General features: G+C 41.5%; 8 protein-coding genes across 20 annotated transcripts; 1 reads left to right on the top strand and 7 right to left on the bottom strand.

Moving 5' to 3' along the window:
• Positions 1 to 1585: 1585 nt before the first annotated feature.
• Positions 1586 to 3225, bottom strand: her6 (hairy-related 6). Its single transcript, XM_061296571.1, has 4 exons — positions 2937 to 3225; positions 2747 to 2842; positions 2549 to 2636; positions 1586 to 2417 (listed from the first exon to the last, which is right to left on the bottom strand). Exons 1-4 carry the CDS (start codon positions 3042 to 3044, stop codon positions 1885 to 1887), a joined length of 825 nt encoding a protein of 274 aa, XP_061152555.1. The 5' UTR covers positions 3045 to 3225; the 3' UTR covers positions 1586 to 1884.
• Positions 3226 to 51598: 48373 nt separating this feature from the next.
• On the bottom strand, positions 51599 to 65271 carry LOC133167509 (dynamin-like 120 kDa protein, mitochondrial). Its single transcript, XM_061298363.1, has 4 exons — positions 65172 to 65271; positions 64947 to 65099; positions 64683 to 64839; positions 51599 to 52157 (listed from the first exon to the last, which is right to left on the bottom strand). Exons 1-4 carry the CDS (start codon positions 65175 to 65177, stop codon positions 52138 to 52140), a joined length of 336 nt encoding a protein of 111 aa, XP_061154347.1. The 5' UTR covers positions 65178 to 65271; the 3' UTR covers positions 51599 to 52137.
• A 1399-nt stretch (positions 65272 to 66670) lies between these two features.
• Positions 66671 to 82657, bottom strand: opa1 (OPA1 mitochondrial dynamin like GTPase). Of its 7 annotated transcripts, none has more exons than XM_061297515.1 (31): positions 82486 to 82657; positions 81609 to 81933; positions 80431 to 80527; positions 80182 to 80289; positions 79213 to 79266; positions 78381 to 78457; positions 76970 to 77128; positions 75562 to 75615; positions 75220 to 75324; positions 74999 to 75085; positions 74653 to 74766; positions 74465 to 74545; positions 74319 to 74393; positions 74144 to 74215; positions 73735 to 73834; positions 73520 to 73650; positions 73275 to 73347; positions 73041 to 73113; positions 72806 to 72921; positions 71881 to 71945; positions 71658 to 71734; positions 71099 to 71264; positions 70795 to 70947; positions 70583 to 70691; positions 69954 to 70033; positions 69431 to 69571; positions 69233 to 69349; positions 69062 to 69155; positions 68813 to 68923; positions 68104 to 68173; positions 66671 to 68015 (listed from the first exon to the last, which is right to left on the bottom strand). In XM_061297515.1, the coding sequence occupies exons 1-30, from the start codon at positions 82542 to 82544 to the stop codon at positions 68109 to 68111; spliced, it is 3138 nt and encodes a 1045-aa protein (XP_061153499.1). In that variant the 5' UTR covers positions 82545 to 82657; the 3' UTR covers positions 66671 to 68015; positions 68104 to 68108. The 7 variants fall into 7 exon arrangements, with proteins under 7 accessions (XP_061153499.1, XP_061153500.1, XP_061153501.1 ...); XM_061297516.1 differs by having other exon boundaries at positions 76970 to 77125; XM_061297517.1 differs by having other exon boundaries at positions 81609 to 81930.
• Positions 82658 to 83144: 487 nt separating this feature from the next.
• On the bottom strand, positions 83145 to 102032 carry atp13a3 (ATPase 13A3). 4 transcript variants are annotated; one of them, XR_009717854.1, is made up of 35 exons: positions 101810 to 102032; positions 98357 to 98444; positions 97306 to 97392; positions 97020 to 97193; positions 96519 to 96746; positions 96347 to 96417; positions 96168 to 96251; positions 95827 to 95896; positions 95559 to 95693; positions 95088 to 95160; positions 94685 to 94816; positions 94416 to 94598; positions 94111 to 94268; positions 93646 to 93834; positions 93307 to 93368; positions 92974 to 93124; positions 92480 to 92596; positions 92286 to 92303; positions 91963 to 92116; positions 91713 to 91833; positions 91387 to 91511; positions 91062 to 91222; positions 90826 to 90936; positions 90667 to 90746; positions 90549 to 90591; positions 90339 to 90448; positions 90154 to 90250; positions 89860 to 89932; positions 89609 to 89786; positions 89207 to 89385; positions 89039 to 89127; positions 88881 to 88961; positions 88220 to 88303; positions 86439 to 87050; positions 83145 to 84664 (listed from the first exon to the last, which is right to left on the bottom strand). XR_009717854.1 is itself a non-coding variant. In XM_061297051.1 (34 exons), exons 3-34 carry the CDS (start codon positions 97354 to 97356, stop codon positions 86859 to 86861), a joined length of 3774 nt encoding a protein of 1257 aa, XP_061153035.1. In that variant the 5' UTR covers positions 97357 to 97392; positions 98357 to 98444; positions 101810 to 102032; the 3' UTR covers positions 83145 to 86858. The 4 variants fall into 4 exon arrangements, 3 of the variants coding, with proteins under 3 accessions (XP_061153035.1, XP_061153036.1, XP_061153037.1); XM_061297051.1 differs by having other exon boundaries at positions 83145 to 87050; XM_061297052.1 differs by having other exon boundaries at positions 83145 to 87050; positions 98371 to 98444.
• Positions 102033 to 104840: 2808 nt separating this feature from the next.
• On the bottom strand, positions 104841 to 107117 carry LOC133166629 (sulfotransferase 1 family member D1-like). Its single transcript, XM_061296693.1, has 7 exons — positions 106820 to 107117; positions 106495 to 106623; positions 106269 to 106366; positions 106002 to 106128; positions 105840 to 105934; positions 105170 to 105350; positions 104841 to 105032 (listed from the first exon to the last, which is right to left on the bottom strand). Exons 1-7 carry the CDS (start codon positions 106968 to 106970, stop codon positions 104920 to 104922), a joined length of 894 nt encoding a protein of 297 aa, XP_061152677.1. The 5' UTR covers positions 106971 to 107117; the 3' UTR covers positions 104841 to 104919.
• Positions 107118 to 107658: 541 nt separating this feature from the next.
• tmem44 (transmembrane protein 44) lies at positions 107659 to 112485 on the bottom strand. 4 transcript variants are annotated; one of them, XM_061296687.1, is made up of 10 exons: positions 111827 to 112485; positions 111197 to 111323; positions 111036 to 111126; positions 110781 to 110941; positions 110367 to 110453; positions 110112 to 110282; positions 109884 to 110009; positions 109699 to 109764; positions 109480 to 109599; positions 107659 to 107949 (listed from the first exon to the last, which is right to left on the bottom strand). In XM_061296687.1, the coding sequence occupies exons 1-10, from the start codon at positions 112009 to 112011 to the stop codon at positions 107794 to 107796; spliced, it is 1290 nt and encodes a 429-aa protein (XP_061152671.1). In that variant the 5' UTR covers positions 112012 to 112485; the 3' UTR covers positions 107659 to 107793. The 4 variants fall into 4 exon arrangements, with proteins under 4 accessions (XP_061152671.1, XP_061152672.1, XP_061152674.1 ...); XM_061296688.1 differs by having other exon boundaries at positions 109540 to 109599; XM_061296690.1 differs by having other exon boundaries at positions 107808 to 107949; positions 109540 to 109606.
• A 146-nt stretch (positions 112486 to 112631) lies between these two features.
• lsg1 (large 60S subunit nuclear export GTPase 1) lies at positions 112632 to 117063 on the bottom strand. Its single transcript, XM_061296685.1, has 14 exons — positions 116678 to 117063; positions 116041 to 116167; positions 115801 to 115921; positions 115627 to 115713; positions 115457 to 115543; positions 115310 to 115370; positions 115050 to 115226; positions 114455 to 114793; positions 114216 to 114317; positions 113996 to 114139; positions 113777 to 113900; positions 113568 to 113647; positions 113288 to 113458; positions 112632 to 113197 (listed from the first exon to the last, which is right to left on the bottom strand). Exons 1-14 carry the CDS (start codon positions 116768 to 116770, stop codon positions 113018 to 113020), a joined length of 1893 nt encoding a protein of 630 aa, XP_061152669.1. The 5' UTR covers positions 116771 to 117063; the 3' UTR covers positions 112632 to 113017.
• Positions 117064 to 117477: 414 nt separating this feature from the next.
• Positions 117478 to 119599, top strand: fam43a (family with sequence similarity 43 member A). Its single transcript, XM_061296692.1, has 2 exons — positions 117478 to 117621; positions 117736 to 119599. The coding sequence occupies exon 2, from the start codon at positions 117765 to 117767 to the stop codon at positions 118791 to 118793; it is 1029 nt and encodes a 342-aa protein (XP_061152676.1). The 5' UTR covers positions 117478 to 117621; positions 117736 to 117764; the 3' UTR covers positions 118794 to 119599.
• The last annotated feature ends 23370 nt before the right edge of the window (positions 119600 to 142969 follow it).

Here is a 142969-nt window from a genome sequence, read left to right as displayed (position 1 = left end):
AAGAAGAAGGGCCGCACTGGGATAGCTGGAGGGGGCACACACACCTGGGCAAAGCAGAGCGCTACCACATGGCTGGATGTTAAACACAAAACCTCCTGGCATCACACTGCAGTCACGGCTCTGATTAAATACACGGCACACTATGTCAGGATGCTGTCAGCCACATGAAGGCTGAAGAATGCCTCTCTAATAGGATATCCATAGTAATATAACGCTTCTGTCTGCCTTTACATTTGTGTGGATTAGTGAAACGTTCCAAAAGTGCTACAATTTGGCATTCAGCACCAAGGTCAGCTTCTCTACAACTATTCACTGTTTTACTCTTTTAAAGTAATACCTCACACAGACAAAAGTGTAGTGTGGCGTTTTCAACATATATTCACATAAGGTGCTTCAATAATATTACTCGCCAATTTATCTCCATCAACATGCAACGAATATAATGTCATATGACCACGACAGCAAAATGTTTTCACGTCACAGGGTAATGGCCATGCTTATCAACGCCTTTAGTAAGATTTCAGATGGAGCCGGAGCGCACTCAGGACTGGTCACCAGCCAAACAAGCACTTTTAGACAAACAATAATTCACACTCACATTCAAACCTATGGACAGAGAGTTTAGTTCATTTAGTGTGTAATATTTGACCCTGAACCTACTGTGAGGAAGATGTGCTAACAACTAGTCCACTAAGCAACCTATTTTTGCCTTTATTGTGGAAACAGTCACACACACAAAAAGACTCAAGTGACTAAGAATTCAACATGAAGTGGAAAACAATGACATCATGTTAGCATGACAGCCAAATATCGTCATATCAAAACACTTACCCAGAGTGGAACATTTACATTAAGTGTAGTTCAGTCACTTTAAATCCATTCATCACTCACATTCCACTATGAACAATTTAGAGTCTCCATTGAAACTAAGACGCAGGTTTTTGGAAAGTGTGAGGGAGCCAGAGAACCACGAGGAGAGGATGCAAACTCCCAACTATCTGCTGGAGTCCAGATTCAAACCCCCAAATCTCAGAGATGCAGATGGGCTCGCTGCTAAATAACCCTGCTGCTCCAAAAAAAAAAAAAAAAGAGACTCCATGCTACAAATGACATTAAATGAAGCCTAATTACCTAATTGAGGCCGCCTTAATCAGAGACACATCTTTGTAGGCACTAGGGCAGACAATTGAAGCTGACGAGGCCATTGATTTATCGTAGGAGCGAGAATGCAATGCGCCTTTTCGCTGCTAGATGGCGTACGTGACCACTGAAAGACACCTTAGGTGTGAACCTGGCCCACAGTCAAGAGCGCTGATCGTTTAACTTCAAACACTTTTGCTCTTTGGATGAGTTGCTAAATTGGTCTGCCGCAGTATAAAAATACTGTATGTCTGTCAACATCTGTTTGGTTCTTAATTAAAACTTCACATCTTAAAGATTTTGTGCTAAACAAGTTTTGTTTTGTTCCACGCTTTGTTTTTCGCAAGTATTTGACCAAAACTAACATTTCTGCAAGCTCCAAGCGAACTATCATACTGTTGTTCAACTTGAAATAAAAAAACAACAACTTGAAAAACCAACAAGGTTGTGAAGTAACAAATTTATTTGTCTTCCAAAACGAAGAACTGTATAAGCGCGTTAAGCATCTTTGGCTTCAAAAAGTAGGAAAGACAACTGTATATACTTATATATTTTTTAAAAAAATGCAGTGAACGGACTTCCACGATACAAATCTTATTTCAATATGAACTTAACTCGCTTTGTTAGCTGTACAAATATAGTGCATACTCTTTTTCCATTTGATAAAAAAAAAAATTCTAACATTGAGCAACAGAGAAGAACTAACAAGTGTAATTTGAGAGTCTTTACACTCCTTGGCTGTGTTCACCATGGTCGCCACACCGAGTCCGTGTTTCCCGATGGGGCTGCGGGGGAGACGGCAGCCGGCACCGGAACCGGCGTCCCGGGGCTGTTGGCGTAGACGGGAATGACGGGACCGTTCGGGCCAAACGCCGCGTTGGGTATGAGGAAGGCAAACTGTCCGTCCGTTGCAGGCACAATCTGGAAGCCGCCGTACACTTTGGTGGCGTCCGAGTTGGGTAAATTGGCCGGAGAGGGAGCTCCTTTACAAGGCACTCCGCTCATGGGTAGAACCTGCGGGGCAGACCCGGGGATCTGCACCATGGGCTGGCCAAACGAGGGGTGCGTTGGCCCGGCCGCCGGGGGGATCTGGTGCTGGCTGGGGTAGTTCATGGCATTAATCTGCGTCATGCAGCTGGCAAGGTGGCCGAGGAGCCGCGTTCGGACCTCCGTGTTGACGCCCTCGCAGGTGGACAGAAAGCGGGTGACTTCGTTCATGCACTCGCTGAAACCGGCGCGATACTTTCCTAACACGGTGGGATCGGTATTGAGCACTGCTGCATAAAAAAAAGAAAGAAAAAAAACCACGGCAGCAATTAACGTAAGATCCCGATTTTAGTATTATTTTATTTTTGCGAAATGTGTGCTTGATTATTAGTCATGCGTCCGCCGTGGAAACGAAACTTACCGGTCATTTGAGCTCTCTGGAGGTTCCGGAGATGTTTCACAGTCATCTCCAGGATGTCTGCTTTCTCCAATTTGGAGTGTCTGGAGCTCTGTACAGGAGAAACGCACATTTAAGACCTTGGCGACCACCTCCACATTTGTATCAGCTATTCTGGATTTCTACCCCAACTGGACCCCAAGTGCGTGAAAGTATACGTACATCTTTCTTGAGCGCGTCCAAGATGAGAGTTTTAAGCTGGCCCAAACTCTCATTGATCCTGGCTCTCCTCCGCTTCTCCATAATTGGCTTGGAAGACTTTAGGAAATAACGAGTGGAGTGTTAATAAATATCAACGTAAAAGGCGCAGTAAGTTTCTCACTATGGAAGTGGTCCATGTTGCTAAACTCACCTTTCTATGCTCGGAGGCTGTTTTGGGTTTATCGGGGGTCGAGTTCATGCTTGCTGGGGTGGCAGCGACCGGAGACGAGGACGATTTTTCCATCATGTCGGCAGGCATCTTAACGGCAAAATCAATTATCCCTCAAAATGCAGCAAAATATGGTCCACCGATGCAAAGATGATGAAAAAAAGTCCCGCGCGCGTCAGTGCACCAAGTTAGAATCCGAGAGGGCGACGTGCCGCTGCGTGTGCGTCTGTGTGTGTCAGCGCGTCTGCGTGTGGCGTGTATTTATATCTTGCCCCGCACGCGAACGGCTCGTGTGAAACTTCCCAAACTTTCTTTCCCACACTAACTTCCCACCAATGAGGACGAGGCGCACGCGGCCCGGGGGAGGACGGCTCGTGGTCGGCGCCCTTCCATTGGCTGCGTGTCGGACCGCAGCTGGCGGCCAATGGCGCGCCGCCCGGGCTGAGGGCGCAGCCGGGAAACTGCCTTCCAGTCTTCAATCATCACACGGCGGGCACCCGCACCGGGAGCAGGCGCGAGCGGCGAGGCACCCTTTCGCTCCCGGGGCGCCAAGATAAATAATTACGGCACACGTACGCGATATGAACGCACCCACGCTGTCTTAACTGGCCTTGACATTAGAAAACACGCTGGCACGTTCTACTAAACTTTATTTTGCGTATCAGGGATCAAAAATACATTGTCTATATATTTTACAGTACTTTATTCTAAACATTCATCTATTTATCTATCCATATTATCTCCTTGAGAGTTTCACAAACTTTCATCTCAAGACAAAGAAAACAAAACAAAGACATCAAGTGTTGACATACATTATAAATACAATCAAATGTCAATATGCCCCCCCCCCACACACACACAAACATGACAAAACAGGAAGATGTGTAGAATCTCCCTAAATGAAAAATAATGCTTCCTTAGGTGCAGAATTCAACTTGCAATAGTGAAATTAGCAGGGCTGCACAACAAGTGCGTCTTTATTCCTATCATTAGACTGGAATCAAATCAAGCGTTCACTCGTGCTAGCGTGTACAGATGTTTGTCATTTAATCACGCGTGGAGTCGTGCATGTAGAGCACGTGCCAGGCTGTTTTTACGAGCACGGTGCGTGGAGAATTGGCCGCCGGGCCGTAGACGCGGGAAGGGAGGGGGGGTGCAAGAGGAGGGGTGAGGTGAGGAGGGTGTGGGGTGCGTGGCTGAGGCAGCAGCGGTGGCGGCGTCGGCTGCGGTGGTTTACATTAGAGGGGAAGGTAAATAGCAGCTGCTGTTTTAAAAGCCTGGGAAAACCACGCCTCCCGAGCGAGCTGGACCCGGGCTTCCTTATCGGAATGCGAGCCAGAGCAAGCAGAGAGATTTGTTGCTCGCAGATGCCGCCTTCCTCCCCGCCCGTGGCCACCACGCAGCCACCCGTAGTCAGGCTTCCTCATAATTCCATTTGCTTATCTTTATAGCGGCTGCAAACAGTCGGGCTTTCTCATCGCGTCTCTTTTGTCTCTAAATGCTAGATTCTAATCTCGATTGAAATTAGAAATGACGCTCTTCAGACTTCTCTGCACTCTTTTCCTCAGCACACGTCCAGTCGCCGCAGAGACCGCGACGCGTGGCGCGCAGGCGACCGAGGGGAAGGCGCGCCTCTCGCCGGCTTGCCGCCTCCGTCCGCGGGGCGTCGCCGACGGCCAACCCGCTGCCGTGCCGATTTGATCGGCAGGCGCACGCGGCTGAGGCTCAGTCGGGGAGGGGGAGAGACAAATGACAGCTTCGCCTCTCCACTAACATTCGCACAGCCAATAGGGTGGATTTTCGCTCCATTTTCTGCCACAGCAAACATTGAAGGGGAATAATCATTCAAAACAATTAAAGCTAGAGGAATACTTGGAAAGTGAAATTTGAAAATGGCAATATACTAAGATATTAAAACAACTTCTGTTCGCATGTATTCAACTACTCTTGTCCTAAAAAATATTCAAATGACGTTAATAGCTATTAACGTCATTTGAATATGAATAGTCTAACATATTGCTATCATGTCCAACCCATGCACAATTGTCTCAATTGAGTAAATCCAATGAAGCGAAGCCCGCCCACCTCAGTGTAAATGTAATGAGTATTGGTTTCGGTATCGGCTTGCTTTCCCTCAGATTCCTATCCATACCAAAATATGCAATGTCACGCACAATGTACACACCAACATATACCACAAAACTGATTGGATGCAATTTTAAAATTAGCTTTACAGCTCTCACACACTTATTAACCTATTAAATAAACACAATATATTCCATAGCACCACGTTCTCTCTCCTCTCACTGTGAAGAAATGGGACACTACTGTATAACACCACTTTGAGGGAACAAAAACACTTTCACTTGCACATTTCTCCCAAAAAGAGGCTGAGGGTGCTTGCTTCAAACTGTTTGTCATTCCTAGTTGAAGTTTACTGTAAAACTGACACATAAAACAAAATTGAACAATGTATATTTAAACAGCCAAATAAACAATTTAATCTAACAAACATATAATGCAAAACACCCAGAAATTAGCATAGAGGATATGGTTGAAAACTCAAGTACTGCTATGTCAACACACTTGAAGCAGAGAAATACTGTATGCAAACAGCGGCTACAACAAGAATGTATTTGCTGGTGTCTACGATCTGCTCCATGGGAATGATTTGAGAATTGTCTCTGCCTCTTCATGCTCTTAGTTACAGCCAATGTCTTTCAGTCGCTCTCTGCTGCCCCCATGAATGTTTTGGCATAACGGTACACTTAAGACAATATTTAGGATTTGCAGAATTGAAAAAAAAAACGACACAAATAAATTAGTGTTCATAAGCGTAATGTACAGGTGTCCAAAGCGGCTGTAAACCAAACACATCTTTCATGCACAACAATGCCGCCTCTGTCAAACACATCATCAGCAGGTCTCATTGTCGGAGGCTGCACACCTGCACAAAGGTTGAGCAAGGCCCTCAAAACAAAAGAAGCCATGTGGATCAGACGGAGCGCACGTTCCGAGACACTCTCTGCATGAACGACTTTCTCACGCTCAGGTTGCAAAAAAGGTCTCCGGCGGTGAACTACGTCAGCCCGCCCCCTTCTGAAGTTTTTCAGGCTGCACCTGGTTGCTGCCTGTGCCCTCAAGTGTTACCTGTTACAACTAGATGGCAGCCATCTAGTACTAACAGGTAACAGCCTTCACCATCATGTGGAAACAGCGGGAATCGCACATGCCAGTAGAAGAGGTCAGGATTTTGTGAAGTGATCACAAAGTTAAGAAAAAAAAAAATAGGAAAAATAGATTTAACGAATGTATCAATTCTATGCTCAAACCTATTGTCATTAAAAACCCTACAGGCAATGTTTTAAATCGCCTTACCAATTCTTACTAGCATACAAACGTAAAGCCCTTCATGATAAAACAAAATTTATGTAAAGTGACGTAAAACGTCCTCCACACACGCAAACCTTTCTTCACTGTTCACAATCCCTTTTCTGTGCTAGCACCCTATTTAGATGAAGTGAAGCCTCATGTTTCTCAAGTATTAAATTCCAAGTTTAAATATGGCTTTTGTATCCCCCGTTTGTACAACACTGAGGGTCTACTGCATTCCATCTTCAATTCTGAAAGCCGAGAACGTCGATACTGAATTTGGGCTAGAGAAAATAGCATATGCGTTGGTGTACACCAAGTGTGAACTGCATGTGTGTGTTCGTACACAACATCCCAGCACGGCTTGATTGTGTGTTATTAGTGGGAGTGGAGTAGGACCTGTGCTCTGCCGCTGTTAGCAAGGCCAGCCAAGGCTCGGAGAGCAGGATGAAAGCAGCGACAAAGAGATAGACACGAGGAGAACTGACAGATCCTCGGAGCAGCGAGAACAGAAGGGGCGGGGGGCGGGTTGTATTGGAAGCTCTCCAGATACAACTGCACACATCGCTTACCTCTCCTCGTGCACGCACAAACAGAGGTTGCCCGGAGCAGCCTCCAAGCAAGGAAAACAACAAGCAAAGTGAACGCACTCATGATAGCTTTCTCCACAAAGTGAGATCAGCGAGGGTCACTGCAAGCCTTGCAGTCAGCAGAGCCAGGGTCTATTTGGCTGGCTAAAACAGAGAAAAATGTTTTCAGGCCTGTACGCTGGGCTGGAGGCCCGAGGCTCCCCAAGCGGCCGCCACTGATGCTTTGACTTCCTTTAGGGCTCTCTCTCCCCTCTCCTTTGTTTTTCCTCTTGCTCAGCCCCCCACAACACCTCACTCTGCTTTCCTCCATCCACGTCACTCCTACACCTCTCTTCCTTCCCGCCAGCTCCATCAGAGGCTGGCCTTTTCTCCGATGCCTCACGGAGGAGATGAGCGGCATTTGCATGTGTGGGGGAGGCAGCGTAACACTGGAGTTTAAGGGTCACTGTGAGTCAAACCCAGCAGCGATGGAGAGGAAGCGGTCGGGGAGTGGACCAACGAGCTGGCCTGGGTCTGTGGGTAGGATGCCTAAGGCTGGAGTATACTGGGAATATGGCTGGAGCTGGTGCTGCAGGTAGTGAGGGAGGAGGGGGGGTAAGGGCCACTCATGCAAATGCAAGCTAACCACCCGGAAAGGTTAACAGTGATGCATTCGGGATGCCATATCAATGATTCAGCCTAAAATATAGTTCTTATTACTGTAGATTCATTCTATCTCAATGACGAATATGGCCAAAATCTACCGCCAATCGAGTTTGAATCACGTCTTGTATGACATCACCCAGGAACTCCTCAGGAACTCAGTTCATGAGCATCAATTGATTAACACCACATTTGCTTGTGTGTTGTGTGTTTTGTCTACGACCTAGTCCAAAAAAACGAGCCAAAAAACGAGCCAAAATCTTTTCAAGTTCAACTTGCATTCAGAGGACAAACTGCATTGCACATGTGGTAGTTTTATTACATATTATTATTATATTATATATGATTATAAAACTGTTAACAGTAGTGGTTAGGACTCAAAAGTTGACTTGAGTAAAATTATGTGACAAGACTGTTGAAAAGTGAAATGCTCGATCCATTACATATATGCCGAATTTCATTATTGTTCCACGCTATTGTTCCTCGCTATTGTTCCACGCTTATCTATTCTGTAACCAACAGGTTAGAGTGTGTAACAGTTAAATCATCTCAATGTGGTTTGGGCACAGGAATATTTGAATTACAGGTGCATGAAACCTTATTGCCTTCTGAGTCTTTGAAGACAGGCCAGTGCATGCACAAAAGCACGTACGCACACACACACACGCACACACGCACGCACCCACGCACACACAAACACACACAGCTTGATGCTGTGAATCATCTCTCATAGCGGTCGTTTATTGTCAACAAATATTCAAAGCATCAATGTCGATGCCTTTCCTATGCACTCACTCCCCCCCCTCTATTCCAAAACCATTCAAAATACACAAATTAACCATGTCACAATGAGGGTCGCATTTGCATAGAAGTGATGATTTTGAATACAGGCCTGAAAAAGAAAGACTTTTTTTCTCACCTCTTATCAAATATCGCAGCAGTGTCAAAACAATGTATGCTGAATGAGCACCTGGATGTATTCAACAAAAGAATGCAGAGAAAATGTGCAATGTTTCCTTGAAGGACAAAGACATTCATTGTGCCTGAAACGTTAAAACAATTTAAAAAGTGTCGAGTCACTTTTGGGACGTAGACAATTGTGGTGTAGGGATAAATGATTCCAATGACCCTAAACCAGTGCCACAGAACAGTTTGTGGTTTTACTTCCTGGTACGACTCTAGACAAGAAAGGAAAGCCTACACTTTGACACCCTTCATGAATAAATCAACACGATAACATACAATTAGGCTTGAAAAGTGTCTTTAAGCAAGATGTGGAAGTCGAAGTACATCAGCAGCTGTTGTATACAGCAACCGGCCCTGACCTCTGACCTCCCCTGAGCAAAGAATGCTAAGACACAAGTCAACATGTGAGGTGTTGCAGATATCAGTGAAGTGTGAGCCAACTAATTGCTTGAACGATAATTCACAGAGTCGTCCATCTGTGCTAAACTGGCACCGGGCGGCGCAGTCTGCGAGGAAGCCCTGGGAGGCCCCGGAGTCTTTTTTCTTCCTCCTACCTGGGCCAAGGCCAACCTTATCAGACGAGAGGGCCTGAGGATTACCCTCCCTCTGAGCATTAGCCTCTTTCCTGAAGATCTCTCCCTCCTCTCTTTCACCTCCAGCCCTCATCAAGCGCGCCCCCACTCCACCCCCCGATTGTGGCCCTCAGCACTCTACCTTTCCCGTGGGAGTTTGCAAAGCCAGGATAACCTTGAGACCTCAGCTGGTCGGCTGCCAGAAACATTAAAGAAATTCCCTCCTTCCCTCCTTTTGTCTTTCTATCCTCACCTCTCTGGTACACCCCCATTCCACCACCCCTCAAGGCCTCCTCCTGATCACTGGGACATTACTATTTTTCTTCCTTGTTGTACTAGTCCGCCTGCACAGACCCCCAGACCCCCCCCCCCCCCCCACACACACACCCCTCCTTAAATTTTGGTCCTTTTTTGCCTTCTCAGCCTCCTCCAATTGTCACAAAGATTAGCCCTTTTTCTCTCTGCTTCGCTCGCTCATTTCCTTCTTTCTCATCTTCGACAGGAGCAATAGGGTGGGGGCTCAAGCAAAGTGAAAGAAGGGGCTGTTCACTTGATCTCCAGCAAAGATGACTATTATTTGTAGAATGTCGAGCTGCCAATTTCAATTTAGCCTGCCCTGTTATCAGGCCAAAAATAGACGCCTTATTTGAAAAGTGGAAATCAAACTGTCCTGACATGGGGGGGTGGGGGGTGACTGACTGACTGACTGATTGCAAACTAACTGTTTTGGTGGCAGCCTGCACTTTGCCTGGCTTTTGTCTTTAGTCTCTCACACCCCTTCGTTCGCCCTCTCGCTATTCTCTCCGTCGCTTTCACGGCTGTCATATTCCTTTAGCGCCGCAAAGGTCAAGTGCTGCTCACTGCCTGTGAGATCTGAGCGAGCTCAGGAATACTCAGCCACCCGCTTTGCAGCAACAAAGCTCCTCGCTGCGAGCTCCCCTGCACTGCCACCAGCCAGCAGGGGTGGCAGCAGCAGTAGGAGGAATGCATTTATCCCCCAGCAGTTAGCGCCCTCCTTTCATGCTCCCGGCTTCCCCGAGTCGATCTGCTTTCAACGCGCCGCGACGAGGGGCCCCGTTTTGGTGCGGGACAGCAGCGGGGTTCAGCTCCCAATGTTTACGGTTACGAGTGACGATAAGTAATGAAGACGAGCGGGAGGCCGAGAGGAATGGATGGGAAGAACATCAAAGGATAGTCATGATTTACATCTTGTACAAGTGGGAGAATATTTTTTGACTGTGGTAATATCACACCATTCAGACATGCTTTATTTTGAGACCACATTTCAAAACGCAGGCTTTAATGCGCACCTTAGGTTTTGACAAGGAAATCGAGAACGTCTGCACACAACCGGGACTGCTTTTGTACTCCTTTCCCATGACATAACTACACTGATGGAACCACGAGGGACTGGTAATTGAATCCCTTCTCAAATTCGCACATACACTCACATACGTATGACCTCATCACCTGGGCATGGCAGGTTTCACTTTGCTACACCCCCAACAAACCATACTCAAGTTAAGTCCCTGTCACAGCCACACCCATCCCAGACTCCATTGTTCGCCATCAGAGAGAGTCACCTTTCATCCAGGAGAAGCGTGAACATTCACTGCCAGAAGACTGGGCGGTCCATTTGCGTAATGTCTCAGCCTCGTGCGATTTCAGCAGTTTCGCTTTCTGCCATCAAGCCTGTGCATGTTTCGGCGTACAACCCCTTCAATTTAATTCATATTGGATAAGAGCAAATTTAAATACATGCAAAGTGACGTAAAGAAAAGTTAAATAATTGTGTCAAGATTTATTTTTTTGAAGACAATATTATTTTCTGATCCATAAATTTACAAAACATTAGTTAACAACTGTACCATTAGCTGCCTGTTTCATTTTACCATTGTTTTTCTCTTAAATATTTACAGCACAAAACGTTGCACAAGAATGACCACTGTTTGTTCACAAGCAGTTTCTTAGACTTACATTAGGACAAACAAAAGCAGTTTTGTAAGCAGTTTGCCAGGGACATGTTTAGAAATCTAAGTGATTCCGATAGACGGAGGCGCTACACATCCTTGCTCTACTTAGCCCTCTCTTTATTTGTATTCTGTTATTCAGCCTGTGGCACGTGTAACATGGATTGTGGGTGGAAAATGTTTTTTAACTCTCTTGCTGCTCCATTGAAAAATTAAAGATATTAAAAACGCAGTTTCAAAATCTCACGTATTGATATAGCTGCACACAGGTATCCGACACTTCCTATAACACAACAGCAGTGCAAAGGTTTATGGTAGCGCCATTATGACAGATAAGATGTGTACGCAGGAACATATGGAACTCCTCAAACTGCACCGAGGGGTTGAGGGTTCAACGAAAGGGCGTCACCGAGGAAGTTGCTCCCGTGTCCTGAACCAAGGTGACTTAACAGGATTAAACAATAGCCTATCAGATGATGTTGGGATAACAACATCTGTCAAATGAGCCACTTCACTGCTCTATTTATCCAGGAGTAAAGCCCCTTGTTGCAAGCGCATCGGTAGCAACTTGAAAGGATTTGCCTTGGGCTCAATGGGATGCTGAAGTGGAGAAACGTAGGAGGCAAAGGGCAAGGCCGGGCCCAGCCATGTTGTAAGCATGGATATTTCCCACACAGGCCTCTTCCACTTGCTCTCTCCCTTTCACTTCATTCGTGCACACTCAAATTCAGTGGTGATCAAACCAGAGATGACTGATCCACCCCCTTCTTTTCCATTAAATATTTTTCTGAGTAATGTTAATTGTCCTGTGGAAGCCACAACTGGCACACAAAGCGCCAGTTTATAATTCACGCTAGAGAGGAGATTAAGAGGAATCTCTCGGCAGGCTGGCCTGAGTGACTGAGACAGACATTATGTGATCTTGGGCCAGATGTTCAAGGCTTGGTGAGAAAGCGTATGTGTGCAATTGGGTTTCTCGCTTCCTTGCAGAGACTAATTCATGCCTACACCAGTTGCAACAGACACACAGGTGAGACACGGCGAGTACTGTTCATGCTCAAAGCCCGAAAAGGGTCTCGCACCAGCCTTCCTGTTAATGAGTGTAAGGAGGCGGACAAGGAGGCGGGGGTGTTGTATGGAGGAACCAGTCGAGAAAGGGTGGGACCAGAACTCCTGCCAAGCCAGGTGTGAGGCTGGGGGCTATGCAGGTAAAAACACGAAGTACCGCAGCACACGCAGCAATGCCGAACAACTTCCTACTTGTCTCCGTGCAAAGTGCTAAAATTATCAGGACTGATTGGTGACCTCACCTGAATAATTGAAAGGGGGAACTGTCATGCAGGAACCCAAAAAATAGTGATGACATTCAAATTGTGATGAAGATGGAGGAGAGGGATTATGAATGAACGGGCTTCTCGAAGGTGTTACCCTCTGGCACGGGAGCCCTGGCTGCCTGTCTTTCATCATCAGCATGCAGGATCAGAGCGTATCTTGCACATCAGCTCCTGTGTGGAAATATGTGTGTGCGTGTGTGTAAAGCGAGGGCACGTAAGGGCCCAGACTGCCTGCGGGGCCCCCCACGCAGATGAGCAGGGCCACAAGAGGCTTTGGCAGAAAGCGGAGAGGAGTGTGCTCATGGGTGTGTTTTGTGTGCAGTTAGGGGAAGGAGAGAGAGCATCTATCTGTCTCTGAGGAAGGGAGGAAAGGTGCAGAGAGAGTGATTCAGCTAGCCTGGGTTTATTCTGTCTCCCATCAGCCCCTCTAACTCATCGCTCCCTTTCCAACATGCTCATTCCTTCCATTCTTCTATGCACGCTCCTGACTGCACTCGCATCCTCCCGCCTCTCATTCTCAGACAGTAGCAGCTGGGGCTGGGAGCCTGCTCGTAGAGGACGCATCGATTTGTTTCCTGTTGTGGGGGCGGCTTCAAAATACATATGAACACACACCAGATTGCAAGATTTTACTCTGTAAGACTCCGTAAAACCTGACGTTTGATTTTTTTTTTAAATCAGCAACAGCGGGTATAAAACGTAAACTCACGCCTGTCCACCAGGACTCTGTGATAAAATTATTTTTCCCCCTAAAATGAGTTGTCCAGGTAATACATCACATAAACGCTAGAAAAAAAAGTTGGAAAAGCTAGACTTTTTTTCATCACAAAACCTAGCACTTAACTTTGAGTTTGACTTTTTATCCACACTGTAAGTCCTGTAGCTTACCCAAAAACCTTATTAGGCAACCAGACCATCAACTGCACGCATGCACACTGCATATTAAGTTTGTGCACAGTGGATAGAGATGGTGAAGATGTCCCTGTTAAAATAAGGTTCATTCCCAATTGTTGGACTCATTTGACTTTGGCTCTCCCACTGACAAATGTACTGAATATGCCATATTGAAGTCAAGGCTGGGGGGGGGGGGGTGTACAGGCAGTATGATTGTGATAGACACTCAGACAAGGGCAATGCCATCATTTAATCTATGTGCTTCAAGGTTCCAACACTTCTAATTCATGAGAAGAAAAGCAGACTAAGATGGTAGTAGCAGGGGATTTAGGGAATTGGGTGGGGATGAGGAGGAGGGGGGGCACAATCAAAGTGAAAAACAGTCGAAAAGGGAGAGTTCGGTTAGCTTTTAAGCAAAAGAAAAAAAAGGGGGGGGGACTGATGAAAAGCCAAATATGCCACATTCACAGAAAAGGGGGCCCTTGTTGCTGTGCGGAACCTTTGAAGAAAGGGGGGGGGGAAGCTGAAAGCAAGAGTGTCTGTGAGCGTGGAGGTAGGGGGTCACTGTATTGAAGCACATTATGTCATGGCAGTCAAAACAGCGTAAATTTGACAGGACAGGACCCATAATCATAAGTCTCCCTCCCTCGGCCCCCCGCCTGGCAGTGAAGCATGCAGAGTGTGGGAAAGAGCGGCACAGGCACGCGCCAGATAAGATCTTGCCTCTCTGGGCCTCTCCACAGATGCAAACAGGACCCCACTGGCACGCAGTAGCCCCCCCCCCCCCTCCTCACTTATAACCCCATACACATAAACATTCAGACACAAACACACCCTCTGTGACCAGCGTCACCCCGCTGACCGTGGACAGCCGTGTATTAGGGTGCATGTCATCACTTCCTGTCTTGTCTTTGTTTATGACATCATCCATCCTACAGAATACTCCTGTCAGCCATCTGGACCACCCACTCAAACTGACAATGAACTGTAATAGGCTACATTATTAATACTTGTAAGCTTTTTTTGTAGACGGGAGGAAAAAAAACTGATATTGCTAATAAAGTGTGGCAACTTGTGGAGGCTTGTTGGAATTGTATACTGATGAAATGATTGTGTACGAAAGTTCTGTTTTAGCATGACTGCAGATTCCAGAGTGACCCACAATAATGTTGGTGTCATTTAAAGCTTGCAAGATCATAACAGGGTCGAATTTTAAGGTTACATGGTAAAAAGCAAATCTTTCAAGGTGGTACAAGTAAAAAAATTAAGGTTACTCAGAGGTCACGACATCCTGACATTGCTTTTATAAGCCTACGGTACACAGAAAACATATGCTGACATGTTATACATGTTCCCTCACTGCAAGCAGCAAATCCTTAAGGATTTACTCTACTAAGACATCCAACCTCTTCCCTGCCCACAAGCTAAATATTTACTTCCATTGAGATACAGGCCCCTTTATCTCTTTTATTCCCATGCGATCAAAATATGACTTTCGGACTGTGCTCAAAGGTATATTTTGATTGACATTAACAGCATAAAAAATGTATGCACCTGAGTCATTTCAATGGAAGCACCCCAGGCTCAAATGCAATGTTACCTAGAAAAAGAGAGCAAAGTCTGATAAAACATTGCTCAACTCAGACCAGTAAATGAAGAACATGCCTAGAATCATGGAACATATTTATTACTGTATTCCAATATTTACATACCTGTTTTGAACAACATAACCACTATCTTGTGAGTTGCACTTTTAACAATTTTTAAAAAACCTTCCAGGTCATCACAGACATTGAAGGAAGGCAAGGGTCTACTCAATTAGGAATAAAGTAATGTAGAGTCAAGGCCATCTCAGCTGTTGCACTAGATGGACTCTGAATATCCCAAACGGGAAACCCCTCTCCTTATTGTGCCCCCTCTTTCTCGAGGGCACCGTACGGTAATTGGGGCCCTCACATCAAAAAAGCCTTCGTTAGAAAGCCTCTAATCCGCCGCCTTCACACACAGGCTCACCCAACGCTTTCGTGCAACTCGGTGTCTGCCATGCTGAACAAAACGTGTTGAGGAAACATCAAAGTACCCGTTCATGCACGTCCCCAAACTGGGACTTGTGTGTGTGTGCACGTGTGTGTGTGTGCACGTGTGCCTGTGTGGTATTATACATGTATGTGCTAATGAAAAAACTGGGAATATTTTTTTTTTTTTTACTGCCAAGTCATCTCAAAACTAAACAATTTTCTTACAGTACCTTAATGTCAAATAACCATGCACATATTTTCAACTGTTTCCAAAAATACAATTTCATTCAACAACTTGCCTCTATGCCACTAAACTCTTGAGCAGCTGTCTTCCTCAAGTCTCCATTGAAAGAAAAACAACTGGCAGAAGATAAGAGGCACGAGGCCTATGAACCCCACCTATGACCACCACGGCATCACGCACAAACATGTACATTCCCACCCATCCCTTCCTATTTCTACTGACCTGGCTCATCAGTCCAGCTGACCCCTTGGGCCATCCTACACACACACACACACACACATACGGATACACACATGAGGATGTGCTGACAAGGAAGTGACTGCTGACTCTTAATTAGCAGGAAGATGCGGTGTCAAGGTGTCACAGGCATGCAGAGAAGAATAACAGCACAGTTCTCGCCAACTATCGATTGCCTCCTGCAAAGCTTTGTTGTTATTGTTTTTTAACACTGACCACTTTTACCTCTCCGGATACCTTGTAAATGAACACACGCGTGAAACGTTTAATATTCCATACTTATAAATGGGAAGAAATGTTGGGAAGAGGGCGAAGGGATATTTTAATTGGCAATTTAGTAACTTCCAGCCCTCAAGTAATAAGAAAAAGAAAGACTGGGTCTGATGACTTTTAACTCGATTCGTTAAGCCGTTCCCCCGTCTTGTCAGGTCTTTAGTGTGGTTGCTCGCACATGAACCAACATACACACGCTTAGTCATAAGTGCGTACGGGTGGTCTGAGGTCACGCTGCGTGCTAACTGTCAAGGAGGGCTTGACCTTGGCTTCCTTTTAAAATGCTCCCAAGCAGAACATTTATTTAAGGAAACACTGAGGGTGAACAGCGACAAGACAGACCTACAGGTCACACAACAAAGAGCCAGACAGTGACATTCAGAACCACAAGACCACATTCCTGATTTCTCTCTGTTCTGGATTATTATACATTTCACAGAGATTATAGTGGCCTGACCTCTTCTTTAATAATAAAATCATGGTTCTTCGTTTACATAATGAGCTTGATTACGTCAAATGACACACACAGGAGAAACAGATTGAGTCGTGTGACTGTTTTAGCTCTGCTTTTCATCGCCATGCTCGGCTGGGAAAACGCCTTGTTTTCAAGTAGAGAGCACAGTGTTGAATGTTAGGAGAAAACCTTCACTCATTTGGCCGATTTATTAGCTTGCGTTTGTGTAAAAAGGTTATCTAATGGGATGGACAATGCACCAACTGCAATGGGGTCATAGAAAAGATCGATATAATGTTACATAGATGGCTCACATAAATAGCAGTATGGTCGCTGATGTCAGGCCAAAACCTCATAAGTTACAATATGGTTAATTTCCTATTTAAAGAAAATTATACTATCGGTTAGTCCACACGTTTGGGTGTTATTAAATTACGGAGGGCTTTGATGATGCAATATCAATGACCTTTATGGGGTTTCCTAAAAAAGTGTTGGAGGTACCAGGTTTGGCTCGAGACCGGTAATACGATTTGTTCAATTACATTTTTTGTACACTTTAGTCAACTGTGTGCCTGTGCCTGTGTGTGTGTGTGTGTGTGTGTGTGTGTGTGAGACAGGCAGTGAACATGAATTTCATTTTAATACTTTAATACAATTAGGTGTATAAAAATTAAAATAATAAAGTCATAATTAGCAAATAAATGTTACTGGACCACAAAACACCTGCTGAAAAAAAAAAAAACACCACCCAACACAGTGCTGTGGTCATACCATTTCAGTCTGACAGCGTAATGAATAAGCTTTCTTTATTTACGTTTTTTTCCAGCATATTAAATGAATAAATATAATTAAATCACTCCTGCTATTAAAAGTAATATTTTCCGCAAAGCTTGTTGAGTCTTTTATACTGCTCATCCTCAACTGTCCGCTCACAATTTTCTCTGATTCTCTGACTGTATAAAGAACAGAAGTTGAATATACGTGTAGATGTACAAAAACAGTCGCACAATATCTCCATGTTGTTTTCAAGTGCCAAGGGTGGAACCTTCCTCCGCCTCCTCCTGTCTCTCTTCCTCCCTACTTTCCCTGAGAGCCTCCGCTTGGTCGGCCGCAGGGCTGAGGAATGTGTGAGAGCCATGTGTCAAATCCCTCGACTGTGGGAAAGTGCTGCTCTCTGCTGAACTCCCTCCTCCCTGGCTCTCTCATTCCGTTTGACCGCTCTCCAGGCGAGCGTCCAGCCCCGCTCCAACCTTGTGCAAGTGTGTGTATGTGTTTGTGCGTGTGCCTGCCTGCCTGCCTCACAGCACTCAGGAAGTGAGCGGAGAGCGTCTGCCAGCGGAGCGCCGCCTGAACTGCTGTTTCCTGCAGACGGTTTCTATGCCAACACTAGACACTCCACAACACACAAAGACACCCACAAGCAAATACACATAGCCAAACTACACAAAGCGCTTGTCAGAAACAGCCTTAAGAGACATGGAGGCACCAAAAACGTTGACATGGTCTCTTTGTGGAAAGGCTGCTTGCCTCAATAAGATGATTTGCCTGTTTCCAGGTGAAAAGAAAATCACTTTATTCAAACCTCTGACCACATCATAAAGCTGTCATTATATGAACCCTAATTGCACACTCATTTTTGCAAATCAAATACCTGAACAAAATAGTTTGTGGTCCGTCCGTCCGGCTGTCATCCATCCATCCATCCGTCCATCCGTCCATCCGTCCATCCGTCCATCCGTCCATCCGTCCATCCGTCCATCCGTCCATCCGTCCATCCGTCCATCCGTCCATCCATCCATCCATCCATCCATCCATCCATCCATCCATCCATCCATCCATCCATCCATCCATCGTGGGCCATATAAAACATAGAGAAATTACAGATTGCTTGGCAACTCGACACAGATGTCTTCACAATGAACATGTAGTTTTGGTTGGCAGCAGTTGACCAACAACAAAAACAATTTTTAATTGGGTTGCTTTGTTTTTGTATCCAACAAATTGTGTTTCATTTTTATCTTTCTTTTTGCAGCTTTTGCAGAAGACACTTTCAGTTGCCTTTCCAACGAAACGCTCCACAAGGTCTAAAATTACACGTCCACCTGCCACACGTCTGCTGGCCTACCAACGTCATAAAACATGTCTGTCGAGGCACGTTCACTTTTACTCCCTCTCTTGCTCACACTGAACTGATGACATAAGCAGCTCTCTCCATCTGTCTTCCAGCTGGAGGACGGACTACCTGTATGTCTGCTGTGTCTCGTCATAGATGTCCAAAACAAAACTGACACCTGTTCAGATTCCAAATCCGCTGGAGACGTATGTGAGATCGGTCCCATGAATGCCTCGCTGATCCAACTGACCACCTCAGGTTTCTGCTTCTCAAAATTCAATGTAATGCAAGTACGTCAACAAATCTGAGAATAATTATTTTAGAAAACAAAAAAAAATCAGAACAACTTTAAGGCTGGTTCAAAGTGGCTCTTTCCTCACCTCCGCACAAGCCCACTCAATCATGCACCAACACACATGCACACACATCTATCCCCAGCTAGAGCCAGGCGCCAAGAGCAGATCAACAGTTTGTGTGGATTGGCCATCTCCACATCCACTTACAGGCTTACAAACACCCCCACAGATATGCAGTCATGATGTTTTTAAAAAAAAAAAAAAAAAACACATGTCCACACAGGAAGCAGATAAGGCAATCATGAATAGTTTCTCATATACAATGCAGACTTGGGAGTAGTTGAAGGTTTACTTGTTGTTCAAGGAGACTCCGGCAGCAAACTGTCAGAGCCGGCATTCGAACTTTCGCTCACTGGACTGGATTCTATCAAGTGAGCAACAATCGCTGGAGAGTAGTACATCATTATCAGAATTACTAATCATGCTGGTTGTGCGTTCAGAAACCAAAGCATATATTTGACTTTTCTTTGCAAGGACTATTATTTCTTTTTACGTGACATATTGTCCATACATCTTCAAACAATCAACAACTTAAAGGGTAGCCCCAAGGAGCGCCATTAAAGCCCACTTAATGGTCCTGTCGAGGTGGCTTTGCTTTATGGCACCGTGTGGTTCAAAAGAGGTCAGATGATTTACATTTGGAAAAAGGCTGGACATGCCCGAACACCCGTAAATATTCGGAAGAGTACAGTTTAAACTATCTCAGTTTCCTCTGTTTCCATTTAATTGGACATTAAATCATGACATCATAGAGATAGCTAAGATATTTCATCTTATCTTTGTGGGGGGAGGCAGTTGAAAAGTTGATATGACAGAAAGGTCAAGGAGACTATGGCTATTGAAGCCTAATTTTATATTAGTACAACTTGCAGTCAGCTAGTTGAATTCCTAAAGTGTTGTCTTTATTTTACACTAATGTTGGAAATAGAAAATAATTACCGAGGAGGCCCAAAAGGAGGTGCTTGTAAGGGTTAAGAAAGGCACCGTGGTCATCTTATCAGACGTGCAAGCTGTGAGCGATCTAAGTGGGCTGAGAGACAAGAGGAGTGCCTCTGTTGTGCCCTGTGATCCAAGACGACATTTTATGGCATACTCCAGATTGCTATCAGTGTGGGAAAAGACTGCAAGGCCACAGGAACTGTGCTTAAGCATGAGTGTGTCTGTGCACATGTTTGTTTGCTTTGTGTGCAGTTTCTCCCAGTAAAGCAATCAAGAGGGCAGAGGATTGTATGTTTAGACAAGAGTGTGTATGTGTACGTGCGTGTGTGTGCGTGTGTGTGTGTCTGTCTGTGCACGTATGCATGGCTGCTGTGGAGCCTGATAAGAACTATAAACATCATCCAACAGCAGGCGGGCAGGTTCACCCACATGGGATGATAAAACAGAGCTTTGACCCTAACCGACCACTTTATTCTCATGTGTTGATATGACGCCATAAAAGACACTTCTGTGTGCCGCAATCAAATCTAGAATCACCGCCATTCCATCACTTTAAACAAAACTAATCACTCAGAGCTTGCGATGTCAGTTCTTTATCCCGGATCGTTTGGTTTTTAGGCAATCCGGGATTCTTTAAAGCTGCTGTCAAAGGTCAACAACTTTATAGAACTGGATTGTGTCTCAAAATGACCCCCGCACTAGCACTAGCCAACCAAATGTGTCAAGATCTGGAGGAGCTGTCTTTTAAAATACAAATAATATTTGTTCCTTTCGGAACTAAACGATTAATACAGGGAATGTTTTTATAAAGGCGTCCATCATTTATTAATGTTTGCCATCCAGAGTTTGCCCTCTAATCCTTGTGAGTATTGCAGATTCACTGCACCACACTGTCTCGCCAATAGATAAATCATTCAACTGATTTGATCATCTTATGATTTGTCTTTTGTGCTGCAGCAAAAAATATTTTCCAAAAGCAACAATATTCACCAGTGGGACTGGAGTGGACCTTGCCTGGACCTGAACCGACAGATGAGGTGAGAAAAGATGGCGTTATGTACACATCCACTTATCCCCAGCGGAGTGATGCAGACAGTGACATCCATAAAGTTGCAGTGCGACTGTGAGGTGATGAGGTCACGGCTAAATCGGCGGCAGGTTTGGCTATTAGTTGAGTCACAGATGAGTTCATAAGAGAGACGCACTCCACGGGGTCAGTGGCTAAATCATGGTCTGTTTCAGCAACTCTCTCTTGCGCTCATAAACGCACACACTGACGCCACTCACAGGCAGACTCTTGAGATGACACACTCCAGTGGGGCCACGGTGAGTCACCTGTGCAGCCTGAGGCGAGGCGCCAAGATTTGTGCAGGTCTTTGTGGATTCAACTCGTCTGGCTCCAGTGATATCATCATCGGGAGACAGTCAGGGCAAAGCTGGCTGATAGATGGCACACTTACTTCCATCCTTGCAATAAGACCAGCACACACCCAAACCACTGTCATAGCACATCCTCATTGTAGAAAGTGCATAATGGAAATACTATAAAAGATGGTGGTTGTATGCTAAACATGTCCGCAAACTCAAAATGTGGCCCGTAATCAGAGCAAATATAGACATTAAGCAGTTATTACACATCAGCTGTACGGATTGGATGCACCATCGAGGCGTACTTATCCACTTTATGAGGAACCATAACATAGCAGCGCTAGATCAATTTTACTTCCCCACTATGGGCGAAAAACAGAAATAGAACATAGTTAAGAGCATAGCGACAGTGCTTAACACATTTATTAGACTGCATGCCATAAAAACAGCCGGTAGCTATTTTTATGTATCAATTAATAAATGTATTTATTTATGTGTGGTATTATTTTAGAATATTTTCATCTTATTCTGTTACTAATTTATTTTCTGTTTGTTCTATCAATTTATCCGTCCGTCTTTCAAGGTTCAAGGAGTTTTTACTGCCACACGTTTACACGATATGGCACGAAATCAGAGCTGTCCGAGTTTAGCCGAGGAGGTCAGATTTGTACTTGTCCAAAAAGAATGAAGTTCAAAAATCGAGTGATGAATGTGCAGGGATGAATGGGCATGGGGGCTATGACAGTAGTTTTGAGTAGCTGTGTTTTGGTAATTTGAGCAAATACAAAATTTTGAAATCTGTGAATACTTGAATTATTGTGATTTCAATATTAATCCACATAATCATGATGTGAGGATGAAGACGTTCAGATAATAGATGGGTCAAAATTACTTTTGAAGTAACACAGTTCACATCTTACCACTGACAAAAGAAATGCTACAAGTTCTGGTAGCTGGTATCATCTTTCTCATTAGTTAATGTTATGGAATGCCAAGACTCCCATGACTCGACCATCAGTGTAAAAGCACATTGATGGTGATACTAACCCTCAAAGCCCTGCCCCAAAACCACATGACCCAAATATATCGCTCTGGCACCGTACTGAACTGAACTATCAAGGGGAACATCACCCATGGAGAGTCACAGGACTGGAGTTTAACATTTATTGCGGACAAGCCTTTGCTTGTCACGTCATCTTGTAATGTAGGTCAGCTGATGCATCGTCACCCCGTGAACAGAAAATGCCCCGCGTCTGTCTACTTTGTGTTGCGACCATATGCATAATCAAGTGTGACTGCACTAAAGAGGTGTGAATGTGTTTTACACTTACAGGTCTAAAGGACAAGCATGAGTCACAAATTCATTTTCCAAACAGTAGCATCCATCTACTCTACTAAGTCCCAGTCATTCCAATAAGGACCTTGTGATTGAAAAACAATTCTGCTAATCATTTTTAGCTCACATACAATAGGTACTATTGCATGTCATCATCTTAATCTCATTTATATTGCCTAAAATGGAGCTCATTTCATGACTGGTAGTTGAGCCTCACAAAGTCTTTAATATAGAACTTGCAACAGTCGATGGAGATCAAACAACCCCCTTTGAAATGGCTCAATCCATTTTAGATAGAGTTTGTCCTGACCATTTAACTCATCTTAAACAAAAGAGCTCTGCTTCTTCTTCTATTGAGAGAGGCATAGTGGCGGTAAAAGCGATGTGTTGACAGAGAGGATAGAGCAGATCAGGCTCACATCCCACATCTGCCCATCGGACTGGGGCTGCCAGTGTAGCAGATTGAATGAGGGATTGGGGTGGTGCTCAAGTGGGTTGAGGGCAACCTGCAGTCTATGTGACCCCAATCACACTGGAATTAAGGGGCACTGAAAAACACAAGAACGCAAAAAAAAAAAACTAGCCATCTGTAGATAGCAGGGAGAATAAACGGCAAAACACTGTTACCTAGGCTGAAAAATCACCAAAGTGTGGAATAATTATTTTTTTTGTTTCCAGTAAAATACCTACTAAATACTTCAGTAAATCCCAAGACCTTCCTCTATAGACCTTCCTTTATATCGTTACACACAGAGATTAAATCGCAAATGATTGTTTGCCCATTAAAAGATATAAAGTGCGTTGTGAAATGTGGCACAGTTGACCATATTCAGTTCTTTTTACCTTTGATGATTCCTTCCAATTTTCTAGCTCGGCCTGTTTCTCAGCCTTTGAAAATAGGAGCATTGTTTCACGTAAGGATCGCACTGAGGCTATGTGGAATGGAGAAAACTATTTTACATTTCAATCGACGGTTTAATCTCCAAGTTCCCGTTTTACCAGCACAAAACAAAGATACTCCCTTAATTCAACCATTGAGATGAGATAATTAAGAGATCAGTCAACAGTCCCAATCGTTTTGCCCTTTTGTGTTTTAGACTGTATAAATACCTTGGTGAAAATCCGTTTTTTTCCACCACGAAACCTAAAACATTGCTTTTGATATAGAATAATGAATTTAAAACACAGAAGTATTTTCTGTGTTTTATTTGTTTTTGTATTGTGCTTCTTTTGGGTTACTACAGATTAGCATTGAAAATAAAGCTTGGAAAAGTCTTCAAGTAAATGATCTTATATTATTTGGACTCAAGAGTTCCGACATCAATTCCTCTTTGTGGATGACCATTCTTATAAGTTTCAGTAGGAACTCTGTGACAAGGCCCTTGACATTGAAGGACCCTGAGCTCAACTGGCTTGTCCTCTAAAGCTGATCTTTTATTATTTGTAAGTAGGAAATTGGCTTTCTTGGTAGACTCAACAAAGGGCTTGCACTTCTGTGGTTTATTATTTTATTTCCTGAATTCTGTTTAAGAGCAACGACATGGGGCCGAGTGAATTAACATGGACACAATGGTTAGTCGGCAAAGTGGCCTAAACGTCTGTAGCCTCCTTGCAGTTTATCAGGCTTGACTAGTGGGGCCATTGCTCCTCCTAAAATTTCAGCTCTTTACATTTCTATGCAGCAGCTCATTAGCTAAGTAGCATTCCCTCTTTTTTACCACAACTTGGCTCTTTGTCAGGAGGTCTGTCTTTGTCTCCCCTAAATGATCCCACGCAAGGCCTATTTTCTGGTTAATACATATTTACAGCCATGTAAGGTTTTTGTGGGAATCCTGTCGTTTTATTTTGCAGGCCATTATTCTAGACACTGTAAATCCATTACCAAGCTGTTTAGGGTAATTGTTTGCCCGTATACGAGTACCATTTGGGGTACTCATTGAGTCCGCGTCTTTAGAGTTGGCAGATGGCGAGACAACACATGCAGGAGATTCCCAGGAACACTGAGTACATTTCGAAACCTCAAAAGATTTTTTTTTTTTCCAAAGTCGGGTTTATTAATGTGATACAGTATGAGAAAAGTTTTACTTCAATAAAGATAAAGGATAGGGAATGTCTGTTGTGGAGATTTCACAGGATTTACTGCAGACTTGGGGAAAAAAATGCTACAACATTTTTTTATTGTCTTGACAAATCAGACAAATCGAAAGCACCTTGTTAATGATACACGTGTCAGTGTTGTAACATGGTTTGTGGTATTTTTTATTTGCGGGTGGGTGTGTTTACAGTAGCCTCCTGGGGGGTAGGGTCACCCAGTGTCTTTCGTGAATTAAAGGGGCCAGCTGTGATACTGCCTGAAAGGAACATGAGCACAGACAAAGGCGGGGATCCCTGCGCTCCCCCCAAAACAAAAGAACCAGAAACAAGAGGCTGAAACCACACAATCATCTCACCGTCTACAATGGCCAAGCTCCTGTAACAAGCAGGATCAGGAGGATCGGCAAGGGCTAAGCCAGCATTGGCAACAGGTTTTAGTAGAAGCGATTAATTCCACTCTGCTTAACACACAATTAATTTCACTCTCATCCAAGAGCTCAAAGCTCCCCAATAAGAAAACCAATTCCAAAACCAAGATTAAAAGGTGAGGCGGCAAAGGTTCTTGAACAGATGGCCATTGACCAAAGAACTTGGTGCATAATGATGAGTTAACGTATATCCAAGTAGCGCTGGAGTCAAACAGTCGCCCTTTTCACATCGTTATAGTATCGACTGTTCTCGCGTTCCTCTAAGGACTCACAACTGGCTGAATGACCATGCAGTGAAGCTATTTGTCACTATATACATGCATGTGCCAGTCTTTTTGTTGACATTGCATGAAAAGATCTTTGGTACTAAGTCGGGATTTGGATGTTATTAACATCCCAAAACCTAAATTGAAACAATAAAGTTAACCGACCCGAAAAAGAGAATCCCTGCTGGCTTTTCCATTTGAGTTCATGTGAACAGAGGTAATGCACCTATAGGCTTAGTTGACTAATTGTGGGTTTACTCAACCACCTGCTAGAACCCAAAGGAGCCAAAGAACTGCAGAATTGTACTGCATTAGATCCCTGGAGTGCGGACATCCTCCTGGGCTGCCGCATTTCATGCCCTCATATATGTTTGGTTGCAGAATTCTTAGGCTGGATGCTGGCGAGATGATTTCCCCCGCACCCTTTCTTCTCTACAAGAATAAAAGTGATCTGGCAGGTTAAGTCAGATTTGGTCTCTTTCATATCTAATTGTAAGTTGTGTATCTACACTGACATTCACTGACCATGACTGCTGACACTACTTTCGACTGAAGAAAATAAAAGAAACCCTGAGCATATTTGATGACTAGCGGCCTAGAACCAATCAATTGGCTAGTATAGGGCAGAGATAAGAAACGACTGCTGGCAAGTCGAAGCCTGTGACCTTCCAACCATCCATCTCTGTCCACATCTGGTCCTGTTAAGCATTTGGTGCTTCGTTCCTCCATTAAGTTCTTCTCGTTTGACAATGCAGGCTGATGCTGCAATCGGATTGCCGGACCAGCTTCGCCTATTAAGAGGACGATATCACGCCCACCTCCCCTCTATGTTCATCTCGGTGGGCAGCTTAGAAGACTTTAGGAGGGAGAGTGTCCACAATCCCTTTCATAGTGTCAAGACCCCAAACTAGACTTCTCTAGAGATGAGTAATGGGATCTACTGCCCTATATTGAAAACGCTTTGAAGACAACTCGGGCGCTTTTCAAGAATAGCACAAAAGATCATTTCAAAGTGTGGTCAAGCTGTGGGAGTGATTAGATTTCACACTTCTTGGGTCAGAGGCACATGTGCATTCATTATCACTGAAAAAATTAAAAGTATTTTCATCAAGTTTTGAAAAGAGGAGTTATTACCAATTGCTGTATTTAATAGCCAAAAGGTAAAGCCTGCCGGGTCCAATCTCCAAAATGTTTGGATTCAGGTGGTTCTTTCTCACATGGTTCTGTAATGCAATTTCCCCCAAGCTGAAATTCACTCAGCCTTTCTGAAAATCTAGAGACACAACCCTCTGCTCAAACAAACTATCTGCCTGTCACTTAAGTGAATTTGTTTGCACGGAGAGTTTAACTCGGCAGGGCATGGAGGATGCCAATTGTGTAACTATGGAGGGGGGTCACTCAGGTGTGTGTTTTGGATGAAGGTGTGCGGAGGGGGGCACCTATGTCAATACTCAAGCATGCCCTTTGTTTACACAGAGCCAAGCCAATCCCTGGCAAACCTTCCTTCTTGATAGGCAAACAGCAGGTCAGGACTTCATGGGATGAGCATCCTGCAGAGTCTTTATTAGTTTGGTCTAATGTTAGGAATTATACTACCAGTGTGAACTTTGTGTCATTAACAAAAGAGAAGTGGAGGCAGACGGAATAAATGTCAGCAGGAGTTAACCACCCAAGACAATGTGATTGGTTTCTGCCTGAGGCTTTTCAACCATTCTACATAAATTGAGTGATGAATGGCAAAGGTAAGTAAATGTTCATGTGCTCTTGTCTTAAATCTGTTTATCTATTGCATAAGCTAAAAATAAACTTTGAGATAATACAAAGAGACCAGCAAAATGTTCATTTTCCAAACCTGAGAAAGACCTTCACCTATTGCAAGTACTAGGTCACTTTAGGCCAAACCAGAGGAAAGCCTAAAATAGCCCAAAAGCTCAATTTTCCACAAGGCTTTTGGATTATGCCATGGCTGAAGTCATATTAGTTGGAGCGGTCAGCAGCTATTGGAGTGGTCAGCGTGGAAAATTCCCCGTGCTCCATCATTCTGATGGCTGTGTCCAATTGCATTGTGCCGGAACAGCAGGTAGCCCTAGCTTCTGGGGTCGCAGTTATGATGGCCTCGCCCCATTGGCCCAAGAGCTCCGGCCAAGGTTCATGGGTCAGGGCCTTGTTCGGACACGGGCTTGGCTCCCGTCCAATGGATCAAGCTGCGCGGCGATGGGCAGACGTGTGATTTATGGAGGTGCCGGACGAAGAGAATGCAAAGAGGCTGCCCTTAAATCTGGCACAGTTGTTGTTAAAGTTTCTTTCATCTGGGAACGCGTTTTAAGACCAGCCGTCTGTTGGTAAAAGTAAAATAATTACACAGGATATCCTTTTGGAAAAGTGAACATCAGAGATTCCAGTCCACCGACATTTGTATGTCAAAACTGAGGTAATTCAAGGCCAAGCCCAAATCAATGATTTCTACTGGTTGATATCAGGCATAGAATCTTAGTCCATCAAAGGATCTACAATATGATATCAAGGAAAGGCAACAGTTGCTTAATATAATCACAAATGTCAATCATACAACAAAGGAACTATGTAACTCTATATGACCACAACCAATAGGCTGACATTTCCTCTTAAAAAAATAGTCTCATGACCAGAGGAATGGCTTAGCATGTGATACATCTTGGCAGGACACACTTTGAGGTCATGTGGTAATCTATGACATTCTGTGATCGTATTCACTTGGCACAATCACCAGCTGCCATTGGCGTGTGGGTGGACAGTTTGTCTCCCTTCCTCTGCAAAGCCGATGCCTACGGCCATGAAACTAGGTTGCCCTTTGAGCTAATTGTTTGTGGGTTGACTTTAAATTTATTGACAGTCTTTGTGATATAGTGCTTCTATTATGTGCCTAGCCTATTGTGAACAGCATTAACTATGGCTCCTGCTTGCCTGGTCTTGGCTGACCAGGGGCCAAAAAGCAGTGTGATGCCCAGCGGGAGTGCCTTGTCCATAGGCAGAAGAGGAGACCTTTACAGGTGCCTCCGCTCTTCTTAGCAATGGCCTGCTGCTGAAAATTTGTAGCTCCTGTGGATGTCTTTCTCAGACTGTCAGCTGTGGAGCCCCTGATGGGAGATTTGTTGATATGATAACTCGATTAGGGTGCAGAATGGATGACATGGTGGCAAAGAGCAAGTCTGCAGGGCCCAGGGAGCCGCTGACTCCTCTCCTTAACCTCTCCTTGGGAGACCGGCACTCCGCACAAGCTGCGCATGCGGCTGCGAAAGCCCTCGCTGAGCCTATGGTAATCGGTCTCCCCGGCCACAATGGAGCAGTTCACCGAGCAAGCAAAGAATCGCTACCCTTGAAATAATGGAACTTAGACACCGGAGGGCTGAAGTTACCAATTAAGAGCACTGAATGGGAAAGTCTTAATCATGTGGATTTTATTTGAGGATTTATCACCCAAGCTGGCTTGTCTGTCTCTTATTTTCCCTAATTGGTCCTGCACTATTTTCTACTTAGCCAGAAAACTAATTGATAGAGCACTAAACTGACAGTGGATCGCCGCATACAGCTTACACTGGAGTTGAATAAAAAGTTGTGGACTCTGTAAATTGCTAATTAATTGCAAGTCATCAAAGCCTAACTATTCTGGTTGCTGTTGTGGGGATATGGATGAATCCAAGATAGTCCGGCTGGTATTATCAACAAAGTCTCAAAGGAAACTCCTAATGTGCTCTCCACACTTGCTCCACTTCTATGGAAAGCTCACGGTTGTCGCTGTAAACTCTCATGGTGGGTTTAATTCAAAGGCACTGTTCATTTCTGGCACATCTGCTCACGGGCAATAGAGTTGATCAATTACTACTAGAGAGTCCATTAGAGTTCAAATGAACTTTAATAAAGGCAGTCGGAGGTGTGAAGTCACGGCCAGCAAGGTAATCTCTGTTGGCCTAATCCATTTTTGAGGGGTACATCGTAGTTATGGTTTCCCCCAGACGGCTGTTCTGAATATGAACCTATTGAAATGTATGACCGGCTTACAAAAGTCACATATACAAATAATAAATTGATAGATACGTTTTGAAATCAGAAGCTAGTAATTTGTTTGTTCAACTTTTTATTTTAAAGTGGGGATGGTAGCAAAAATAGAATATTGTAACATCTCATATCACAGTGTTATTAAAAGAGACCCATTGCAAGAAATATAAAACCCACATTCTTCAAGAGATACTGAAAATTTCCCTCTGAGGAGATAAAATAAGTATTTTTTAGAATATCGAAGAAAATGCTGGAAGAGCTTAACTGGAGTGGAATATTGTACTAAAACTTGATTTGAAGAACATCTTGAATTGAATCAAAATCGCAAAATCTGTCGGAAAAATAACAATTATATTTTGTCCTGAAATCATCCAGTCATCTTTAAGAACAAAAACTTAACGTATGAAATGCAAGAGATGCACAAATTCCAAAGTGATATTTCACAGGCATGCTTGAAATACTAGACTTCCATGCTGGACATTTGTCAGCCAACAAACAAGATCAACTCAGAATACAAACATTTACAGACACCCAACTAGTCATTCAGTCTATCTTGAAAAAGGCCAGGCTGCAAATTAACATCACCGGATGATGACACAATCCTCCTGGATCATTAGGCAATTCTGGGTGTGGAGATAGTGACTAAGCAACACAGATTATTGATTTTTGTTTTTATGTGACCCTGGACGCTAAATGCAGGAAACTGTCAGACAATGATTGCTTCATGTTTTCTGCTTATCTGTGGTCACTGATGGAGAACTTTGTGGATAATAGCCCTGATGTCCCAGAGGTCAAGAGAAATCACGGCGTCAGAAATTAGCAAAGCAAATCTTCCCTACACATTTTTTTGAAGCACAACACACAAGCTGCCTTCCATACGTGGTAAGACTTTGAAATTCATAAAAAAATTAGTTGTACACACAGTAATCATTTTTATATTGGTGTTAGTTGTGTGCCAACATGCGCACTTGTGTTCTCAACAGACTGAAATGTGACATATTCCTCAGTATTAAGGGCACTATTACCACCTCCTACTATGTGCTCAAACACTTGCTGTTATTTTCACACACACTCACAACCACCTCAACGCGTAGCGTCGTGAGTGACGCAAGAAAAGAACGTCATCGAATAACAATGAATTATGCTAATCTGAAGGCAATTTTCACCAGATTTGCTGTTGGCAAAACAAACGCGTTCTCCAATAAGACCAAATGCTTTTCCCCGCAAAAAAACAATATAGCGTTTCACAGAGTATTCTGATTTATTTGTTTTGTGCGGGAGACTGGGAATTATGTTTACACACTGAATGAAGCGGACACATTCTCTCCGTGAATTAATCTTCTGTCGACATGCACCCTGTCAGTCTAAGCTTTGAAAAGGAGATCTTGAACCAGTGACTGTCCTTACTAGTACTTCTCCTGCGTGTGGAATATAATTGCTTCATGACACTATCAAAAATGCCTCTTCACATAGTACGCTTCCAATGGAAATAAAGAAGCATGAGGAGTGGAATATAATTGCTTCATGATAAAACACAATATCAAAAATGCCTCTTCAAATAGTACGCAACAGATGCACCAAGGATGAAGGGGGGGGGGGGGGGGGGTTGTGGTGGGCGGTTGTTATGGACGGACAAGTTGAGGCTTGCCCTCCAACAGACACATGTTCTCTATTGTTAAGCCAACTCCTTTCCTGCCCAGAGCTCAATGTGACCTGTCGAAAGTCACCCACTTGCTGTCAGACTTCAGAATGACGAGTCAAGGAAGACTGGGCTTGGGGAGGCGGGGGGATGCAAATAACAGTGAGGAATCTCATAGAGAAAGCGGTGTGCAAATGTTTGCATTTTCATTTCAGTCGAGATGGAGGGAGGCGGTGTAATGGTAAAGAATCAGGAATCCCCTGCAGGTATTCAATGGCTTGAAGCATCCAGCAGCTAGCTGGGAGACCTAAACCAAAATTGCAGAGATTTCCAAAGTGATGCATATGATAAAAGTCGTGCAATATAGATTACGTTCAGTTTCACAAAACACAGGAGTTCCAGAATTCTGAAACTCTACACCACTACTGAGGCTATCAATCAGCCAGAAGCTGACATGTGCTGGTAGTGGTGGTGGTCAATGTTTGGGTGGAGCAGGTCTGATGGACAGCTGCCCCTCCTTTAACCCCAGCAACGGCATCAGCTTTGTCTGTGGGATCCACTGACACATGTCCTCTCTTGTGGGCCACATAGTCAGACCCGCCAGGCGCCAAACACTTGGAGGGCTTTTACCTCAGGTGCTGACTGACTGACGGAAGGACGGACAGGTGAAGACTGACTCTTGCAGTGGCCTCATGTAGTAGGTCAAAAGGAGACGGCATGGTGAGGGCTTGAGCATGAGCGAAGGATGAAACAATAGGGAGGAAAAGGACGCTTCTGACTTCCACAGCGGGATGGGAGTGGGTGGTATTGCTGTGGCAAATAAGAGAAGCGGGACAACTGGTCAGCTGTCAACTTTACAGCCAGCAACAGACGCCCGGCCAAAGCGGCTTGATTGGCGGCTGCAGGGACTGTGGGCGGGCAGTTGTCAATCACGCAACTGAGCAAGGCCTGGGGCGCACCTGTTCACCTTTGAGTCCGCTGACCTTTAAATCGAGGGGGGGCAGTAATGTTATGACGAAAGCAGGATGGGGATATTGTTATTCTGCATGTAAAAAGGATCCTCAATATAGATCACCTGAGTGATAGCAGGCCAGGTGGGTAACTCAAAGACTTTCTGTGACTATGCATTTTATGGGCTTTCCAAATGTGCCTTAAGGCTCAACAGGCTTAAACAACTCATGGAGAGGCTACACCTCTCATTAGCATCATGGGACAAAGGTCTGTAGAAAAGGAAGGATATCAAATGAAGTGGAACCTTTGCAAGTCAAATTCCCTCGAGGTTGTTCGAATCAAAATCCAATAAACAAAAACAGCTGTCATGCATTGTCAGCAAATGTTGTAGCACTTCGGCTCAGCAAGAATCAAAGTCATTGATGATGAAACTCATGAGTCATTCTGGCCTTAAATGACTTATTCTTTTAAAGAAAAATATTGCCTTTTAATTTTTTTTTATTTATTTATTCAGATGGACGGTGCACATTAATGGACATGTTCAGAGAACTCTACATATAAAAACTTTTAAATATGCTGAAGTGAGCTTTGCTAGTAACTGTCTCAGGAAAAAAAAAAAAAAAAACATTCTAGAAATTGACCATACAGGTTTACGATGAACAATGTCTCCCTTTTGCATTAAAAAAGGGAAATGTTTTTGGATCTCCTCCCGAAGGCGTTTCCATTTGGCAAGCTAACACTCTCACATTCAACAATGAAACTCATTCAGCGACTGCTGAGCACGGGTGAAGAACTGTCCAACGGGAGTAGGTGTGGGAACATGAACCGACCATCCTGTCCAAATCTGCGATTCCCTACCTCCTCCACACATGAGGCAGCTGTCACACTTTGGGAGCTTTGCAGTGCCGCATCCACAATCTGAGCATTTTTGCCTTCATTGGGATGAAAAGTGCTGCAGTGGGCCGAGTCCTCAGGAGCAACGCTTGGCTGGAGCTTATTTTGGTTTGGCTTGCCCAAATAAACAAGATGGGACCTCGCGGCCGCAGCTGTGGGCCTCTCCCTGGCTAGCCTCCTTTGCTGTGATTCCTCCACTCACACATGGAGAATGAAGGAAAACAAGTATGGGGGGGTAGACAACTAAGCCAAGCCAAAGCCTGCAGAGGTTAAAACTGGACCAAATACTGTTTATAATCATTCGGGTCTTTCCCACGCCTGCAGGCCTCGTGCGTGTGCAGCCGGCGGCATGCTTGCTTGCCAGAAAGTGTTCACGTCCAGTCATCCTCCCACTTAAGGAGGGGATGGAGTTCAGCGTCTCTCCTTCTTTGTAAGAGAGAGAGAGAGAGGGGGGGGGGGGCTACTTTGGAAGTTTCTGTGCAAAACGAAGGTTTAAAAGCAGAAGGGTGAGAGGAATCCAGAACGCCATCTTTTGACCTACTGCTCACAAAAAAAAATTCAATAGTGCATTTGGAGTTTGACAGCTGATTAAATTAAACTAATGGGCCGAGCATGCTGAGACGAAGGTCACAGTGTGGCTCTTCCTACAGAGCCACTTTTGGGAATAACCTGCGACCTTTCTTAAAGAAATGAGACCGTATTGCAAGAATAATAAAAAAAAGTGAGCATTAAATTTTCATGGATGGACCAGCTCAGTGGCCTAGTGGTAGAGTGACCGCCCTGAGACTGGAAGGTTGTGGGTTCATAACCCCGGCCGGGTCATACCAAAGACTATAAAAATGGGACCCATTGCCTCCCTGCTTGGCACTCAGCACTAAGGGTTGGAATTGGGGGGTTAGATCGCCAAATGATTCCCGAGCGCGGCACCGCTGCTGCTCACTGCTCCCCTCTCCCCCAGGGGATGGATCAAAATCACACGGGGATGGGTTAAATGCAGAGGACAAATTTCACCACACCCAGATGTGTGTGTGACGATCATTGGGGGGGAGAAAAAAAAAAAAACTTGGGTGAAAATATCGATTGCATTCAACTTTAGATGCAATTATGTCAAATATTCCATCTTAAACGTATGTTACCAAGATCTAAATGTGAAGTTTCATGGATTATAACAATCTATAGTCAATTTCCTTATTAGTTCATCAGCACACAGTCACCACCACCAACGCCCCCTGCAAACAACTGAATTCCTCCTACGCACGCCGACTCACATCCACAACCGCCTACACATTTCATTTGTCCCCTCACACACACACATCCATCACCTCTAATGAATGCTCTACCAACCACCGACTAACTCCGACATACACCAATGGATTGAACAAATACGACAGACAGCAGTCTTCTGACCTACTACACCCGCCTACACACACACACTCACAGTCCCACGTACACCCTGCCTTGCTCCGTTTGCACTGTCAGCCTAACGCAGAGCTGAGTCAGCAATTACCCAGTGGCGTGTGTGTGTCTGTTCAGGCCTGCAGCTTTTCAAGGAGCACCGTGGAGAAAGGAGGGAGGAGATGGGCATCTCCTTCGGACAGATGGGCTGAGAGAGAGCTCCTGGGCAGGTAGTCATCCCCAGAATGCGGGGGCGTCTTTGGGGGGTCTCACCAGGGTGTGAATGGCTTTTAAATGCCTCCCACTCACACCCACAGAGAAGGTCCAGAGGGGGGCTATTGTCACTAAAGAGCGGGCCTCCCTCCTTCTTTGACTTTTAATGCTGAGTGGGTGCATCTCGGGCAGATCGCTGCCTCCAAACACACCTGCGGGAATGCACTCCAATGAATATGTAACGTGTCAGCAAATGGAGCGGCATCTGCCATGTGAACACAAGCAGCCTTCCTCGGTGAATATGAATCTCAGGCTTCAAATTTGCAGATGAATTCACGGAATCTCAGCTAAGTCTGAGCAGCAGGAACAGTGGCGTGTTCTGTCTGTGACTTGACAACAGTTGGTTTGCTTTCATGCCAAGGTGCACCTGCATTCAACAGATGCCCGGAAAGTAAAGAATGAAGATGACAGTTTTATGAGAGATGGGTTGGAACTCGCCAGTCATTTCTACACGAAACATGAATTCAGACTTTTATGGAAGTGGGGGATAAAATTGACACCGAGCCAACTATTTTCTCTGTTGATGTCGATGTAGACAGGAGTGTACTAAACTACTATTAAAATCTGTGAAGCTGATTTTCTGGACAGTTAAAAAAATACATTTAAGCACCATCTGTTATCAAAGCCTACATTTAACAATATGAATACACACACACACACACCAACACATACACACACACATTCTAATGACCCAAATCCTTTGGTCCCTTGAAATTCCGGTTATTGATTGCGCTCATGCTGTTGACGCACTTGTCATGGAGTCAGAGAGGAAGAGCAGGCACCACCACGACTGCGAGGTGGTGAAAAAGTGCCGTGAAGCAGAGATGCGATGTGCCGTGCTCGCCAGGGACTCCGTCTGGGCTCTGTGACGAGCCTGATGGCTCCGTGTCAGCGTCATTATGTGGGTGCGTGTTCGGGAGCTCTTTCAGCCCAGACGGACGTGACACACACTTTGTAGCGTGTGTCAGGAGGCCACCCACGCCCGACGGCAGCAGAGTGCCAGGCCGTGACACACGGAGCGTGGTGAGGTGACAAATTCGACAAGAGATGGATCGGTGCCTTCTCGCCACATGTCAGTCACGTCTCACTCTTCTCTCTCAACTTGGCCGCTTACTCTTCCTCTAGCTCAGAATAGGAAAAACATTGGCGTTTTGAATAAACGCAACGTAACTTGACCTCCTTGGAGTATCATTTTCCGTCCCTAAACGTAGATGTCATTTTTCACATTTAGTGCCTTTGGATGTAAAACGAGCGCCACGAGGCCAAGAATGCTTGATTTGTTCTTCCCTAGCTCCGTCCAACTGTGAACCGACAAGCTTCACTTCAAGTCTTCACGACGAGATCTTTGGTGTGTTCCAAGATCTCGTCCAAACGCTTAATCACCACAATTAAGTGTTGAGCCCAAGTGGCTAAGTAAACATCACGCACACTTGGGCAGGCCTCCAGAAATAAACCACAGCAGGCAGTAAAAACTGAGAGTGGAGGAGGGTCAAGTGTGCCAAATTTCAAAGGCAACCAATAAAAAGAGCAAATCTGTTTTTTACATTTCAGCTGACAAAAAGAAATGTCGGAGATATCATGCTACGGTGATTTCCGGCAAACAGTGCCATCGCCAGAGCTCACCAGAACCTGATCTCTCTTCGAGCGTGGGGATTTGGGGCTACTAAATCTACAGTAACTATAAAATCAGTCGCCGTCTTTTTATTCAAAGTATATTTTGTGATTCATTGAGGTACCTGTGTAAGGTATCCTTTCACCTCCATGACCTCAAAGAGCTTTTTTTTTTTTTTTAACAGCATGTTTCTACTATGAACTGCTCAACACAAATTTAACTGGGCAATGATTTTGAGTGTATTTGGGGTGCCTTGAGATAGGAGTCTCATTTGTCCCGTCACCATACTTCTAACTCAAAAATCTTATCAGCTGAAATGGAATTGGTATTGTCCGTCCAACCCCGCAGAAAATAATCGCAAAAAATAGCACTCTAAATAGTATACTTTATAAAAATATTTAAGAAAAAAACAAACAAGCAGAATGTAAAGAAAGTAGAGTTTCTGCCATGTTTCAATTCAATGGACACAGTATAATACAAACATATGGATATGCATGGCGTTGTAAACTCCTCAGTAAGTCGCAGGTTTTTTTTTTGTTTTTCACAAAGAATGTGTGTCACATTGTGAATGTGTGTTGCTGCACCATTTGTGTTCAAATATCCAATTCTGGAGGGTTACAACAATAACAACAATCGTGCTACTCCTTAGCCCGACACGACCTTCGAGTACGAGTTATGTTTTAAATATTTCACATGTACCCCTCTTTGGTCTATGTTGATTTATCTTATTCATCCTGGCAAACTCTTTTCTAAGACTTACTCACACCCTGGAATTTTTGTGAGACATCTTACATGTTACAATGCCAACAAAGCCAGAGTCGAACATATTTTAAATATAAATAACTTTACTTGGTGGACATGAAAGATTTCCAGCATATACATAGACTTGCCCAATACCTCCCCAAATATCAATCAGACCTCAGCGACTCCAGCAACCTGATAATCCCTCGTCAACATGTCCTGATCTGATTGGGTTGCCCCCAGACTCTGATCTGCCACCCTGAATCAGTCCATCCGTCCATCGTAGAGTCCCTTTGGCCAACATGGGCCCCGACAAAGCCCTAATCCATAACCTCCTGTCGCAGAATGCTGCCCTGCAACACCCCCTCACGGTCCAGCATTAGCCTAATCCACTGGGCCGTAGCTCCATAAGAATGGAGCGCCCACGCGGTTTCACCCGGGTTCTGTTTGCTTGTTGCATCTGAGTCAACACACTCCCCCGGAAGAATGGACAACGAAGGAAAGACCAGCACACCAAGACATCTTCAGACAACTAGCACACTGTTGACTGCACCCGCCATCAGAGGATCCTTTTTGTTGTCTTACCTTGGGTGGTGATGCGGGTTGTCTGTCGGCCTGTCTGGTAGATCTCTGGTGTGGTAATGTGATCCGTGGAGCAAACATTAGAGTTCTGGATGTACAAAGTGTGCAAGGCACTAGATGCTGCCTTCAAGAGGTTCACATCTGCAAATTTACACAAAAGAGGATAGACGTTTGTCAAACTACAAAATAGGGGACAAAACAGTGCAAACATCAGTTGCATTTCCTGAGGCAGGTTTTCACAGCACAACACACACACAAAAAGCAAAATGTACACTGTATTCCAGGAATGGGCAACTAGTGAGGGCTCATCGAGGCAAGGTTGAGAATGAAAGATAGGAGTCGTGTTTTGGGAGGGGGGGTCTACATACAACTATCTATTTTATGTCAACATTGAACAACTTGATTTGTTTGTGGCTTTATTGTTGGTTTGAATCAAAAAGACATTTTGTTTTGAATATTTCAAATTCAAGTGGCCTGGCTGACCTCAATAAATGAACCTGTGACTCATTGAAGAAATTTAATGTAGCCCAATTGTATTTTAATTTTCCCGTCATTGATAACACACAAGTGCAGACAAGTCATTTAGTTTTTCTAGCTGATATATCGTTGGTATAACAATACGAACAAAGACACTATTTGTACTAAACAATTTTAAACCCAATTTAAAAAAAAATAAAAATAAATCAAAGCACATCTGAAGAGCTTCTGTGTTTGAGAGAGTAGTAAAATTAAATAAATAGGCAACAAACCTCATGTTTATAATAAATAAGAACTACTTGTTGCAGACTTGTTGGAGAAATAAAACACAATAAAAAAAAACCCAATTAAGAAAGGCAGACTGACATGGATACTGCCGATTCCAAAGTTAAGATAAAAGTTTTCCACCTGAGACTCAACATCAGGTAACATAAGAAGCAGTATTAACGCCGGGTTAAAAAGTAAGCGTTGATCATAAACAATTCACCTGACCAGTTAACCAGGTGAGAGAACAAGCAGTAATAGGGTACCTCTGAAGTTAATGTTTGTCACCCAAATCGTTTGTTCCTGCACATAGATTTTATATGGGCATGCACTAATCAGATGCACAACCTGCATGGTTAAAATCGTCACCTTTGGAAAAATCTGCACTTTTCTAATGGGCTTGACTTCCTAATTGTATTCCTTTCATTGCAGATGGGTCTGGTTGGAGGTTTCTCTAGGCTCACATGCAGCTTTCAGAACCAATACTGTCCTCTAGCGGTAAACGTAACAACTGCACCCAGTGATCAACTCAAATAACAGCGTCAGTTAGCATTTAAATATTCATTTTGAAGTCTATAAAATTACTGCTCATTTAAAAATATACGTTTTGGTATATATTTAAGTTAGATAGAAAGATATAGATGGAGGAGTAGTGATGCTCTCACTGGTCTAGTTTAATTTTCTGAGCTGTCTGAGTCAAATGGGAGCGAGTTTTTCTTGAACATCAATTCCTTGGGTCCCTCCCCTCCTATTCCCACGCCTCAGTTACAGTGCCGTTCAGCAACTTTCACTTAATCCCGAACCTAAATGTGATGAGCACATCTCCCCAAGGGCCCATCTGTGCAGAAGTTCACATTGTCTGCAACACATATTGTTTTGCTCAAGAGATTATGGCAGCACGGGGAGTCGTTCTGCCTGAGGGGAAGGGAGCTGGCAATGGGACATTTGAGGATGTCCCGGGGATTTGTTGGCATCTCGTATGGCTCCTGTGGGGAATATTCAGGAGGACTCATTCCTACAGCTGAGGTGTGATGGGAGACTCAGCAATAAAATTGATTTGTACTTATCATACACAGAACTAGAACTGCAGGAACAGTCCATTTCTATCCCTCGAGGTACAATCAATGTTCAATAATGTACCAATTATTGGACTCATTTAACTATTTGTACCTTTTCTTTGACTCAAAAAGTATAAACAGGTATGTGTTATTGGGCTTTTTATACTGCCACATCCTGTCTGCATCCAACACTTAGGCGCTCGGTCCCTCAATTGGCGTTTGCTCCTCATCGGACGGTCTAACACACAGCAGCTACGTTAAACTCCTGTGCCCCAAAGCATTTTTACCTACAGAGAAAAGGCAGTCGAGATATAATATGGGATCACCTTGCAATCCCTGCAGCGCCACTGAGCACACATGTACCACTCGGTGTGTGTGTGTGTCCTCTCATCTGAAGTCCTTTTTGCACAAGAATTTTCCCTTTAAGAAACCCCTTCAATTGCTTCACAGATTACACCGCCCTTGTCCTCGCTTTAATCTGGCCTCGAATCATCATTATTGCACTCGCAAGCTCAATGAAGGCAATAGAAACATAAAGCCTCTCTCAGCAAGCAAGCACAACACTCTCCTCTTCTCGCCTTTGTCCGCTTTCGGATTATACATTCATTTTTGCCAGGCGTGTGGTCAAACTTGGCCCTGGGAAAAGCCGCGTGTATTCCACCCTTTCATGTGCCCCTCATGGTCGGGGTATCTAATGGTCATAACCGAGGCGGCCATGCTGGGAGTGCATTTGAAGGAGCGGTCAAGGAGCCCCTAATCCTCTCATACACAGTTTGTAGTGGCGGCCCCCAATACAAGAGCAGATTTTGTTGCAGGAAAAGAGTGAGAAGCTGGAGTAGGTGGTTTCTAGCTTCTGAGGAATTTTGATTAAAAGCAGAAAAACAGTTGATTAAAAATATACAGTGAATCCATGTTCATTGGTCGTGGCCCCTCTTTGTCATACAGTTTTAAGTGATCGATGTTTATTAGTTTTAACAGTACACAAGCAAGAATTAAGAATCTGGCAACTTCAATTTAGTACCATACTCAATTAAAAACAAAATCTTTACTGTACGTGATAAATACACAAGTAATTTGTTTCCTGTAGTGGTAGTAGGAGTAGCCACTGGCGGAGGTAAGGGGGGGTGGCGAGGGCACTGGCCCCATTTGAAATATGTTTGGACCCCCCAGGTGCCAGGTCAGATGATTGACTTGTGGGTATTTTGTATTTTTTCCAGGATTCTTTTTTCCGCATTTCAACCCGTCCCCGTATAGAAAACGCGTTATGTTGATTAGCGTTTCCTGAAGAATTTTTAGGGTTTGTAATTGTTCTGGTTTGTTTTACTGACCCCCTGACATATTCTTTGAGTTTTGGAGATTACCAAAGTCAAGTGTGGTGCGCTTCTCTGAACCATTAGTCTCTCCTCTCGCAGCGAGAGAGGTGCTCACAGCACAAGTGAAGAAGATGTTTTTTTTTCTTGAGCAGCCAGTAGCAAAAGAGTGGGGGAAAGGAACCCTCGTTTCTAAACTTCGGCGGGGGCCTCTCCCGACAGATAGCAGCAGGGTGCCTGCCTTCCGATGTACCCACACCCGCCCCCCAGCAGCCATCCAGTTCACCCTCTCCACCAGCACCTGGCCACTCAACGCTTATAGAAAAGAGGAGTAACTTGGGAGAACAAAGAATGCTGACTTGAGCATGAGGAACATATACAGTGTCCTTTTTAAAGTTCAGTGCAGTTTATTATGGGAAGCTGACTAACTTCTTATGTGTTTTGATTAACAATATTTGTTGTTCTTTTTACGTCAATAATTTTTAACACATTTTGTTCCACCTTTGTAATGGTTTGTGTGATGTCAGGAGGCCAGTTTGACCTCAGCACATGAATAAAGTTACACCTGCAGCATTTGGTCAATTTCAGGGAGTCGGGTGAAATAACCCAGTATTTATGTATTAAAATTAGGTAGAATTATTGTTCATTTTGTGATAGGAAAACATTTGGTTAAAAAATATATACAGTGAAGAAAATTTCAATTCCGTTACCAATTTCCTGTCAGAATCACAAAACTATTTAGTAAGAAACATGAAGCATCCGCACCTGTGAGGTAGCAGGCTACATTCTGCATGCAAAAACTCCAGTTAAGGGGACCATACTGACTTGAACCACACTACTTGATGGTACTGTGACTCTTATCCGTTGGTTAGGCCAACAATCTTTAAGTGAAAGAAACTGAGTAGGGCACGATACGTAACACGAGGAAGCCTCCATCATCTAACCCCCCCCCCCCCCCCCACTACATCTTCGCCCGTTACACCGACTTCCCGTGTCACCATGTTGTCTGGTCCCCCAAGGCTGCAGGTTTCTGGTCCAGCGGCCCGGGACAAGGCTGCCATTAACTGGAGGGCTGCGCGGAGGGCGCGGGGGACAAAAGAGCCAACACGCTGTCCCTGCCCTCAGACAAGGCCTGAAACAAATGTTACAGAGCCAGCGCAGAATGGAATCATCCGGCCGGTGTCACTGAATACATTTACCTACCTCAGAGTCCTTTCAGACTGCTGCTTTGTTTTAGCCTAGGAAGAAAGGAGGCGGTGAATGGAGGGGGTCAGGAGGGGGAGGGGGGGGGGGTTTAGTGGGCAATGAGAAATAACACAAGGATAGAAGGGAGGAGAATCAAACAAGCTCCTGGTTTCCACAGCGACGGCCGCAGCGCCGAAAACACCACAGGCTTTGGTTGTGTGTGTACGTGTCTTCCCCCACTAAGATGACGGGAGGTCTTGTTGATTGTTGTGTTTTTGTTTTTCTTTTTGGCTTTCCCTGCTCCCCTTTCGGCTCCTTTGTCCACTCTTCTCCTGGCTGGACTCTTTTGGTGGCTAATTGGAGAGCCGGAGAGGAGAGCAAACGCCACACAAGACATCCTATAAGCTCCTCCACTCCACTTTTTTGACCAAATCATTGAAAGAGCGCACATCACAAAGTCACATTGCGGATTGGAGTGGCTCACTGTTGTTGTTTTTCCTCGTAAAAATACTTCAGATGTTTGCCTTCTTTGCGTAGACAACAGAAAGGACTTGAGAAGAGAGAGTTGAGAAATTAGTATCATACTTATTGACGCACTGAAAGTGGGGCAATGTTTGGCTTTGTTGCACCAAACTCAATAAAGGAGGACACAACTCAGTCCCACATTTGTGATTAGAAAAAAAGTGTTTCACCCTCAAAAAGTCACCGTGCCATTCATTAAGCTGTTCTGATTTTTTTTTAATGATTAAATAATAAATCCTAAAATGTTGTGTCGTAAATATATCGAGCTGCATAAATTCTTAGGAAGAAGGCAATGCAATCAATATTAACCATACAATATTATTTATTAACGCTATTATTATTTTGCACATGCACATTACAGGCACAATGAAATATGCAAAATCTATTAAGGATTTATTTGGATTATTCTGTGTTGGGTTTATATATTTACTTGCGTTTATTTATTCTAATACTCTAACATGCACATTTTAAAATCCACGCTTACTACATATTTCCAATGCATTGAACTATGAATAACTACAGTATACGATTCAATAGATCAATTTTAACATATATATTTCACATACACCTATCACAGACTAATATCTCCAATAAGTGTTTGTCCTATGAATGCTTTCCCCCTCAATACCAAATGAAATCTCATTTTGTGGCCCAACAAAAAGTAATTAGTGAGTCGTTTTCTCCCATAATCCCTTGAGCTAATCTCCTCCAATCCACTGCCTTTGATTCAGTCATCTTTTCACACATATTCTAATCCATTTTACTTTGGACTTTTTGTGTAGCTCGCGGTCTGCCCGCTTCTGCACAAAGAGCAGTCACTGAGCTATGACATTAAAAGCTATTGTCGAGTGGCCTTCGGCCGCCAACCCATAATATGGGCCCGCATTTGCGGAGGAAGTGCTTGTTTTCATCCCTGTTGTCATGACGATGAACGCACAGATGCCGCACACAGCCTCTCATAATGACTATAAGATATATCAATTCATTCTTCACTTAAGGACAACATCATCTCTCAGATCATAGCAGCTCTCATAATTGAAAAATCACAATAACGGGCTCTTCACTCTTTTGGGATTCATGGGCCAAAGGCGCAATAGATGGACACTATCTTTTGCATGAAATCTTATTCGGAGCGGCTTTAAAAGCTCTCGTTGTCATAAACGAAGCAAAATATGCATGCTTATTGATGATGCTGGGACGCGTGTGAATTTGACATCATCCACAGAGCCCCTCATCCCTCTTCACTACCCCGATAATCGCAAGTGTTCAATACATTCTTCATCGCTTTGGTTGTGTCACATTATCTCGTCCTTTGTCACAAGTTGCTCCACGTCTGTGCCTGTTTGACTGCTTCAGACCTCCTCTTGACTGTCTGCCGCCGTCTCACCACTAACAAAGAGATATGTTTGCCATACATTCATCAGGGCAGTATGTCTAATAAAGCAGCGGGGGGGACTTTTTGTCGCGAGAGACAGACACCTCTTTTAAACGTGCATGACGGCTAATTGAGTTTGTCCGTGAAGCATTCATTCACTGTCAGACCTTTGACAAGAGACGAGGGCCGCGTTCAAGATGAGCCAAGTTCTCCCCTCGTCAATCTTTTTCCCAAAAAGTCAACAAGCGGGCCAGACGTGCGCACACAGGCGCACACCAGAGTGCAGCGCCAAGGGGTCTGGGACATCCCGCAGTCTGCATCCTGTTCCTGTTGAATGGCCCTTGTGTCACAAAGCACAATTTGGCGACGCTTGCCTGGCTACCTGCGTGGGACCTGAACGCCTCCCAGGACAACTTGTGGCCTCAGCTTTGTGTTTTGTTGGGCCCAGAAGACTCTTCCTACCTCCTCTCTCTCTCTGTTACTCACTCTCAAGTGGTCTGCAGAGAGTGTCCGGCATGGGAACCTGGCTGGCTGCCTCACTGCTAACCCGCAGCCCTCCATGCACTCACCACACACAAACACAAGCATGCACACACTCACATCCCAGGCCTCCTGAATTACCTTATTAGCTGAGTGTTTGACACAGTGGTTGCTCATGGTCACTCCCTCATTTGACACATACAGAGTAACATACGGAACAGAGGGTGGCTCGTTTATACACACACACACACATACACACACACCATGCTGACAATAGCAGAGCTGAATAAGCAGTGTGCCAGTGAGAGGGCAAGAGGCATGGGAAGAAAGCATTTTTGCCAAAGTCAGGTTTGGCTTCACAAGCAAGCATTAACACACACCATTGAGGGGGGTACACACAAATAACTTCCTACGCCTTATGGAAAACAGTGTACTGAATATGGTCAAACAATACTGGAGTTGACATGATAGACACTGGCCTGAAAAAGTTTGATTTTTGAAATTAAATTAAAAAAAGTTGAAAATTTAAGTGAGATACTGGGTTCATCGCACAGTGTCACTACGATGGTTCACGCCTCATCTTGCCTCTTTGATTATCTACGTGTGCACGTGTACGGAGTGAGACAACATGCTGGCGGGTAACTAGAATCCACCGGAGGGCTCCTGCTCATTACCCAGAGGTCACAGCCCCTGCCTGACCACTTCCTGCTCGACCCCCCTTCCACAGACGCGAGCACGCTGGGCTGCGGATCACACTTGCTGCTCACTAACAATCCGGCTTCCTGCCCCAGATGGAGGGAAGACACGTCGCGCCGGAGAGCGCTGGCTTCTATCTACTCCTTGCTGTGCTCACTTCCTGCTCTCTCACGCTCTCACTCTCATTCATGACCCTCCTGTCAATTCACAACAAAATACTCCCAGGGACATCTTGTTCCAAACTTCCTCCCCATACTCCTTCATATTAAGCAAGCATGACTCATATGGACCTCAATCAGGCTTGAATGAGGAACGTTCCACAAGTGGCTCTTGTAAAGATAACTGGAGGAAGCGTGCATATAAGCAAGTTGTGCTATAAATGACTTGACCTAATTATGCTTGTTTGCCTTTGCCATAACAAACTAGAGCCCAAACAAGAAGGGATAGCCATCTATTCATTTTGTGTTGCAGTTGTCCTAAAAACTGTCCAATGTCAACGTTCATCAACACTTTTGAAATTGTACTGTAGACAATTCCCACCCGGTTCACACAACCCTTCGGATCGAAAGCCAATAGCGAGCATCCAGCGAGGAGCTGGGCTAAAAAAGCAGCCAAAGTGAAGAGTGATGTGCTGAATGGAATCCGAGGACATCTTATTGATGCCAGATGGGCTTTGTGAGTGCAAGATTGGCCCCAAGAAAGAGGGCTTGCACAAACATTATTGTTTACCGGTGCACGGCCATTGTTGGAGCGGCGTCCGTCGCTGACGTAGCAGCATCCTGCCAAATTAGAGCGCAGCGGCAGGGGTGCTGCTCTGCCTTTGCTTTCATGGTCGCCGTAGGACTCCGCACGAGCTTTTTTGTGATTGGTCAGCAGTCGTTACAATGACCCTCTGGGAGTCTGACCCCATGACTCACCGCTGGAGGCCCAGCCAAGGCCTGAACGAGGTCAGACGAGTAAAGGCCGCTGGGCAGGACGGTCCGGGGTTGTTGACTCGGGGACCTGACCCTGGCCCGCTTCCCTCCTGCAGGGTCAGGTCTGAAGCTCAGAAGACCTTGGTCTCCTGCTGAGACCAGGGGATGAGCAGCTATTCAGTGAAGCTGAATCAGGAGCTTTTGTCCGGATCAGCGCTGACCAGCGGGGACCTAACGGGTCAAGCGGGCCAGGATCCTGCTGCTGGCCGCTGAGAGTGAAATCAGACGCTCTCATTAGGGAAGCCATTCTACTCCGGAGAAATGTGTGAAAAGTTCCAATTAGCTGGAATTAGTGGTGGGGACGCCCAATTGATCATATTGATCACACTGCTGGTCTTCAGTCCAATTCCTTATATTCACCAAGGCATGATGGCAGCATACAGCATCAGCCATGCAGCACTAACACCGGAAGAGCGACCAGATGGTCAGTCCTCCTTTAGCCATCAACCAGTTAAACCGTCATTGAGCGTTGACCTCCACCAATGCCACTAGCCATAAATTGCGAGATGTGAGAAAAAATGATTTGGTACCTTCCGTTACTTCATGTAACAAATGTACTGTCAATCCTGGAGGGGGGGGGGGCTTATCTGATCTATCATTGTTGTCATTTCCAATTGGTTGAAATTACAACAAATATCCACCTAGTGGTGAAAAAAGGGTGCAGAGGTGATGAAGTGACTTGATAAGCCATCAAGACAGGCTGTATCTTGTTCCACAAGATGTCCATCTACCCCCTCATCCGTCCATCGAGCATTCGGCGCATCCATCTCTCTCTGTCAACAAGCGATGACCAAGCTCAGGGCCGCAGAGGAAGCCCCTGTCAAGATAGGACCCTTATCACGACCCGCCCAGCCCCGACTGTTCCCATCATCCATCAGGCGGCCAGCCACCTGGACGACTGCTGACCCTCGCTACGTGCCGATTGGACATTGAAGCGGGGAAGACATGCAGGAGTGCAGGAGATGAAACAGATAAGGGGCTTGCTCACATTCTTGGAAGTCATACACTTTTCTTTGCATATACCATAAATGAGAGGTCATGATTGTCCTTTTGACTCAAGGAGGAGCACCTGGCATCTTCTCAAGAAACATGGAAGCTATTTTTAACTCCTGCAGTGATTGCCCAATTTTGCTCATTACTTTCATGCTATGTACGTAGCAAGAACCTGTTTAATTTAGCTATTGCAAGGGGAGAGTGAACTTTTACACCAACTGTGGTCTGACTAGTTTCCATTGTATCATTTCTGCAGTGTTGTACTATGATGATATTGTATCTCACTCTCCACCAACATCAATGTCAAGCGGTGTTGGTCAAGCGGCTCCTCCAAAGCTGGAATGGAATAGTACAAGTTTACACGATCATACACGTCAGACAGACATATCTGGATCCTAGTTAGCATTGGCAGATGTCTGCTCTCTATTTTCTGTTTGCGTTTGAGTTACGGAAAGTCCTGATGCATCCTCAGAGACCAGCTCCTCCTCCGCCTCTTGTGTTTGCTTTGTTTGTATTAGCAGTCGGCTGGAGTGAATTAAGGATGAAGAGAGGAGCATCCATCTCCGTCTGGATTTAGCTTCCCGCTCGTGCAAAAATAAGTGGCCAATTAAGTTGGCGGCAACCGTGTGCGCTTGTCCCTATCTGACTGCAGATTAATGACCGGCCAGCGCTTTCCCTCTCCACGCCCATTTATCAGAAGCAGCAACTAGGTCAGATGATGATTAAATGTTCGGACCGCCGGGTCCTCCTGGGGCCCCGGGTCCTAGCATCGCCGTCGGCTCCTGGCTGGATTTAATTGCTGGCCTTTCTCCTGCCGCCGAGAGGAAAGGAAGGCGATTGCATTGGCAGCTCCTATTAGCCCAAGAGTGCTGCGATGTCTCCCATCTTGAAGAGCCCACTTCATTAAAAGATTCCCACTTAGGCACAATTGGACCTTTCTCACTGTCACTGTCAACCACCCAGTACACTTTGACAACCTGCTGTGAACTAGTGCAAGTACCACTCCAAAAGTTAAGCAATGATGATTGGGGTCCAATTAGAAAAGTGAAGGAATTGGAAAATAGAATTAGTCTGCTCGACTTACCGCTGTTACTTGTAATAACATTTTCTATACTGCTTTTGTCATTTAGGGTTGGTAGAGAGTGGGAGCCAATCCATGCAAACTCAGACTCCACCGAGGATTGGTCACTAGTTACTCACAAGGCACATTCACAACATCACTGTGTGGGAACTCAACCCACGTTGATAAATAAATCACCCAGATTTAGCTTTACTTGACACACAAGAATAAATTGTATGATTCATAAATTTGTAATGTGAAAGATAGTCACAACACAGACACAGTAATAAGTGTAAAAAGAAGTTAACCCAAATAATACACAAGCTTAGCATTACCATGGTCAGTCTGCACTGTCATTTTGGATGCATGCGCACACACACACTTCACGTCTCTTTTAGGCCGGCTCATTGATCAGTGGGTGCTCTTCTTTAAATGTGATTACTGAGTGCAAGGCAGCAAGAGAGCACTTGATGAAATTAGCCTAGCAAGCGCATGTAATGGAATTTATGTGTGTGCGTGTGTAAGGGGGGGTCAGTCACTCTCACATGAGCGTCTGTCAAGAGTCTTACTATCAGCTGCTAATTGACTACTGAGTCAACAAGGAGAAGTGTGTGCATCTTTAACAGTATTACTCTTAAATACCTACACACGTTTTTCTCTAAGCATTTCTATAAACTCTTCTATACTCACTAGATTCGAACGAAGAGTCAAATCAGTCTTTCATAAAATTTTCTCAAGCTATATTGAGGCAAGCCACATAAAAATCTCTTAGGTGGCATATCACCAAATGAAAGAGCGTTTAATCATTATGGCTGTCACTATATGCCACTGGCATAGATAGAAGAACATTAATGCATGGATATGTTGCAAATAAATTGGATTAAGTGGTCAAAATTGCACAATTTTGCAAGGCACGTCAGGTAATCAATCGCAAATGTGGGAAGCTCTGCGTAATAATGATCTCACTTCGACTATATACAGAAATTTTTATTTGAACCATCAAAAATAAAAAACGCGAATCACTGGTGAAAGGATTCAATCGCCGCCAGTGTGACCCGGGCGGGCCTTTCAGCCGCAAAGCTTTTCAAGCGGCGGCTGGCCGGACAATACGCGACTGGTGTCCGGACTCGGACCGGCCCCTGAGCCGATTATGAAGCACTAACAACGCCCCCCCTTACCGGGCCTACGGGGTCAGCGGCCAGGATGACCTGTGATCTCCCGCCATGTTTGGACACGTCCGTGCACAAAGCGTCTAATTAGAATATGCATGGGAAGGAAGGAGGGCAAGAGTGCTCCGGACTGTTGCATGCGCTTCCATGTGCGTCTACGTATGATGTTGGCATGGCGACCTGGTCAGTGACTGCCGGACCACCGGACCATCTCCCCCGCATGTGTCCTCTCTTGTCCGAGGTCTCATTGTTAGGAGGCCAGGGGGAGGAATTACACCAGGGATGATCCCGTATTACTGGGCCAGGCCGCCATTCAGGTTGCTCTTAGTTTTGTTGGCCTGCTCTGGTTTTATCCTCCGCTCTGAGTTGGGCCACTGAGCCCAGTTCTTTGATGTCCTCATAGACTGACCGCCATACGGCACAACAAATGCAACACTAATACTTTGCAGCCTTTGAAAATATTTTCCATTGTTAAAATGAACAGAGCAAGAATTTGTTGTCAAATGAACTTGTGGAAGAAGACTTGCCTTTCTGGATTGGGTGTGACCAATATACGGCAATTTTATAATTGATGTTATGATTATGTTAAATCTGTGCTGAGACCAGGAAAAACAAAACCCAGCACAACTGTGTTCAATTTACAGTTTCCTACTTTAAATAAAGTTTCCTGATGATCAGAGGCTGCTGTTGAAACCAAAAAAGGGGAAAATCTCTTGATAGAAAGAGAAATTGTAGTATTGAAATGATGCTGTTTATTCAAATGATATAATGTTAATTTGGACATTATAAAATAAAAATCAATGCTTTATGTGTCCCAAAAAGCAAATAGTGAGTTTGCTTCATGTTTCTTGCTAAATACGTTTGCAATTATTACCAAAAGCATGACGACAGGTGGGCTGTGGCAACCTTATGACTTGGCCTGTTTTATAAGGACATATTTTTTTTCTTAAAATTTTCAAATTGAGTTCTATAAGTTAAAGGTCAAATTAATGGTTGAAATATTTTTGAAATCATTAGTTTAATTTTTATACTAATACCTGGCAATTGAACAGGGGTGTGCAGACTTATTATACCCATAGTAGAACTCATGACTGCATAGGTCTGGTCTAATGATAATGATTAAAAATCAGAACTTATTTTTTACATGCAAATCTTTATCTCCACAGTGGGCCCTACATCATCCAGCTGTTCGGACTTTAAACGGCGACCTGCAACTAACCTCTAAAGCAGCGTGTGCACGCGCGCGTGCAATGCCTTTGGAGCAGCCAGCCGTCCGTACTGTTTTTATTGCTCACGTCATACACAGCCAGAGGGTGTGTGTGAATGCGTGCATGTGTGTCAGGAATGGCCGGGGGTCCCGCTCTGCGTGTACTCATTCAGCAAAGAGGTCGTGTGTCAGGGGTCAAAGGATCTGTGCGGAGAGCATGAGGTGGCTCGAGGTGCTGGCGAGGTGGGGGTGGGGCGTGATGAGAGTGTGTGAGCACGTTATAGAGGGAGCAGTGGTGCACATAGCCTGAGGTAGATAGGCTATCTTAATTAGTCTCTGGAGACTTTAAGGGGCGGTGTGTTCTGGGAGTTTTTGAAGGCAACCCGCTGTTACTTTTAGGCGATGTATATATTGTGATACGGACACAGTACAACTTTGAAATTCCCTGAGAAATACATTCCCTGGGACACGAGTGCAATTCAAGAGTTCTCAATGTAAAATTGTTTTCGAAAAACAGATTTGTCATTTTTATCATGTTTCTATTTTATGAAATCTTGCCAAAATTGTAAGTATTCATGCTTTGTTTAAGGTTGATTGATATCCTCGCCGAATAGTCTGTTGAATTTGACTTTTATATAATGCTATTTTACATCTTCATTTACTAGTCATAGTTTGTACAGTTTGTGTGCTGGTAACTTATACAACCTAAACTTTTTATATTTGTTTTACTTCAACTGTGCATCTTCTGTGAACCATGAATTTAAAGAAGAATTGAATGAGTTCAATTAAAAAAGTGGAACTCTTGTGGAACATAGTTTGGGATGGATTCACATGAACAGACCCAATTCCGACCTGATTTCTAGACTGAAAATCATTTGTGTGTGTGTGCGTGTGTGTGTGTGTGTGTGTGTGTGTGTGTGTGTGTGTGTGTGTGTGTGTGTGTGTACATTGCGGCACTGTTTGCTGAGAGACAGTCGGAAGGCTGAGCACATTATCCACCTATTAAAGTTCTGACATTATTTACCTCACTCCTCTCTGAGGGATCGCCTGATGAAAGGCCGCCAAGTGCTTGTGTGTGTGTGTTTCACTCGTGTCTGGAGAGACGACAACTACAGTCACTCATTGTTGGCAGAGCAAACATTGCGGAGCGTCCGACAGCACACAATGTGCAGCGCGCGCACACACGCACGTGCACGCACACACACGCACGCACACACATGCACACACTTGAAGAACCAACGCTGACAAACAATTAGCTGACCAAGGTGTAAATATTTTGCCAGACTTTATTTGAAAACATGCAGGTTGATACAATTTCAAACAGATTTTTTTTTTGACTGCACTAAATCTGCCTGCACCAATACGACAAACTAGAGGTGTTGTTACTTTGTAAGCTGCATACATTTGCTCAATATAACAGGGTAGGCAAGTTGTACACACGCCAAGTAGATGATTTGTGGCCACCATGACAACATCAGCAACACAACACAAATTATTTTTAATTGTTATTTCTAAGAAAATTGTTAACGGATTTCTGTTTTAAACAATAAATTATACGAGTATTATGCGCAGTGACCACCGCCAGTTTATATTCAGTTATTATTTGATTTAACGATTTGAAGAATATTGAAGAAGAAGCTTACCATTGAAGAAGAAGCTTACCATTGCTCACAACACAAACACTATTGTGGTTTGATCAGCTGTCAAGTTGCTCTCTAAGGTGGCCAGTAAACATTTCTAATGGACTGCCTGTTCCAATGTTTGCCAGTGCAGAGAGGAGACGTGTGGAGGTCAAAGAAGGTCAGCTGAGCAAAGCGGTGACCTTTCATCTCCTGCACCAGCGACCTGCAGGTGAATAAACAGAGCAAAAGAGTGGGAGACATGTTACATTAGTGTTTTCATACATTACATTAGTGTTATTTTTCTGATAAAATAGGACAGAATATTATGCGTGTATTGCAAAATATGCCAAGTGGACCTAAATTGACACACATTCTGCATTTTTAAAAGAAATTACAGTTTCCAGATGTCTTAATCACGCATCTGTGACAAGGCTTTACTTTCATTCTTTTCTTAGAGCCCTGTTATGAGGGGCCGTCCTGTCTCACGCAAATAAGCCACAACCGGCCCACTTTGACTGCAGAATGACAACCCAGGCCCAAAAGGTGTGAGCCTCTTTTAATCTGTGCATCCAACAACACTGCAGCTCTGCTTTGCCATCGGTTTTGAAATGAAAATTGTGGCCAAAATCAGAATTGCTCCCTCACAGACACATTTTCGGAAACAGGCAGCTCCCAAAAGATTTAAATGGTTGTGTAATTTCACACCATGGATGTACAGCCACTGGTTTATCTAACAAAAAACTTAATTTTGTATGTCTTAAGAAAAGTCATTTTTGTTGGTTTGCTAAAAGAAAATGGACGTATAGATGGTCTTCAAGGAGCAGTGATGATATGTTAAATAGCCACAAATGAGCTCATTTGCCTAAATGGTCCTCATAATCCGATTTGGAACCGTCATTTGTATCAAGGTCATGTGAAAAAACACTGAGGAATATGCATGGCAGAATTCTTGGCGCCACTTTCCATGTAACGTGGCAATTCCCTCGTCTTAATGTAAAAGGACACACACTATGTTGAACTTGAACAATGGTGGGAAACCTGGCAAATAAGCCTGTTTAGCCATTTAGTTGGAAGAAGCCGTGTAGAACAGGCCTGTTTGGGAATTGAAATCAAATTAAAAGACATAAGCTTGCTGGAAATGAGATTTCCTGAAAAGAGACCAAAAAAAAGTCTCGCTGACTCAGCCAATCGTGTTAGTCGTGCGATGCTGCCAACATGGTGGCGCGTGTTTACTTTTGGTTTTAACGCCCACTAAGACACTATTGACGGCCAGTCAAGTAACCTCACCAGACCGTTTTTGCTTGGACACTTAGGCGATAAAAGGTGGTCCTCGGCAGCCCCCCTCCGATGACAAGTGACCGATCTAAGGATACAATGTCAACCTGGCAACGCAGCCTGGATCTATCTGGCAACCGGGATCAATGTTTACCTAAAGGCTCAGGCGGCTCAGGCGGCTCAGGCCACACCTCACCTGCCGCCCTCACGGGTTACCATGAATGGCCACATAATCCCCTTTAATAATCCATGCAAACCCACACTAGTTTCTCGGGCCTAAAGCGCACCCCCCTTACACTCGATTAAGAAACACTTTGTGCCGCCATCACTTTTTCCATGGCAACTTTGCATAAAGAGAGTTCCCACCCACCCCATTTTTACAGACACAAGTCCCTTTTCAACGCTTGTGCCTGCCTCTCTTCCTGCATTACATCACTCAATCACTGTTTAACTGACCGCTGGGCGACACAGGCTCCATTTAGGATATTTGGACACATCTTTAGACGGGTACTTTTTAACAGATTAGCTTTATAATAAACGGACAAGATGCAGTCCCATTGGCTTTACCAAAATGGCACAACAAATTGAAAACTGTTTCCCTTAAAAAAAAATCTATGAAAACAACTGAAAAATGTGTTACATGCGCACAAAACAAATTTAAATCTACTTAAATTTAACCCTAAAATACAATAAAATGGATTTTCGTTCATTTAAACTTATTACTTAAGAGTTATATGTACATTTATATTTTATCTGCAGGCATCTAGTAACTTCTTTTACATTTAATGACTTTTTCCAAAACCTTTTCAGTGACTAATATTTTGATTTGTCATTCAAATTTATTCAAAATGATTATTTAACCTCCCCCCCGACTTTAATCATGATTTTTTATGAGTTCATAATAATTGTATTAAAATTTACACAAGTGTATTTTTTAACCAAGTGTTAATTGTACTTTATTACCATGTTTTAATGACTTTTTGTTGTAATTTATTTTTTAACGGCCTATTATTAAATATCTTCTTGTTATAATATGTATGAAACAAAAATGCATTCCATATTATTGGAATCCCAGTCTACCTAACATGTATTTTTTTTTCTGTCTATGTGTGCCCAAATTAGGAGATTACAACAAACTCAGATGAGGAGAAAAATGCAGACAGCACATCAGGGGGATGTTTCACCATTTCACAAAGGACTGATTCATTTGTGACGACTCGTGCGGGGAGACGCTGAGGTCATCTTGCAAATTCTTGAATGAATGAGATCACGCAGTCATCGTCTAATTACGCACACACACACACACGCACACACACACACACACACACGCGCACACACACACACACACACACACATATGCATATATTAACGCATAGTGGACCACCTAAGAATTCACACCTCCATCAACTTGAAACTTTAAATCTGCTCATAATTTATTGCGTTCACACACACACACGCGCACACACACACACACACACACACAAGAGTGTTCTCGTGTGTGTGTGTGTATGTTAGGGGCGTGACAAACAAAGGTCAGTAACCTCTATGACTTGGCTAAAATCCCCACGGGCCCAATTCGACGGAATGGACCCCACAGCGCAATGGGAAGAAGGCAAGGACATAATGAACACAAAGGGCAATTGTGACACGGCGCTGCAAAAGAATGAGGCCTCGGGGACAGTAGGCGTTTTGTCGGCTGTAGACGAGAAGTGAGATCTAGACTCGAGTCTGAGATAAGATTCACGCGGCAGGTGACTGTTTACGTTAACATCCTTATTGTGGATGGAACGGCGCTGACTGAAGTGCTGACAAGTGACTTGCTTTGGCCAAATGTAGTGGGCTCTATATAGCAATGACTCACTTGACTTCCTGTACAGTGTGGAGAATGAGTGCTTGCCGATGTTATTCTAATCTCACTGAAAACTAAACACAACATTGCTACTTGAAAAGCATCTACATGAGCAATGAGATGACCAAAATCTAAAATCCTAGTACCTAAAACAGGGATGGGCAAGTTAAATGGAGGAAGGGCCCACAATTTCCACGCGTGCCAATTTTTTAAAACTTAACCAAGCTTTGGGTTGTTTTATATTCAGTTATCGGTCTGTTTCACATTAAAGCCACAGAATCTGTGGTTTGACCTCTGTCCAAAAGATCTGCCAATGTTAATATTGAACAGGTTTAAAAATTACCATTGTCAGCCTCAACCCATTTAGAGGTAAAATGAAAGACATAAAAAAAAGTGGACCGATGCCATTAGGGTAATCATTAGTTAACCACACTGACGAGGGTTGATGCGCTTGCCAAAACTTCTCGTCCATCCCGCGAGCTCAATTAAGATCTCCATAAGAGAGGCGGAGAACAAAGCCCGTTTGGCCAACAAAAGGGCAAACATTGCTGCTAACGTCCAAAATCAAATCCTCACTATTTATTGCCTTCCTTCCCAAGACCTACCCTAGCTTTTCATCAAACACTGACCACTGCCACGCCTACTGCCACAAGACAAAATGTGTCCATGTGGTAATGTGAGGGATTTGGGAAAAAAAATGAACAAGACGGGCTCTTTTTATTGGGAAGAAAGACTAGAAATGATGCTTTGTGCACATCCGCCGCTCTGGCACATTTGACAGGTCTGGCCAGGCAGCTTTTGTGTGTATAGCATAAAGGGGATTGAGGGAGAAACACAAACTCAACTAGTATGCCGTTGTAGCGCTGGCTATTAGTCAACGTGACGGCCTTTGCAGATGCTAATGGCGTCTAGTGTGTCCCGGTATGCCTCCCTGCCGCCAGAACGTGGCCATGTGATAGCACAAAGGCATGCTGACGGAGGTTGACTTTCAACCCCACGCCACCCCACACCCTGCTTTCTTTTCACAGCTGCTACATAGTCATTAGGCACTTTTCCTTCTGAACAACAACACGCAGCAGCTAAATTGCCACACTGGGAGAAAAAGCATGTTGATAAGAGCTGTCTAAAGCTTCAGGTCACAACAGTGTTGCCACGCCCCCTTTTGTGAAAAAAAACTCAGGTGTCTGACCTGCTCATCATTCAAGACATGCTTGGTCATGAAACAAATTCGTAACTCGTAAGACAAGGTACCGTATTTTCCGCACTATAAGGCGCACTGGATTATAAGGCGCACCTTCAACGAATGGCCCATTTTAAAACTTTGTCCATATATAAGATATATACATTTGCTCCGCAGGACGGACTTTGGACACGCCTGCTGTAGTGGCTCAGTATTGGTTCATATATAAGGCCCACCTGATTATAAGGCACACTGTCGGCTTTTGAGAAAATTGGAGGTTTTTAGGTGCGCCTTATAGTGCGGAAAATACGGTACTTTTTTACACTGCAAGTCAAAGACTCCACATTCTTACCCTTGTGCGACAATTAAAGAGGATTAAAAAAATGCAACACATGAGGCATATCTGCAACATGAATCACTTTGGCATTATCTCACCATCATTAAAAGTTCAGCCACTGACGTCTTAGTGACTCATTGCAAAAAAACAAATAAGTGGAGTTGACCCTTTATTCACATCCTCAGCAAAACAATCAATTGCTTGTGGGAAATCACGAGTTGGCCTAACCTGTCCAGTAAGAACTAAATCAATTTTGTTTGTAGGATGCTTGTGGGTGGAGAAAGTCTTCAAACAGTGGTCCAAAACTGTCAGTGTGTTTTTCCCCTCCAGGTACAGATTCCGTCACATTCACACCAAAACAGCAGATGGTCTATGCTGACAGAGACAGTCAAACCTTAAGGCAGCCCTCCATTCACATCATATGATGATGAAGATGCCCATGTGCAGTCTTTCCCATTGAGGGAAAGCCACATCAAAGCATGTGGTGATATGTAACCGGCGGGCTAATGGTCAAAAGGAGATAGCATAACAACAACATTTTACATGAAAGAGAAAAGAAGGAGATTACAGGAAGAACAGTCACTTCCCCTCATGATCACACTTCTATTGTCCGGACAACACATAGGACGAGCGAGCCCTTCACTCTCGTGTACTGTCGCACGAGATGAGCGAGCGATGTAAAGCGCACTTAATCGCTGATTAAACAAAGTCCAACTGAGGCTGGCAAGGCAGCCTGCAGACTTGGGCCTGACTGGCTCTATGTGACCCTCGGCTAATCTGCCTTGATCTGCCTCGAGCACAAACTCAAACAAGTGGGCTTGATGAGTAAACTGGCACTGGCTGCTCCATACTGGTCATTCGGGTACACGTGAACCTCCATCGATTGTTTTCCTGCAAGAAGGCCCGATGACAACAAAAGCTGGAACAGTCCACTGCAGTAAGATAAATCATTGTGGTTTGAAGCTCAGGGCGACAGTGTCCTAAGTGTCCATTTCAGGTCAAGACAAAGGTGACAAGTATGCACGTGCTCTGCAGTGAAACCAAATCTCACCATGGCTTGTGCGTAGCACCTTTGATGCAGCGCGGCTGCTCAAGTATCTCTTTCCTAACAGATGAAAAGCACACGCTTGTTAGGAGACATGCGAGCACCCTGAAACAGAAGCACAGATGTGGAGTGCTAAATAACAAGACCTGAAAATTGAATCGCATGCAAATAAATACGTTTGACTGGGGAAAGACACTCATTTAATCAAATCTATTCTCTTCCTGTCTTTTATCGTTTTCGTTGTGTCCGATGTTTATATTGTCTATCTGTTTATTTATGTATTTAACTGCTGGCAACTGAATTCCCCACCCCGGGATAAATAAAGTTGTCCGTCCGTCCGTCCGTCCGTCCGTCCGTCCGTCCGTCCGTCCGTCCGTCCGTCCGTCCGTCCGTCCGTCCGTCCATCCATCCATCCATCCATCCATCTATCCATCCATCCATCCATCCATCCATCCATCCATCCATCTATCCATCCATCTATCCATCCATCCATCCATCCATCCATCCATCTATCTATCTATCTATCTATCTATCTATCTATCTATCTATCTATCTATCTATCTATCTATCTATCTATCTATCTATCTATCTATCTATCTATCCATCTATCCATCTATCCATCTATCCATCTATCCATCTATCCATCCATCCATCCATCCATCCATCCATCCATCCATCCATCCATCGGTAAACAAAATTGCAAAATACTTTTTTTAAGCTTTATTTTTTCTTAACAGTGATATACGTATATTGTTTGTTTTTTATTTTTTTTTATTCTTTAAATCATGTTCAAAATAAAGATTCATTCATTTTTTAACTTATGTTTTACAGATGAACGAATGAACACCGTCAAAAGAATATCTGTTTAATGTCAATGTAGACTTTGCTGGGGAATCATAAACACAAAAGCTACATACACGACAGCTGTGTTCCTCCATTATTGTTTTGGCTGTGTTGTGGATGCTTCAACTCAACACAAATGCATTCCCACCATTTACAAATCTGTCATTTAGAGGAAGATCCAAAACAGCTTGTCATCAGCAGCATTACAAACATGTAAACACTCTCTTTCTTCCTCTCATGATAGTCAGCTGGAAGAAATCTCAAAATACCAACCTTTAATTTTCTGTTAACACATTCCAACAAGGTAGCAGAGCATTAGAGGGAGATTACGACACCTAATGGAGGCATTAAGGAAGACTGTGTGGGGGCACGCTGATATGTCAAAAGAGCAGGTGTGGGCTAGAATGAAACATGACCTGAGCTCCGGCACGGCGGCACACGGGCCTCCACAGGCTCGGCTCAAGTGCGACCGAGAGCGATCCGAGTGGGGCGGAGGGACGACATAACTCAATCCGGGCCAATCAGAGCAGGATTACCAACATCTGTCCACATGGATGAAAAGGACTTTAGGAGGTGTAAGGGAAGTAGGCCGCCGACTGTGGGACCATCAAAACACAGGAAAGCCCCCAGCTCAGGCTTCAAAGCTTAACTTGTTCTGATGTGGCTGACGATGTCACACAGACTCATTGAGCTGCTTAACCCGGGGGGAAAACAATTGTTTATTACAAATTGACCAGAGAAGGTAATGGCTTGGAAAAACTGGAAAAAGCCCAAGATGCTTCTTCTTAGCGGAAGAGATTATCTACAAGGAGCCTGTTGCGTAATTGTCTAGCCTGGACAATTTACATTTCACGACAGAAATACTACATGACTTTAAAGTCAGTTGGTAAGGCAGCAAAACACAGCAGACACGTCACTGTTCCTGCATAGCAGTAGCGATCGAAAACTCCATTCAGATTCCTGTTTACTTAAGAGATGAGCCCCAAAACACAGTCATTCAAGCGCTGGTCCCTTTATCTCGTCATGAATATTCCCATAATCCTCTGGCTTCTATCCCGGAGGCCCCCTTCTTTTAAAATGCTGGGAGTTGTGTGGGCTACTGCGGGTGGAGGGATTCTCGTCCATTGACAAAAAGAGAGGGAGGGAGGCCCAATCCCTTCTTTCAAGAACTTCTCGCCGCTTGATCCGCACATGAAATGATATCTCGTTCACTCTTACTTTGTAGGGTCTTGCTAAGCCTGAACGCAGTAGAGGGAGAGCGGCACCAGAAAGCTGTTAATTGACCTGTAATTACCCCGGCCAAGGTTTTCATTTTGGGTTTGTCAGTTTATCCCCGTGTATTAATCAACATTTCAAATGTGATAGGCTGACATTTATTCGATAATGTTTCCATGAATCTTAAAGTTAACAATAATTGATGAATGCTCATTCTGTCAAATCTTTACAGAATGAAAACCAATGAGACAGAAATTACAATCATCTTTCTACATCGGAGCCCACTCTTTCTAACTGGAGGTAAAATTGAGGGAATAATAAAGAAAAGAATGTTTTCAACAGTATGTCAGGTGCCAAGGTTGAGGCTTCTTTATCCTTCGAAATACTGACAACAGCAACAGCAGCAGCAGCATCTCACAGTATGGTCGCTAGAGACCCGAGATGAAATTCAAGACGCCGCTTGTCATCGCGCGCACGTAAACTTTACATCATCTGAGTGCCAAGGTCACGGTGTAGCTGAGGACCTGGAACAGTTGAACATTCTGCTCTTCCCATCTTTTGTAAGACAATCTCTTAATGTAACAAACAGAAAGCTTCCGTTTTCCTCCACATGAGGCTTGATTTGTTACTAAATGCGGATTGTCACCGTGTAAAAAGCAAGTCAAGAGCAAAAATGAGCAGTGATGATAAACTGAACACCATGTCAGTTACAGAGCCATGAATCAGCCCTCCTACCTGCACGGCTTATCTAGAAAACAGATTGTTGAGAAAAAAGTGGCCGAAGATGAGGCGGGACATGTCTGAAGAGGTTAAAGCTCCAGGTCAGCCACAAGGCAAAAAGAGCAAAATCTTTTGATACATCTTTTGAATTCATCTTTTTTTTTTTTTTTAACGTATAAGGCAAATGTAAAGCTGATCATAAATTCCTCCTATACACGTGTAAGGAGAATAAATTAAGTTTACCATTTTATGGGTGAAGCTAAATCATTTTAAAGCATAGGATTGTTGATAATCATAAATCAAAACAGGTCATTTCTCTTGACATTAGAAAGGCAAAAATAATGCTGAGGAGTTATGACATTCCAACACTGCATCTCCTATTTTATTTTCAAAAATGTGAATCTTTGAAAGTGAGCATATGAATCAGGGACATGTCAAATTACATATTTTTAGTTTGAATTCATAAAATACCTATAAGTGGTGCAGCACAACATTAAAATGCAAACAAATTACATTGGAATATCCCCTTTTGAATAAACAAAGTGGAATCTAAAAAAATAAAACATCTGAAATTTCATTTGGTGCACTCACAAAATAAATAGAATGCAAAATGTATTCTTGACGAGCCACCCATAAAAAATGAACGGCTATCTATCTTCAGAGCTGTTGCTACTTGTCATCTAGAAGAAGCTGCACGTGCACACAGCAGCTCAAGATAAGGCATCATCCTTTCGAGCAGAGGAGAACAGATGAGCACTTCTCTTTGAGGCTTTCTTAATCACTCTGAAGGTAGCTGCTCCAAGCAGGAGATGAAAGGAAAGGCAGAGAAGGCATTCCAGCGTGCAAGCCCAGACAACCAGAGCATTACTAGACAACCAGAGCATTACTAGACTCCTCCTCTTCCCCATTAAATGAGGAGAGAGACTGTGAGTTCATGCATCTGTTTTTTTTTCTTTTCAGGGGGGGTGGGGGGTTCTATTTACATTAAAAATAACACATACCTCATGCGTTATATTGATAAAAGACAAGGAATACTTCACATGCACAGTCCCAAATTTCACAACATGCAAGGAAACAATACATAAACAACATAAATATTAAACATTTCATATATTTAACTGGGCTGGAATTATTTTTTCTTCACTGATTAAACATGGTGGAGCTATGTCACTTGAACATTCATTACTTATATACTGTACAATTCTGCTCAATTCTGCTCATACTAAGTAGTGGGTAGACAATTTAAAAAAATAAAAGGAAAAAAAGTTTAAGAATGCCAAACTTGCTCCACATCGTCTCCAAGACTGATGATGTATGTCTGCACCTGTACATTTTCTAAAGCATCTCTCACTGATGAACAAGACATCTCACACTTCATTAGCAAGTGAGCAAGTCCTGCACTTTTTTTCCGGTGCGCTCCACACAAATGATGGTTTTGATGAGGTGCATCTAAGCAGCCAAGTGACATCCCAGTGGGTCTCCAAAGAGGCCTGTGCTTGCACGTTAGAGGCTGGGCCTCGCTCCAACGGAGGCGAGGTGCCATACAGCTGGTTTGGCACACGCTCACTAGCACGCATTCACGCCTCGTGCGCACGCATGCACGCCTCGTGCACTGTAGTTTGAACCGCTGATTAGCACTGCTTTCACGCTCTCACTCACTAATGCACACACCTGACCTCTATTTGTAACCCGATATGGAGCGGGCCTTTCTGCAAGTAGGGGCAAATAGATCTTAACAGACTGCAGACTGCCCCTAGGAGCAGATTTCTGCCTTTGTTAAGTGTGTTTATTCTTCCTCCTGCCTCCTTTCTTTTCCTCTTATTTCCCCTCTTGTGCTCATGGTCAGGTGGAGGGAGGTGCAGCCTGTTTTTACAGGGAATACAGACACAAGGGTCAACTGGACATATTTTGCCCAAGAGCTACAGATGGAGGCAAGTACGAAGGGCAGTGTTAATCTGAGCGATGCCTCCGTCACAGTTTAGGCCTGACCTCATTGGAAAAATAAATGGAATTTTATTCCCGTCAATATATTAAGGAAAGGAGGTCACACATTTGTAAGTGTTATAAATGCAATTGAATAAGATGGGTACAACACTTTAATGGAAACATTCTGTTCCGGGACACTAGCCGATCTCTGTTTTGTACATCTTCAGAATGTCCATTGTAAAAAAGAGAACGTGGAAAAAATCTGCCTTCACAGTATTGTATGTAACATTTAAGTATAAAATCAAGCCCAACTACACAACAGTGTGTACTCAAACTTATATTTGACTGACAACCAAAGACAAGGAAAAGTTTGGACAGTGACAGGAAAGGACGCCATATTGTAACCAGCTTGACATAACATCACTATAAAACTCGACTGACAATTTCCAGAATGTTTCCTGCGTAAGGCATATTTTCCAACATCTTTTGGACTTTCTGGGAAACAATGAGCCGACATGAGTGGGATGTCTGGGATGAGTGGGACATCCTACAGCTACACAACCAACCAATGACTGACTGACACGTAGCATATAGGAAAGCAAAGACAGTAAGCTGAATGCAAGTAGACATTTCAATATTGTCATGAGTGCTAAGAGTTTGTCATTATACTACCAATAGAATAATAGAATAGAATCTATTCAATAGATCATTTCTGGATCTTTGGTCATTACACTCTTGCCCTTCGCCATCAGCCATTAACCTTTCTATGTTGACAAAAAAATAAATACTTACTGATAATACTACATGCTTATTTTCCCCAGAGCCAAATTCCAAACTTTTTAACTCTATGGGTTTAATTATTTTCTAATAGATTAATAGAATAGATAATTTCTGGATCTTTGGTCATTACACTTTTCCCCTTTGCCATCACCCATTAATATTTCTATGTTGACAAAAAAATATATATACTTTCTGATAATACAACATGCTTATTTTCCCAGAATCAAATCCCAAACTCTTTGACTCTATAGGTGTGATTATTTTCCAAACTTTCCCCAATGCAAATACTAGTATATATTTTTTTTTGCTGATACCCTTTTACTGCTTTTGACCAATTTGCTGAGACACTGTTGCAACTATAGCCAAACCATAAACACGGCTACAAACCTGCTAATGTACTTAAAAGGATAGCAGTAAAATGTTTCCGCAGACTTTTGCAGTTTGCTCCAAGAAACCATTGTGCTTTAGACCATGTCAATGAACCAGCCCATCCGCCTTACGCGGTCCAGACTGGACTAATGGAGCCCACATATGCACACACACACACACACAGGCTGCCTTACACACATAGTACGTACGTCCTCAGCAGAACAAGTGTCAGACAGCTAATGACCCAGAAATGCCACTCAGCCTTTACAAAAATGAAGAGTTTTTGGTGAGGGGTGGGGGTATTCAGTATATAACATAGCTATGATGCAAAAACAAAATTTAAGTGGCAGATTGCAGTTTTCTGAAATACATCAAATTTAAAAAGACAACCTGCCATTGTCAGGTTTTCCTTGTTTTTTTATTCCCTGTAAAGAAGTGTACATGGGAGTGTGCTATGGTTCAAACCTGTACAACACATGAGATTCCGACTACATTCCCACATCTGTTGCTGAGTAGGATTTGGTTTTGGGAATTGAGAATGTCAAGTCTGTTTGACAAAGTTTGGGCTTTACTTAAGAGGCGAGGCGGGTCCTGACATTCCCAAGAGTGTGCAAGTTTAAGGGAGAGAAATCCTAGTTTTGTTGGTGGTTCTACCTGCAAATGTGTGTTTGGCCTTCAAGCTTCACCAGCTGGTTGAAAGAGCTATTCAGTAACGTAACACCGGATCCATGTGTATTTAGACAAACTATAAATTTTGCATCCTGCTTTTCAAGGATATGGGCACAAAGGTTTGACAGTACAAAAAGATCTAATAAAGGCCCGTGTGTGCCTTGTTAAGACAGTTACCAGTCCTGGTCAAGCAAATTAAACAGAAAGACAGGCCTTGGCCAACTGTAGCAATCATTTCTTATTAGGATGCCAGGATACCCATTTTAAGAGAAGCATAAACAATGGTAAACAAGTTATTTCACAGATTAAATAAATGCTGGTTGCTTTCTTGGCCACTGCTGCCACCTACTGAGCATTTTTTCCACAATCAGAATTTGCTTTATTACTATTTTGATAAGTGTTGCAATAATAGACCCTGCAAAAAATTCGACATTCATTTTCTATACTGTCTTTGTATATAACATACTCATTCACATCTACAAACAATTTAATTTTCAATTAGACTAACAAGCAGGTTTTTGGAACGTGAAGTTTGTGTACCTGGAGAAAACCCATGGTGCAGTCCATGCATAATCCACGCAGGAAGGCCAGAGCTCAGATTCGAACCTGCTCTTTCCATAGCTGATGCCATGTTCTTCGACCAGGAGTGAAAATCAAGGTTTGTTGGGTCGCACTCAGGCTTATCCGGGCTCGCCCTCTGATGGACGCAAACCACAACAAGAACATTGTAAGAACATTACAAATGCCAGCTGACATAGTTGACCTCGTATTCAGTTAGCCAAAATACATTGACAGTCTGTTTACCGGGCTGTCCATGGCCCTCTCGTTCCACTTGTGCCTCTTGATGCCCTCGTCCTTCACGGCCTCCTTAAGCTTGTCAAAAATGTCATCCTGGTCTTTGCCTTTGTATTCAGCCATGAAGCAAGCAAATTCCTCCTGCAGCGTCTCCCAAGCAACCTCAAAACAAGACCAGCGTTGTCAATCAAAGCAGTAAACAGGAAGTTACTCGTGATTGGGTAGATTGCTTACAAACATGTGTCCAGGGATGGTATTGAAAAAAACACTGATTCTTGCCCGACCTAGGTAATGCGGACGTCATCAAGCATAACTGAGAAAACAAAAGTGAAACTCTTTTGGAGGACTCACTTTCAAGTGCATCTCCATCACCACAGATGTGATTGCACTCGACTGTGAGCAGTTACCCCCCTACACCCACCCACACCATATCCCCTTGTGGCATTTTTACAATGGAACAATACTATACCATACCCCCAAGAGATTGCGACTCATTTATTCTGGATAACCCTCTTCACTGTCAATAATCATAATTTCCATCCACTAGTGCAGGTTGGATAACCAGACCACCCTTGTTGTTCATGTCCTTGGACCATTCATCAAGAGTATTGATTGTAAAGAAATGTTGCCACGCAGACGAGGCACAACAAACCAGTATGCACGTCTATTGCTACAATCCTACTTGACAATACTCCAAATATTTTCCTCCTCATTTAGAAGCACAGTTTATATGGAGTCTTTTTTGCATTCCCTTTGCCTTGATAGATTATTCCTTTACTCAATCCATGAGCCACTAACCATCCACAGCACAAATTGTGCCATGTGATCAACTACGTGTTGGTGACTCGATATGCAAGGACACTATAGACATGACTTGACCTTTTGTGTTTTATGTGTATGATGTAACATTAACTGCCAGACAATTAAAGGTGCCAGTTTGACTAAATTTAGGTGATGACTTACACTTAAACATGTTTAACTAGCCTCTAAGGAGAACAGAGGATGGGGAGTTGGGGATTTTTGCACACTCATGTTCAACATCAGTAATTAAACGTACGTAGCCCCACACTCACCCGATGCCAAGCCACTGTTCCCTATTCACAGTGGCGATTAGGCTAATTGCTGGGTTGAGGGGCCGCAGTGGCGCCAAACAAGGATGGTGGCTGGCTGAGTGTGATTTGATGAGCTGTGAATCGATATAGCACACAATGGACCAATGGGTACCTGCAGGAGCATAGCCATAAATCTCTGGTTTTCTTAGCCTGTGATTGTCTCGGCTAATTGCTGCAGGAGGGCAGAGCTAACATGGGAAAAGTGTCAGTATAAAAAAAGTGGCCCATCACCTGAGCTGGGGAAAAGGGAGGAGAGGGGGTTGAAAGGAATAATAGCACCTGTTTAGTTAAAAGATAGATCGTAAAGAACAATTTTGACACATTTTGACTTCCGCTAAACAGTAACTGTTATGTTAAAAAATAAGTGTAAATTTGAGTAAAAACTTATTGTGCTTACATCTTGGGTCTGGGTGACGGGGTCTCTTCACTATATTACGTTATTTTCTTTTTTTCTTTGCAGCACTGCCAATTTCCCATGTCACAATAAGTCCTGCAAAATCTCTGGTTCTACATTAAAATTGCAATTTTCCAGTTTGCCATCAATCAAAAATGTTGGTGTTGGCCAAACTTCCCAGAAAGTCTGATAAACCTTTCTTTGAACAAATGCTAACTGAGAAGTCATGGGGAAAAATAATTTCATTTGTCAATTTTATTTTTTCCGTGAAACACAAATGAAATAAATAAGGAACAAATGACTGATCACACCTTGCAAACCTGACTTTTAACATAAACTATTATTCAAGCAACCATTTCCTTGTGAGTGGTGCTGTGCCGCAAACGCTGCTAATTTAACATCACTATACCGGTTTGAAAAAACCCATTATGTCTTTCTAGCCATATACACAATACATACGTACGTACATACATACACCCAATCCACGAGTACTGTGGTACACACACCCTTTCAGTTGAACTCTCAGAGTAGGAAAAATGAATGTTTATATGGGCGACAGTCACGAGTGTTCCAAGTCAAGACGGGATGTGATCTGGTCTCTAAGAGAAAAAGAATGTATCATGGTTGATCATCTATCCTCTACTAGCATGGTTGCCAAAGTGCAAAATATTCTTAACAGCTCTGAGTACGACACCACTGCCGACTACAACCAGATCAAAAGATACGTGAATAGAACAAACATTGACAAAACTAAACAGTTAACTTTGGAAGGGCATATTTTTTTGTTATCATTGTGACTTATGTGTCAATGCGGTGTTCAAAGACCAGAAAGAAATGCAGGACTTTTCCCCTTTATCTATTAGTTTTATTATTCTTAATTTACTATTAGTCCAAATTACACACAGACATGCTAACCTTTTATTTTTTTTTCCACCAATTGTATTTACACATTTAAATAAAGTGGATTCATTTTGTAAAACCTTTTGGAACATGGGACTGCGTACTCATCTGTGTGAAGTGAAAATGAAGCACACACTGATAAACCAAATATGGAACATGAGGGTAAATTGTATGGACTTTGTGGACAGAATTAACCAATAAGTGCTTTCTTAATTTCCAGTCCACCAATGACTCTTTAAATAATAATGTGTCCAGGTCCACAGTTGGTTCTTTTCAAATGGTGCCTGGAGATCCAACGAGACGCAAAAGCTCAATGAGACAGGGTAAATGTTCAAATAGCCACAACCATGCAGCCTTCTTCTCCATTGTCATGGGTTGTTGTCTTCTTCCAGATTTAACGATGGGAGGTCCTGTCCCACTCTTGACCAGGACAGCTCCCCCCAAAACAGAAAGATATACTCCAAGAGAGTCTTCTGATAAATCTTCCTTCTTTTAAGGTCCATCTTTCCATGAATGTCAAGGAGGTAAGAGCTTAAAGGTGTGAGTATTAAATTCAGATGAGGGGGTTGAGGGTGACGTGTGTGACATCCAGCAGTCCATCATGATCAAATTCTATCAATCAGTGCATTTTTTTCTTCTGTGAGCGAAACATTACCTTAATTCTCAACAGTTCTGTGAAGCAGAGTGGCGAGAATAAACAGACATGAGACATTCTACTTATAATTAAACCTTTAGTTTTACATCTCCTAAAGTACTCTACCTGTCTTATTTCTCTTTGTGTAGAGCTTCTATGAAGGCTTCAAGCTTCTCCTGGATCTCACGAACCTTCTCTGCAAAGGATCACAAAAATCAGGTTTTGCTTAGACACACAGTCAACAGTCACAAATGGAAAGAAATTACATTTTACAGGGTGAGTCATGAATTTATACCATCGGGAATGTGTGTGTAGTAGCGGCAAACAAGAAGATGTGTTTTAAAAAAAATATGACAAACATATTTGACAATGGTGTCATAGGAACAGAACTCCATCATGAACCGAGAACATCCTGTACTAATTTTAAAAGCAGGATGAATACGGATGCTCCATACACTACAGTTGTGTTCCTCCACTATAGTTTTGATGTTAATGCTCAAACTGAACACCATTGCCAAAGACAGTATTTGCAATTGTGAGCAAAACCCATTTATAAAGTGAAAATATTCTATAAAGCATTCTGAAAAGATTGCATTTGAAGACCCAAGAATAGGACAATTAAAAACAAGGCCAAAAAAAAAATCCATTCAACCATTGCCTTTGTTGATGTTGGCAAAGGCCAAAGTGGTTTTCACAAAATGGTCTTGCACACTTGAACGGTTTTAAAATACCCACTTTCTTAAACATTGCTGCCACCTACTGAGCACTCGAGGAACACCTGCAAGTGTTGCAACATTTCATCCTGCAAAAAATATACAAGTGCATTCAGTCTTACTGAGATCCTCAGCAAGTTGGACTCGGCGGCCAGTGATGAGCTGAGATTTCTTCTCCATATCCTCTCCAAAGTCCTCTAGCACCTCTTTGACATTTTTCTCCAGTCGGCGCACTGAAAAGAATAGAATTGAGCAACAAGTACAAGACAGTATATAAATATCATCACCTATAATAGCAGTGTATTGCTATGTAAAACTTTGCATATTTGAGAATGGAGCCCAATATCTTAAGCGTCTGCACTGGTCTTTACCTTCAGTGTTGGTGAGCTGCTGTCGTAGTGTGTTGGCAGTGATGACCAGCATCCTCTGAATTCTCCAGAAAAGGACGACGTCATTGCACTCCAACTGTGGAAACCGCGCAACAGCCACTTTGAATAACTGAAGGTGAGAATGACAACCTTAGAACATTTATTTTATTTTACCTCAGAGTCAACAAAGTGCCTCTGGTAATAGTAGAAGCCCCTTTTGCAGAGGCTACAGTGGGCCAGAGCTTTTTGCAAAAAGTGACGTCGATAGAGCTGATGCCATGTGTCTTTGATCTGGAGTGAAAAATCAAGGCGTTATTCATCGGACCACATTCTAGAACAATTATTTGAGAACAACAAATATCCTGGGCTCACAAGTACTGGGTCCACTTCCACCCCTCGTCCCTCCAGGTTCTTCCTGACTGTGGTGACCTCATCGTTGGCCAGGTAAGCCGTATGTTCATCGTGCAGCTTCAGCAAGCGCTCCAGCTCTGTTCTTGTTTCATTGCGGATATGCTGTTAAGTGTGGGGGATACGCGTTAAGCACTTGCATCATGTATTCCTAAGAATATTTACCGCTGGCATTGAAATCCATCCATCCACTATCTGGACTGCTTATGAATAAAATTAATAAAATCTCTTAGACTGATCAAATAACATTTTGTAAAGTGTACAAAATATTAACATTAATATTAACATATCATAAGAGTAAGTGTGTGTGTGTGTGTTGAGGGAAAGAAGCAGCGCAACAATGTTATCAAGTCTGCAAAAAACTAGCACGCACATTTTATTTATCGAATGAAAAGTCGATACAGTAATATGGCTGACGCTGCAGTTTAGCGGGAACAGGCTTAGGAAAAGAAGAAAAGTCAACATGGTAATTGTTTAGAAACACTACCTGATCTGGTGTTCGGTTCTTCCAGCTCATCCACCTCTCCTTCCAGTCTGGCCCCACCATGTCGTTGATTACAGCTTCAGCTGAAAAGAAAGTTAGGTGACATTATTTAAGACAGTTCAAAAGCCCTAGAGATTTAATCGATTTGTTCTCAAGCTAGCTCAACACTTTGAAATGGCTAATAAAAATTGCATTTAGTGGGATAGCTTTCGTGTGATTTCGGCAACTGGGGGGGAAAAAAAACGTTGAAATTAGAGTAAAACAGTATAACTTGATTAGTTCTACAATTATGTCCTCAACCCTTCAATTTCTTTTGCTGTGTTGGGAAACCTTTCTCCGATTGACGCCTCAGTAAAAAAATAAAAATTGGCAATAAGCATAGAAATTCTGAAGGGTTATTGATGTTGATGCATCAAACCACAACATTTCAAACGGCATCACTGCCAAAGCATGGATGAAATATAGGTCGTCTACTTCTGTCGTCGGTTGCTTTTTCTGAAGTTTCTTTCTTATGGGGGAGTTTGAAATGCTCATTGCACACTTTGGTTTTTTTTTGGGGGGGGGGGGGGTCGAAAGGCGGTCACTTGTCACGTTGCTAATGGAAGAAACACACAGCACAGCACAGCACATACTGTCTTTGAGGCGTGACTGCAAAGTTTGTTCCATGAATTGAATTGCTGCATCCCACTGAGGCTTGTCCGTAATGGAACGGTCTTCCAGGGCATTGTGCTGGATCACCCTCTGATGACACACACCACAAGAACATTGGAATAACATTACAAATGCCGGCTGACATAGATGACCTTGTATTCAGTCTGCCAGAATTTGTTGACAGTCTATTTACCAGGCTGTCCATGGCCCTCTCATTCCACTTGTGCCTCTTGATGCTCTCGTCTTTCACAGCCTCCTTCAGCTTGTCAAAAATGTCATCCTGGTCTTTGCCTTTGTACTCAGCCATGAAGCGAGCAAATTCCTCCTGCAGTGTCTCCCAGGCAACCTAAAAACAAGATCAGTGTTTATTTTTTTTTCTCTTAAGGCATTTCAAATTTCTCAACAGATTTCCTTTTATCACATTACAATATTAATTGCATTATACTGTATACAGGCATACAAGCAATGAATAGACTGACATTTTACAAAGCTTTTACCTCAAGGGCTTTGTGTGGAAGCTGCTTGTCAGTCCACTGCTTCAGTTTAATGTCTACGGTGGTGTTAAAGGTCCCCGAGTCCATTGTTTGTGCAGCAGGTAGGTAGATGTTCTCTATCACATGTGTGGAAACACGCTCCCACAGCTTCTTCTGCAGGATGGCTTCCCTGTTAAGATAACAAAAATGAAAGATGCTAACATCAGCTGTGATTGCACTTGGCTGTAGATTCTAATATGGTTTCCCTGTGACCCTGTTAACAATTAAGTCTCGCCACTGGATCCCCTCGTGGCAAGCCGACAATGGAGCAATACTGCCCTGGCCTGTACACCACGTCACCATGAGACCAAACCAGGGCTATGACTCATTTATCACAAACGAATGTTCGTATTTCAATATGCTTCCTTCCCTTTGTTCCGGATAACCATCTGCACTGTCAATAAGCATGATCTCCAATAGAGCAGGGTGGATAATCGGGCCACCCCGTTCATGTCCATGGACGATTCATCAAGAATATTGATTGCAACGAAGTGACGGACGGCAAGCACACAAATTATCTTACCAGTGCTGTGGAGTCACTTGACTCAAGTTGATGACTTCATCCAAGATTTCATTCTTGGCCTTTTCGTACAGTTCATTCTGCAAAAAGACACCTGCATAGTTAGTCTACTATAAGATTAAAAAAAATATCCATTCACATTTATCTATTAAAGCGTTATTTGTATTATGAGAAAGTTCATACCAGAGCTACTGGATGACATGATGTGTTTTTTTTTTTGTCTTACCCGATCCAGTTCTCTCAAACGAGGATAATTGTTTTTCCACTCTGTCTCCAGGTTGAAGCGGGATGCTAGAAACAAAACAAAAAAAGGTATAGTACTTCAAATATGAACATATAACTAACAGGGATAACACTTTTGTGTAGTATGACGTGCAAGTAAATTTATAAAGCAATAATTTCACAGATGCTTGTGATTGAATAATCATCGAGGTTAAAATTTCAAGGTAATAAATAAGTAGAAATCAACAAGCAAGGCCAGCACAGATAAGACATGACTGTGTTTTTTACACATATGGCAACTCTGAGACTGTCTGCTACTAATGGTGCCAGTTTGACTAATATCAGGTGATGACTTCCACACTTATCTACGCCTTCAGGACAAGAAGAATTTAAAGAAGAATTGGGACTATCACAGAGGCACACTTTTGCCAAATATCCACAGTTTGGTTCTAATACACGTGAACGCTACATGTACACATCTCTCGACGCACCCGATGTTAAAGTACTTGATGCTCTCTATACCAATTGGAGATTTGGCCAATTGCTCGGTTATGGTGCCACAGTGGTTCTGAACAGGGATGGGAGACTGGCTGAGTGTGATTTGTTGAGCAGTGGATCAATATGGCACACAATAGGCCTATGGGAACTGCAGGAGTAGGGCCATAAATCTCTGGTTCTCTTAGCCTGTGATTGTCTCAACTAATTGCTGTGGGAGGGCCGAGCTAACGTGAGAAAAGTGGCAGCATAGGAAAAGTATGGCCAATCAAGTGGGCTGGGGAAAAAGGGAGGGCGCGGGATAGAATATGCACAGTATATTTTTGTTCTCAAAAGAATGCTCCTTCTCGGTGAGGTGAAGGTAGACAGCTGGGTCTTGGCCTGAAGCGCTAACTCATTTGTGAAGGAAAGAAGCACAGTGAGAGACGACCTACCTTTAAAGACGTCTGCTTGCTGCTCTACAGACTCTCTGACCATTTTCCAGAAGCAGTCTGAAACGGCCAGACTCAAGTTCTTCGTGGTCACCTGGTGGGCCTTCAACATGCCGTCCCTAGGGACAAAAGACACACGTGACTGTCAGCAAAACACAACGACCACCATAAAACATTGCATCTAACTTTCTAACTAACGTAAAAAAATGCAAGGAGTATCTGCACTGTTTGCGCTTACCGCAATAATCTGGAGTTCTGGAAGAAGTCCTCCTCATAGTCTTTAATTGAGTCAATGCTCTCGCCACTGCTTCCTGTACATGAGTCGGTGGAATGAGAAATCCAGTGGCGTTGTACGAAGTTGAATTACAAAAAAACATTTACTCCAGACAAATCAAGGCAAAAGAAAACATCTGGTTGAAAAAATTAGTTGATCGATGTTGAAGTAATACACACATGCTCTAATGGGAATTACCTTTTCCTGTCACGACAGCAAAGTATCCCAGAGCCTTCATGGGAAACAGTTTGCCCTCAACTATTTGTTGGATCTGAAATAATTAAAGGATTTGTTTATTTTCAATGCCTGCAAACGCAATCTGTGAGTATCCGATTAAAAAAGGGATGTGCACCCTTTTGGAGAAGAGCAGTTTATAGCTTCTAATAAATGAGCAAGTTCTTCAGCCTGCAAATATATTTTAAATGACTTGAAAGCAGTCTTACTCTGCTCGGGCTGGTCAGGTTCTTCTCAGCCAAGTCCACTTTGGTCAACACAAAGATTGTCCTTTTCCCATGGGGGTCCATTTGGCTAACCAGATCAGTTACAATGCTTCGCTCTGCATCCACGCTGCCGTCTAGATGGAGGCAGATTAGCAACTTTGTTACCTTGCTGGCTTCAATATAGTCATTTCAAATGGAGATGCAAGATCACAATTTACCTTGAATGCAAAGGATGATTGCATTGGGGTTTTGCATGTAGGCCTTACTAATACTGAAGATGGTCTCCTTAGTGTCTGATGCCATGCCTGACGTCACAGTCTGGGAAGAAGGGAAAAGAAATAAAACACTTCAAGGGCTGCATTTAATCTTCATGACTTTTCTTCAGATAAATTATAAAAAGGAGATATAGACCCCATTGAAAATCTATAACTGGACAAAAAAGTCGTGACTGCATGTGAATGGCTCTCTAAGTGGCCTGTGATTGACTGCTGACTGGTCCAGGGTTTGCCCTGCATCTCGCCAAAAGTCAGCTGGAAGAGGCTTCGGCTCACCTGTGAGCCTAATGAGGATAACTGGTGCAGAAAATGGATGGATGGAAAATAAAAAACTGCAGAGAGCTTAACTCACACTGATGACACCCGGTAAATCAACAAGAACCATTCTCTGGATTCCTGGGCCTTTGACACTTAAGGATATTGTCTGTTGATTAAAAATACAATCAAATTCACAGTTAGACAACACATTCACAGAACAAAAAAGTAAATTCATGCTTTCAATTCACATGGAAAACTAATGTACAAACCTCACAGCTGACAGTTTGTCCTTCTTTCACACTCTTTCTCATCCGCAGCTCAATCTCATGCCTCAGAGCAGCCAGCTGCACAGCACAAAAAAGAAAGGTTAGTTTCTGTATGCATATTTGTGCTAGATGGACAGAAATAGTCTTACATCTTCCTCCTTGGTCAAGTCAAACTCACGACCACTGTCTTTGAACAAAGCCACGTGGTGGGGGCCTTCACTGAGTGTCACCTGCAGAAAGAAAACATAAATCGAACAACACTGTTCTTGCACATCATCCTTACAAAAGAAAAGAAAAAATCACAAAAAACTAAATTCACTCTGGTCCCACATAGTACCTTAACAGGAGATCGTGTCATCATCTCTCCAGAGCCTCTTGGAAAAATCCTGGCCTGTGCAATCATCTCCAGGACACTTGTCTTGCCAGCACTCTGATCGCCCACCACAACCACCTTTAGGGACAGTAGGAAAGAAAAGAGGGAATGACAAATTATGCACGAGTGGTTAGGATAATACAAAAGCTGTGATTCATTTTGGAAAGTGAAATATGTTTATAACAAATTCCAAAATAATTGTATTAAAATAAATTACAAATGCAAGTGACCCAAGGGTGATTTCTTTTCCATGTTTTTTGAATTGCACACAAATATTTTTCGTGAAGTGTGCTCAATGCATGCTTCGTACCCTGGGTAAATGGTCCTGTGTGTTGTAGTTGGCATCATAGTCAGACAGGATGTCCAAAACTTCAGAATACAAATCAATAAGGGATTTCTACAAAAACAAGGAGACAAATAAAATGACATACCTAGTTTACTTTGGTGCAATAAAAACTGTCCATTCAAGGTTTTGGAAACAATAGCAAACATTTAACATAATTGTTGGGTTTTAAACAGGGTGCAACTAACCTTTACTTTTCTTTGGTGGATCCCTTTGTCGTCCTTTTGCAGAACCACTTTCCTCAACTCCTTGTTCTCTTTCTCCAGTCTCTCCAGCATGCGTTGATACTTAAGCTATGAACAGAAGACAGGAAACAATCAGTCCCTTGACATTCACTCAGAGGACATATATCACAGAGTAGATAACGTCCAGATTTAATGCATTGTTTTTTCATAAAGACCAATAGGAATAAACAAACAAAAACAAATTAGCAATTCAAATCACTATTCAGATAATTCAGGACTGCACAATAATATAAATGTATCAAATTCTATATCAAAACTAAAACAGAGTAGTCGCTGTGAGTCTACCTGGGTACGAAGAAGGTCTTCTTGGAGCTGATCTATCTTTTCTTTATCTGAGGACTAGTAATCAAAAGAGAGGAAAAACAAAACAAGGAACAATAACAAATTGAGTTAATTCTTCTTTTCTGCATGACTTTCGGGTCACCTTTAAGTCACACAACAATCACTTGTTAGTTGCACATTGTAATAAGACAAATTTAAATGTATGACGAAGAATAAAAAGACTGGGGGAAACAAAGTCAGGCACACAGTCCATATTCTGCCAAGGTTCTGTTCTTTTCACCTGTGGTGATGTAAAAGAAAAGTTCAGATGACATGAGCTCTCCGACATTGATACAGAGATCACAAAATCGTTCACAGGCAATTAAAGTGTGATTGTATATTCAAACCCCAATCAGGTACATATTTTGTACATGTGCAGCAGATTTGTTTCAATTATAAAACACAATACAGGGGAGACACCTCAAAGGAAGAAATGGGATTTGGTAGGAAGACAGTAAAGACATAAAACTGCAGAATGATCAAAAGTCCGTTAAGTCTTGATGGAATGCACAAACAGTGTTAAGATTGTTTGGAATGTTAATAAGAAAGAAATAATTGTATTTAAAAGTGACAATCCTGCACACACCTTGACTACACCACAGACATTTCAAAAGGTACACCTCACACCATGCAGAAGTTTCCCAATCTTTGCCACATGCTCCATTACAGAAAAAGGAGTCCAATTGTGCACGGTGAGTGGCATTTTGGACTACACAATGAAGGTCCACGTGTGGCCTGCCAACAAACTACCTGCACAGAATCTTGTAGCCTGACAAATATTGTAGGTGAAGGTGATGGGAGAAGGGGCTTTCATCATGGGGGATTAACTCAGTCTAGAGTTGAGCATACTGAGAGGACATTCTAAAATATAAGCAGTATAATATTGTGGTCGGACCGTGTATATGTAGCATAAAATTTTTTTCTAGGGTGTGGTGGTTACTACAATACTGGTTTACCTAACATTTTGGATGAATTTGAACTTCTGCTCCAAGTTCCCAATCCAGATTGAACTTTTTTATTAGCACGTAAAATTCAAGTGACACATATCCAATGTTGCATAAAACCCACATTCGCAGAAGCCTAAACAAGGATCTATACTTTTTTCAGTGAAGTAGTACACTGGGTTTCAAATTACACATATATTTTTATTTTCCTATATTGTTAATGATTGATGATGAAGTCATTAGCCGTTGAGTTGAAAAAGAAATTGTGTCACTTCAACCATGCAGTTTAAAACTCGCCCATGTTAGTTAATTTTAGTGTGTTCCATCGACGAATGCCGCCAGCCTTAAGGTATAAGATTAAACTAGTTGTGAACCTTTTAAGGTTTTTTTTTTTGATAGGGTGGCTCTAAGCACGGTGGGACCTTCACCTTGCGTGTGTGATGAGGGGGGCTGGGGTTCGGAGGCGGAGTGGGAGCAGGCTCTGGCGGTGGGGGACGCGCATAATTGGCAGCAGCTGCTTGTCGGACCTCTTCTTCGTGCTGTTGGATCTGCTGCTGAATAAGAATGAGTTCGCCGAGCAGACCCTGCTGGGGGTATGTCATAATGAGAGTCAGGCAGGAGCAGCAACACAAACAGCAATCAGCCCACAAGGCCATTGCGATTCCCCAACATGGGGTTGACATATCACAGACCATTCACTGGTAGTGTTGCTGTTCTAGCTTGGGTCAAAGATTCACCTAGGGGAATCTTGCCACCATCATCAGTGCAGTGCAACACAACAAAGGATGAGGTCAAACTGATGGCAGGAGAGGCGACTAATACCACAATTAGCACCTCTCAGCAAGTGGCATCATTTTTTTTATCCTTTATCAACCGCATCACGATCGAAGACTTAAAGGTTACTTACACTTGGAAATTAAACCCATATTTTCACAGCAAAAAAAAAATCAATAGTTGACGGCTGTCAACACTGTAGGCTGGTGATGCTGCTGAAGATGACAACGATAAGCAAGTGCAGGTATGTTACTCTATCAAGGGTGAAACACATGGGAGCGTGCAACGCCAGAAATCTACTTCACTCCATCCCATCATGACAACATTTTTGTGCAACACGGAAAATTGTAAATCTATCTGATAACTTATCAATCATCACAGTATAGACAAAAGTCTTGGGGTACGGCGCCTCAATGACGTCATTTGGACAAGGATATGCTTCCAGCTTTGTGAGACTGCCCCTGTGCACAAAGCAAGGACCCTTTGTGTATTCTTGGCTGAGATTGACAAAAGAATCCAACCAACATAATCGAGCCACGCCCTCTCATCGAATATCAGTGACCTCAGAATCTTGTTTGAAGTCTTTCAAAAAAAAGAGTAGACGCCGTTAAAGCAAGATAACTTGAAGCACCCCAATAGTATTATATGTTGAGTTGCCTTGTTTGCTATTTGATGCGTTATGTTGGAGATGATTACAGATGAGGGGGGAAAGGACATCATGGGTCGGTGCAACATTTTACAATTGCTCACCAACCAATACATAAAACAAACATTGGGGTGGGGGAAAGGAACAAAGAAGAAGGACAAAATAGTATAAGTGGGATGAAGCAAGATGACCTGACACATAAAAGAACACCTCATCAGTGTGTATAAACAAATTCTGCCGCACAGTGAATACATTGTAAGAGGGTCCCCGGGTGGGGTTTTTTTCAGTGGGGATGTGACCCGAATGTACCACTTTAAACATAAAACCTTTGTCGAGATTCTTGGACCGCAAATCTTGCAATTTTGGTGAATAAGAAGAGCCAAGCAGCCGGAAGATGTTAGGGTGAAGGGTGAACTTACTTTTTTGTACTGCTTGTCGTCCTGAGAGGCTGCGGTAGAAGCATCTGTGGCTTTTAATGGTGGCTCACCTGAAGTTTCTAAAAGAGAAACAGCAGCATTAGATATGTCTTACAGGTATTTTTTGCATAATGCTACATTCCACAGGTGACAACGTCCGTTGCTAAATGTCAGATGTGTGGAAAATCTCGCAATTCCTGTAGATTTGCATCAAATGAGCCAATAAAATGTATTCCATACAAAGATTCTGCACACTGGCTACGAGGTAATTATTTCCCAATGTTGAAACAATGCTGTCATTTTCTTTTATTGTCTTTATTTGAAGCACTGTAAGGAAACATATAAACAACTCAGTGACAGAGATTTAATATTCCACTCTGTGTTTGGGGGGAAAAATTGGCTGACGCAATGTTAATAATAAATGAATGCTGTTATTGCCATTTTCCAAGCATCTGAGCAAGATCGTGCCATTTAGAACAAAACGTATGGACCAGGAGACAGAGAGGGTGGAAGTCAAAGGAGGCATAAATACACTAGTTAGCAAAAATAATAAATAATTATGAGAGGAATCGGCATGAAGAAATTTCTAACTGGATAAAAAAGAGACGCTACATTCTAAGAGATTTTCACACTACGCCCAGTGAGAAAACAACGGCACACTAATTTCAGAACCAGCAATGACTGTTAATGGCAGCAAATTGAAAGCCAACATCTCAGCATGGCAAGGATTCCCCAAGTGAACAAAATCACATGAAGATGCTGGTTAAAAAAAAAAAAAAAAAAGCAGAAAGATCAGAGGTAGGTGGGTAGCACTAGTGAGTTTTGGTGTACACACCTAACAAGAGAAGCAGACCAGAAGCTCCTTTGACTTCACTACCCAAACTGACACCTGCGAATAATGGAGGAGAAAGGAGGAACGACACAAAAAACAAAATAAACATGAAAGACAGAAGCAGTGGAATGATGGTCAATGCGGGGCCACAAAAAAATGGCGTGCAAAACAAAACATGCTTCAGCAATTGTTAATGCGTGTCATTTCATTTAAATAGCCAATGCAATCATTCCGAGAAATGTTGCGATTAATTTTATTTTACTATATGTGAAAACTGCCTCATGTATACCTATAACTAATTTGCGAAAGGACAAATATGGCAGTAAGCACACAGCAATTATTTTCCCCTCATCATACGGTGGTCTCACATGTTAAAGATAGTGAAAAACAGTATGTGCTTACCTGAAAACTAAGAGTGTAAGGACTATGTGCAAAATGTATATATATATTTTTTTATTCCTCTACTCTTAAAAAGTTCAATGGTGACAATATGGCCCAGGAACAAATTCACTTCATCACTTCCACTGGGGGAAACTGGTTTTGAATTTGGAACAAACAAAAGGTCTATCAGTGTTGTGACTGACACTTACCCGTAAACTTCTAATGGACATTGTACTATTAGTGTCAAGTCATTGAATAGTGTTTGGCACCGCACCCATCATCAGATAAATCCCGCACAGAGCAAAGGAACAGACAGCGGGTTACGCCCTGACTGTGATTTTACTTCATTTTAATGACTGTAAGATTAGTCAGACCATATTGCAACATCTAAGGTGGATTACATGTTGGTCATAAGTATCTGCTCTGTGACACTGGTTCACTTCCAAGTTGTTCTCATTTCAAACTGTTCCTTTCGAATGAAGAGCAAAATCTCTAGGGATTTTTTTTCTACATGATGTCATGCATTATGGCTGTCCAACCCCCATGTTTTGTTTGACTTTTTAGGAAGATGAGGCACGTTGACTGACTCACCAGAGGACAGGAGACTTTTGATGAAAGTGAAGTTCTCCCCGATTTTGTCAAAGTCAGGCAGGAGCTTAGCTATTTCCTCCATCTCTGGGAGAGCTTTGGCAAATTTATCTGAGGACAACAACACTGACAATGAAAGTAATTCAGTGAAATGCAAGCATAATCTAGTCATCAATATTTTCAACTGTAATACGGTATGACTAAATTTGTTTTATGGCTTTCACTTTAGAGCATAACAATGACAACACTTACCAAGATCTATTTGTTCGCTGAGTTCCCACACAAAGTCAGGAATGACCCAGTTGTATTCGCTCAAATCAGGCAGCATATCCTTCCACTCATCATAGGTCTAAAAGTAAATTGATATAAGTGAGCAAGTTGCGCACTAAAACTTAATGCTATCTTTTATAATGAATCTCTTTTTTTTTTTCTGTGATCAGCAAGTAGCACTGATTCCTAACTGTGGGCTGAGACCTGTTCTGAGTGGGTAAAAAAGTGCCCATGACAAATATTGAAGGAGCAAGACTTAGACTCCCTTCCTTTCTTATCTGTGAGAGGCCCTCACTAGTTATGAACAGAACACCTGTTCTTTGTTTAGTTTGAGAGAAGTTCTTTCTCTTTTAAACCTTGTAGTTTCTATTCATAAATTGTTGTTGACCGGGACAGTTTTTCTTTGATACAAAGTGTTACAGAAAAGACATACATGTTGAAGCAGTTGCATGTAAGTTATCCCATATTTATTCAGTGCTTGTTTAAGTAGACTTCATGCAAGTTATCTCACATTTACCTAATGTTTGTTGGAGTGTTTGCATGAGAGGTATCTGAATATTTAATTATTATTATTATTGTATGAAACTTAGCAAGAAAGTCTAGAGCATTGTTTTACACGGACACGGCACCCAGCACGTTTGGAGATCGCAGCCTAGAACGAGGCTGCCAACCAACTAAGGACAGAGTCTGCATTGCTGGGGTCACGAATCAGCCAAGGCCTCGCACCACATAACATCCTTTAGTTAGCTAGTTTAGTTAATCAGCGTTGCTACAGCCACAATCTCCCCTCCCTTTAGTGTAGCAACGCCTTTTGTAACCAGGGCAACCCAAAATAAAAAGAAGAGATAGCCGAAGAGGAGTCCAGAATTGGTGGAGGACTGGAACTGGGCCTTCGACGTAACTCTCCTCACGAGCAAAAGTAATACTGGTTGTCTTCTCCTCTTCCTTCAGTGTGTAAAATAATGTCTGATGGTACTTAGACCTGACATTAACGCCCTTTTTTTTTCCCCCTGACGGCAAATGGTTGCTGGCCCAAAAAAAAAAACATGAACTCGTTTGGACCGTTCCATGGAACAAAAATAGTTGTAGATCACTCCTCAATTACAACCTTGCCCTGGATGATAAGGGCGGGGACACAGACACACAGATCGAATGCATACCTTCTTAGCCGTGTATCCTCCTCCCACCGCGCTGCCAAGCAGAATGTATCGTAGCTTTAGCAGCCTCGCAGCCAATCGGGCCACCCAGAAGTTGCGCTTCTGCTGGTAGCCCCGGCCCCCCGATCCCGGAGGCGGCTTCGGTGTCCGCATTGGCAAGCGTGACATGGAAGTGAAATAACGGGCCGCTGTGCGATGAGGTGGACGCTGAGTGTTGGTGTTTCCATAATAACGGTGGTGGATGGCGCGGTACAGAGGGTGCAGCTTCTGAAGTGGTATGCGAAATTTTACCCCTGTCCTGGTGGGGACCACATTCCTGCATGCCCTGCTAACAGAACAAAACAGTTGGAGGTTATCCAAAGACACCACCAATATGCAACAACAACAAAAAGAAATTGATGCTTAAACAGCTACAACATCAAGATCTTTTTCTATACACGTATAGTATTGAAGTGACAATTTTGGTATTGTGACAATCCAAGACATCGAGTAGAAATGTATGATCGTAAACAACCAGAAATCATAATAGTATGTATTTGTGATGAAGGTAATGCATTAAAATATTACTTTTGAAAAATGTCTATTGACTTGAGAGACATCATCCGTTATCTTCATCAAGCTAGTTGGTCATCTGGCGAAGCTAACGACAACATAGATCCAGGTAAGGCCCACTCACGGGCTGTATCATGACATTCTACATATTGCTTGAAATGTGTTAGTATATTTGATCAACTTTATATGCACAGGTATTTACTGAGAAATTAAATGAGAAACAATTAACATAGCTTTCCTGAGAGCCAGGTAGGCTAGTGCTGCACGTTACCTCTTCGTAGACGACTAGTAAATGATGAGCCCATTTTTGTACAAAATGCAAACTTACCATGTAACTTTACCTCCAACGCGCAACATGTTACCAGCAAGATGACACAGAAAAGTCATACATAAAACATATCCCTATGCATCTTTCCACGGGGTACACACCTAGCCTGTTTGTTAGCTAAAGGACACAGGGCTAGAATGACAGCCCACTTCCGGTATTCTAGTCCTGCAAAGAAATCAGTCCTGACGCAACCCACCAGCGCAAAAGTTCCGAACTTAATTAAAAGTCAGAATATTTTCTTCACTGGCCCTAATCCTCTTCCGTACTTTCACATGTCCTAAAATGAAATATTAAATATTTAAATATTCATCAATTTAAAATGACATCAAATAATTCACGTGTTAAACATTAACTAATTAAAATATTTAAATATTAATTTACATAAATTCTATATGGGTATAAAATACTCTAATAAACATAATTAAAAAGCACCTAGATTTTACTATTGTACTGCCAAGTTGATGCCCGTCAAAACCAACTGAATGTGCTTTCACATTCTAGTAAAGATAAGGATAAGGTGATCTGTGGGGAAACTTACCATGTTCTTATGTTCTGCATCACAGAAGTTGTAAAGTTCTACTCCATGCTTTATCTGTAATCAATATGTCTCATTCTATAATGTATTACTCAATGGCAAAAACATACCAGTACCATGTAAATAATTGTTTGAAAACATTTATTGAAACAAAAGAAAGTCTAAAATACAATTGCCAGGGGGAGAGAGGAAAAACATAAATATACAATAAATTATTAAGTAGAAACATTTCAACACAATGTACAGCTCTGCTGATAGAAAAATATATCCAATATGAGTCAATCACTGATGTGCAGAAGCAGTCAATAAAAGCAGATCCAATTAGCAGTGCTGATAGTTGGTCAACAATAAAGATGCCTATTTGCATTTGAGTATCAACTTTGATCATATTGTTTTGTTCGTTATACACATATACCCCTGAGGAAACATCCACCTGAGCCTACACACTCAGTGGCTGACTCAAATGCCATTCAATCGTTTGTCAACAAAACATGAGAATAGGAAGCTAATCCTACTGTCAGCATATTATTGTACCTGTGTTAAAGCAACATCTCAACATAGATTTGGCAATTCAATATAGCAGTCACCCCCCCCAAAAAAGGCAAATTTGTAGCCTAGAAGAAATGTTAATATTTACACTCAGCAAGGTATTAAAATGACATTCGGTATAAGAATTAAAATTTTCATTATGAAGGTGCACAGTCTTGAAACAAATTGTTACAAAGCAGTGGCGAGGGAGTCAATTCATTACATCATTATAATTGATCAGTTTCCCAGTTTCTTATACTTGTACAGTAGAAATTTGCTTTATCGTGTACATCACAGAACCAACCTACGTAGATATTGATCCAGGCAATAGCAGCAATCTAGTTCCAATTTTCAAATGACTAAACCCAACACTGATAGAAAATGCCCATGATTCATTCCCAAGTGAGGAAAAGTACAAATGAATCCAACTTGATATGAAAGTGAAGATACAAATAAATATAAAAGAATGTATAAATTAATCACTTGATTGTATAAAAAAAAAAAGTACCACAACACTAGCCCTTAATAGTCCAAAAACCTATATGTTTTTCAATCACTATATATTCAGATCTTTATGCACACAGAATATGTACATCCCAAATAGTAATAGACATAATCCAACTTTTCGTATTATTGTCAATTCAAATGGAGTTACCATATAGAGAATGTCTATGTATCTTATTCCATTTCTTGTATAACCAATCAAGGTAAAAAAAAAAAAAAAAAAAAGTTTGGAAACAATAACAGCTTTGTATCGGTAGCATGTTGCTGTCTTCATAACAATACATTTGGGCCATAAGTGGCAAATATCAAAAGGTTTGGGCACATCAGGTCCCCCCCCAGCAAAAGGTTTGGCCTGGTTACTGAATCATTTTGCAAGCAGGCAAAATAATCACAACTACTGTGACATTGCATACATAACAAAAGAATTAACTTATCAAAACAGAACTGGTCACAATGGCTTTCATGAGCATCGTCAGCACTTTCCATAACTTTGCCATGCTGCTTCTACTGGACAAAAATTGAATAGGGACATCCGCTACACGTTATGTATGGTAGCAGCGACATTTTCACAACCCTTTTGCATGAGGATATTGACTTTCTTTGGGTCGGTCACTGAAACAAAATGAATAAAAGTAGACGTCTGTGAACCTCAGAAAGAATGACTTCTTACACTCTACAGCTTTGTGTCCTTGTTTTTGAGCCTAGAAAGTAGTCTTAGTATTCCGTAAATAATTAGCGCCTTGATTTTGATGCAGTGCAACCCGGTTTGGTATGCAACAATTTACATATAACCACAAATAGCTATATAGCCAGCTAATTTAACCACGCTGCCTCCAAAATGGTACATTTATTCAGAGATAAAGTTCTTGGAAGGAGCATTGATTTAAAAATATAAGTGCATTGAAAATATTACATTGACCTTATAAAAGCCTCTTGATGTGTGGTTGACAAATGGAGTCAGTGTTGTTTTCAACATAGCAAAGCAGTGAGCTAATGAAATGCAGAATGCATATGCATTGCACCTTTAATCATTCTTCCATGGGAAGAGTTTTTTTGCATGGTTGAGCAAAGCTTTTTCTTTTTGTAAAGTAAAAAAAAAAAAATGTATATCTTCGGAGTAACATTCCCAATGCACAATTGAAAAGTTGTATCGTTGTTTGTAGTAATGGCGCAAAGGCATTTTAGCATCTCGCAAACATGCAGCGTAAACGTCTTTACATCGCCACATTTTGCCATCGAGTGGCCGACTTATTTTGAGTTTAGGACTATATTTAAGATCACACTTTTCAGCAGCAAAATGCTTTGTGGCTGGTGAGAAGCAGCACAGCAAAAGTCATGTTAAAAAATTAGGGATAACACTTCAGTCTCAGAGGCTGGTTGTTGGTGGCATGACATCGAATTGTCAGTCGTTTGCGCAACTTCCACTCTTGGCTGGTTTCAAGAAAAGACTGTCAGTCTCTCACTGTCCAGAAAGTCATTTATGACTATTCACTGTGCTTTATGACAAAATCTGTTGTGAAAGTGCAATATAAATAAAGATGTATTGTAAGTATTCAATATTTAATTGGCTTTTAAAGGCCCTCACACTGACTTAATTAACTATTAGCAAGGATGAATAAAGAGTGGGACTGGGGATAAGAAATACATAGGGTCCCAAATGTTTTTTGTATTTAGTTCCAGGTATCGTTCAGAGAGATGTGACACCATCAGTATTTAATGTCTTGGGTTTTGTAGTTTTTCTACTAGCTTTCCTTTGTCCAGTGATACACGACAAATTGATTTTTTTCTCCCCGACTGCAGTTCTGTGCTTCTCAGAAAAGTTTAATAGCCGTCAACACCTCTCCACCGCTTAGTATAACTAAATCCAGAAAATATTTTTCAAAACAGAATTTGTTCTCGACAAACCACAGTGTAAGGTCTTCTGCTACGACCATCACTGATGAAAAGACCAAACTCCTAGAGTTGGCATTTGTGGAAAGCATCCGGACAAGTGTGCATTGGAGTGAACTGCAGCCGGCTGCAGGCAAACTTGCCAGGTGGCAATTTCAATGTTAGTTAGCACGACATTGGGAAAATGATACGATCCGTTTACAGAAATTGCAAAGTCTAAGATGACAAAAGCACATACCCGAGAAAAGCGAACTGAAAATGTATAGAGACTGTGGATACCCTTTTTAAAATGTAACATTGACTGCACAGGCTTGTTAGTGACTACGACACAGTAGCAAGCAGGACATGCAGCAGACCACCAACAGCCAGTCATGCAACCCACTTAATAAATAAATGCCCCTAAAAGAAAAACGGAGTGACAAAAGTGAACTCTACAGTTCAAAGTAGGTGATGGACTGGGTGGAAAAAGGCTCTCCAGTAGTCTATGCTTAATTACCTTTTGTCATGAAATATAATTCCACGATTCCAATAGGTCACCGGGCGCTTTCATAGTCTGAAACTTAATACAGCAATTGCCTGCAATTGTTAAAAATACAATTAGAGTTTCCAATATATGCATTTGAATCACAAAATATTAACTGGAAATAAAATCTAACTTTTGCCAAGCTTCACTTCCAATTTGAGGGTAAAATTACTTCATTTCATTCCATTGACTGAAGACCCCAGCCCACGATTGGCTCAAGCAGACGTCATGTCATCATTCAAATGTGTTTGAGTGGTTGATTTTTTTTTTTAACAAGATTATTGTACAATCCTCAAGACCAGTATCAAGCAGTGATCAAGTGAGCGCTTCAATAAGTTAATGTGCAAACATACTTTTTGCCGATAGTTCTTATATGAAATGTGTTAATCGATGCTAGGAAATGCTCTTCATTTGATAAGAGGAACCATTTTCAGGGCAGGCTTTGGCTTCAGTAGTCGTGGTTGGTTTTGGGGGCCAGTCAGGGTCCACGCTGAGCTCCTGGGCCAGATGCATGTAGCGAGCCTTGCGGGTCACCTTGTTTGGGCAGCACAGACACTTGTCTGCCGCCAACAGCTCAAAGCCTTTCTGAAATGTCCACAAGCCCACACAGGTAAAATATTAATTTCAGAAAATGAAATCAAATAGGAGAATTTCCTCCTGTTATACATTGTGGAGTTTTTCTAAGATATTTCCAATCATAGGAGACACAGACATACTCATTTGCATGCATCAACTCTCTAAGGAATGCTTTTGTCTTGTGAGAAAATATTGCCCAAAACGATCAAAATGTACCTCTTAAAGTACACCTCTTAATATCAGGTGTATGGGAAGAAAGAAAAAAAAAATAACTTAATCTGTTTCAGCATTTCAATTCAAAAGGTGAAACTCAATATACAGATGCGCTACAAAAAATTACATTTCTTTTTTTTTTTATATATTTCTGGTGAGAACAGCTTGCAGCTAACATCGGAAAGTCATCTCAATCCATTTAATGAGGCAGTGTCTCATATTTCGAGCTTTATGTGGTTACAATGAAACAGTTGCAAATATAATTAATTCTTCCGTCTTCTTTCATTGTGTGGACCAACCTGAAATGCATTCCACATAAATTAGAGAGCGATGATTTCTGTAATTTGTATCTTCAGTCGATAATAGAAGAAATATTGTGGCAAAATCGGTATTGTTTCCCTTCTAATACATTTGTAACGCTTTAGGCAATAAGCATCATACTATTTGACTACAACAGGTTTGCATGCACTTAAGAACAAAATTGAGCATGGCAGTTTAAAGGAGTTTGCTATGAGTTTTTGTTCAACGCAATCCTTAAAACTTAAAAAAACAAAGCGAATGGAGTAACAGATAAAATGAGATTTTCACAGTAAATCTTTACATATTCAGCAAAGGAGTCAAATATGAACATATTGGTGAAGACGTTGATTAGCCTTCTTCAAACACATTTCACTGAGGTTGGTAACTTACTGTTGAGAGAATTAGATAAGCACTCGTACTACGGAGTGAAGAGACAAATGCAGCAAGTAGAGCTTTGAGGCTAGCAAGGTGCAACGGGAGGGTAGCAGACTGAGAGAGCAGGCGGGTATGAATTTATAAGTCCAAGGGGGAGAAAAGTCTTGGTAAGTTGACCACCGCCAAGTTACTACTATTGATCATGATGTGCCAAAACAAAATGGGGGAGGGAACACCACACAGACGGAAAATGAAAGGGGCTAGGAAAGGAGATGCCAGTTTTTTCCAACCTGTGGTGGTGGGGCAGCAGGAGCGATGCCCTGCTTGTCTCTGCTGAACACAAACTTCCATAAGACGATGTCAATGATGAAGGTCTGTGGTGCAGTGGGCAGGGGACAGAATTACAGAGAGGCTAATTTGATTTCATGTAGTGTTGAATATTTTTCCTTTGCAGGGCCTTATCTTTTAATTTTTGCAATTAAGTCATAATTTTGGACAAAAACGACAACAAAAGGAAATTGCGTAGGCGTATTAGCTCACAAACATTGACAATTAGTGCAATTCTTGATCATGTCAAATTATTTTGTTTGATTGTAGTCAGCAAAACAGTACGATCTCGGGTGTATGCTAAGCACGGCGTGTATGCGAAGGCAGCCAAGTGTTAGGAAGCTGGGTAAAAATTGCTCCACTGAGCAAAAGCAACAATTCATAGACTATCCATTAATTGTCATGCACTTCAAGTGCAATGAATAATTCCATTCTACTGAAACGCAATCTTCCTGATAAATACGAGCAGGAGTCTAAAAAAAAGAACAAGTTACATTTTATAACATATTGAACGATCCTGTTGTCAAGGGAATGAGACAACAATGAGGACACTGCATGAGGGGGGGGGGGGGGGGGGGGGGGGGAACTCTCCATGAGAAAACAACCAGTAGTTACGAGTCTTACCTCTACCACGACTGACACGACAGCGTTGGCCACGATGACAAGCACGAGTTTTAGTCTCCAATCAAGAGGAACACAAACAATCTGTGAAGACCAAAAAAAAAAAGGTTAGACAAGCAACTCCTTTTATTTGTGCAGTCTGATCATTCTTACACTATTACCTGTAGAAATTCATCTATGGCTTCGGCAGGGTAGAACATGTTGGTGAGGAGGACAATGTACAAAATCAAAGCAGTCACGACAAAAGGCCCTGGAAGAAAGATATCAAGGAAAGATACTGTTAGGCAAATATCCAACTATTTGCAATTGTTTAGAAGTGACAATCGTACAATTCTTGTAGCTTGGTTGCCTAAAAGGTTTGCCCTTTGAGAAGACAATGGCAACCAAAAGGTACTGGAAGCAGGAAACATAGAACAGGCTGGTGTTCTCATAATTTTGGATGTTGTGGTCGTCGACTTCAGTTTCATTGAGGTTGGACATATTTGTGTGTGAAGACACGTTGCAGGCACTGAAAGAACAAGGAGATGGCTACTGAGACTTAAAATATGGAAAGGTGTACATTCGTAATTGTTTTATACATTCAACAATTAACACAACGTCATTTACCAATTCAAATTTCAAGCTCTTTCAACATATTTTTAGTTTTTTTCCAGCACATCAAAGTGGTGGTAATTATATTATTAAAAAAATTGCCAAATACACCCTGATCACGAGTGTTGTCATGTTCTCACTCTGAAAGCGGTGTCCAGATGGTGTACCAAGGCTGTATTTGGACCCAAAAAAACGCAAGCATCTGGAAGCCAAAGCAGACGAGTATCTGGCTCAGCACAGATAAGAGCAGAGGCCCTGAGATCAGGCCCGATGGAGGAGGATGTGCGACTAGTTCTTTCCATGCCGGGTTCAGACTCACTGAAAAGGGAGAAATCAGCCACCAATCAACACCACTCTTTACTTTCTTAAACCCATTTTCTGCAAAACTTACTGGTGAAAACAACGACAAGGATGATGGCTATATCGATGAAAAGGAACTGGAAATCTCCAAGGTTACTGAGAATCTGAGTGGAAAGGAGAACATTTGTGTTTTAGGAAACAATTCACTGCTTTTCCCAAGACTCCCACAGGCAGGGGTACCGTAAGCGAGAGAAAAGAGGATTCTACAGGGGTGCATGGTTAACCTAATATAATATTTTCAATATGCAGTGCTGAAGTGGCTGTAAGTCCATGGCAGTACCCCTGCCTATGGGGAAGTGATTGTGAGCAGAACAGCGTTACATACGGAGTACAGGAGAGTGACACTAATGTATTGGATGATGCTGTACAGGGCCATGAACTTGAATACACAAAAGGAGGTGATGAGAGCAGCACGGCCCTCCCTGTAAAAAGTCAGAGAGCACTTGTTAGTTTGCCATCCTAGACAACGTCAAGCAACTGTAAAAATAAATTTGAAATATGGAAAGAAACCTGATGAGGCTTGGGACACATGAGATATTAGGCGTTCTGGATGTGAATGGAGAGGCCACAGAAGCTTCGAGCTCTGACAAAGAGATGCCACTGTGAGCCCTTTTCAAGGCCTGAGGGGGGGAAAAAAGCATAATGGCAAATATTTAGGTTTAATAAAATGCATGTTTATTATTGTCACTCTTATGTTAACCCCAAAGGCCTGCAACTTACTCCACAGTCGTTTGCTCCATCTCCACACATTGCCACAAAGTATCTGAAAAATGACAGAAGAATGAAAAGTTTATTTTACATTATCATTAGAGTTTAATGCAAATATTTTTATACTCACTCCACATCCTGTAATGCCTCAATGAGTTGGGTTTTCTGATCCGGGGCCATTCTGGCAAACACTGTTCCATGTAGCACCAACTTTAAAATTATTATACAAAGGTTATTAGAAATTAATCGTCTTCAAATACACAGTTGTCCCTCTGGCAAGAAGTCACACCTTTGGAAGCATGTCTGGGAAATGCTCCGAGATGATTGCAAATGACTTTCCGTTCATGGCAAAATGGTAACGCTCTTGTTGTTTGGGCTCATCCAGGCTGATGCTCACGTCCTAAAACAGGAGTTAAACATGGATGAACATTTCACAGCTTCTTTTTTTTAGATCAAAACATTTATTTATTTTTTACATTTTCATGGTCCTTAAGCAATATCATTTGAACAGAACCTTCATCTCACCTCAAGATGTGCTGCCATACTTGGCTTGTCTGCACACCTCCATGTGATCCTGGCAGTCTGTCCATCATGTGGAGGGATGGCGTCTGAAATGATGACCGTGTCCTGTGGAAGGATCATTCCACAGTCCCGAGCCACAGAGATGGCTGTCAGCATGTTATCGCCTAAAAATGTAAACATTTTAAGATTAATGAGTGGTCGTAGTGGGATCTGATTTTCATGTCACCTTTCTGATATATACATATGTATTACAAAAATGTATGAAACCACATTGTTGCCTTTTTATTGCTATGGTGATCCGCATAAGTGTCCAGCACTTCATTCTTACCTGTAACCATGACAGTACGAATGTTGGCTCTGTGGAGATCTTGCAGAACTGCCGGCGTTTCGGTTTTCAACTTATTCTGCATGATTATTAAACCCAGGAACTCCATGTTTGTCTCGATGTGATCTCTAGTTTATGAAGAGATATACATATTTTGTCTCAGTCCCAAAAAGGTTTTTCTTCAATAAATAAAATATCACGTGCTATGTGTCTAAATACAATATATAAAGATTATTGATTATCGTACTTATTTTTCAGCAATGCAATAAAAATCCGGCTAAATTACACGTTTGTATTCGCCACTTGTTAAAATTACCAAGGCACTATACCTGTTTACATTCTGGACCTTGTGCCACGTGAGTTTGGATTCAAGACGACGATGAGCCAAAGCTATGACTCGGAAGCCTTGCTTGGTGTAACCCTCCAAGACCTCTGCAAAATTATCTGGCACTATAAAGATACAGACAAAATGAAGAGAACTGCTGTTTCCATCATGCAAAAGCTATCAGGTAAAAAATATATTTTTAATTGGAACGGTAAAATCTAGTGACAACCTATAGTAAAGTAAATAGAGCTCGCCTGTTTCGGTCTTGCAGTGGCGAGCCACCACCTCCGGTGCTCCCTTCATGTAGGCATCCATACGTTTCTCCCCTAACAGGCGAGCAACCACACTCATCCTCTGGAGTGCAGAGGAAAATGGAAACTGCCGCACAATACCTATCTCATATTGAGACTACACAAAAAACAAATCTGATTAGCATTATTTTTTTAAGTTGATTAAAACAAATTTTACTTCTTTCATAAAACATTTTTATAGGTTAATAATTCCCAGGGAAACTAGAAATAAGACAAAAAGAAGGAATTTGATATCTCTTAAAAAAAAAAAAGAAAAAACTACTTACAGGCAGGTCATAAAGTTCCTAGAATGTGAAAAGGACAGAAGAACAGTCATTAGAAAGAAAATAATTTGCTTTTTTTTTTTTTTTATGAATGTTCAGGAGAAAAATGTAATCAGATCCACCAAGCCCAAATGTAGTGTTGCATTTCCTACACTTTGTAGGCTCACAACCATCCCTCAAGGAATTGCATTATTTACCATGTCCTGCTCTGTTGATGGTGGCTGTGAGGGCAACAGCTGCTTTGTGGGTCTAACCACAGTCGGCATGATGCGATTGTGGAGAGCTGTTTCTTCCTCAGTGGCTTCCTCCAGGATCTAAAGGGACAGATTGGAATTTATTATCTAGATTAGACAACGTTTCTCTTGATCTCGCAATTATAGACGTTTCAAGCCATGATTGCGGCAGGCTATCCAGTATTAACTAACAAATTGAGCGAAAATGAAAAATGTATGTTTGTTTTTTACAGTCTTAATTATTTCTGCATCTTGTATCATACAATAATAAACTATGCTTCTAATTCAAACAACGATCACCACATCATGTTACCCTTAGGCACCATTATGTCATTTTGGCGACAATGTGCTAGCCCAAGTGTCTAGTATTAAATGTCTGGACGGCTGGCTGGGTCTCACTGCTACATATAAAATATTGTATTGTATTCTGTAGATCATTTTGCAAGTACTGAACTTACCCAACCAGTAGCCTCAAACATTTTGAGGTCCAGTGGATCTCCAGACAACTGGCCCTCTATTTTGGTAAGAGAATGGCACGTGGCCATGCAAGCAACAAACTGGGACTTTACTAGATTTTCCTTGGAGGCTTTTTCATCTGATTGCAGGAAACTGAAAAGGTAAAAAATAAAAGGAGCAAATTAATAAATGAATATAGACTGTATTGTTGTCTTGTCATGAATCATAAGCAAGAGCAATAATCTCCTCCATCACTAATGTAATATGTATTGCAGATAACCAGAAGGGCACCATACAATATATAAATATGTTTATGCAGGATAGTATGACCTTACCTGCCATTCTCTACTCTTTGGACTCCCCATAAGTCTAAACCGTCTTCCGTAAGAGTTCCTGTCTGGCACAAGATTGAGGTACATAATCATTTACCTTTAGAATTTTAATAACCCACAAGAGATAATGGCGCATGATTGGGGTAAATAATCATCTACATTTAGCATTTTAATAACCCACAGGAAGAGATAAGTAAATCCAATAAAATAATTTGATGAGATTTCTTGGCTGCCAAATTACTTATGCAAAATGTCCAAGTTTAGCTTTTTAATAACCCATATACCTAACGAAAAGAAAACATGAAAAAAAAAAAAAAAAAAAAAAAAAGCTTGGTAACTCACCTTGTCAAAACAGACCAGATTGATCTGCCCACAAATATTAATCCTTTGAGGGCTGATGCAAAAAATGCCAATCTTTTTAAGGCGTCGTTGGGCATACACAATACCAGCTGTCATGGCTGCGGGCAGCGCCGGGGGAACCGTGATGGTAATAATGTCCAGGGATTCGATGATGATGGTCTTGGCTGGCACCTGGGAAGCCATAAATGAGTCATTTTTAACTCAACGAGTACTTGGCACACAACGTATCTGGTCCTTTTTTAGAGGGGTCATTGAAGTTCAAGTGTTAACATATCCACACTAGTCTAGTAAACTAAACAGTTTTGTAAACAAATGAATTTTGTGGCAAGCATTGTTACCATATGATATAAATGTGTATTCATATGAATGTTTAGAACCACAGCGTTGAGAATGTTTTCGTTGGATAAAAGTTCCAGAGCTCTCCATCTTTATTTTGGCAAAAATTACCTTGTTCACGATGCTAAGGGCGATGGAGTAGACAAAGCCAATCCCAGCCACGCCCACCAGACACAACAGAAAAAGGTAGGCATCACGGTACAGCTTGAAGTCTGTGGGTTTGGGGTATAGGATGGAGCGTACCAACTGGCCTTTGGCTGTGCTGAAGCCTAAGTGAGACAAGGTGAAGTTTATACTTTCAAATAAGTCAATGGACACTATCTTCTGAGTTATCAAATTAGACTTCAAAATACTAAAACCATGTCAAAGGCAGTGTGGGTTCATCAAACTACTATTTAAGGGTGGCACACGCCTACCTGTGCGGACTACTACAGCTTTGACCAGTTCACCGGTGTAAAAACGTGTCTGGATGACATTAGTTCCACAGAAGAGTGTGTGTCGCTTGTGCTCTTCTATGCTATAGGCACTCAAAGCCTCATCGCCACTCTCCCCTGGCAACTGGTTTGGAAGGTTGGTCTTTGTCACTGGAACACTTTCACCTGTGGAAGGGTAGACCGGTATCAGCACATGGCATCCAATTTGGCCACTTTTTTTTAAATTTAAAATACCAAATTCTGTTTCTGACCTGTAAGCATGCTTTCATTGACAATGCAAGTGCCGCTGACCAGCACGGCATCACATGGCATAATGGTCCCATTGCTGGGGATGACTATTACATCCCCAGGCACCAAATCAGTAGACATAATTTCTTCAATATCTGCCATAAAAGAACAAATTGTGCGTTTAATCAAATGTGAAAATAATCCCTAGTCACAGCCATAGGGTGAATAACTTGTAATTGACAGGTAGCTGAACCTAAAGCCGTCTCAAACAAGTAGAACTTTGCATTTTAGTATAACATCACTCCCTATAATGTGATATTGCTCACCTGTTATTTAATTTTCTTTCTACAGCACATATAGTACAACTTCTACAAATAATGCTAAAGGTTATCAGCAGATATCGGGCTGAAAAAATAAAATACAAACCATTATTGGCTCGGCATACAGATACACGAACAATACTGTGAGCTGCCACCATATCATGAAGCATGACGTATTGCTAGAGAATGGAGAGAAGAAAACTTTGTTTGAAATTGCCTTTTCATTAAAAAATCTAAACCACACAAGTACAAAACCCGTAAATATTGAGCGCAATGGTGAAAAGTATGATGGCAACCACCCCACCAGTAGTGGAATTTATGGCAAGATTGAAAAGAGATAAATCCCAAGCTCATTATGAATCAGAGACTCACTTTTTGTACCAGACCAACTAGTTTTAGAATCACTGCGCTAGAGGTTGCACCAAGAGTTTGTCTTATTTATTTTCTGCCGATTACCTCGCCTTTGATAAGCTAGTTGACAAAGTCCAATATTTCATAACCTGAATCAAGCACGCTTTGTTCTTGGATTGAGTTTGATACAATGTTTCTTTGTGTTATAAAATTTCCACAAGCTTACCTTTTTGATGGTATATAGAGAGGTAGCTATGGATATTAAGGACATGATAACAATGGCAATAGCATAATAGTAATATTCGTCGGCACTCCACAATATCACACTGAAGAGTTGGAAGATATAGAAAGGATTTAGGACCTATAGGAAAAAAAAAAGTGACAAGACATTAAATAGACATGTGCTGCAATGATAAAAAAATATAAGAATTGAAATTTTGAATTGGGACATTTTTACAGCTGAAATGATATTAAAACATACTCATAGGTCTTACCTCTTTGATAAGCAGCTTGAAAACAGAAGGCACTTTCACTTCAATTTCATTCAATCCAAAAAACAGTTTCCTACAATATAGAAACAAATGAAAAAAACATTTTGCTACTTGCTATCGACTGAAATGACATGAGTTGCTCAGGGGGCTCAAGTAACGACCAATCACGACTCAGCTTGCAAAAGTTCCATCGCCAAACTCAAATAATACAAGTGCTATTTGGTGTGTTTAGACTCGTGGGACCCCCCCCCCCCCATAGAACATATTGTTGTTGAAAAAAAAATTCACTTGGCACTGTAGGTTTTAATCTAACCAGCAAAATATATTTGGGATTCAGATCTTACCTGTACTCTTGCTGGTTCCTGGTTAGGCCTTTGCTGTGCTCTGAGTGGAGAGTGGCAGCAGTAACATTGAGATCATCCAGGCCTCTGTCGGACAAAGTCACATACATTGACTACTTTGTCATGTCATGTCAAAAAGAAGTCTACTATTTAATAAAAAGATGCAGATGAAAAATACTTACGTTAAAACTTGAAAGTTCTGCACTCTATCATTCCAATAATATTTTGTGCTGTGTAGGGTAAAATAATGTATCTGAAAGACAGAAATGGGGAGAGAATATGACATTTGCAGCAAATGTAACATTACCTGTGTGTATGAATGGAGTGCGAAGAGAAGACAAGGCTTTGTCCTACCTTGGTGGGTGGGTATTCCACATATCTTCTGATGAGCTCCTGAGCGGGGATCCCATGAGAAGAGTGGTGAGTGTCTCCATTGGCTAAAGATGAAGAGGAAGAGGAGAAGGAAAAAGGAGGGGGGGACAGGGAAGGGGAGGTGGTCTGGGTCTCCAGGTTGTGGAAGGGGTTGCTTCCTGGGGCTAGAATCACTCGAACCTTAGCCAGGAACCAGCGCCGGAATTCATCCTAGTTAAAAGTATAACTTTTATCGAAATGCAGCTAATTACAGCGTGTGCAAGTTTTGCTCGATTTTCTATCCAGATAATCAACAATAAATTGTTCATGTTCTCTGGCCCTTTTGCTGTCTGTAAGTGAAAACCTTACACTGGACATGAATTAAAGTACAATCGCCCTTTTCTCTGATAATTTTTGATTTTTTTTTCCCACCGATTAACAACATTAACGACATTAACAATGCTCCTTTGTACGCCTCCATTTTTGCAAAAAAAAATTACAAACCGTAGAACGCAGCAACACCACTTCGGCATCACAGGCTGTGGTAGGGATGCAGGTGGCCTTGACGCACCACTCTGGCATCCAGTAGAGCAGCAGGAGTAGGAAGCCCCCCGTACAGAGTACCCCAAGACCCACCAGTGCCAGTCGCCACCGGCACAATCGGTAGCCTTGCAACTCCTTCAAAGTCGAAGTAGAGAAAGACAAAGTGGAAGTAGAGAAAGAAGGGCACGATATAAAAACTTGAAACAATTTGCACGTTTAGGCTGACATATAAATTAAGGACACTCACCATCTCTTCATCTTCCCCCTTGTTGAGGACCTTTAGGTCTTCCTTCTCCATGATTCAAAGCTGAATGCAAAGCACCCTCCTTTGTCACTGCAGAGACAAAAATATTTGTCTAATCAGTTTAAGTTATTGTGGTTACTCATTATATATATGATATATAAAGGCAGTTATTGTTTCTAGACTGAGGTTTCTCATTAACTATAGAAGGAGAAGTAAACAGCACAGCAAGAAATACACCAGTTCCACCAACTAGGCCTGACCTGAAGTACGTAAAGGGCCACTGTTGCCTCTCCCACCCATAGCTGATCTTATCAACTCAACTTTACATGGGTGGGCGGTGTGGCAGCCAGCGGAATATTTTGCTTTGGGCCAAACCCTTCCGAGTATTGGACAACAGAGGCCCGCTAGCACTAGGAAAGCACATACTTTAAACCCTTAAATCATCTAATGATATCTATGATTCAGATACAGACAACTTTTTTTATCCGACAAGGGACAACTCATTTGTAATTTCCCCATATGCATTTGTATTGGCTTGCATTTCAGATTTTGATTATGTGAAGATCATTGAAAACAACACTAACTGATGAAGAAATTAGGAGCGCTTTAAAGACCAAAATCAATAACTGTAGTGTTAGCAGCCAAGAGATCAGGAGCAAAGATTAGCACAATTTATTGTTTGCTGTCAAAAACAAAGACAACAAATTCTGCACCAGAAGACGCAACCTCTCATGAGCAAGAAGAATACCAAGGGAGTGAGTTTTAGGACAAAGATGTTCATTTGTGTCTTTCTGAATTATCAAAACGTTAAGTAGGTGCTATTGTATTTTGTTGGCAGCCTTGGTCACCGAGATACGTTGGCTTCCTGACAAACATTCACGTATATTCAATAGGTAAACTAAACAGGTCTAACTTGAATAAGTTACTCTGTCAACAGGGTTTGTAACTATTGTAAAACGTGTTGGGAAATCAAATATAGCAAGGTTGGGAGGATAAAGCGTAAACCTTAATAATTGTGTCAGTTTAAGAGAAGGTCTAGAGACAAATGTACTACCTTCCTGCTTCTACCTTGAGAGCCTAGGACAAACTGCCCCAGGTGGTCTCCTGCAATGAGCTTGCTCTTCCCACACCAACCTGGAACCCTACAGGAACAAATAAAGTCACAAAAATCACCCTGAGGAAAATGACAATTAAGGTATATTGAAATGTCTTTAAATGGGGAGCCATTACAGACACAAACAAACAAGAACTGATTAAAAAATATGAGTGTGCAGTGCAAAAGAATACACGTTGCGCTGTACACAAAAAATATGAATAATAATATGATGATAATAATAATATGAAGAATATGCCTGATGCTTGGGAGTTGCATTATTTGAACCTACACCGCAAAAGTGTGTGTGGGGGGGGGTGGGGGGGGACAACAAACTAGTTTTCTTCTTAGTGCATCCACATCAGAGATTAAAAATCGCGAGTTTTTTTCATGCAAGTACGAAAATATTTCCTTCAGCAGTGCTAAGCATTACTTTGTGTATATTTGACACAAAGACCTCTACCTTTCCGTATTGTTTTTAAGCAGAGCCACGAAAAGGAAAGGGGAAACAATGAGCCGTGACATAATGACAAAATCCATAATTCATGGAAGCATTTGGAGGAAAATGCATTTTGTTATCATCATGCTGCTCAGTCCATGTGCTTTCTTTATCACTTCCCCTCCTATTCTTGGGCCATAATAGCAAAGCTTTGCTCCCGTCAAGGGCCAATCATGTCGTTTATCATGACAGGCCTTGGCAAAAGAAAAAAAAAACAAGAAGAGAAAAAAACAAAAACATGACCACCTACCTTTCTGCCTGACAGACTAAACCACCTTTGCCATCTAAACATGGACACACTGTTTCGGCTTGCTCAAAATTGTATCTCCCCTGCTTGCAGTTTGGATTTGCTTCTTTTTTTTCCCATACCATGTATCCACTATTTTTGCTGAAACGACTTAGTGGTGGAATCAAATACAGTTTGCCATTTAACTTTTTAATGGGGGAAGTGATTCATTAAACATATCAAACTGGGTGTGATTCATCAATGGAAGAAGTCTATGATGAAGTCAGAGGGAAAGCAACTTTTTAAATAAAATAAAATAAAGTTAACTGAAGTTATCGGGGAATTGGTTATGGTGCAATTATCTGCTTAAGCGATGTAATAATCAATTCCAAAGCAATTTGTGAGTGACAGCACTCTCCATAACCCTGTTTGTAATATCAAGAACATCCTCTTCTGCAGACAAGGTTCTCCAACAGGCTGTTCCATAAATGGGGACTGTAAAACTGGAACGCTGTCTCATTGTATTGTCCTGAGTTCTGACTAAAAGGTTTCTCCTGTATTTGTTGAGACAGACGCAGGAGAGGTCAAGATAATGTTTTACCAATTGACAGGTTCAACAAAAAAAGCTTACTTAATGATAAGGCTAAACCAAATGTGTCTGTTACACAGTTTTATGAGAGTTCGTCATGAATTTTACACACTGTAATGTTATAGCAGATATATAGGTTAAAAAGATAAGCGCAAAAGATGGTAACAAAACTATTTTTTTAGTAGGCATCCTTCCTTTGCAGAGTCAGTGATTAGAGTGACGCACAAATGCTTTTGTTTACACAGGAATTCTAAAATGCCTAAAGATATAGAACTTTTTAATTATGGAAATCACTACAAGTTGGATATCTGGGTATCATGACCACCAGATTGCAACGTCAAAGTCAACGAGCAGGTCTTCTAAACATTAGCGAAACACATCAGGAGCTGCAGTTTAAATGAAACATTAACTGTGCTACATTCCCTTGGTAATAATACTCAAATGTTGCAACATGCATAAAGTGCATGTTGCCATAAAGCAGAAGTGAGCAATTAATTTTGCAAAAAGGTCACATTAGGAACCTGGTGAGAGTAAAGTCGACATAACCTCTGTTCTGTATTATTTCTAATTTAAATTTATAATTTTGCCTTTTCAATAAACTACAGACACAGACGCAACAGATCTCTGCTATCACATCGTAGAGAAAAATAAAAAACAAAAAAAGAAGCACGAGTCAAAAAAGATTTCAACGAGTCAGCTAGGGCAAAACGTAAAAAGAAAAATCAGCGTCAGCCAAATATGCTGCAGTCATTTTGTGCGAGTTAACTCTGATTGGTATTTAATTTGAGCTAGTAATATTGCTAGTTTTGTGTGCACTAGTAGACTACAGATTTTTGCACACTCATGTTTTGCACTGCTTATCTAGTGCTCTGGTTGCACTACAAGGAAACAGACAGCAGAGATAGACTGTTTGTGAGATTAGGTATTAAAAAAGCCAGTCTTGTGAACCAAAGGTATGCGTCGTACTAGTTTTGTGGCATGCCTCCACTTTGACCTTGCACAGCCTGCATGATTTGCTTAGCTGTTGCACGAGTTTACAACTCAATTGAATGATCTTTTCCCCAGTGCAAAAAAACAACACATGTATTGTGCAGTATTTTTCTTGGATTGTTACACCTCTCCGCTTTTTTTTTTTTTGCTTTGTATTATTTATCTTTTACACCTTGATGGCATCTATGTAAACATAAACGTAATTAGAACTGGGGAAACACTTCCCTTAATATTATTAGCAATGTGACAAGTAGCTGCTGTCTTTGTGAAATCTTATCTTAAAAAATGGGATGATGACTTCAAACGCCTAAAAATTTCCATGTCATTTTTCATTTCAAATTTTCAAAAATGTCCAAATTTTGGAGCGTTGTCAGGATGGATTGACCACTCCAGCCACATTCAGTGATTTGAACAGATTGTTATTATTACTACTTGTACAAAAATAATTGTCATTTTCAGAAGAATCCAGTTGCTACAATTCAAACTTTGTGGCTCAGAAAAACGTGAAAAAGTACATTTATTTTAAAATCAAACCTATTTGAATATGTTTTGTTATTTTGACACTAAGTTCCAAATGATTTAGGTAATTATGCTTGCAGGTTAATGATATCTTGATTTTGCTTTGATGACAACTATCTACTTCATTCATCCCATGACGTAAATTATAATGATTGATAAACCACTGAAACTATTTTCGATGATATTCGAAGCCTTTGAATCTTACCATCAAGTGATTTCACGTTGAGGACATTCCAAAACACCAAGAGGAAATAAGCCAAATACAAGCATGGACAGAATTTAGCACAAACCTGAGACGAGCAGAAAAGGCTTTTAAAAAGGGTCGAAAGACTGCGCTATGTTAGCGAGCTAACTGGCTAACGTTGGCCAAGACAGACTGTTGACCCACCACCCAAAACAGGTTGTATACTACAACACTGATCATGTCTTGACCTTAAATATTACCCATAGGCTTGATCTAGTGGTTTACCATCCTCGTGTCGCTGTCACGATGAGCTCTGACTTGCGGTAGCGAGCTTTCAGCGTTTAGCAGAAGCTAAACGCCGACCGGCACACATGTGTCAAAATGACAGCAGTATCGCTGCCACTTACCCAGAACCACCGGGACTCGCTGAAGATCACCTTCGAGTCATCGTGAGGTAAGAGCAGCTGTTATCTTGGGGGGAACGTAGTTGAACAAGAGATGTAGCTGTGTGTGAGGAAATTGTTGCGTGGACACAATGTCCGTGGAGAGGCAGGCGGTGCTGTGTTGACAGATCGGATCGGCTCGGCGAGACACTCCACTTTTGCGCCGTGTGAACTGGCCTGAACCGGCTGTGCGTCGAACGACAGGACGTGACGTATATGACGTCATAGTAGAACGTTTATAAACACGCAGGCAACCTGGCAATTTTTAATGGTATTAAAATGTTTATTATTATTAGTTGTAGTAGTAGTAGTAGTATCATTATTATTATTGAGTGAGTTATGAATCTCATATACATAATTCCTTCTTGACTGATTAACATCAAAATATTATCCACATTTACATGCAATTTCTACATCCTATTCAAACTATTCATCATTCGATTAATTGACCAATCAGATTAGATTTTATTTCACATTATGAAAGCATTTTACCATTATTATTTGATAACCCATCCATCCATCCATCCATTTTCTATACCGCTTGTCCCCATGAGGGTCACGGGCGTGCACACCTAGGGGCAATTTGGAGTGCTCAATCAGCCTACCAAGCATGTTTTTGGGAAGTGGGAGGAAACTGGAGTGCCCCGAGTAAACCCACGCAGGAACAGGGAGAACATGCAAACTCTACACAAGGAGGCCCGGAGGTGGAATTGAACCCGCACCCCCCCTAACTGTGAGGTGGACGCGCAAACCAGTGCGCCACCACGCCACCCTTTTATGTGATAATATAAATTATTAACCAAATATTATTTGATATGGTTTCCGGATGAAAACTATCCGATTCGTTTTGATCCTCTTATTTGAAGATGAAATATCTTGTCTTTGTACTGTATTCAGATGAATATGAATTTCCAAATCATTGTATTCTGTTTTTTTATTTCACACACAGCTTTATTGGAATGGGGGCTCGTATAATATTTTTAACTCAATAAAGTTTCCAAACAATTCAAGATTAGTGAATTCAATACACTCTTCACATTTAAACTGTTTACAGCTAGTTAATAAAGTCCTTTAACTCTTATTGCCTTCTAATGTTAGGCAACTATGCAGCATTTTTTGCATTTCTTGCTTCTAAAGCGGTTGAAAAATGTGCAGAATAGACAAAATAAGGGCTCAGACAAAATGGCGTTGGCCATGCCTTCGGCAAGTAAGGTGATTGCTGACGTACGGGCCAAGAACAACACAAAGGGCCTTTGCAAACTGCTGCTTGAGGTCCTAATCCATGTCCGCCATCCCCTCTGTAAACAGGATTCCATCTTTTTATTTGGGACACGGTTTGTTTTCTTTTGGCACCTGATCTTGACAGGGACAAGAGGAGGCCCAGAGATAGATATGCCAACTCAGCTTTATGATGACATCAGTCTGCGTCAACTGAATACAAACGCATAGAAAACTAGATCAAGCACATGAAGCACTGGAATAAATGGAGTAGTTCGCTAACCAGATACTGGTATGGTAGTATCATGTTTAAAACACAAGTAAAAACTATTGATGCAAAACTAAATCTTTACATACAATAAATATTCTTAAAATAAATTTAAAAGAATTCCATCTTTTGTCTTCATCAGGGAAAAAATGTTAATGAATCTAAAGTCAACCGTGGAAGCCTCCTTTAGGAGAAATTTATTTTTAACAACATAATTTTAAATTTATTACATTAAAAAGTAAATAATTAAACCAAAATAATCCGTTATACTTGCGGGGTTTATTAATTCATTTGGACATTGCATCTACCCACACATAAATTCGCAAAAACAATGTTTTAGGGCAACATTTGTCTTTGACAGTCATTCAAGGACACATACAAATGTGCACTATAAAGTTTATCTAATCATTGTATTGTTCTATACTCAAAAAATCAAAAGTGCACAGTTGATGTAATAAAGGGTGTGGAGGATGCAGATGATGGAAAGGCTCGTGGAACACTGCCTGCCTCTTATCAAGTCACACATTTCCATACTTGACAGTCTTGATAGCCCAGACAAACCACAACACGGAATGAAATAATAGGCATTATGAAACGATTATCACATGAAACACATGCAAATGCTTTCTTTGATAGTTGTTCATGTAAATTAACTAACTTCCCCTATAGCGAGCAAAATTTAGACTTGTTAGCACTTCACTTTCCCGAGAATCTGTAGTTGTTTGTGTCAGGTCTAAGTACCATCAGACATTAAACCACACGCTGGAAGGAAGAGGAGAAGACAACCAGGACAGGTTTACTCGCGAGGAGAACAAGAGAGAAAGGAACCTCAGTTATAATCTCCATCAATTCTGAGTCCTTACTCCACATGCTCCTCTTTTTAATGTTTTGGTTGCCCTGGTTACTGACGCGTTGCGACACTAAAGGGATGGGAGATTGTGGCTGTAGCAACGCTGATTAGCTAAGGAATGTAGTGTGGTGTGAATTAGCACTTCATTGTCGGCCCGTGACCCCCGCAGAGTTTGTCCTCTTTCCTCAACCAGCTGTCTTCCCCCATGGTTGGCTGACTCGTCCTCGACTGTGTCAGATAAATTGAATCACGTTGATTGACGCTTTCCTGTGGAACAATGCAACTAAACCTTTGCTAACTTTATAAAAGCTACAAAACAAACTGACAAATAACTCATTTTCAAATCAGAGAAGTAAAAGTGAAGACAATTTGCAATTCTAGTAATGACACACGAATTTGATCCACAATTTATCTTCGCGGGCCACATAAAATGATGTGGCGGGCCGTATCTGGCCCCCGGGCCTTGAGTTTGACACCTGTGACCTAGATAAAAGGAAAGTCATAAAATCGTAAAGACAAGGCCTCCAGGTCTGGCAGGCCAAGGCTTCACTTAAATTATCCCAACAGTTTGTCTGGGTGTGACTGTGAACCGACATGTCAAACCACCCATTATTTATTTTAATTGATCAACATTGAAACAAGCAAATTGGATTGCATAGTCAATGACATTTAGAGACTTTATTGTTTAACTCCAGCAAACTAAAGCTAACTAGAGTCAATTGAAATGCTGCGAACCCATTACAACTCTGTTCTGAAAGGAATGTTGACTTCCTTCATTTTGGTCTCGTAGACCTTGTCAAACTCCGCTGACTGCTGAGGGGTAAAATGGTTTTTCCAATCACCAACCTCTCCTGTTGAGGATAAAACAGACACAATAGTTTGTTAAATTATGCTGACAAATTTCAAGTAAACGGAACAGCTTTGAAAAAATAGATGGTTATTGTTTGAATGCTAATATAAAATTGGGTTTAGTTGAATGGTGAATGACCCTTTCTCATGTAGCTGGCGATAGAAGTATCAAAAATCTCCTTAGGAACAAAGGTGTAGTTTGCCATCGGATTGTCCTTCATGTTGTCGAAGGTGGTCAGGTCCACAATGCGGTTGATTACATCATCAGAGAGGGACAAGTCCAGGTACCTCATGATTCGTGTCACTTCACGGCAGAGATTCTGGGAGGGTGAATAAAGTGGAGAAGAGACAAAATTGAAAACTGAATTTGAGGAAAAAAAAGAGAAAAAAAAAAGTCACAAGGAACTATAATAAAAAAAAATCCCAAACTATTGTAATCCTGTTTTGCACACAAAATTACTCCATTGTTTATGCCAAGACTTGTAAGACGCTCATGAATCTCCTTCCATCAAGAAAGTGGAAAGTCCAGAAAGGCATAATACCTGACTTAGCTCTTAACGCAGTCCTAGTAATCAATAGAGGCTCGAGATACAAGCCCATGCTTCCTGGAAAATAAAACCTACCAAACAATTGGACCTGCAACCTTACAGACTCATCTAGCGCCCAAGTGGACCACCATGGCTGACCCCACTATAACACTGTTGTGTGGAAACACTGTATGATGAGTAACATTAGCTATTTATTAACAACTCGCACTCTATAAAAAATATTCGTGATAAAGGCATTGGGAGACCTTAATAAATCAGTACCTCTTTCATGTCTTCATAGAAGACGTAAAGGATGTTCCTCTTCTTTCGCTCCTCCCAGTATCCTTTCACATGATCGTACCAGGGGCCATATAGCCCTGCAGCGATAATATTCAGTGACCCATTACAATCATCGAATAGTCCTCATAAGATATTCATACTTACATCCTTCATGCATAAATCTTTGTAAATAGCCCTCCCAGGATCCAGGATCAGCGCTCGTTAAATTCATTTGTTGAAATTGGTAGAAGCTTACCACGGTGTCCTTAGCATTGCGTGTGACGTAGATTGTCTTTAAGAAAGATCACATTCATTTAATTTTCTCCCTGGGGATCAAAAGGTGTCTCTGTCTATCCATCCGTCCGTCCATCTGTCTGTCTGTCCATCCGTCTACGGTTCTACGTTGTCATCTGAGCAGGTGCACCAACTTACTTTGCACTTGTTTTCCCAAAACCCAGATGGAATCAGCTGAAATGGCAGATGTGTCTTAATGATTCTTGGGGGATCCATTTCTTTCAGCATATCAAGACCTGATGGGTTACAGAAAACATCTTCATGACAGTGTACAGTATAGATTAGTTGTTCTACTTGGAACTGTGTCCTACATTCACTTCAATTTTCTGCAAAATCTAAAGAGATCTAAATGGTCTCTACATACCTGGCTGGCTTCCAAGTCGATCGGACATCTCAAGGAAAGGCACTCGCATTGACAATGGTGCTTGTCTGCAGATTTTAGCATCTCCGTTATGAAGGAGCAGATCGACTATTTCCAGCATCCAACTCGTCCCTTATCAGTCAAATTTACAAAAACACATTACTCAAAATCCTTGTAAAGTGAAACTAAATATCTACGTTTGAAGATAGTTAAAAATTCCTACTACATGTCATCCTTCACAGTAGCTTTACTTAATTCCATCAGAAATTGAACATAAGCCAAAAATATTTTGTGAGTACCATACCAAGAAAGATGAAAGTTATATAACCTGATTTAGGATAGGATGCGATAAGGAGGTCCGATGGATCAGGACGGAAAGCACAGATGGCGTCAATGTTTGAGGCGATGTCGACTGAAAGTACAATTCCTTTTGCCATGACGGCAGTAGCGCGGTGGAGGACCTTCTTGTTTTCCGACATGACTGATGTTGCAACGTTTTATAGAACAACGAACAAAAACTTGATTGAATTCTTAAGGCGTAGTTCTGTATTATGTTCTTTCTTCTCACCAACTGTATGCCTCAGATCATTTTTCTTTGTTTTATAATGAACATTTTGCCTTGCAGCTCTTGCTGAATTTGAATATAAGGTAACAAGATCTCGTACTCCGTGTCAACAACACACACCCAAAACAGGTTGTAATGAAGCCTAAGGTTTTTTTTTTTTTTTTTCCTGTTGACCCTAATCGTAAATTAACTCACCAACTCCTTCCGAGAAAAGGGTCTGAGTTCCCTAAAAGTAGCCATGCTTCTTTCATCAGAAATGCGTTCTAGAATCTGTTCTTTATTAATCAGCAGAACACAGGATGTTTTCAGCAACATCACAAGAAGATAAATGTCAAGAACAGCAATTGAGCTTTAGCGATTCCAGATACAGCTACTTTAATTATCGAAAGGTGTCAGTATTGCAATTTCAGAACATACCAAAAGATCATCATGCTCTCTCAGCACAATGTGCTGTGGAAGAGTGGTTGAGAATCACTGACCTGGAGTGACTTGCAAAATACAGGATGTAACCCAACAACCTCAAAGTCCAAGTGCAATAATAGAGCAATTTTGTTGCACAGCACCAGGCATTTTAGTTAAAAAAAATTAAAATAAATGGAAGATTCAAGAGCAGATTTTATTTTTTATTTTTTTTTTTTTTTAAATTAAATCACAAATGTATATACAAATTATGCAACATAATTATCTTCACTGTAATGTTTTTTTTTTTTTAATCATTTTACTGGCTGACAACCTCATTACAGGACATCATTCTGAGGGAGTATGCATGAGGCATAAGTGAGTATGTTAAATGGTTTGGGGTTGCTTGGCCACTCCTGCAAGGGGAAGGCCTCTCCATTCTGTGGGTTTGTGTTTGGTTCACTCCACTGTACATTTCCCTCTTCAAAATCCCACTAGAAAACAAGAAGAGGTCCAGATCTAAATCATGGAGAATCAACACAATCACACATGACCTCATGGCATTGAGCACAAAAGTTCTCCTGACTTTCATTGTGTCCATTTATTAGCTTTGGATACAACGATCACGTTTATGCAAGGCTTTATTAAAATTCGCTGTGTAGTATGGGATGCCAGTTTGAGCACTAAAATATGGTATTCATTTTATTATGTCAGACAACAAACTCCATTGACTCCTGAGCAGGAGAAAAAAACATCTTCCAAAATAGAGCTTGCTGGTCCCCTACAGCAAAAGGCAACCGTTTTCCTATGCAGACGTGCCCTGCCCAGCATTGGGCTTTAATCAAACAATCTGTCACAGGAGAACAATTGAGCAGCACATAAAACGTCAAACATTTCCCGGCCTCTTGCCTATTCTCCATTTCTTCACGACGGAGAAACTGTACTCCGCACAATACAGTCCACCCAATATACTGGCAGAGGTGAGTCAGTCAAATATTGTGGCCCGCCCTGACATTTCATTTTAGTAGGCTACAGCTAGATCGCATATGAAGGATTCCTCGTAAAAATCTAATCTGCATGTCATTTATTGGACCAGGAGACACACCCAGAAACAGAACACAATCAATACTGGTTAGGGAGCAGAGGTTACTTGTGGCTAAAGCTCTGTAAAGATACATCACCATTTACTGACGCCGTTTAACTTTGTCAATAGAAAAGTAAATAAAACCACTGCATAATTAAAAAAAAAAATTGTAAAGTAAGTGTAAAAAAACATTACCACTGTTAAGATTAAACGGTAAAACTTCAACTACTCAATCTTATCTTTTTTAATCAAAATAAATATGAATTGTTTTCTGATAATAAAGCAGCACTAAGAAGTGACATTAAAAAACAACAAATGGATACTCAAACGGAGGAAAGTTAGGGGCACAGCGCATGCAAGGGGGGGGGGGGGGGGGGTCTAAAGTGTTTGCCCCTCAAAGAGTGTTGGTTGGATTGCCAAAGTTGCAACATTTATAACTATTGTGGTTTCACTTAATGTCCAAAGCCTGACTCAAAACCATCATTGCTAGATAAATGAAGCCACAGAATGTATCCCAGATTCTCATCATATCAAAAGTGCTAACTGCTTGTCTCGTGGAAAGGACTTCAAATAACTGGATGACCCGCTTCCAACAGTCATGTGAACGTCTGAATGTCACTTTCTTACCCATTGCAAACTTCCAACAATCCACATTACACCGGGTATCCAATACAAGAGCTTGGAATGACAGTAATACGTTAATTCAACAATTTTTATGACTATTAGTTTGCAACTGTTTAAATCATACTAGACCCATACCTTTTAAACTGCACTCAGAAATGCATTTATGTCTGTTGGGTGTAAACCTTTATACTCAGGCACCATCTAGTGGTATTTCCTAGGTGGTACTGCATCGTGCTATTCTAGTACCAATTATGACAAACGTCATATTAGTGATTATCCAAAGTACCGGTAATATTATGTAATCAGTCCTACCCACCTCTAGATCAAAATTGACAATTGAAGAGTCACATGATGTATCACAATCATCAACTCGTACCATTGGCGCTGTGCTGCTCAGAGGTGTGTTGTCCACTAATGTCACCTCTCTGGGATACGTCTGTCAACAATATATTATGATATACAGTAATGTCCATTACACACTGAAAGGGGTGGATATGAGGTTGTGTCTTTTAGTGTGCGCAACAACTTTGCTTACTTGTTTTGTGGTGTCAATACTGACGTCCATGTAGTGGCCCATCTCGGTCAAATTGAAATGTTTGCCCTTTAAACAAAGAGGTTCCAATAGCATAAAGGTCTGACTAAAAACAACACTTAAATAGAGAAAGGTTAATTTGGAAAATACTCGAAAGGACTGGCATACATGAAGGAAAAAGGATTTACCTGTTTTCCATGATGCTGCACAGGGACTTTGTCCTTCGATGAGTCACCCAGGAGGCTCTCCATTTCCAGAGAAAAGCGTTTAAGCTTCTGCCTGGCTCCCATGTGACACCAGTGGAGGGCTATACTCTGACACACGTCAAAGATGAAAACTGCTGCAAGATTGTGAGCTTGGACAAAGAGTATTGCGTGCTTTGCATAATTAATATTATTTTTGTATTAAAGGGATACAAGAAGATCCAGCAAGCCCCCACAGACAGCAGTCAGCAGCCAAGGCATGACCCTGAGGAGGAAGCTGACCCTCCTGTCGTAGTGAAGTATGGCAGCTGCATAAAGGGCAGCAGCGAGCGAGCATAGCGCTCCAGAAAAAATGTGAGATCTTGAAAGTGTTTTCCCTCTGTACTGCAATCGAGGGACAAAAAGACACTTTAAGTTAAAAGCCACTTTCTGACTGGTAACAAGGACTCATTGAATATGATCACTTACAACTCTGTAAAGTGTGGGGAACTTGGAGGTTGAGGAGATAACAAAAGAGAGCAAGCCAAGGGTGTAACCTAGGATTTCTGTGTTGTCCTAGTAGTAGCAGGTGTTGGAAACAGGAGTTAAACAACAGTTAATCCTTTAAAGCAAAATGCTGCAGATCTTGCACAATTTGAAATTCAAACACTAAATTGTGTCTAAAAGCTAAGAAAATTTGGACATCCAGAGGATGAGGTCACAGAGATTTCTAAAAATCTTTCAAGACCTCTAACTTAAGTAACTGAGTCCCACACGGCAAAAACATCTGTATCAAATTCCTTCCCTACTAAAATAAATGGAAATACCATTAATACGTTTCAGCACCCTGTCTGTTTGTCTCACTTATAAATCACATACCGGTAGTAGTAGTCACAGTCTTACTTGCAGGGCAACATAAAGCAACCTCCTCCCATGGAGCCTCCAGCTCGCTGCTGGACTATGGAGGACGCCTGATTTAAGAAAACCTCCTGTGAGTGCCCCCAGCAGAAAGACCACGAGAAGGTGAGCTCTCCTGCGCCTCTTGATCATTCTTTGTCTTCTCTCTGAAACACAATGCCGCATAAAATCCATCCATCAGTCTCCTGAGTATTTTGACGATTACAGTCTAGCTACTGTTCTTCTTTATTTTTAGCTTACCTGCTTGCAAGTTCCTGCAAAGACACAGTGGAATGCCAAAGGAGACTAAATTGACCAAATCCAAAGCAGCACAAATAAGTCCCATTAAAACCTGCAAAAGAAGTGAAACTTAATATCTAAAATGAGCTTTGGAGATTAAATACCCTGACTGTCAGGTTTACTTGAATTTGCAGCTGTCTAGACAAAACGGCTCCGGTGAATCCACACGCGTTACCAAGCAAACAGTAGAGAGAAGTCACAATATGTCCAGGATGCCCTCCATGATGTTTGCACCGCCGAAGCACGAGACTTGAATGGTTAAAGCAGGAAAAAACAAGTTAGAAGTGACACTTGAATATGTGAGACAAGGAATAAGTGAACCATGCAATAATTTGTAATGTGACAACCTGCACACAATTTGATCACACTGCAACATGAGGCAGCAGCAGATGAATATTCTTGTTAATGCACAAAATTGCAATCTGTTTCCCAGATATGTTTTGTGTTTATGAATGACTGGCATCGATTCTGGACCTTGTAGGGTGTCGCTTTATAAGATTCAGTGCATTGACTGTCCCAGTAGTGCTTGGATAATTGTGACACACCCAATATGGCGGATGCACTGACGTGTAGCAGCCATTGGGCAACTTATTTGAATTAGAAAACACCTGTTCAATTATCATGCTGTTTAATCAGAATGTATTTAATATTGTTGCGTATTTTAGTAATTCCACAACGATCTAAACAAATCGATCAACCACATTGCTCATTATAGACTAACTTGCAGGTAGCAAATATTTGAAGGCACTTACTGAAGAGATGAGATCAGTAGCAGCAGAGACGATACGCAGATTAGACGGATGGAAAAACAACTTTGTCCTGGGTCAGTCCTCGTAAAACAAGGGGTGAAAGAAGTTGTGCAAAATGCGAGGAGACTCGATGCAAACGAGTTAAGGTCTTCCTTAGTCCAGTCATTCTCCTGGTTTGGTGCGGACATGTCGATACCTGCAGTCCGACGCCCATCGACGGAAAGAAACTGGCCTATAAAATCTCACAAATATTTAGGGGTTGGACTTTTAAAAAAGTCTATTACAATTAGATGTATTATCCCCGTATCAAGATTTCATGTCCATCAATCAATCAATTTTCCCAAATCCCCCACAATATGGACAGCAAATCCAATTCAACTTTTGCTATCTGAAGATTTTGGAACTTTAATCTTCAAGGGTCACCTTCACTAATTGAGGAAGTGTTTTAATATTTGCCATTGTTTCACTTGATAGCTCTCTGTATGTAAGATAATCAATACCAGCCATTTTCCATACCTCCCTTAACCCACCACGAGAAAACAATAAATATGTAGGTATATGTAAAAATACATACCTGGGATTCAATGACTGGATTCTTAAGATAAATAGGTAATTGGCCGTGAATGAGTTAAAACTTAAATCTAATCTCCAAATAGTGCTTTCGGAATTTTTCTGTGGATTCTGCAATTGCTCCAACGTAATATTTGTGTTAATGTAGCTGGCGTTGTATCCTCATAGGTGCGCCCATTCCCATAATTTCTGCAGGTACAGCCTAAAGCAGTGTAAAATATATAAGACACGAAAAACATAATCTCAGAATTTTATCAAAAAAACCTATTTGGTACATAATTCATATCTGTTCGGATGTTCTGTACAATAGAAACAGGGTGATCTATGTGTTGAATGGAGTTTTTGCCCACTATAAATTATTGTGAAAGTATAAAAATCCAGACTTTATGATTTTTAGTCATGATCTTCGTGTTCTGATTTATAACTGATGGTTGATTCCATATGATGACCAACAAACCATAGCAGTCCAATATAGCTAACGTCAAACCATCTTCAGCATTAAAAGGCCTTCTGACCTCCAGATTCTCTTAACTATTGACTCGTTCATAGAACAATTTTGAGTGTTTTGCCATCCTGTTGGGATTAATCCCTATATGAGATGAGTGTTTCATTTCTTTTGAATGATTAGGCATCGAGATGCTTGGTAAGCCGACGCACTTTCTCCTTCTTGTTCCTGTTGCCGTGTTTCTTCCAAGGTTTGCCCACTGTCATCTCCGTTCCAGGTTTTTCAGGGGCCACAATGCCGCAGCCTGGTTTGTAGCCCATGAAACCCTGGACTCCTTTAGACAGCGCTCGTACATTCTCCTAAAATAGGACATGAAAAATACCATGAAAAAATGTGGATTGTATTTAAACCGGCTCACCAACATGGTGTTACTGTTCAAAGTATTTTACCACATGAAAGAAGTTCTTATCCACCGGATTTTCAATTCTCTTGATTTTGCCTTTGTTACCGCTCGAAGAAAGGTCACAGTTGTTAAGATCGTTTCTTTGGAATTTGCTGTGCTGTGGCTGGAAGTCCTCAGGCTCTATGTGAGGAGGTGGATGGCAGTAGAGAAGTTTTCCCTGTAAAAGAGGCAACACTGTATTAAACAAATGTCCTATGACAGTTTAGAAGCTTTGAAGAGAAACTTAAATTCTGGTTAACTGCCGTTGCCTTTCAAACTTAACTCACATTGACGTAATCCTTCAGGATGTAGCGAGCAGATCGGGGCTGATCAGGCTGGCCGTGTGATGTCATAAAGCCTCTCATGTCTGAAAGCAACACAATTCAAAAACCATTGTTGTTTGCCTTGATTTACGAGAGACTCTCCAGATTTGTTTCCTGGACCCTTCAGATTTGACTCCTGGCCAGGTAAAAATCGGCAATGTAACTAGTCTTACATCCATATGCCATAAGCAGCTCCTCCGAGGTGGGGTGTCTGTCAGGGTCTTCATCCTCTCGTGGCCTGATTACGTTGATACCATACGTGCCCTCCAGGACATGCCGAGGGATCGTTTGGCAGACTTAGGTCACTCGTTAAGTTCATAATGCTGCTTTGAGAAGATGATGCTGATTGATGGAAGTATGTTACTCAAGTACGATAGCGGTGTAAAGGATATGAGGGAGACTGCCGGTACATGGTCTCTCATCTGGTCAATGGGCAGGATCCCACAGCAGATCATTTCAGCTTTGGTGGAGACAAAGGAGGGCATAACCAGACCAGGGCAGTCACATAGGCACAGCCCGGGCTCCACAAACAAAGTCTGTGAAACATAAAGCCACACTCACATGAATCCCAATTGAGCCTAGAGTAATGAATCTAGCAGGAGAGCCTTGTACCTGAAAGTGCTTCGTGTGTCCAGGTGTTGCAGAGACGGACACTTTTTTATTTCTTAGAATGGTGTTGATAGTTGAACTCTTCCCTACATTAGGATATCCAACCTGTTGAATGCATCAAGGTGAAAAGCGGTTCATTCATCTTGAGATAAACTCTGATGCCTTGTTTCCATCCCCGGCTATACACTGCACTATAATGGAAGAAAAACAACAACAAATAAGATGGAAAAAAATGTACCCACCAAGCCGACGGTAAGTTGTCCCTCTTTATATTTGGGCCCGTCGTGAACCATCTTGAACATCTCCAACAACTCGTCCTTGTGCAACAGGCGAGCGGAATTACGGAATGGGGCCTTGTTGGATTTCCCAACAATATCCTCCTCTTCCTGCCACTCATCTTCTGAGGCAGTAAACCACTCCTCATCGTCGACGGTTATCCTCTCCCGCGGCTCCTCCCAGTCATCGCTCTCCTCCCCCTCATCCTCCTTGTCATCTGCGCCCTTCAAGCCCAAGTCATTGTCTGGCTTTGCTCCATCATCTTGGTCACTCTCTCCAGATTCTGGCTGCTCCACCTCCAAACCCTGTGGAACAAAAACAGGCATCCCTTAGTAAATTAAAATGGTGGAGAAGAGTTCTTTTATTGGTTAGATTACAGGACAGAAGATTCATTAAAAATGTTTTAAGTCAGTAGTACGTTATATTGATGAAAATTATATCTAAAAAAATAGTTAATTGTTCCTCACAACAGAGTTACGTTCCTACGGCGATGAACTCGTCGGTTTGGACCGTCGTGACCTGCATGTATTTGATCTACAGTTAATTTCTATGAGTTCTCACCTTTTCTTCTGCATCCAACCTGTTGCTTTCAGCGAGGGCGGACCAAAAAACTGCCCTCAGGCCTTCGTTCTCAAAATGTCTGGCCCAGGCTCGCCTCTGCTGCCTGGTCAGCAGGTCTGCCTTATTCACCAGCACCATGTTGACCTTATTCTCTGACACCTCTTTTACGTATAACTCCTGGAAGCAAACAACCATAACAATGTCAATAAAACGATATCATGGTGACAAAAAGAATATATAAAAAAAAAAAAAAATCTTACCAGGTCAGGACATCTGAACAATGACGGATTTCTTGCATCCACGATCTGTACCACAACGTCACTGCAGGAAGGCACCAAATGTCACCTCAATTTCCTAACACTGGATTCTAATTGGGAGGTAAGAATTTTGCTCTTTTTTTTTTTTACCTTCTCTCAATGACTCTCCACAGCTGCCTCCAGAACTCCAAATTCCTCTCAAATGGAGTAAGAAACAACTTCTGTTCCTCTTCCAGCCTTAGGAAGCAACAACAGTTAGATTCTTGACACATTGATGAATGACAAATGTTTAAAAGTACATCAACAGTATCATGACTCACTCCGCAAGCTGTCTTCTCCACTCCAGGAAGCTGTCCTTTTCTGCCTGTTGCAATGCCTCAGGGCTGGTGCTTTCATCCCAATGGGGGCTGGAGGGGGAAAAAAAGATAGGAATAGAAATATAAAAATCAAATCATAATAATGTTTTTGGTTTAGGGCGGGGAGTTTAAAGTTACCGTCGAGGGATTCTGAGAAAATGCTTGTTGTCTTCATGAAGACTCTTCAGCCTTTTTTTCTCCTCAGCTGTCAATAAACCTGCTCTAGCTTCTGCCGGTACAAACTTGATGTTGAGTTTTTCTACGATAAATACAAGAAGAATACTAAGTGATGAATCACAGAAAAATATGAATAAAATTATATACTGTGCCTTTACACATTTGATCGTGTTTTTCATTCAATAACATGTGATCACTAACCAGCTACAAACTCTGTTCCTGCCAGTTCTGCAGTAGCCAAAAAGTCATCCATGGAAGTCTGTTCCGTCACTGACTGCAGGTTCAACCGTCCCCAGTCATAGCCATCATTCAGCTCACTGGTATGCAGCTAGGAAGATAAAAAGTAGACCGGTAAGAATTAAGCGACCTACCAGGAAACACAATATGCTCATGATACTGTCACACATACCATCCACAACATTCTTCACATCTGCCGCCAATAATATTGTTTTTACGACAATAATATGGTGCTTGACATACTGTCATGTTGTAGGTTGCATTTTAGTCACCTCGTTTAAATACCTCAAAATCTAGGATTTAGATGTATACATTGATGCTACCTCCTTGAGGTACAGGAATACAGTATTATATGCTGCTGTCAGTAAGATAAAGTGCAGTTCTATGCTGCAAACGACAACATAATAAATATTGTAACTTTATCACGTTGCTTTATTACCGTGACCTATGCAGCTGTTCAATGCATAAATGAACTGACATTCTTCGGACTATATAATTAACATTCTCTGTGGAACGATGCGTTCATTTCCCACCGTTTAAATGTCATGAGACACAACAATAAGAAAACTGACTCGAGGCATTCGGATACAGAAATCATTACCCATGTGTCGTTCTTCTTGTTGCCTCGGGTTGATTGAAATTTTTCTTTGATCAGAGCTCTGCCAAGTGCTCCTCCAGCCTTCTTCTTACCCATAGCTCCTCTTTCAGAATCACTTCACCCGCCAATTACTTATTTATCTGACTGTAAAAGCACGGAAAGTCACCACAAACGGAGATACATGTGCACTGGGTTGTTGTCGGAAGAACCGGAAGTGGAACATACCAAATTGGTGAAGGGCTGATAATGACAATTCCGATTATGTATCGGATTGTATTCCGAGAAATAATGTATGCCTAAACGATAAATCCCCAGAAATGATTTTAAATCCAAATTAATCCGTTTTATAGCCAACCTGAGTTACTCAGTTGTGGTACGTTCCAAACGTGTCCAACTATTAAAAATGTCCTGAAAGCAAACGAGACGATATCAGACTTTTGTTCCATATGACTAATGGATGGAAAAAATAGGCTCTATGATTTTAAACAAACAAACAAAAAAGTTAGTAAATTTGAGAAAAATACTCAATACATGAAAGTAGTTTGCTTTGTTAGGTTACGTAGTTCAAGTGTCACAAATGCGTGTCCAAGTATTAACATTTTTGTACAATTTGTCAAATGGTTTATTTAAAAATAAAACGAAAGCTGTTTCTTAATTTTGCATTTGTAAAGTTTATAATTAAGTTATCTAATAAAGTATCTAATAAATTCCAAATGCAGGAGTTGCAGTTGCCGTATTTACCAGAGGGTGGCGGCCTAAACACACTTTGAGTATTACTATTGCCTTATGAGAAGCGTGTCTCACTCAGTAAGCTCATCCCCCCCGCCCTACAATATGGAAATGGTTTGTGCCAGTGCATACGCCTCAGAGCCGAGTCGGCTCTTCTTCATTTGGAACTTGACGCACATCAGACTGCAATGGACCACTTCAGAGGATGGACACATGAAGTACGACGTCTCGTAGAGTAGCTCACACATGACTTGACTAGGAGTAGAAAGCACTGGGCATTTACTAGACTTTAGAAGTGCTTTTAAAAAAGTTCAATTTTCCTTCTCTCCCAGTCGAGGTGCTCGCTGCGAACGGCTCTAAAATGCTGCCCTGGAAGAAGAATAAGTTCGACCTGATCGAGGAAGACAAACAGTCCAAACAGAAGGGCTATGCGGTGAGTCTCAACTACTCGGCGCTCACCTCATTCGCCAAGTCCTGCCCGGAGAGCGCGCTCAACCGGGTGGGCAATATGTTCAAGTCCAAGCGGAAAAAGTTCAAGATCACCAGCGACGATCCCACTTATACGGTGCTCTACCTGGGCAACGCCACCACCATACAGTCCAAGGGGGACGGCTGCACCGACGTGGCGGTGAGCAAGATCTGGGGCAAGAGTGACATGGGCAAGAACGGCACCAAGATGCGGCTCACCATCAGCTCGCAGGGCATCCGCATGGTGCACGTGGACGACAAGGCAAGAAGACCGGGACACTTGTACCTGCTGCACCGGATAACTTACTGCGTGGCGGACCCGAGGCTGCCCAAGGTGTTCGCGTGGATTTACCGGCATGAAATGAAGCACAAGGCGGTGATGCTGCGCTGCCACGCCGTGCTCGTGTCCAAGCCGGAGAAGGCGAAAGCAATGGCCCTGCTGCTCTACCAGACCTCGGCTACGGCTCTGGCGGAGTTCAAGCGCCTGAAGCGAAGGGACGACGCTCGGCACCAGCAGCAGCAACTCATCGGGGAGCAAACAATCCCCCTGGCGCCCCTTAGGAAGCTGCTGAACGGCCAATGCTACTACAAGCCGCCGGTGGAGCGCAGCCGGAGCGCACCTAAGCTGGGCTCCATCACGGAGGACTTGCCCGGGGAGGAAGAGGAAGAAAGAGCCATGCACTTCGAATGTGAGGACATTCTGGACACAGATGAATGTGTGCCCAATGGCAAACAGGAGCTCACTCAGATTATCAACGATCTGGGGGAGATGAGCATAGGCAACGACGTGCAGACACTGAAAGCTGACCTCAAAGTTACCAGACTACTGTCGGGGGAGAGCACGGGGAGTGAATCGTCCATAGAAAGCAGCCATGAGCTCCACGCACTCTCCAATGGCTTCGAGCAGATAAAAGTACAGTGAAGAATATGAAACTAAGCCATTGTTGTGTGTTGAGCCATTGTGTCTCCTCCAAGGCACAAACCAACTTGTTGATAGCATATGGAGACTTTCTTAAACGTGTGCCTCGACAACCATGTCAGGAGGGGTGGAAAAAAAGCACTGACGTGATTTGGGAGCTATCATGACATTTAGGAGTGTGTTCAGATGTCTATTTGGGGATGTGTGCTTTTTTAACCTGCCAAATTCAACACACACAGGACTAATCACCCTCTTTTTTATTTAAGAGGATTTGCCTCAACACTTGTTTACCCAAGTGGTGAAAATAACATCATCTGTTGAAAACGTGCCCACTAGGATCCCCAAATATTTAGTTTAGTTTTTTTCTTCTATAGTGGTGGGGCTCCTCGTGTCCGTGCGCCCTATATGGCATGCCAAGTGTGTTTGTTCCCACCTGCCATGCAACATTTAACCTACACATGCTCATAAAATATGATATTTGGTCGCATTTTTCAGGTTCCCCACCCCTGCCTTAGTGGATCCAAACCAATGTTTGAGTTGACGACCCCTTCTTTTCTGTAATTTTGCACTGTTGTGGACTTTACTCGTGTCACATTGACGATAATGTGCAAAATGTCTGTTGTTGTTATGTTGTCTTAAACATAAATGTCATATCTTTGCTGTGCAAAAGAAAAAAATAACACCAAGATGTAAGGTCAAATGTTTTAAAGTATGAATTAAAAATGTATTTTTTTCTAAATAATATAAAATGTGGCTTGTTCTGTGAACTTCATTAATAATAATAATAAAAAAAGACAGAAGTGATCAAACGTGTCAATTCATGAGTTTTGTTTGAGCACCTCTGCTCTCGTGTCACGTTTGCGTCCAGTGGAAAGCACATTTTGGGAGAATTTGGATTGGTATCCAAAACCAATTTAACAAAATGTATTAGATTGGAAATACACACTTTTCACTTTAAAGAACTGTAGGCTTTATCCGTATGGAAACAATATGGGTTATAGAATTGACAATCTGTCAATAAATATTCAATTCAATTCCTTTCAATATATTCTCGGGTGTTTTCCCCAATGGGAGCACGAGCGGGTTGTTGAGAGGTTACTCTGGAAGGCCACTGAGGTCTCATTCATTGTCACCAGCCTTAGGGCATGGACAGAGCACGTCAGGCAGTTTGAACATCACATGGCTCTTAATGACTGGGCAACAGAAGCACTGGGGTTAATTGGATGTTTTATGATTTTTTTTTTTTTAATTGTGTTTTGTGCACAAACCCATACGTCACATGGTCATGATTGTCTGCTTTGCACAAAACAAGAACCGCCTCTCGTGAGTGGAAGCTCAACTCCGAAATGACCACCCCCCAAAAAGTCGACCTGTTTTTGACCAAACACTGAATTTTAAATTGGAAAAACTTCAATATCTTTAAGTTGGGGTTCCATAAAAGGGATAATTGTTCTAAGCAGGAAATCCAATTTTCACAACAGCAAAAGGTGAATTGCACAATTTAAAATATTATCCAAGTTTGTTGCTTTCAAATTTTGAGTTTACCAAACTTTTTTTTTCTTTAAACAGTGCAGCAATTGTTGACAAGAAGTTTTCAAAATCTTTTGCACTTCCAGTTGGCGAGCTTCACAAATGCGAGCGTCCCAGTTGCCCCTCGTTAGGCTCAGTGATATAACAGCTCGGCCAAAACACACATCGCTATTGATGTATTGATACATGTAAAGTGGCTTGCAGTGCAACTATGAAGCAGGGCACAGCATAGTGGCAGCAGGAACAGGCACAAGGAGGAAAGCAATAAAGTCAAAAGAGGGAACTTAGCAAAGATATGCATGGCGACTCTTATCTTGGAAGCACAGCTGATACAATCCCATTGGCCACGCTAAGGCTAACGTTGAAAACAATATACATTCCCTCTACGGATTCAAAACAAAACCAACAAAAAAGAAATTTTGTATTTCACCCACTGGCTTAGTAGAGTGGCTTGAAACTCGGTTGCCCGGCACAACCTCAAAGTGAGTCATTCATTCTTTTGTCTGTGTTGTGCTTTTTCTTTTAAGTACGATCTGTGGCCGTGGCCTCGCGCACGCAAACAAAACACCCTCGTCAGCCGCTCCTGCGTTAACAGCGGCTCGGCACAGTTCGAGGTGAATGCATTTTCATCCGACCTACATTTTCACAGCAGCGTCTGCTACACCTCAGCGAAAATCAGCAGTGTTTTCACACAGGCTTTGCTCAACCACTGCCACCTACGCACTTTGTGCCGTTTTAAAAATAAGATGGAGTTTGAAATGATGAGTGCTTTTCAAACATCCAAAGGTGGCAATGTGTGCACTACCTTACTGGTAAGGAAACTCCAGTGGTGCCGACTTACTAAACAAACACCTTGGTGTTTGCCCGACTCAGTATTTGGCATGACGGCAGAAAAAAGACTTTCCTATCTACAAGACAGTGATAATAACAAATGAGTCATTGGCTGGATCGACTTCTGTTGGCCATGTTTAATGTTTTGTGTCTTAGTGGAATCTCCAAAATGACAATCATGTGATAAGAGTGGCCCTTCCAGTTAGAATTGCAAATTTAGTGTCACGGTTACAATACACAATGTATTTTACTTTGTAGTTAAGAGTTGTTCTACAAGCAAACCATTATATTAAATTCAATATGAGCTGAATAAATAAGGGCAGCATGAATTGGAAAAATAATTGGGTTCAGTGCAAAACCAACAAAATATGAATTTTACACACAAAAAAGGAAAAACGACCAAATCGATGAAAATCTACAATAATTGAATGTGACTTTTTCTGTTGCCGATACATTTTCACTGTATTTATTTCATTATTTATTATGTATTTATTTATGTATTTATTTTAAAGTTCAAAATACATTGTATTTCGAAATAAATAAATGTGAACAAATACTACATACATACATACATACATACATACATACATACATACATACATACATACATACATACATACATACATACATACATACATACATACATACATACATACATACATACATACATACATACATACATACATACATACATACATACATACATACATACATACATACATACATACATACATACATACATACATACATACATACATACATACATACATACTACATACATACATACATACATACATACATACATAATTACATAAACATTTAATTATATCGTTTGAGCCAGAAATAAGGAAGTAAAAGAACAGAGTTTCTTAGTCAGGAAAGGGTAGAGCCAATCATCTGGGTCTAAATCTGATTACATCTATAGGATTGCTACAAAATCCCCCTCTTTATAATTGATGAATTTCACGGTTGGATCTGATATCACTGTCGATGTCGCATTGTCCTGACTCAGAGGTGCCAAGCAAACGTGCAGAAACAGTGCCCCGATTCTGCTCGTGACAAGTTCATGCACACCCAGAGAGCATAATTAGCCGTTTCCTACTGGGTGCTCTGAAGACCTTCTGGCAGGTGCTGAGCTTGACACTGCTATTTGTGATGACAGAGCGTGTAATTAAAACACAGACTTTAATTAAAGGCACCCCTGCTAGAGGTGATTTCAATGAGTCACAAGGTAGAACCAAAAGAGGAATTGCCTCTAATGGAACGCTGACGATAGACAGATTGAGACAATGAAATCCAAAAGAGACGTCGAACGCTTCGCCCAATTTATACTCCTCTGACAGTGTGTGTCATATCACTCACATTTCTAATGAATATTTAGTGTTCTGTTCTCAACAAAGCCCAACTGAATTTCTGAGAAGTGACAACCACAGAATAATGATGCCTCCATGTGCTCCTTAAAAAGGGGAGATTGTCTACGCAATCATTACACTGTGCCTTATAGGGTGGGTGTGTGATTCGTCTAAGAACAAAAACATGAGGGCATAAGCCACACTATATACTCCATTTGTTAGAGCTGCAGCTGTTGTAAAATGTGCTATATAAATAAAGTTATATTGTATATGAACAAGACTATCGCCAGTGGTACAAATCTCTGCTCTAGTTAATCCACAATGTGTTTGTTAGGGTTGAGGTCAGGGTTTTGACATTAAACTCCTTCATATGTGCCTTTATGGACTGTTGGAAAAGAAAAAAGGGTCTTCCACAAACTGTTCCCACCAAGTCTGAATATCCAAAATGTCACCAATCTTGACTCACTGTGGGAAATATGTGCAGGTGCGAAGGGGCTTCCGCTTCCTTTTCCGGTCAAGCATACACGTTTGCATTCAGTACACAGTGTATTTCTGCTCTCCACATCTGAGAGGCTCTGACCCTGTCATGATTTGACAACAGGTTAGTTGCACAGATCATTATCGTAGATGTGCTCCGGTGACAATGTCAACGTGCTTATCTGAAACTGCAGAAATATTTCATAGCAGGAATAAAAAGTTCTCAGTTGTTGTTGGCTCTTTACTTCTATTCCTGGATACATGTAGAATTACAAGTAAAGCATTGGTTATATTCTAAAAATAAGCTTTAAAACTCCCACAATACAACTTTAAAAATATAACTTTAATTTTAATATTGGTACTTATACCAATTGCTAATTTTCTTCCGAAGTATGACAACTTTATCCTTGCAGTTATATGAATTTATTCACCTAATTTTAGGACTTCATCATTGTAGCACATATGCCTTTTTAATATAGTCAGGATTTTATTCTTTCTATGATTTCTTGGTTTTTATGTTCTCCATTATAATAATATTTATTTTATAATATATTTGTATGTAAAATTGTGACTATTGTGATTTTCTCTCCTGATTTATAAATGAATTCTTGTTATACTATTTTCTTCTCTGAAAATTAAAACTTTATTCTCGACGATTACAACTGTGCTTAGGAAATTCTACAATATTATTCCTGTATTTTTGTCTAGCCAGTGGCCCTTATACACTTTAATATTTACATTGCAGGGTATAGATCAAAACAATTTAGTGCCCTCTGTCGCCATTGAGTTTTAGACAACATGGTGCCTTTGAGACAGAAGCAAGTGTCACACTCATTACTGGCTCTCCTTACAGAGTGCCTGGTGAAATAAATGGTGTCTGTGTCCATAAACTCACCCCCACGAGGCCGTGTAACCTTATATCTGACAGTGTCCCATTCAGCGAGTGGCGCACTTGTTTTCCACTTGCTGCAACACAAAAGCCTTGCCTCTGGAGAGCCATAGATTTCAGCAGGGTTATTTTGGTCTTTCCGCTCACAGGGAGGAAATGGAATAATAACCTAGAAAAAGAAAAGAAAAATTACTAGCTGACTTCTCGGACTGTCTGGGGGCGATGCGGACTGGGGAAATCTGCTCATGAGTCCATTAAGAGACCCATCAGTATGTTTTGAGCTTTTGTTGTTCAGTAATGACTACCTTAGTTACCAGCAAGTCTGGCCTACTTTTCTCATGTCAAAATCCCCATGTGTAATTTTGCTGTTTGAAATGCAGTCAGGAAAGAGATGAAATGTCCAATCAGAGGCTTGTCAGTGTTGTCCCATTGGATGCACTGTCAAAGTCTTTGTGCTTTTGCTGAGGAGTAACAGCAGATCAGGGGCAACATTCCTACTATGCATCAGAAAGTCGTCCTAAATGGAGTAAATTTATAATCTGGCCCAGTTTGAGCACTTTTTAAAGTCAGCAAAGGTATGATTGTCAAGTCTATAACACTAGATCATCCTGAGTAATTACTCTGTGGGGTCAATTTTCCTTTCACTTCAGCTCTTTGGGCCAACATTCATAAATCTTAATATTTACAAATGCGTGTGTGGTCGATACTGAGTTAGGCCAATAGGCAAACTCCGCAATCGTGACCTCAAATAGTTTAAGTAAGAATTAGCAAATCCTCCACTACGATTTCTCTTTTTTCTTCTTTGTTTTTTCCAGTAGTGCCCAGTGGCACTACGCTACCTAAATGCAGGGAGCAGAAAACAAATATTTCCTTTTCATTGCCACAAGTGTCCTCATGTTTTAAAACCCAGTTAAGATGTGAAGCAGTTTAGCACAGAGACATAAAAGTACACACTGCAATAAAACCTTTATCTACGTTGTGCTGGGATGGTTACATAAATGATTATCAATGCAACACACCCCTGAAGTACTTTGTGCTTGTTGTTTACATTCTTCTGAACAGTTAAGTTATTCGCCACTTCATTATTTGTCCCTTGAAATAGCATCTGAGCTCATTGGCACAATTTACCAGACTCTACAGGCAGTGATTAAATTTCCATGGGTCATCAATTATGATTTTTTTTTTCCATGGCTGACTGAGCTGTACATCAGATACAAGCTGTCCCTGACGGATGGGTGCTATTGATGACAGTGCATACAGATTTACTGCTATCAACCCACAGTAGCTGTGAGAAGGGATCAGCCTCTTTGTTTCTGCACAGTGGATTCACAGCATTTGGCTCATTCTGCATCCCATTAAGAGTCTGGTTCAAAACCCTTTGATACAGAACCGGGCCGACCCAGTAATTGTACAAAACCAGTTTTTGTTTACAGCCCATTTACTACACATGCAACACAATGTAGACACAAAATGCTCAAGCAAGTCTGAAACTCACTTTTTGTATAAATATAAAAAAGAGTTGGGTTTTTTCTGATAAAAAGAAAAAAATACATCTAAAACGACCAGATTAAAAAAAACATATGTAAATCTCAGCTCACGTGGGCAGTTTGCATGTTCTCTCCTGCTTGTGTACAATTTCTCTGGGTACAATGGCTAACTTCCACTTTTCAAAAATATGCTAGTACGGTTCAGTGTAATTGAAAGTGTGATAATTGTCAATCATTTTTCTCCACCAGTCCAGGCTGCACTGCGACTTTCGTCCAAATTTAGCCCATCTCTGACGCTAATGAGAACAATAAACTATTGGAGAATAAAAGTCCCAATCATTTTTATTGGCAGGATTTTCTGTTGCATCACAATGAGAGAGGACAAGCAGCATCATGTGAGAGTGCTACGATATTCATGAGGTTATGATTATATGCGCAAAGATTTGCAGTTGAATCATTTTGTCTCTTTGTCGTTTCAATTGGATCTTCTTCAAAGATTTCATTTCAGTGTGGTATGTCAGAAAAGTTCAAGGGCTAGTGTCACAAAAAATTGATGAAAAACTCAAACCACTTCTAACACAATTGAACCCTTGGTGGGTCTTTGTGACGCCTTGATGGATTGCTGGAATTTTACAGGCCATCTTGATGACATTTTCTTGACTCTTCCAAGAAAAGTTCTCTTGATGACTGCCTTGAGCTTGAGAAAGAGGGCGTAAAAAATAAAAATAAAAATCATACAGAGCCAGGCCTGCTGAGTAGGGAAATTGTTCAAGTGCTGCGATGTTCTCAGCTGCTCAGGGCATTGTGAGCAGGCATGTTGTCATGGTGAAGCAGCCATGACTTATCCTGCCAAAACTCTCACACACTAAACGAGACGTGCTGTTTGATCGTCTGACCAAAAAATGAAAGGGGAAACCCATAGTTTGGCTTTGACACATTTTTTCGTGACACCGGTTCTGACACCTGGTAAGTGGTCTCAAAGGAAAAAGCCCATGCTCGTTGTTTTGCAGTTATGTAACATCAGGGTCTTGATAGCATCTTCATTCTCCAAACCACAAAAGCAATGGGATAAAACTTCTGGAGTAGTCACATGAAGGGAGCCAATAAATATATTTGTTTGAAGTCGGCTGTGCCAAAAAATGTATCCCCCCCCAGGGGGGAATGCAATAAAACGTCCTTTGATTGCAAAGATCCTTATGAGGTTGCAACTCCATAAAAGACTAAAATAAAAGTATGAACATGGAAAGTTGCCTCAGGTAAATGCAATTCTGTCGGTGGTGTTTACACATGACTGTGCAAGAACAACCTGTTCAGACTTTTCAAAAATACCATGTAATGTAATTGGGCAACTCACTCCGAGCGCATAGTAAATGTGCCAAGGCACAAAGAAAGTATTTACACATGATTGTGCTTGAACATTCCTGTTAGAACTCTAATAAAAAATAAAAAAATAAAGCATATCATGTAATTGGGGCACTCACTCACTTCACATAAATGTGCCACATCACACTGTTCTAGAATAAAGCACTATAATGTCAAATTTAAGAAAACAATATTGTTAAAAAAGTAACAACAGTAATAGCTTATTTAGTATATTAAACATATGTAGGTCACAGAAGACTTTTTTTCATTTGTGCAATCTGCAATTTGTGTAGTAAAGTAACAAGTAAATAAAAACTACATTTTGGATTTATTACCTGCTTGAAATAAAGTAAATAAATAAATGTGCGATTGTAATAATAATAATAATAATAATAATAATAATAATAATAATAATAATAATAATAATAATAATAATAATAATAATAATAATAATAATAATAATAATAATAATAATAATAATAATAATAAATAAATAAATAAATAAATAAATAAGTAAATAAGTAAGTAAGTAAGTAAGTAAGTAAGTAAGTAAGTAAGTAAGTAAGTAAGTAAGTAAGTAAGTAAATAAATAAATAAATAAATAAATAAATAAATAAATAAATAAATAAATAAATAAATAAATAAATAAATTCCATGTTTATTTCTGGCAATCATCTTTTGCCATCCACCCAAATATTACAACTAAACTAAACTGCTCAAATATTTCTTACTGCAAATGTTTCCGCCCAGCTGCTTTTGGCTCATTTAGAGACTAAAAGGTGGGATACCAGTTAAAGGCCCGGATCAAGTCGGTGTTCCGTGCTTCTTTTCAAACCCCTAACTGACATCATCTGCATTGAAAGCATGTGTGACTGGCTGCAAAGGATTTAGCCAGATGGCCGATCATCTCAGTGGAGCCTTTGAAAGCCTCTTAAGACGAAGGCCACGAACGCCAGGAGACAACGGAGCAACCGTGCCGCCTGAATTTAATCTCTCTCCAATACGCCACAACCGGCGAATTAGCATGTCATTGGCTCTCAGGAGCCAAACACCATCAGCGTCCGTGCCTGTTGCTATGCCAGCCGCCCTCTCACCTGGAGGTGAGCCAACTTGTACTCATACAAAGTGGGGCCATGTCTTGCTTTTGATCACAAAGGATATGTCTCCAACTTTATAAAAGTGTTTTTTGTTTCAAGACATTGGAGCTGCAAGTCACCCAGATGAGAGTATACACAGATTATTTCACTTTGTCAATAAGTGTGATTATTTAATAAAATCATCACGATCATGCATAAAGTCACGAGACTTATTTCGTCTACAGTGGCCCCCGACTTTTAAAAAAGAATCAAATTGCAATTTATTTCCTTTCAGAAATTTGCTTCTAATTTAAGGCTGCTAAGCACTCCACATAGTTATGACTTATACGTAAACATGAATGTTTTTCTTCCCTGACCCTTCCAAGTATGTGAATGCATCGGCACACTTGTGTGATAACAATTGTGTCGATGACATTCTTGTAGAGGCCCTTTGCCCTTCCTTTGACATTCCTTGCTTGTTTTTGTGTCTCATCTGTCCACCTAAATCATAGCGAGGACGACAAACGAATGTTGAATTTGAGCCATTATTATTATTATAACAGGTTTACAATTATTTTCGATTGATAACTGTTCCCCCCCCCCCCTCATTCCTTTTCTCTCAGCTGTTATGTCTGTGTACCAACCTTTTCATCCTAGTCACAACAATAACAAACACGTGCACGCTCATGTGTGTTTGTGTGACTCCAAGTTTCCACACAGGATGGAGGAAAGAAGGAAAGCCTTCGTCATTTCCTTCCCGTTTCCTTCATTTTATTCTCCGGTCTCTGGCTGCAACCTGCCCCCTCTTTCCTCCACCTGGAGACACAAAATAAAGTGCACAAACAATGCATGAAACGAAACAGAAGTTCGAAGCAGAATGTCATAAATAGCACCCACCAATGTAAATTCATCTTGTCTATTGGAGTAACGTTTCATACCTGGGGCAAGTTTGTGACACTAATAACCTTCCAGGTGCACTCATGGGTTGTGAATGAGAAAGCAATGCAGCCTTTCAGGTGAAGGAAGCTCTAATAAAGTCTTATATTTTACACCCAATATGCTTTACAGAATTAAAAATCCAAAATTTACAAGCGTTTAAAAACAAAGGAGGTAAAGACACTTAAAAGCAAATTAAAGGAATACAAATCAACTTTAGAGGTGACCTCCTCCTAAATTGCCCAATGTCTGTCGCTAGAGTGTCACCAGCAGGTTACAAAAGAGTCACTGAAAGGCATAGAAGTGGACATCCTTGTAAAAGCTTCATAAACCACATATATGAAATTTTGCCAGGGCAGGTATTTGATTCAACTTTGATGGATAAGTTAATATTTAATTCATTATATTAGTTACATTTTCCAGATATTTTCCCTGGCACAGTAACTACACTGTCACTACCATGCTATGTTATAGTAATAAAAAAATAAAGAAAGAAGCAAGCACAAAACTTGTAAATGTTTTACGACATTAGAGAAATATTTCTTACATAGGGCGGTAAATTTTGACCAGGACATGTGAATTTACACAACTTTACGTCAGGTCAATAAAAAGATTGTGCATTCCCATGTGACAAAAGGGCTTGCCAGTCACGTTGTGTACAAGGTGGACGTGGGAACGCAGACAAATTGCGATGCACTGGCCTGAACACTAAAGAGCACACGAGGCTCTATAATCCTTTGATTTATGAAATTGAAATTGACAGATACAATTGTTTGCTCCAATAAGCAAAATACACTGAATTAAAGTGACAGGAATGTTCTCAGTCGGGGTACATCAGATCGAATGGGATTGTACTTTGTGCCTGTGTGTGTGAGCGTAAGCATGTTTTGAACGCTGGGTGTGAACATTGACAATGTTTACAAGTTTCTAGACATCAATAAAACACATGCAGTGTCAGTCCACGGCAAACTACAGAACTTTTATATGATGCGATAGTGGCTGCACTTCATAAGAAATATAAGAGGCTTTAAAATGAAACCAATTACTCTAAAGTGCTTGTTTAATCGGACTCATATTTAATCCAAGTGGTGCGGCGCTAATAGGATTCACACTGTCATTTCATTTTAATAGCTAAATTGGGCAAAATACTGTATAGGAAGGCACAATTACACAGAACACGCTACATTAGGGTCACAGTCGTCTCTGCATTTGGGGCCCACAATCCATCCATCCGTGTCCCATACCACTAATCCTGGTCTGGGTCATGGGAAATCGGAGCCTATCACATCTGAATTTGGACAAAAGACAGACTGGACTAGTTGCCAGCCAATCGCTGAGCACATATAGATCATCATCAAGTCAGGTGACTGAACCACCAAACCGTGAATTTCTTTTTTAATTCATCAACCTTTTTTTAATTTTCTGAATTCACACTGTGTACAACAACAAGTTGTATTTTCTTATCCAAAAGCAAAGCTTTTTTTTTGGGTGTGTCAAAGAAACAAACAAGAGTGCTAATGCATGCAAACTGTGCCGTTACGATGTCAATAAATAAAAGCATCCACAAATGCTCTGCACACAATCACAAGCGCCATAAGCACAATCCTTGCTGCAACAGATAAACCAGATAAAACAGCATGATAATCAAGATAGAAACTGCATAAAAGTAGGCCAGAAATCACTCACTATGTCAATCACTGTCTTTTTTTAGCGCAATTAAACACGGTGTGTCAATGGGGTTGCCAACAACAAAATTCCAGCAGGGTGGATCCAGTTTCTGTTGAACTGCAAGAACTCTCTGATCAGTTTCTCGAAACCAATTCACACCCTCAATCGACTCGTGAAAGGTATGCCCGGCATGACGGTCTGATGACAACTACTCTGCTGTACATGTGAATGTCACACAACTATTTCTTTTCAAGGGTGTGTAGTAGCAGTACTGCACAGTGGGAGCGGCATTAAATAGTTTAAAGCTTCCTTTTCGAAAAAATGTTCGGTATTTGTCAAACTGCTTGTTGCGTAATCACGTGACTTATGTTCATTGTGCATACACAACACATCTTTAATTGTTGCTGACAAGTCAAAGCAAAAACCGATGATTCATCGCAAAAAAATTTTGTCCACTTCCATCTCAAGGCAACACTGCTTAAATGAATTATGGTTTCTGTCAAATGTGTGAACAGTCTAGAATGTGTCTCACTTCTTCCTCTAAAGTCCTTTTTGGATTGGCTCCACCTTACCAAGCAAGCCTAATAAGAAAAAAAACACAAAAGAAAATGTATGGAGGGATTCTGAGTTTATGTTTTTATTTTGGATTGTTATCATCGCGATACAAAAACTACTTGAGGCAATTGTGAGAAAACACTGAATAATGTATGAAATTTAGGTGGCTTTACATTCCAGGTTTAAGTGCCAAATTCCAATTTAGTGCCTAAAGTGTACTGTCTACACAAAAGGAGCTTAGTGAATGCTTGTCTGCCTTCGCGAGTCAACCCAGTGATTGACAGGTACAGAGCGTAACATGCCTCCAAGGTCTTCATGACCTTGAACAAAACATGCAGCATAGAAAATGACTGGAATTTTACCGTGCACTTTTTTGGGGGGGTAAAAAACGTTTCAGAACAATGAATAAATACACAAAGAATATTCTCTATTTAAAGACTGTCAGTATATTTCCAAAGCCGCTGGAGTTTAGTATGCATTTGCGCACACATACATAAATGTGTTTCGGGAGCTTGTGAGCTTGAAAGAATGTAAGCGGGAATGTGCATGTTTGTTTTGCGCGTGTATCTTCGGCGAGGCTCATTGTTGTTGTGCAAAAGGCTTCCTGTCAACCAGAATAGCAGAAAATCTCTTATCTCCTCCACTGGATGGGAAATACGGCTTTACGGCGTTTGTGTTAGCAGAGCTGGAGCTCAACGCCATTGCACACACAACGCTGACTCTGTCCAAAATACAACCGCCATTTTATAAATAGACACAAACCTATCTGTCGCCCCTCTTTATCGTCGGCTGTGTGGACGTGAGGGTGAATCCCTTTGGAGGTTTCTTTCTTTTGTCTCTCAACAGTCCTACTGGCCCCAAAAAAGAGATACAGTGCAACCATCAAAATGAACATACTAGTTTTTGTGATTGATTGATTTTTGTGTGAGTATCGAAATAATCACCACATCACACTCCAAATCAAATCTCGAGCCACAAATAAATCTCATGGAGGACCGGAGCAGGCCTGTGGGCCTTGGGTTGGAAACTGGGGCTTTAAAAAATACACAACATGCAGAAGTCTCATGAGATTTTTGCATTTGAATGATGGTGTCGGGGTGACTTTTGGGGCATTCCTCTTTAGCATAAAAAGATTCCTGCTTGTTTTTCCACTCGTTCTTTCTTCTACTCATTAGAAGTAATAGAATCCTCCTGGGACTGAACTGACACCATGACAAAGTATTTCATCTTTGGGTCTGTGTGTGTGTGTGACTCTGTTTGTGTTTGGCTGAGAAATAGACGTTAAAAATAGATGCATAAAGTAGACAAATAAAACACCAAGTTTTTAAAAGGCACACACACACGCACACACGCAGGCACGGACGCACGCACACACACACACACAGGATGTGTGATGCATAAACAGGCGTCAGGCTAGAACAAACTGCTCCACTGACTGAAATGTTTTTCTCGATGAAGTGACCTGCACTTGGTAACCTCCCACATCACCTATGACACATCTCTAAAAATAACTTTTTCAATCTTAATGCTGTAACTTATCTTTTATTGGATAATAAATAGAGGCAATAATTGTGATTTTAGACCATGGGTCAAATTGGACCCAAGTGAATACAGAATAGAGTTGCAAATCATTTTCATTGGAGTTCAATCATTTGCAACTACAATTTATAATTGAAGTTCTTTTTCATTGTGGCCTTGATACCCACTGTCCAGTCACAATGACATTTTGGGAAGCGGCACTTTCTGCAGCATGCGTGCTTCCAAGAATGAGGAAGTAAAGAATTTCACTATTAGAGAGAAAGCGCACAAAAATTCAGAAGTCAAACAATCATCTCAATGAAATGGAACAGATGATTCGCAAACAGGAAATGGACGTGTTTTCAGGCTCCTTATCACTTAGACGATTGTTCCACTTGGGCCTCATACATACGTGTGGACAATAGCACCTCGCTGTAAACAGGAAACAGGACAGAGGTTTGGAGAATGTGTTTGGAAGGGGTGTTTGAAAGCTGGGTGACCTGAAATTGGCCACCTCTCCTCCTTGTCTTTATCAGCCAGCCTCTAAGTAGTCATCATCTGTGCTAGCCACTAGATAAAAAAAGTGTACAAGTATGTATCTTACGGCATTTATGGCTCACTCTGCTTTTTTTTGCAAAAGGATCAGCTGACTGTACACACACTGTAAGAACTGAGCTGTCAGTTTGGTAGTGGAAACCTACAGTATCTATTCTAATCTTCACTCAAGCACATGTCTACTGTTGACAAGTTAAATGTAGCACAGCCCAAATTTTCACAGATTTTCACAGTATGATGTGACTGAAACACGGAACCTTTTGTCCTTATTGTAACTCATCAAATTGATTATACTTACAGTGCTACTCATTTGCATTTATTTCAAAGGCAAAGCTTATGAATTATGTCTCGATTTCTGTTCTTAATTCCTGCGGAATGAAAATCTGATTTACCCAGTTATGTAAATGCTGACGCAGTGTTTGAGCACATCAAAACGGCCAAAGTTGAAAGCTTCAAAAGTGGTCAAATTTGGAGTTCAACCTACATTTTTTGAAAACATCCATCCTTTCTTTTTTTTTTTTTTTTATAACTCCCATCCATAATTGTTTTTTTAATTTAATTTTTGATCTTTATAATATGTTGTGATAATAATTTGTTCAATTAACCGATTTCTGGAATGATTCCGACGGATTGATGGATATTGTTAGCATATTTATGAATGTAACATGATGACATCAATCACACATGTCAATCAAAAATCCAACTGGGCTACAAATTAGACCCGCTCTTATCTGGTGTAATGTCTCCTCTATTTTCTGTCATCAAATTGTCAGATGCACCAGCGGTGTCCAGTAGAAAATGCACTTTCCATGATTTTAGAGCCCATTGAAAATGGAGCCCAATTATATCAATTGGCTTCTTTTTTTTTAATTAAATAACAGAATGTTTTTAAAGTTACCTAAGGTATTGCTTATTGTACAGGTAAAAAGGTCTTAGATCATCATCGGGGGCGCAGTTGCCTGGTTTGCCCTTTTATGGCGCCAGTGATTTTGACAATTACCATTTTTAAATAACCTTCATGTCTGCATAGGTCCTGTGGAGTCACAACTCTCTGACACCACAGCCCCTCCCCTCACTAATTTAAACGTTTAGAACATTAGTGATTTATTTTCTCTCAGCTAAGTTTTTTCTCAAATTTTATCGTTGAAAGTCTACTTGAAGTCTTTCATCCACATAAATGCACGTGCACATAAAAAGAAGATCCTCAAGGACATGTAACAACCTTCTAACTAGAACATGTCCACCTTACCACGCGCAACACTTGGACAGTAGATTAGAAATAAAAACCACCGTGAACAGGTACGGATTTCACTTAGCGAGCGGTTGAATGAGCTAATTGAAATGTCTGACACAGTGTACAAACTGCAGACTGTGAACATGAAAGAAAAAGAACACTGTGTGGGTGTGTGCGTAGGGGTGTCCTTTCAAAGTATGCTTGCCACTAAAGCACAGTGAGTTTGCAGAGTGCGCCGTCTCGTGTATTTAATAATGATGAGCATCGTTAAATGAATACAAATGCATCAGATTGTTAATACAACAATTTACTGCCGGCATGAGGTGAAACAAATTTACTGTGCTGAAGTGAAAGAATGTGTTGACATTGAATGCATTTAAATTATGTTTCAACCTTGATAACTCCTTCATATAACAACTATAATGGCAAATGCAACATCTCTCATATTCACTATTCATAAGATTTGCCTGTTGGTGTAAAATGTATGTCTGTACCGTATTTTCCGGACTATAAGGCACACCGGACTATAAGGCCCACCTTCAATGAATGGCCCAGTTTAAAACGTTGTCCTTAAGAAGGCACAGCGGACTATAAGGCCCACCATTAACGCATCATGTCAGATTTTGAATCCAAATCATTCTCCATTTTATCTTTTTTATTTCAACTTCAGACGCAACAAATTACTTTATAATCGCAAAATAATGATCCATAGTTTTTTTGATTCATGATTCATAGTCTTCAGCGGGCCATTTATGATTGATTTCATGACACAATGCTTAAGGCCAGTTTAAATTTAGGAGTTTTGGTCAATATATGGCTTTTGAGAAAATTTTAGGTTTTAGGTGCGCCTTGTAGTCCGGAAAAGACGGTATGTGAAAATGTTTAGTACTCTGTGAGTTCTGTGAGTAGGAATTTTATGCAGCACTTTGTGCAAGCATTGCACCCATAAAGGTTATGGGCAAGTATTCGGCCAGGCTTTCCTTGTATGTACATTTGGTCACCTGTATCTCTGCTTCTATAGCTAGCAACAGCCTGCCCTCCCCCCCGCTGAGGCTGATCTGCGTCTGGCACATGCAAAGCAACCTTCTCTGTCTCTGCTGATTAGCAGGAAAGACTGCTGAGGTCCTGGCTGGGACGAGACAGAGAGCGATCTGCTCGTCTGGTCTATTTCAAGCTGCCGCCAGTTTAGGAGAGGAGAGGAATCAGAAGACTCCCCTCCTGGCTCGTATCCTGGCGAGCTCCGGAAGAAGTCTTCCAAAAGATGTTTAAATCAGAGCAGCCGCTGACGCCAGCGTCCTGATCATGAACCCGTGCCTTTGTTTCAAACAAGGTGGCGCTTTTTGATCAAATTCAACACAAAGAGCTATTGAGGAGACAGGATGTTTGACGATGTAATGATGCTGGCACAAGAACTGACACAGCATTTTTTGGTGGTTTACTAACTTTCAAGTCATCATTCATTAATTGTGGACATACATGGTAAAAGAAAACCATTATTCTTCACCATTCACACCCAGATTTGATCACATACAAAATCTCAGTCTGCTCGCCCATCATGTCTACGTCATCCTCTTCCATCATTAGTGGCTGCAAACAAGCTTAGTACTCAGCTAGTTTTAAATGCGTGTGCTTCCCTGCTGTGGATTGAAGTGGTGTTTTGTGTGCTTGGCGAGTGTGCGTGTGAGTAGTCTACACAGTATTCTTAGCCGATTAAGCAGAGAGGACTGGCAGTCAGAGGTAAGCATAGCGGCCACGACTTAACAGACTGCAGCTCAGCTCCGCTAATAATTTGCTGCAGAGATTTCTTTTAAAAGTACTTTAACACCTTACTGGCCAGGCCCGGTGTGAATCTATTAAAAGTTTTACAATGCAGTCAAGGGCTTTTTATACGTTACAGTTTTGAACAGAAGAACTGACAAAAGTCTGAAAATTGGTAGTTTTGGTTCATTTGTTACATTACATTGTACAGCATTATATTATTGTCAGCCTGTTAAAATGATAGCCTAGCCTAATAGAAGTGTTGATGTATATATAATCATGGGGTTTTTTTTGTAAAAAAATATGTCATATACATCCCATCCATCCATTACCTAAACTTTGTCCTCATTCAGATCCTGGTGAGCTGTAGGAGACTATACCAGCTATGAAGCTGTGACACATAAGAAAATCACTTCCTAACTACATCAGCGGAACATTTGCCTAATGTGAATGTTGGCAAAGTGTGATGATTGATACCAGCAAAATCAACTGTCATGCTTTTTCCTTGTTGGCTGCCACTGAGCATTTTGCACAACAACCGGTGGTCACACAGTGACAACAGACGGCAAGTCCAGTTCAAAATTCTTATCTCTTTACACAGCACAAATCACTTACCCACATATTCCCACACACTAACAGTCATGTTGGATTGTGAAATTTCATCCACTAACGACGCAAAACTATTCTCATGGTTATCTTGCATTGATGACATATAATTGACTTCTGGGTACCACATTTCCCCTGTCCCTCGTAGGGAACATATAATTCCTGTTTACCAATATTTTCTGAGTTTTGTGGGTTTGTAGAGGAAAAGACTGTTTTGCGGAGCCCCCGTAGATATTCCACATGGCCCGCCTCCCGGGGGAAAAAATCTTAGCTCCGCCAGTGAAAATGATGCACAAGTAAAGAGCAACAATAACAACAATAAAAAAAAAAAGAACATAATCCACATTTAAGCATCAACTATGTCGACATGTTTATGCAAAGAGGATTCATTGGAGTTACTAGGTCAACCATTTGGAAAGTTTCATTTTTGTTTAGATTGCTCTTCAAGTGGGTATATTTAAAAATGTCACTGTCTCAGGTTGAATGTACTCTTCTGTCTTTGCCAAAGAATACAATATAAGACGGGTAGCACTTCACCAAAGGTTTGTGAGTTGGAACAGGTGGTATCACTGTCTGTCATGTTCCCAAATAAATAGTCAGATTACGTAAGTAAGAAACCTGGCAAAAAATGATAAGACTCTTAGTTTGTTAATATGAATTCTCTTACATAATGAATTGATTTATGAAGCTTTCTCAAGTGTAAAATTTTCTCCAAACCCCAAAAATACCCCGTTCAGTTACAGATTTCGCAATAAATCATGTGGCATGCAGTACGTGCACTTCCTCACACACGAGAGCTCAAATATTCCTCTGTTGAAACCATGCAGCTATCTTTGAAATACCAGCAACATCCGAAAACTAACTCTTTGCACTGGAATGAAACTTTTAACAGTGCACTGCTTTTTTTATAAGCTTGCCAAGTTGTGACTATTTCTTGGTTGCCAAGAAACAGATGCCCACTTGGCCCCCTAAAACAGAAGCACAATGCAACAAAACAAAGCATAAGGCACCTTCACTCTCAGTGTCCATTCAGCAACATTCAGCAACTTGTGTTATAAAACAGCAGATAATAAGACTCATTGGTCCACTTTCACAAATCGCTATTAGAGGATTTATTGGTGCTTCGCGATTGTTTATCCTCAGGCTTTACCAAGAACTGGAAAATGCATCAATAGCAGGTAAACATGAGGCATATAAGCGGATTTACACAGAGGTGTATCATTGCGTGGTACTGTCGAGAAAATGGTTGTTGTAATAGAATCAATGCAAAAGTATGAATGATTTTGATACAAGTAAAATTATAACTGCAATTGGTATTGCAGTTTCGAGAATTGGTCGATACTAACATTCGATATCAGCAGGAATTATACAAGCTTGTTTTTTTTTAGAATGAAATGTTTGAAGAAACTTGATCAATTGATACTATTAGAACAAACAACAATAGTCGGCAAATGTAGGTGTGAAAAAAAAAACATTTGAGTTACATCAATTCAACTTCAAACATGACAATAATCAGTTTTTTTTTTTTTTTTATGACATCAGACCGATATCTGATATCAATGTCGGGATCAGGACATCCCTATAACAAAAGTTTGTCAAAATATGAGTCTGTGATTCATACAAAATGGCTACTGGCTACAAAATAACTAATTTCCTGTTCATCTGGAGGTCTGGCTCCTTCAACTTTTACGTGTGTCTTGTTATAATATATTATAAAGTAAGTAAAGAGTATATTTAAGTAGAAAAAGGCCACTCAGAAATGTGCTGGATGTCTGGAAAAAAAACCTCTTTGAGAGACTGCTTTTCATTGCACAATGCACGTTTTAGGTCAAGGTCTATTCATTTTTTGCCGTTTATCGACTCCCCCAGTTCGACACCAAGACATTCCCTTTTCATCCGTGAGTTCATCCTAGGTGTGCCCTGAGACCTCCTCCCGGTTGGACATCGCTGGATAGCATCTCACCGACGATGCAATTTATCTGTAAGAATTTAGGCTTTGGAACTGGAGGCTAACAGTTTAAGTTTTGCAGTCTTGGCAGAAGTCTTCTCTCTTAGTCATTCTAGTGTCATGCTGTTTAAACCAGCAAAGAGGAAGTAGTCTGAATAATATATTTTCTGAATATGTTCACAGTTGTTGTTTGAAAGTGCTTTGTCTCTCAACTCAGATACATCCTCACTATGAGTTTGCAGGTGACCCAGAGCAGACAGATGTGTCGCTATATATTTTAGGAGACGAGGACACTCAGGATTAAGCAACCTGTCACAACAGTCTTGCGGAAGAGCATAGTGTGCTGCTCAGTATCACCGAGTTATAACAACGTGGCTGCGGGCGATGTTCTGCTAAATCCAACGGTTACGTAACACACACAGACACACACACACGGACGCGCACACACACACACGGACGCACGCACACACGCACACACAGTCAATTTTATTTAAAATTTCTCATTCTAATACAAATCCAATAGATACAGTACATGTAATTGCAGGCCTAACCTCAAAATCTAAATGCATTACAATGTTTTATGAAAAACACTTGTTTAATATTGCAGAGACCGACCTAATTATAATTTTAGTTTGCAGTTGTCTTATTCACAAACTAGCATATTCCAATGAGCAAGTAGTGCACCAAGCTGTCGTTCCTTTGTGCTGTGAGTGTCCTAAGATTTATTTTGTTGGTTAATATTTGGTTAGTTAAAAAAATACAAACGGTATTCAAGCAAAACACATGAATCGAACTACCGTAATTTCTGGACTATAAACCGCACACGAATATAAACCGCACCAGTTAAAATCTAAAATAAGCTGCACTGTAGTATAAGCCATAGGTGTTTTAATGTTTAATTTCCATATGTAAGAGAACATGCACAAATTATACAATATTGTGAAAATCATGAAAAATCCATAGATGAGCTGCACTGTGCGAAAAGTAGCGTCTTATAGTCTATAGTTAAAATACGGTAGCTAGAAAGTAGGACTGCAACCAACCAATAAGAATATGCACTACTCAATTATTGGGACATTTAAAAAGCCTTTTGTCAAATCCAAAATTAAATGGGACCCACAAATTTGAACACACATGATCGAATATGCAATTAAAGTGAACACTGATACCGAGCAAAGCAATTATATTCCCTCTGTCTTAGACAGTGACCAGACATCAGCAACATTTTTTTTTTTTGCTGACAAAGAAAGTTAGACTGGCTTGGAAGTGTGTGAGCAAAACGTGTCCCTGAATGTGACACAGTCATTGAATGTTGTCACACATGTCCCACTGCGGAGAATTCCTGTGAGGAGCTGTGATGGATTTGTCCGCCTCCTACTGGGTTGACAAATTTAAAAATAAAAAAATAAAAAAAATAAAATAAAATAAAACACTGCCCAGCAGACGAACAGGATGTTGAGACAAGTACATAGTGTACATATTTGCAAGAGAACATAGAGTCGTATCAAAAGTATTAACACTGTGGGAGGTATTCCCTTAGTCTCTATAATTAGTGTCCCCGTTTTCAAAGCAATTACTCAAACACCATGCTCATTTATAGACATTCATAGTCATGAAGCGGGAGAAAATAATTCACAAATACTATAAATACCCACAGAGACAGGTACACATGCATCTTTATTAGAATCGTGACGAGACCTTTAGGTGCACAGTGTGCTGCCAGCACGTGATAGATCAGAATGAGATAGCTAAACTCGGAAAAGGGCGACTTTCCAAACGCTAACTAACTCAATCTCATAGACGCATGCACACAAATGCTCGCACAGTATCGTATAAGCGTGATTGTAAAGACTCAAGGCCTCTTTCTGTAGACTGCATGTGTAAATGTAATGATGGCTGGACGTGTAACAACATGCAGCACGGTAAAGCGAGACGTGTTGACACAAAATTTTTCGTTTAGATTTTAAGTTAACATTTTCTATCTGGCTACATGCTGTTAAAATATTCACGGCAACGGAGACTCTGAATTGCTAAGCACGTGAAGTTTTACATCAGGAATTCCACCTCCAAAGACTCAATTAGTGTCCTCAATTTCCAAATATTGTCAAAATGTTTCATAGGAAAAGAATTGGCCAGCATCAAAAATATGACTGGATGAAATAAATATTTTCCCATTACATTGGCTACAAAGTGGTTTACCGCACCCTGTCCCTCCCATCTTTCTTGATTTAAAAAATACAACCCCATTCAAACATGTACATCACGGGTGTCAAACTCAAGGCCCGGGGGCCAGATACGGCCCGGCACATCATTTTATGTGGCCCGCGAAGACAAATTGCGCATCAAATTCGTGTCATTACAAGAATTGCAAATTGTCTTCACTTTTAATATAGTTTTTTTTTAAACATTTGACCAGTTTTTACTCATCTGATTTGAAAACAAGTTTTACTGTATATAATATGAGATGCTCATACATTTATTTGGGTCGACAGTCATAATGGCCCACCGAAAGAAGCTATGACTACAATGCGGCCCGGGAAAAAAAAAAAGAGTTTGACACCCCTGATGTACATGATGTGAATATGAACTCATTCTCAAAGCACTTGTATGGGTAGCTGCTTTAGCTTAACAATGCAGTGATTGTCACTTCCTCTAAATGCCCCAAAACATCCATGCTTGTTGGAAATACAATTAATGCACTGGTTTAAACAGGAAGCGTTCAGTCCAGGTAACGCTCCTTTTAAAGTATTCTTTACAGCTAATATAACGGCGAGGGGGAGACCCTTGGGTGCACACTTGAGAACAACAACAACAGAAAGAGGAAACATCTGCGGAGCGGCTCATTGCGCACATTGGAATGTACGCGTATAAAACATGACTCACTGATGTTTATTTTTCAGTTACTGGGTCTCATGTTTTGACACTTTCACGTAGCCAAATAAGGTATCCCACAGGGCACTGCGAAATACAACCTCAATAGTGAAATATGCAAATGAAGGTCTTTGCTAAACTGCCTATATAGAGCTAAATAAAATCCCACAAAGTTTCTTAGTTCAGTGGTGTTCAAATTTCAGAAGTGCCACGTTATAAAATCCGGTTCACACGTCATAAAATCCAGTTCACACATGAACCTATTGAGGACAAGCGTCATAGAAAATGGATGGACAATACTGTGAGGACACTGAGTGACAGTAGAGTCACCATCACGTGTCCTGGTCAGACGCCCGAGCCTCGCCGGCACACGTGCCTCATGACTGCTCATTTCAGCCATCATTCTTTCATCATCTAGATAAATGTCATGCAAGATGTAGGTCACTACAAACACTAAAGGCCTTTCATTAGATGCTGCTTTCACTGTTTTCCATCTCAGCCACAAATAGGCAGATCTCGTTTTTTCCGGCATAATTTGGGATCCTTAATGAAACCTAATGAGATACTTTTAGCTCTGAAAAGACATCTCATATAACCATGCTTCAGTCAACGTCTTTTACATCTTTTGATGAAATCTGTATCATAATATTAGTTTAACTTTTTGAGTATTCATAGTGGTAATAAAAATAAAACAAATCCGCGTAACAGAAAAAAAATACATATTTTGTCCTGGCAGCTTAGTAAAATGAAACAAAACAAAACAGATAAATGCTACAAAGCCAGCTAGCTATGTCTCATGTGAAAAGACTTTCCTCCCCAGGCACACACATTTATCTCTCTCTGTACAGCTGCAGGCGAGTCCCTGAGGAGTACATGACAACTTTTATTAGACAACTTAAAAAAAAAAAAAAAAAAAACTTGCATCCCAGATAAAGGGGAAATCAAGTCAAAAAATGTTTGTTGATGGTTTAGGATAGTAGATTTGTTCTATAAAAAATGAAATAAAAAAAGTATGATCAAAAAAGAAATATAAAGTATGAAGCGCACGTATTTTGTATTTTTTTTAATCATACATTTTGTTAGAATAAAAATTGTGCCCTCCCCCACCAGCATTTAAGTTTCCAATACCTGGTCTAAATGTTCCCTGCAGTTGATAATTAACCAGAATAAAATCGGTGCAAAAGAGATCTATTAACTTTTCTATTTCTCACATCTTTTTTAGCTTTCTAAGGTGACAAACGTTTCATCCAGCATCACTTTATCACTCTTAAGCTCTGACTCTGGAGCAGGAAATAGACACCCAAGTCCCATCAGGGAGTACCAGACCACCTGACTGTGATAACGACAGAAAGTACTTAAGACGGAAAGAACTCAAGCTGAAGGTGATTCTAAGATGGTCATTTTTAATTTGCATGATTTAGATGATGAAACTCAGCAAGGACTGCATAAAGAAGATAGCAGTGTTTTTTCCTCAAATACGTATCGTCGTTAATGACATACCTCGAGGTTTGGGGGCCAATAACGAC

Source organism: Syngnathus typhle, linkage group LG14, assembly GCF_033458585.1.
Source record: "Syngnathus typhle isolate RoL2023-S1 ecotype Sweden linkage group LG14, RoL_Styp_1.0, whole genome shotgun sequence".
NCBI lineage: Eukaryota > Metazoa > Chordata > Actinopteri > Syngnathiformes > Syngnathidae > Syngnathus > Syngnathus typhle.
Note: the sequence above shows the minus strand (reverse complement) of the source record. Positions and strands in the feature narration are given on the sequence as shown.

Coding starts and splice junctions, on each gene's coding strand:
- her6 (XM_061296571.1), bottom strand. CDS start 3,044: ATGCCTGCCGACATGATGGAAAAATCGTCCTCGTCTCCGGTCGCTGCC. Junction 2,843..2,936: donor CAGCCTCCGAGCATAGAAAG/GTGAGTTTAGCA, acceptor TATTTCCTAAAG/TCTTCCAAGCCAATTATGGA. Junction 2,637..2,746: donor TGGACGCGCTCAAGAAAGAT/GTACGTATACTT, acceptor TCTCCTGTACAG/AGCTCCAGACACTCCAAATT.
- LOC133167509 (XM_061298363.1), bottom strand. Junction 64,840..64,946: donor AGAGGGCCATGGACAGCCCG/GTAAACAGACTG, acceptor TGCGTCCATCAG/AGGGCGAGCCCGGATAAGCC. Junction 52,158..64,682: donor GCACCATGGGTTTTCTCCAG/GTACACAAACTT, acceptor ATTCACCTGCAG/GTCGCTGGTGCAGGAGATGA.
- opa1 (XM_061297515.1), bottom strand. CDS start 82,544: ATGACTTTTCTGTGTCATCTTGCTGGTAACATGTTGCGCGTTGGAGGT. Junction 75,325..75,561: donor AAGACCTTCTTCGTACCCAG/GTAGACTCACAG, acceptor TTCTGTTCATAG/CTTAAGTATCAACGCATGCT. Junction 68,174..68,812: donor CCAACTTGCTGAGGATCTCA/GTAAGACTGAAT, acceptor GATCCTTTGCAG/AGAAGGTTCGTGAGATCCAG.
- atp13a3 (XM_061297051.1), bottom strand. CDS start 97,356: ATGGAGAAGGAAGACCTAAAGGTCCTCAACAAGGGGGAAGATGAAGAG. Junction 95,897..96,167: donor AGGAACCAGCAAGAGTACAG/GTAAGATCTGAA, acceptor TCTATATTGTAG/GAAACTGTTTTTTGGATTGA. Junction 87,051..88,219: donor CTGCTGCCCCACCACCACAG/GTTGGAAAAAAC, acceptor TGGACATTTCAG/AAAGGCTTTGAGCTGTTGGC.
- LOC133166629 (XM_061296693.1), bottom strand. CDS start 106,970: ATGTCGGAAAACAAGAAGGTCCTCCACCGCGCTACTGCCGTCATGGCA. Junction 105,351..105,839: donor TCTATGAAGACATGAAAGAG/GTACTGATTTAT, acceptor TCACCCTCCCAG/AATCTCTGCCGTGAAGTGAC. Junction 105,033..105,169: donor CGCCAGCTACATGAGAAAGG/GTCATTCACCAT, acceptor TATCCTCAACAG/GAGAGGTTGGTGATTGGAAA.
- tmem44 (XM_061296687.1), bottom strand. CDS start 112,011: ATGTCCGCACCAAACCAGGAGAATGACTGGACTAAGGAAGACCTTAAC. Junction 109,765..109,883: donor TGCAGCATCATGGAAAACAG/GTAAATCCTTTT, acceptor CTTTGTTTAAAG/GGCAAACATTTCAATTTGAC. Junction 109,600..109,698: donor GTATTGACACCACAAAACAA/GTAAGCAAAGTT, acceptor TATTGTTGACAG/ACGTATCCCAGAGAGGTGAC.
- lsg1 (XM_061296685.1), bottom strand. CDS start 116,770: ATGGGTAAGAAGAAGGCTGGAGGAGCACTTGGCAGAGCTCTGATCAAA. Junction 116,168..116,677: donor ACAAGAAGAACGACACATGG/GTAATGATTTCT, acceptor TTATCTTCCTAG/CTGCATACCAGTGAGCTGAA. Junction 115,544..115,626: donor TGGAGAAGACAGCTTGCGGA/GTGAGTCATGAT, acceptor TTGCTTCCTAAG/GCTGGAAGAGGAACAGAAGT.
- fam43a (XM_061296692.1), top strand. CDS start 117,765: ATGCTGCCCTGGAAGAAGAATAAGTTCGACCTGATCGAGGAAGACAAA.